Here is a 107,440-nt window from a genome sequence, read left to right on the forward strand (position 1 = left end):
GTAAGCTAAATTTGCACTGTGTCACCTGCGTCTTATGACTATGTGTTGTAAATAAAACTTGATTGCCCCTTTTTGCTTGTGTGTGTAAATAATAAAACCCATTACTCGTCTGTACGTCTTCTCGTTTTATTCCTTTTCCTCTTTGCATTCGTCGTTTTTGTCTTTTCCCCTCATTGAGCAGCTGCGGTGCGATCCGGCCAAAGTCTGGGTGAATCGGGTGAGTTTTTGTTAGGTCGCGGTTTTAAACCACCGCTCGGTCTATAACATCATAACCGCGATCTGTAACAATATGATTGAGTAGGAATTAAAGTATCAAATTTGCAGATGGTAGAAAGCTCCGGGGTAAAATAAATAGTGAGAAAAAGTTTTCAGTTTCAGTGGATGCCTCGTGGGAATGGCGAACCAAGTCGCGGATGAAATTTAATGGAGAAAAATGAAAGGCTATAGGTAATGGGAGGAAAAATAAATGGATTGTTTTCTTAATGGAGAAAGATTTTCAACCAGATCAGGAGAAATATTTGGGGATAGCAAAGTACACTCAAGCAGATATCACAGTACCAAGCAGGAAGCAACTGGGTGAATAGGATTTTGGTGGGTATTAGGAGAGCCATTATTTATGGCTGAGTCCTGACCTGAGGGCGCAGAGGGCGCAGAGGTTGCACACTTACCTTTGAGCAGTACAGTCGGTTTGAGTCTCAAACGGCCTACAAACTGCCACATTGGAGCTTTGCCGACACTCGGCAGGGTTTACATCACAAAATGTGTTGTCTCTCAGATGCATGTTAAACTGAGGAGCCAATTCTATATTTGTAATTTCACAATTGGTGTTGCCATTATGTATATTATCGATGTGATGGTGTGACTACATCAGCGGAATTGCCTTTTGTCTGAGAATTATCTCCTTATTCTGTATGTCCATCCTGTATGCAATAATTCTACACTCATATATTCAAATAAAATACAATTTGTCTGCTTTGTTTTTGTTTTGTTTTGTTTTTTGTATACATAATCGAGGCTCGTGAAAGAGCTAACATTTATCACACAAACAAATCAAATAGACAAACAAACAAAGTATATAAAAAGGGGAGCGGTAAACAAGATGGGGAGAGAAGTGGAAGCACATAAACACAACATTTGAGAGCAGGGACATCGGGAGATCTGTGGGAGGGAGAGGGCTTGGGGGGAGGCGGCGTGGGAAGGGTGGGGGGTGGGAGAAGTATAAAACACAAGGACACCAAGGACTTCCAGGACAGAAGTTGGTATTTCAAAAAAGTGGATTTGGGGTGAAATTATCGGGGGTAGAAAAGATCAAGGTTTTGGATGGGGGAAGATAAGAGATGGTGGCGAACAGCTGTTTTAAAGACCTGGAGGGAGGAGTGGGATTGAAGGGAGTTGGGGAGTTTGTTCCAGTTTGTTTGCCTGCTAAAATCATCTGTGTTTGCTTTACAAGTTTGGTGTGCATCTGTTGATGTAGGTGACCTACCTGTTTGCCAATCATCTTCTCCTTTAGTGACTTGCTTTTTCTCATCTTTCGCATGAAAATCAATGTATTTTTCTACACTTATAGTGTTCCTACCTGTCAATCTATTCTAACTGCAAGTTATAGCCCTGTGATAGTTTAAACATCGGATAATACTAGTGCTGAGCCTTGTACAAAGGGCATCCAAACATTGGTGACAGAGGTAGGTGGAGACAGAGAGAACTTCAGGGGAATTCGAAAAAAATCACAACAAAATGCAGGATGTGATCCTTATAATGTCACAAAAAACAAGATTCATTGCTCATTCTGGAGGTCTATAAGTAGATATTGAAGCTCCTATTTATAAAATCTCAGCTCTTAATTGGAGAGGCATATAAAATTAGGTGATTAAGCAATTACATATGCTTCTGCAGTTAACAGCTGATCATGGAAAGGCTCATTCAAAGGCTTGAGGAGCCAAATGCAGCATTTTAGGAGGGAGCATTAAAAAAAAAAAAAAGCAAATGCAATGGGAAAGCACATAAGACTAGTGGAGACTCAAAACCAAGCTCGGGTAGAATGTAGAGGATAAAAATGTAGTTGTTAATTCAATACAAAACTCATAGTCTGTGTTGGCAGCACAAGAGGATAAAAACACAAGAATAAAATGGTTCGAGGATATCATAAAGTGCTGAACTTTCAGGCTTTCCTCCTCGGAGGAGCAATTGTTTTTTATCTATTTTTTTTTTTTTTTTTTGCACCGACGAGGGGTAAAGCGTGAAACGTCAGCACCTTGTGATCCTTTGTGGCGGATAACTCAAAACTATTTTATAGTAGAAGATAAAGCATTGGCTTTTCACTTATTGTCAGAGATTGTGAGGAAATGCAAGGCACTAGAGCTCGATTAGTCAGGCCTTCACAAATATCAATGTGAATAAGTTGCAAAAGGAAGACTTTTTTTTTTTAAATAAAAATCGACTTCAAATGGTTTGAATAATTAAATATTGTTGTTAAAATATTGCTAAATGAATAATTCAAGCAGAAATCCCTTCAATTAATATACAATTGTGAGACAGCATTTGGAGTTTAAGATGGGTTAAATGATTTACATTTCAATATAGCTCTTAACTTGCAGTGTTAATGCTGTTCTTCAACATAGATATAATGAATAAAACATTGATAAAGCATTTAAACTGACAGTTTAGATGCACTTCAGCCAAAGGCATGGCCTTCATCTGGTACACATTGTCATAATTTGCATACCATAGGAGTCATCTTCATTCCTGTTTGCTTCATTGCTTCACAAACTTTGACCTTCTGGCTGGCTAATCATTGCCTGCAGTTACTGCTCAATCAGCAGAATTTATTTGGAATCAAAGAAAACACATCATTAGGTTCAAAACTTTGCTGGTGCAGGGAACCCTTTTGATTTGACTACATTGACTTGGTTCCCCAATATAGAGTGATCAAAAAGTCCCTGTGCACCTGCAATTATTGACCTCCACCACCAAAGGTGGGCGGAGGTTATGTTTTCACCCGTGTCTGTTTGTTTGTCTGTTTGTGAACACGATATCTCAAAAAATAGTTGACATATTAGGATGAAATTTGGTAGAGGTAGTGTACGTTAAAAAAACAAAAAACACCTTTAGAGGCAATTTTTCCCCGCAAAGCGGGGGTTGGCCTTTTTCGGGGACCGTGGTTGTTGTTTTTTTTTTTTGGTCCCCTTTTTTTTGAAGCAATGTTTTATGGCCGGATGCCCTTCCTGCCGCCAACCCTGTTATTTTTTTAATTTTTTGTATACAAGATCGAGGCTCGTGAAAGAGCGAACATTAATCACACAGAAAGACAAACCGACACATTAACATCGGGAGCGGTAGACAAGATGGGGAGAGAGAGGGAAGGACACAAACACAACATTTGAGAGCAGGGACCGAGAGACATGGAAACATCGAGAGATCTGAGAGAGGGCGAGGGCTTTGGGGGGGGGGGGGCATGGGAAGGGGGCGGTGGGAGAGGTATAAAACATATGGACACTGCCAGGACTTCCAGGAAAGAAGTTGGAATTTCAAACAAGGTGGATCTGGGGTGAATTAGCGGGGGTAGAAAAGATCAAGGTTTTGGATGGGGGAAGATAAGAGATGGTGGTGAACAGCTGTTTTAAAGACCTGGAGGGAGGAGTGGGATTGAAGGGAGTGAGGGAGTTTGTTCCAGAGGCGGGAGAAAAGAGGAATGAAAGAGTGAAGGTGAGCAGAGAGCCGAGATTTCGGCAGTTTAACCATCAGAGGGTTGCTGGCAGATCTTGTGCGACCTGTAGGAATATTTGGGGGACAGAGCACAGAGAGAGCTGGGGGTGCAAGGCCGGAGAGGAGTCGGTAGAAGACAGAAAGACCACCTACCTGCCTGCGGTGAGTGAGTGAAAGGCCCTCAGAGATAGCTTCATCGCGGGAGATTCCAATAATTCTGAAAGCTTTGGTTTCAACAGCGTGAAGCCGAGCTAGGTGTGAGGCAGGAGCACCGGCCCATAGGGGAGAACAGTATTCCATTGAGCTGCGGATGAAAGCCTTGTATGTGGTGAGGAGCTCAGGTGTGCCGAGGAAGGACTTCGCACGACGGAGGATGCCCAGTCGGCGACTGGCTTTGGAGGCCAGCTTGGAAATGTGGTTTTCCCAAGAAAGATCATGGCAGATAGTGAGACCCAAAATCTTGAGCGACAGAACTTCTTGGAGAGGATTGTTGAGAAAGTAGATGGGAGGGTTGTCCAGTCGATCTTTTCGGAGAGACATAGTAAGAGTGTGAGATTTGTCAGGATTGAAAGACATGTTCCACTTGTTTGACCAGTCTGTGATTTTGTCCAGGTCTTCAGAGAGTGAGGAGGCAGCAGACTGCCGATCTGAGGGAAGAGGAATGGAGCGGCAGAGAGTGGAGTCATCAGCAAAGAGATAGAGAGGATTTTCGAGAGAGTCAGAGAGATCATTGATGAAGACCAGAAAAAGCACGGGGCCCAGAACACTGCCTTGGGGAACTCCAGCCTGAACAGGAAGAGGAGATGAGAGAAACCCATTCAGGGCCACACGTTGACGAAGACTAGAGAGGAAGTCCGCCAGCCATGCGTGGAGATTTCCATGGATACCAAAGGAGGAGAGTTTGGTGAGCAGAGCGGGGTGCCAGACCGTGTCGAAGGCACGTGATATGTCGAGGGAGACAGCTCTAATTTCCTGTTTGGCATTGAGGACCTCCATCCATTGTTGAGACAGCAGAAGCAGCATGTCTAGAGTAGAGTGACCTGGTCTGAAACCAAATTGATGATCAGAGATCAAGCCATTGGAGAAGAGGAAAGATTTCATATCCGAAGCAATGATGGATTCCATGACTTTGCTGATAATTGGGAGAAGGCTGATTGGTCTGTAGTTGCTAGGATCTGTTTTTGCACCTTTTTTGTGCAAAGCGGTGATGTTGGCTGATTTCCAAGCAGATGGCAGTTGACCTTGAGCAAAAGAGAGGGTGAAGAGAACAGAGAGAGGGTGAGATAGAGCAGCAGAGCAGGATTTTAGGACCCGTGGGCTGATGCCGTCGGGTCCAGTTGCAGAATCAGAGTCGAGGGTTGACAGAAACTTTTCCACCTTGTCAGGAGGAAAGGACACAGAGTCCAGGAGCAGCAGGGTACGACTGGGTATGGTGGGTACAGAGAGGGATGGGTTTGGGACACAAGATTTAGAGGCAAACACAGAGTTGAGGCATTCAGCTTTTTCACGTGCGGAGTCAGCTGTGTAGCCGTTTGAGGTAAGGGAGGGGATGGAGGGGGAACAAACACCAGAAACGGATTTGACCAGACGCCACCAGGATTTGGAAGAGGGAGACAGATAAGAGAGTTCGGTCTTGAGAGCGGAGAGATATTGTTTCCTGGCTCTCCTGAGGGTGGACACACACTTGTTTCGGGCTTTGTGAAAGGAAATGAGATTTCCTTCCGTTGGATTTGCTTTCCAGGAGACGAAGGCAAGTTGTTTCTGGGCAACAGCCTCACCACAAGATTCCGTGTACCATGGATGGGAGGAAGGGTATGACAACTGAAGACGAGATGGGATAAATCTGTGCATGAGAGAGAGCAATTTACTTTGGAAGAATTCCCAGGATGAGTTGATGTCAGAGGTGGTAGAGATGGGAGACCAGTCCAGATGATTGATGGCTGCTTGAAGACCGTGCCAGTTGGCCTGAGTGAAATGCCAGACTCGTCGACGCTGAGCAGGCTCCCTGAGGATGGTCAGAGAGATGTCCACTTTAACAAGGACATGATCAGATGATCCGATCGGAGCAGAAGTTTGTCGCCTTTTACGACAAGCAGGGAATTACCAGTGAACTGGTACTCAATTAGCCGACCTCGGAAGGATGACAGGCTGAGTCAACCAAGGTAGTGTATGTTACAAGGACGGAATTAGATTTTGGTGAAGATCCGGAACCGGATACTAGGATTTTAAAAATGAATCGTCACCATTGAGAGATAGGGCCAAAAACGATACATAGCAGGATATCTCAAAAAGTTCAGGACGGATTCGGCCGGAACATGGTGGACAGGTTGGGTGTGTGACAAGGAATAATTCATTCAATTTTGGTGAAGATCCGGATTAGAGAATTTTGAAGTGATTCTTTACCCTTCAGTGATAGGGCTAAAACAATATACAGTGGGAGCCCGACATTCACGGGATATGTTCCTGGAAAATGTCGCGGATGCCCGAACCGCGAATGTGGGGGCATTGTTTCAATGAGAAAAGTGGGATAGGTTCCCAATGGTTCCTGAATCATGGAAAATCCACAAATGTCGAGGAAAATCATGCCAATAACAAGGGAAATCCCGTGAATGTCCCGGAAAATCCCACGAATTTGAGGAAAATCCCACGAATGTATGCCATGGCATTGTTTCAATGGGGGAAAAGAGGGATCAGTTATAGGTTCCTGGCAGCTGCGTACGTCCAGCTGCTTTGTGCATGGCTGGTGGAATATTTGTTTTAGAACTGTTATGCTCACAGATAGTGGATTTTTTTCCATGCAATAACATGGATCAAACAACCCAAGCGTATGAAGTGTGATCAAAAAGTTTGGTGAATGTTGGAATAAGATCATTTTATTAAACATTAAACACATCATTAATCCTCTTCGAAGTACACCCCTCCCGCACATACACACTTGTTCCACCATACCTGCCACTGTCGGAAACATTTATGGAAGTCCTCTTTGTTAATCACCTTAGGAAATGCTGTTCGGTTGGATTTTATGTCTTTGATTGTGTCAAATTGCCTCCCTTTTATCGATTGTTTCAATTTGTGGATAAACCAGAAGTCTTACGGTGCCAAGTCGGGCAAATAAGGCGGATGCGGGATGACAGGAATGTTTTTGCTGCCAAAAATTGTTTGTCATGATGGAAGAGCCACCCGTTCTTCCACTTTTCTGGTATTTTCTGTCTGACTGGCTCTTGCAAACATTACATAGCTTCCACGTAGAAAGACTCATTAACGGTAGCACCTTTGGGAAGAAATTCTGCGTCAACCATTCCTTCCATGTCGAAGAAGGCAATCACCATGACCTTCGCTTGCGATCTCCACTGACGTGCCTTTTTCGGTCTCGGTGACGTTGGTTTTCTTCCACTGGGAGCTCTGTGCTTTCGGGCTCACACAAAGCAATGCCATGGCACACTGGCACATAGTACTAATGGTGTTTGTTTCATTCTGGCAGGTGAGAGGGTTACTGAAATAATCCCCACTCACTGACCTCAACAATATTCACTCATTCATTAGTAGCATTACCATTCACCAAACTTTTTGATCACACCTCTAGATTGTACACATGGACTTTACCTGATCGGCAACGAAGAAATCAGATTGACTCCATTCTATTCCGCGGAAGATGGAGAAGTACTGTGCCATCTGCATTTACTCAGCCGGGCACAGATTGTGGGACAGATCATGAACTCCTTGTGGCAAAACTGAGTTAAATTGGGAAAGGTGAAAGAAACCATGAATAAAAAATACTGACCAAATTACTTTGAAAACATATCCGACCAATCTTATGAATATAATATATTTTCTGTGTGTCTGTCTGTGTGCAACACCAATCAACTGCCTCAACTCTGTGTTTGCCTCAAAATCTTGTGTCGCAAACTCATCGCTCTCTGTACCCACCTTACCCAGTCATTCCCAGCTGCTCCTGGACTCTGTGTCCTTCTCTCCTGATTAATGTTAGCACTTACACGAGCCTCGATGTTGTATACAAAAAAAAAAACAACCTTTAAAGCTTTTTAGAATTCTGCCGTTTTGTGTTCCCCTGTCCAGATTTGTTCATTTATTTGAAAAAGCCTCCCATCTGTAGACAATGGTTCTGAAGCATTATTAATGTGTATTCGTGAAAGACTTGTCCGAGCCAGTTTGTTAAAGATTTGGACAAGAACACACCAACCGGACAAGAACACGGCATTAATAATTGTGGACGTTAAAGAAAAAGAAGAAGAATCTCTTTAACATTCTCTGAAAAGGAGTTTAATCAAACATTTTCTGCAGTCAATGTCCCCACACCCTCCCCCCAACTTAATCATGCTTTAGAAATGGCATGATGCCCTTTTTGGCTTTGCAATGTCCATTAACAAGGCTCAAGGACAATCTTTTTTCACCGGAGCAACATCGGTATCCCTGCTAGTATGCAATAAAGGGAAAAAAATTAACGTTTCCAGAGCTGGATTTGGTTGACAGAATGGCAGACTAATTGTGGCAAGAGCTTGAAGACATTGTAAAAGAAGAGGCCAAAAGCAGAAAGAAGAAGGTTAAATGGCTGTCAGAAGAAGAGATATGAAAACCAAAGGCGCATCAAGAAAGGACAATAAACGGGGAAATGTTGACTTCCAAGGACATGCTGGTTAAGGTAAAGATAAATATATTTCAGAGGCATGCATGGAGATATAAAGTGAAAACTGAGCAGGAAAACTCAGAGATCTTTGTAAAAAGGCTCAGAGAGATCACTGGAAAGTTTAGGTCCAGGATTGGGCTTCTTTAGAATAGAACAGGAAAGTATCTGATAGAGGAAACTGTGAAAGAAATATGGAAGAACTATAATGGAAACTCTGTACAAACGAGATCACAATATGATGGTAACCTTGGAAGGAAGATAATATGCGCAAGAACCAATGATGATAGAATGTGAGGTTTGTAGAACCCCGAAAGAGCTGGCAAATGGAAAAGCAGCAGTTGCCGATGAAATTCCAACAAACTCTTCAAGGTAGTTTGGGAGGAGGCAATCCAAACTTTAACAGGTATCTGCACACCAATCTGGAGCAGGATAGTGTGGTCTAAATGTGGAAGCAGACAGTCTACATACCATTGCCAAATATAGGGAATCCAATAAAATGCTCAAATAACCAAACTACTGCCTTGATTTCACATGCTAGACAGATATTACTAAAGATCTTTCAACACAGAATGGACGACTTCATCTGGCGAAGGAATGCTTGTTGAGCAAGCAGGTTTCAGAAGAGGAAGAGGTCCTCTAAGAGGAGGTCCGAGAGATTAAATAGCAAATCTGAGATGGCTAATGGAAAAAGCAAGGGAATATCAAAGGAAGGTGGATCTCTGTTTTATAGATTACAGCAAAGTCTTTGTGTTGATCATGAATTGATGTGGATTATGCTGAGAGAAATGGGGATGTTGTAGCACCTAATGTATCTGATAAAAATCCTGTACACTAAACAAAAAGTGATAATAAGAACAGATGATGGAAAGACAGAATAGTTTGAGATTGGAAAAGGAGTTAGACAGGGGTACATTCTCTCCCCTTACTTGTTCAATCTGTAGGGCGAGTACATCATGATGAAATCAAACTTGGATGACATGGAGGATGGAGTCAGGATTAGAGGAAGATGTATCAACAACCTAAGGTATGCTGATGATTCCACCCTGTTGGCAGAAAGTAAAGAGGACTTGATGAAACTGCTGCAGATAATGAAAAGGGAAAGCGAAAAAGATGGTCTTTGCTTCAACATAAAAAAAGTATTAAAATCTTGCCAAAGACCGACGTGCTCAGATTTGGAGACGATCATGTGGATACAATGAAAGTTTCATCTTCCTGGGCTTTAATACGGAAGGGAGTGGAAACTGTGGAGGATAAATTAATAGATGGCTAACGTTGCATTGACCAGCAATGTCAGGATTGACAAAGATCTGGAAAGACAAAGCTGTGACGATACAAACCAAGAGGAGGCTGGAGAATGGTCTGGTATTTCCAGTTGCAATATGTGGATGTGAGTTATGGAGACTGAAGAAGAAAGAGAGGAAGAAGATTGACAGTTTTTAAATGTGGTGTTGGAGACTCATGTTAAAAATTTCATGGACTTGAAGAAGAACAAACAATGAAAGTCTGCAGAAATTAATCATGCTGGAGGGAAGAAGATGATTTGTATGTACAGATTTTGTATGTGCAGGATGGATGGGATAAATGATGCAGCTAAGCTGTCTCTGTCAGAGCTTTGGAAAGTAGTGCAGGGTAGGGATGTTTGGAGAAATCTGATCATGAATTTGACCAGAAGTCGGTCACGACTTGATGGAACTCGATGGTGACATGAACGACCTCATCGTTTCGACCTCAACACGACCTCAGCATTTCATGCCATACCTTCATATCAATCAAGTAGTTGCGTTTGCTTTAATAGTTTTGCTGAAACATCTTTGAACAATCTTTTCTGAATATCCGACCTTTCCAAAATATGGGCATGATGAAAATTCTCTTTTGAAATATCAACTTCCATCACATTTCAACTTGTCTATTATTTATGGCTACGGAAAACGAGTTCAATTGTTTTGTTATATTTTTTCTGAGTCCAACATAATCTTTCTTATAATATAGAAAACAGAACAAGCACAATATTGCAGATAATGGTGGCCATAAAACTACGTAATGTCATTGGTGCATATTTTATTCATACATTACCCGATTAAATTGGATTCACAAAATCCCATGTGCCTTGTTAACTGCTGCCTCAAACGGTGCCGATTAATTAAATAATTGCTGCACTATCAAATAATAATTTTTCATCATTGTACGAGCTATGACTGACAGGTGTAATGACAAACTTTATTCTCTATCTATGATTTTAAACTGATATTCTAAGTCCCGCATCCATTCCGATCGGTGTTATAATCAAGCGGATGTGTTTATCCAATCAGATTTTCATTTAAATTTCATTTTTTATCATTTATGTAGAATGTATGATATATGTGTGTGAAGACCAGACAATTTGAATGTAATTTTGACCACATTGCTCTGCAAAGAAATGCTAAGTCAAATATCCCGTTCGTTTGCTGTTCATTTTACCTCCATTAATGATAATAATAATAATTAATGCTAATAATAATAATTAATGATAATAAAATGGCTTACTAAATTCTATATATTGCAACAGCATGTCCAATTTCGTGTCGATTACATCATTAAACAAGAAAGAGTAATCAGAGATTGCAAACCCTCGTCAGGACGTGTTTATGTGGTGTATTTTGTGTGTTTATTAGCTGCTGTGTTTGTGTAGTTTATTGACTATGTAGATTTATGTTCAATCCAATATGGCTGCCGAACCACGTGACCGATGACCTCATCAATTAAATTCTCCCATACAATTTTTGTGTAGATCACGCTCAAGAAATATCAAACTGATTGTATCAAGTGTTCTACTTGTCTAATTATGATGTCAGAATTGAGGCACAGATGACGTCATAATTGAGGCACCGATGACATCATCATGAATATATGTTGTTCCCCATGGGGAGTATTTGACAATGAGCTATGTTTCCATTTTCCCATGGAGCGATTTCGGAGATACAGAGCTGCAAAGTTTTTCGGGTTTTCCAAGATGGCGCCTGCACCACGTGACCTATGACGTCATAATTATCGTTAAAGATTCTGCAAGAGGAGGTGCACCCATGGTGAAAATTTATTGGCAATCGGACCAACGGTTGCAGAGAAAAGTATACTCATGTTCTGTTCGGACAAACAGACAGACAAACAAAGGAAAATTCACTCATGGAGCGCCACTTGGCAAAACAAAACAAAGTAGAATGGCACTCAGGAGAGCACGCTTTTGACCTCAAAAATAATTCGTGGTTGAATTTAGTGACCTGATGTGCAAATCGTCTTCAAAGTATAACTTAATGAAATGAAAATTTGAATATTGATAATTTTAGAAATTTGGCCTATGTTGACCTTTTGGCCTATGATGACCTCAAAAATAGTTGGTGGTTGGTTTCACTAAGCCGATATGAAAATCCCTTTCAAATTTCAAGTCAATCGGATGAAAATTGAGGATGTTAGAAATTTGAAAAAGGTGGTTGACCTTTGGCCTATGTTGACCTTATGACCTATGTTGATCTCAAAATAGTTGGTGGTTGAATTCAGTTAACTGATCTGTAAATCCTATTCAATTTTCAAGTCGATCAAATGAAAATTGAGGATTTTAGAAATTTGAAATTGTTGTTGACCTTTGGTCTATGTTGACCTTTTGGCCTATGCTGATCTCAAAAATAGTTGGTGGTTGAACTCAGTTCGCTGACATGAAAATGCCATTCAAATTCCAAGTCAATCGGATGAAAATTGAGGATTTTAGAAATTTGAAAAAAGTGGTTGACCTTTAGCCTATGTTGACCTTTTGGCCTATTTTGATCTAAAAAATAGTTGGTGGTTGAATTCAGTTCACTGATATGAAAATGCCATTCAAATTTTAAGTCAATCAGATGAAAATTGAGGATTTTAGAAATTTGAAAAAAGTGGTTGACCTTTAGCCTATGTTGACCTTTTGGCCTATTTTGATCTAAAAAATAGTTGGTGGTTGAATTCAGTTCACCGATATGAAAATGCCATTCAAATTTTAAGTCAATCAGATGAAAATTGAGGATTTTAGAAATTTGAAACTTGTTGACCTTTTGTCCGAAGCCTGGTGTTGGGCTAGCGGCTAGGGTGCCAGCTTAGGATCCTAGGATCCTGGGTTCGAATCCCGGTCGATCGTTGAATTAACGCCAGGTGGGTTGACTCAGCCTGTCATCCTTCCGAGGTCGGCAAATTGAGTACCAGTTCACTGGTAATTCCCTGTTTGTCGTAAAAAGGCGACAAAAAGGGTTGGCGGCAGGAAGGGCATCCGGCCGTAAAACATTGCTTCAAAAAGGGGACCAAAAAACAACAACAACCACGGTCCCCGAAAAAGGCCAACCCCTGCTTGCGGGGGGAAATGGCCTCTAAAGGTGGGTTTTTTTTTTGACCTTTTGGCCGATGCTGATCTCAAAAATAGTTAGTGGTTGAACTCAGTTAGCTGCTATGAAAATCCTATTCAAATTTCAAGTCAATCGGATGAAAATTGAGGATTTTAGAAAGTCAATAAAGTGGTTGACCTTTGGCTTATGTTGACCTTTTGGCCTATGCTGATCTCAAAAATAGATGGTGGTTGAATTCAGTTAGCCGATATGTAAATCATATTTAAAAAAACAAGTCAATCGGATGAAAATTGAGGATTTTAGAAATTTGAAAAAAGTGGTTGACCTTTAGCCTATGTTGACCTTTTGGCCTATTTTGATCTAAAAAATAGTTGGTGGTTGAATTCAGTTCACTGATATGAAAATGCCATTCAAATTGTAAGTCAATCAGATGAAAATTGAGGATTTTAGAAATTTGAAAAAAGTGGTTGACCTTTAGCCTATGTTGACCTTCTGGCCTATTTTGATCTAAAAAATAGTTGGTGGTTGAATTCAGTTCACTGATATGAAAATGCCATTCAAATTTTAAGTCAATCAGATGAAAATTGAGGATTTTAGAAATTTGAAACTTGTTGACCTTTTGTCCGAAGCCTGGTGTTGGGCTAGCGGCTAGGGTGCCAGCTTAGGATCCTAGGATCCTGGTTCGAATCCCGGTCGATCGCTGAATTAACGCCAGGGGGGTTGACTCAGCCTGTCATCCTTCCGAGGTCGGCAAATTGAGTACCAGTTCACTGGTAATTCCCTGTTTGTCGTAAAAAGGCGACAAAAAGGGTTGGCGGCAGGAAGGGCATCCGGCCGTAAAACATTGCTTCAAAAAGGGGACCAAAAAACAACAACAACCACGGTCCCCGAAAAAGGCCAACCCCTACTTGCGGGGGAAAATGGCCTCTAAAGGTGGGTTTTTTTTTTGACCTTTTGGCCGATGCTGATCTCAAAAATAGTTAGTGGTTGAATTCAGTTAGCTGCTATGAAAATCCTATTCAAATTTCAAGTCAATCGGATGAAAATTGAGGATTTTAGAAAGTCAAAAAAGTGGTTGACCTTTGGCTTATGTTGACCTTTTGGCCTATGCTGATCTCAAAAATAGTTGGTGGTTGAATTCAGTTAGCCGATATGTAAATCATATTTAAACTAGAACGGGCACTCGGTAGAGCGCATACCTTCGCCGCAGCTACTGTTCTGTACTTGGTAAAAATACGATTTTGACCTTTTCGTGACCTTGACCTTGACCTTTGACCCGATCGCTCCCAAAATCTAATCAAATGTGTCCCGTATAATAACCAATCATCCCACCAAATTTCATGCAATTCGGTTGAATACTTTTTGAGTTATGCGAATAACATACACACACACACACAGACATACAAATAAATACACAGCGATCAAAACATAACCTTCCGCTTTTGCGAAGGTAAAAAACAAGTCAATCGGATGAAAATTGAGGATTTTAGAAATTTGAAAAAAAGTGGTTGACCTGTTGACCTTTTCACCTCAAAAATATATAGGCATTTGTCGGACCACGAACTTTACCATTTGGTGAAGTTTGGTGAAGATCGGTTAAAAACTGTAACCTGTAGGCAAGTATAAATGAGCGGACAGCCAAACAGACAAACACACAAATCGGAGTGATCAACATACTGTACTTGTAAAAAAAAAATTAAAAATGAAATTTGCCAAGTAACAAACGGACCCAAATACAATACCCTCTTCTCTGGCGATTGTAACAAGATAAAACAGGGGGAAATAGATCATTGTAAGAAATGATAAGTTAGAAAAAAATAATAAGGTAATAGAGTTAAACTATGAAATAACAACAAAATAAAATATATACACAAATACTACTTGTTGTTTTGTATACAGCCTGTGGCTGTTGGTTGTATCTTTTTTCTGAAAGCACAGCTGTGCCACTGATGCAGTGCCCAGTAACCAGTAATTACCAGTAAGCTGGTACTCATTTTGCTGACATCAAAAGGATGACAGACTGAGTCATCCCAGCTGGTGTTAATTCAATGGCTGACAGGCGCTCAAACTCAAGACCCTAAAATCTCAGGTGAGCTACCTTAACTGTTAAGCCAGCACCAGGATACCTATATTACATTACTTCAACTCGCACTATTCTGATAACGGTGAATCCACTTTTTATTTAAAATAATAACTAAGTTAGGTAAAGCCCTATTCTTTAAACAGTTTGTTTTACAACGAAATTCAGGGATTTTGGCAGTCCACCAAAGGATTTTTGTGCAGCAATTAATGGGATTTTTTTTTTACAAATTCATTTGAAGTTTTAAAAGTTTTTTTTTTCCATGAATGGGAAATAATTTTTCATGAATCTTCCAGACTCAGGAGTAAATAGTCTTACTGAGACAAAATTTGTTGGTAAGTTGTGTGTCTGGAGCCCAATATCATGCGGAGAGCACATTTTTGAATTTGTAAGTGCGCCGCTCCAGACATATTCGGTAAGAGCCTGAATATTAATTTTGAAAACTGTAAGCAAATCTTGGGACGGTAATCCATGATGTTTCAAAAGACATAACATGTGGAGTTTACTATTTGCACGTTTTTCGATATTCTCCACATGAGTTTCCCACTTTAAAACATTTTGAATATAAACACCTAAGACTTTCGCCATGTATATGTACATAGTGACGTTGGTAGTTTCCGATCTACACTATTGGCTCATTTGGAAAATTTTGCATAAAACGAATATCCATTTTGACACCATTTTCAGGATTTAATCTCATTTTATTGCATTGAGACCATTTCAAAAGCTTATTAGCTGCTAATTGTACACAGTATTTGAAAGGTGGTGTGATTGACAACATTGAACAAGAGTTAAGTCACCAACATTTAAACATATAAAGTTCATCAGACAATAGTGCATCATTGACCATCACGAAAATATTGTCCTGTGGACGACTCTGTTAAGACAGTGCGTCCACGGATGGCAATCGAGCTTCATGAGGTGTTATCCAAATCAATGGTGGATCATACGCGAGCAGGGGGGGTTTGGGGGAGAATGCCGACTTACCTTCAACTTTCAACTGGGTACTGAACCTTTTGACGCAGGCGTCTTCAACCTGAAAATCAATAAATCAAACCAGACGGAATTTATGGTGCAAAAATAAACACGTTTATTTTACAAACCCAAGCACAAAAAAACGCGATGATAAATAAATAATGCTCCTAAATCGGGATCCTACACACCTCACTTCAAATACAAGCACAGGGGAAGATAATTAAAGAAACCGTTGTGTGCGCGTTCGTGTTGGCTTATCTGTCTGGATGTCAGGTCCGTCTGGCTCGAGCGCGTCCAGGAGCAGGACACAGAGTCCAGGAGCAGTTGGGTTCGACTGGGAAAGGTGGGAACAGAGAGAGATGGGTTTGGGACGAAGGATTTCGAGGCGAACACAGAGTTGAGGCATTCGGCTTTGTCACGTGCGATGTCAACTGTGTGGCCATTTGAGGTAAGGGAGGGGATGGAGGGGGAACAAACACTAGAAACGGATTTGACCAGACGCCACCAGGATTTGGAGGAAGGAGACAGGTTTGAGAGTTCATTCTTGAGTGAGGAGAGATAGTGCTTCCTGGCACTCCTGAGGGTAGACACACACTTGTTCCGAGCTTGGTGGAAGGAACTGAGATTTCCTTCAGTTGGATTAGCCTTCCAAGAGGCAAAGGCTTGTTTGTTTGTTTCAGGGCAACTGCCTCACCACAAGATTCAGTGTACCATGGACGGGAGGAAGGGTAAGACAATTGAAGGCGAGATGGGATAAATCTGTGCATGAGAGAGATCAGTTTGCTTTGGAAGAATTCCCAGGAAGAATTGATGTCAGAGGCAGTGGAGATGGGAGACCAATCCAGACGATTGATGGCTGCTTGAAGACCGTCCCAGTCGGCCTGAGTGAAATGCCAGACTCGTCGATGCTGAGGAGGCTCTCTGAGAATGGCCAGAGAGATGTCCACTTTGACAAGCACATGATCAGAAGAACCGATTGGAGCAGAAGAAGAGCAGCAGACATTAGCAGGGAAGTTTGTCATAACCAAGTCTAGAAGAGAAGATACTCCATTGGCTGAGATCCGGGTCGGGAAATTGACAGATTGTGTCAATCCCAGTGAGTCACAGAAGTCCTTTGCTGAGGTGCCATGACTAGTGAGAGAGGAACCCACACCCAACCAGGTGGCATGATGACAGTTGAAGTCACCACATATGAGGAAGAGAGAGTTGGGATGAGTGGATAGAAGTTGGTCCATGTTGTCAGACATTGAAATGTAGATGGAGTCATCACTGTTTGCGGGACGGTACAGAACACATATGAACAAAAGGTGGGAGCGGAGAGGAAGCCGTAACCAGAGGTACTCCTGCGGGTGAGGAGGAAAGAGAGCAGTGCAAGGAGAGTGAGGAAGAGAGTTTTTGACAAAGATAGCCACCCCACCACCAGGCCGAGGCTCAGGTCTATCATACCGGAGGAGGGAGTAACCAGGAAGAGATATTAAGGAATCAGAGACATCTTGAAGGAGGAAAGTCTCTGTTAAGCAGATCAAGTCTGGATTGTCAGAAGCAACCTGTATGGAGAGATCAGTCAGGTTTGAGCGAAGGCCCCGGATGTTTGAGGTCCATACCGTTAATGAAGAGAGAGGGGGAGCATCGGGTACAGGACAGGGGAGGGGAGGAGTAGGGTAAGATGAAGGATGAGAGGGGGAGGTAGGGAGAGCAGTTGATAGTGTTTCAGATGTTGCAGAAGAGTTCCAAGAAAGGGAAGGATGAGGAGGATGAAAGGTTTGCTGGTGAAGGGATGCGGCACAGTGAGGGGTTGTTTGAGGGGGGGCAGAGGAAAGTAGAAGGTTTGGGGGGGTGGAGGTATGAGATAGAAGGGAGACGAAGTGGGGAGGAGGCAGCTTGGAGGAGGAGGGGGGAGGAGAGAGAATTGGAGAGGAATGGTATGGGGGGAGAATTGAATGGGAGGGATTGGGGGGGAGTTTTGAAGGGGAGGAGTGAGGGGGGAGTTTAGGAGGGGAGGGGCAAGGGGGGAGTTTTGGAGGGAAGGGGAAAGGGGGGAGATCAGGAGTGGAGGGGCAAGGGGGGGGATTAGGAGGGGAGGGGCAAAGGGGAAGTTTAGGAGGGGAAGGGCAAGGGGGGAGTTCAGGAGTGGAGGGGCAAGGGGGGAGTTTAAGAGTGGAGGGGCAAGGGGGAAGTTTCGGAGTGTAGGTGCAAGGGGGGGGATTTGGATGGGAGGGGCAAGAGGGGAGTTTAGAAAGTGGATGATTAATGAAAGACGAACATTGATAACAAATTGGGTTTGTTGTGATTTTCAAGTTAGCAATCCGGTTCAGGATGATGGAGGAGGGATGGAATGAATGTGAATTTAGACCATGTAGTGAGGGAGACGTATAAGATATTGAATTTCTTTTTTTTGAAGTGGAATGAGTTGGAGAGGAAATTGAGAAAAGCCTTTTAAATAGGAAGAAAAACAGCGTGTTGTAATATACCACTGAATAAAAAACAGAAGGGGAAAGGTTAAACATATTTAAAATATTTAAACAGAACTATGAACAATCTTATATGCACAAAAATACCAACGGGGGGAGAGCCGAGAGGGACCACCACGAGTCACGTGAACAGGGCAAACGGTGGATGGCAAGGAGATAATGGGGGTGGGGCGAACAGCACACCTGGACAGAAAATACAGGATGAGACAACAGTACACGTGGAGAAAATAAAATAAATGTTTTTGTTTTTTTTTGTTTTTTTTGGGGGGGGGGGGGGTGGGGATTTAGAACGTTAGACAGTATTATGTTCGGGGTAGAAGGGAAAAAACCAAGAGCCAAGCAAAACACACTTAAGTTAACAAAACACCGACGGGGGTACAACTACAAGGCCACACACGAGGAGCAGAAAACGATTAATTAATTACGAGTTACAGGAAATTCAAACCAAAACGAACTATAATCAAACAATATCACATGGACGATAAAATAACGAATTGAAATTTGACAATCTATCTGGGGAAATGGGGGAGAAACACGTGGTCGAAGAACGAACGAACGAATAAGAATGAATAAACGAATGAGCACAGAGAAGGTAGTCTTTTTTTTTTGTTTTTTTGAGTTGAGATTTACATAAGGAAGTAGGCTTTGGGGTGGAAAGACTGCGAAAACAGAGAACGAAAGTTATTGGATCACAAACGACAGGCGCTGAGAGAAAAACAAAGCCTCAAGGTTGTACTTGTACAGTGTACACTGTACAAGACCTCGAGACGACACGAATTAACGCGATTTTCAATACAGGTATGAAAGATTTGCACCGAAAATCTTTGACGGGACAATATACGTACATACACCATAAAAGAAATACAGTTATAACGAAAATACAAATTGGAACAATGACTTAACTTCGATTTCGATGGAGAGCGTGGAGACCTGCGAAAAAACGAACCGTCGCCAGCAAGACCATTATTTTCCTTGATTTTCATTAACATTAGGCATTTCCCTTGTGTCAATAATGTGTTGTTGCAGTTGAATTGTCCCATTTTCCCCACATACTTTTACTAAAAATTCAAGATTTTCATTAACATTAGGCATTTCCTTGATTCTGATGTTGATGTTGATGGGGTAGGAATGTGGAATTTGGCCATGGCACTGGTGATAGCTAACCAACTTTTCGCAAAGGACATTGTGGGATCTTTAACGTCCATCAACTGCTGCCAGCAGCTGGGATGCCCAGTTTACGCATCCATATGTAGGACAGCATAACAGATGACATTTTATATTTGGGTGCGGATCCAAACCCAGGTGAGACTGCTTAGAGGCGAGTGTGCGTACCTCTAGAGTCCAGACAATCCCACCAGCCATTGAGCCATAGACAGATGTTGACTTGCTTGAAGCACAACTGTCTTGCAGCAGGTTCCGCAATAGTTTACCTCGTCCGCTAGACCTTGGCTCCTGAGAAGCCCGAACACGTGTGTGCACTGAGAAAACTGTTAAATGTGGCTGCGAACATGCGTTCATTGGAATTCTGACATTGTAGCTATCGGTGGGGAGTCTGTGGATCATCAACATTAAACCATTAAAATCATCTAAAAAAAAAAAGTCTAAAAAAGGGTCTAAAATGCAGAAGGCCAAGGAAATGAAAATAAAGAAAGGCTTGACAACAAGTAAATAGAAAATTAGAGCTCAATATGACAGGAAAGTTTGAAAAGAGACAGAACAATCAATTCATGAGACACACACCATTAAAAATGCAATTTGTGACCATGCCACAAGGGATTGTGAACAAGATTTAAAATAACAGCAACACAACAACGAGTGATTGCATTGTATATAACAATCATTTATTGTGATGTATTAATTTAGGCGCACGCAGCAAAAGATGAAGAATGGAGTGATGTGTTTTATTGTGTTCCTGAAGACAGCCCGTGTGCGGCACGAGGGGAGGAACGACAGTCGGAGCGACAAAAGTTTTATCCAATAAAAGGCGGGGAGGGAGAGAAGCAGAACGAACAAACCGGCTCTATTTGCGTGTCCAGGCTCAGCTAGCTGTTTCACAAAATCATGTTATTTCACTTCTTCATTGGCGTTATCTTATTCGTGCCTCCTGCTCTCATGAAAGGTAAGTTTTCAACTTTGGATGTGCGGAAGAATGTCTCAAATGGTTTATTTAACTTGAACAAAGTTTTCAAAAAACAATGTGCATGGTTGTGAAGGTTGTAACATTTGTGTTGTACCCTCCCGGGTGTGCGTACTTTTTTACGATTGTGCGCATGAATACGTTTTGAAAGTTGGTACGGTCACACGACTAGTTGGAAGTTTGTTTTTTAGTGGATTTCGTTTGGACGGCTGTTTGTTTAGCTCGGTATCTGGTGCAGCCGACGTTGCTCTGTCTTAAGCGTTTCTCGGCCTTACGCAGTGGGATATCGCAGGACACGATGGGTTAATTTCATCGATGCTCGAATGTGATGCATGACAGATTGTTTGGTTAAACCAGTTGATTCACTTCCTGGCCCTAAAATGATTCGGACTGCAGAGATGGCCGAATGCCTAATAACTACTTGTTTTGGGTTTTTTGTGCCAGCTAGCCACCTGACAGGTACTGTTCTTGAATGGCCTGGTCATATGTCCATGGACGAACAAAAAATATCATCATAGGATTGATAATGCACTTTTTGGAAATATACTCAACTCATTAAAGTAACAGAATTGCTTTCTTGCGCGTGTAAGCGCAATAAATGTGCAATCTCACGGTGACCCTCGTTTTGCATTTAAAGTGTAAATCTTTCTCCCCGAATTGCCATAATTTTATGTACATAATTCTTTAGAATATGAATTTGCTTAGTCAAGTGTGGCTGGTGTTGTGATGAGTTTTTCTTGCGCTTGCTTTTAGTTTATTTAGTGAGTGATAGTAAATGTCCAGAGATGAGAGTAGAAAAATTGTGACGTAGATAAAATCTCTATTAAATGGCTCGTTTGTTTAGGACAGATTATATATATATATATATATATATATATATATATATATACATATATATATATATATATATATATATACATTTGTGTAGTGTGGATGTGATTTAGAGAAGACTTACGTTGCTCGATCCGAAAAGTCTGATTTAGGGGATTCTGGCTCTTTCAGTGTTTCTGCAGCGGGAAGAAGCGGGGGTGTTTTTGGAACGCTCCCGGCGTGCGAACACGTTCTGGGAGGAATTTAAGAAAGGGGACATGGAACGAGAATGTCAGGAGGAACGATGCGATTGGGAAGAAGCATGAGAGATCTTCGAGAACGAGGAAGCGACGGTTAGAAAAAAACAAAAACAATGTTGCTGTGGGGTGCAAGTTTATCAAAAGTTCAAAAGATCAGACATCTTGCATTGCCAACTTATTAAAGGAAATTTTGAATACATGGAAAAATCTCCGAAGTAATAATTATCATCATCTCATTAGATGAGATGTTGTGAAAAAGAATATCCAGTATTTTTTCAATTTATGCATTATGCAGGCCAAAAATGTCTCCTGTTGAGATCATGTGACTTGTGTGTTCACAGAAAGAGTTCTGGGGGCCGTACACAGGTAGGTACCTTGTCTGAAGGGGAGCTGCTTGCCTTGAATTTGCGACTTGCACTGATTCTCCGTCGCACTTGTCACTGGTTTCCTCCTCGCAACACCGGTCTATCTCCACAATCCTCCCCAACTGAAATGCCTTTATTGTAATTGCCTGTCTTGTTTGTCCACAAACTTTGCTCAACGTGCAAAGATCAAAACTGACATAAACATTCTTGAAATTGATTTTTCTGGAGACAAAGCAATTGCCTTCAGATTGCGATTCATGACAAGAATGTTATTTGCTTTCTTTGATTGTATTCATGAATAGCACGAGGCCTTTTTGTGCACAAAGTCAAGGCTCGTGGAAGAGCTGGAAAATAATGGATCAGGACGCAACAGAACAATAGGAACAGTATAAAGAGGGATGGGGGGGGGGGGTGGGCACCAGAAACAGGGTTTGCGGGACAAAATAGAAGGAGGACTTGGACAAATAAGGGATGTGGGGAAGAATAAGCAGAAGAGCACGCATGGAGTCGACAACATGGATACACAAGAAAACTCTCAGAAAGAATTTTTTTGGAAAGCTTTAGATACAATCCATGTATTTGTCCGTCTTTTGTTTCTGTTTGATGTGTTCTCTGTAATCACAATTTTTCTGGGCTGGCAAGATGGCCTAAAGGTATGCACACTCGCCTCTAGGCTGTCTCGCCTGGGTTTGAATCCCGACCCGGCTATAAACTGTCATCCTGGTGTTTCACAGGCAGGGTTATTCATCAATGTGTGTCGTCCCTTGGATGGACTTTAAATTGGCGTCCCGGCTACCAGCCTGCTTTGGTGGATGTTAAAGATCTTACCGGTGTCCTTCCCTTAAAATAAGTGAGCTACTGCCAGCACCATGAACAAATGACATATTCCTGCCCGAGACAGCAAGGGGCACTGCATCAGCGGCATAGCCACGCCCACATCCAATTGCATCAGCAGCATAGCCACGCCCACAGCCAATTGCATCAGCGGCATAGCCACGCCCACAGCCAATTGCATCAGCGGCATAGCCACGCCCACAGCCAATTGCATCAGCAGCATAGACACGCCCACAGCCAATTGCATCTGCGGCATAGCCACGCCCACAGCCAATTGCATCAGTGACATAGACACGCCCACATCCAATTGCATCAGCGGCATAGCCACGCCCACAGCCAATTGCATCAGTGGCATAGCCACGCCCACAGCCAATTGCATCAGCGGCATAGCCACGCCCACAGCCAATTGCATCAGTGGCATAGCCACGCCCACAGCCAATTGCATCAACGGCATAGCCACGCCCAATTGCATCAGCATTGTCCTCAGCATTGATTGTCATTGATCAGCATTGTCCTGGAAGTCCTTGGTGTCCTTGTGTTTTATACTTCTCCCACCCCCCCGCCCCCCCTTTCCACGCCTCCTCCCCCCAAGCCCTCTCCCTCCCACACATCTCCCTGCTCTTAAATGTTGTGTGCTCTCAAGTGTTTGCGTGCTTCCCATTCTCTTGTCTTCCGCTCCCTCTTTTTATATATTTTGTTTGTCTGGTTGATTTGTTTGTGAAGTAAATGTCAGCTCTTTCACGAGCCTCGATTCAGTATACAAAAAAAAAAAAAAAAAAAAAATCAGTGGCATAGCCACGCCCACAGCCAATTGCATCAGCGGCATAGCCACGCCCACAGCCAATTGCATCAGTGACATAGCCACGCCCACAGCCAATGATGCTACCCCGCAGCCATGTGCTGCATATGAACGAAGATTCAGATTATTTTCTCTGTGCCATCCACTGCTTCCTTCTCTTTTGCTTTTGATTCGATGCCATCTTACATTTCCTTCTAAATTAATCGTTTTTGAGAATCCCACTTTTTTATTCGTTATTTCTCTCATTTTACCACTCCTGCCTCTAACCCTAACAACCCTAACTCTAATACTGTGTGTTCCTTGTTTTTAAAGTTTAAAGTTAAAGTGTTTAAAGTTAATCTCTGCGTGCCACCAGGTGAAAGCCATTGCCACAGCCACCCATGCCTGAACGGAGGTATATGTGAAGACGTGAAGCCCACGTACGTGTGCTTCTGCCTTGATGGCTACGTAGGAATCAATTGTGAAACAGGTATGCGTCTTGAACAAGCCAGCAGAGCACCAAGTCGATGTCTCGTTAATCAAAACAAACACATGCACTCTGACCTATTCGTCCTACATGATCGTGCAATTCGTCCGACTTTGACCCAAGTCTGAGGAGCATGGTTAGTGATGTGTATCGGATCGCCATGATCATGCCAGCATTGGAAAGTTGAAATATTCAAGTTAAGATATAACTAGGACACATTATTATACATTGATGGCTTTAAATTTGCTTTACGTCGCAGTGATCACGCCATATCCTAATTTTGGTGCAGCCCATCCATTCTCACTTCGCTGGTCCCATCTTGTCATGTTTTGATGCTTTTAATGATTACATTTTGATTACAAGTGATTCATTAAAATGTAGCACCACCTCCCTTTCCATAATCGCAGTCACTGATGGTGCAGCCTTCCCATTGGCTGCTCGATTTCAAATATTATTAAATTAAAGGTTGAAGCACTCAATATGGTTTCACGTCAAGTTAAAATTTTTATCAATTGGCCTGTTTGGCATTCCATAACGTGATTGCACAGCTTGTGAGGCTGGAATCACACGTTCAAATCATAGATAGTGGACTTGACTCACCAGAAGGGGCTTGATGGATGCTGGAGTTGACTTCTTTGCTCAGATTTCAGTGTCCATTGGTCTGAACATCGGACAAAGAAAGAGCTCTATGGTTGTCTTCCAAGACTGTCTGTTAAACCTAGAAGAAGACGTCTCAGGTTTGCAAGACACTGCTACTGCCGCAAAAACGAACCTGTTTCCAAGCTTGTATTCTCAACTCCGAAACGTAGAAGGCGGAAGCGGTGGAGACCAGCACCAACACGTTGAATAAGGATGTGGGCCTGGAGATAGAGGAGCTGCACGCAGCAATTCATCGAGAGGACCTGAAGCTGAGGAGCAATGTCATCTGAGTTCGGCCGAAGAGCCGACTTAAGAAGAAGAATATAATGTTCGTTTTTCACTTGCGAAATTAAAAATTCACAAATATATTCATTCCCTGAGTATGTATGTTTGTCAGTCACATACAGGGCACAATTCAAACCGATCTTCACAAAACTTAACCAACTGATAGACCTAGTGAACAGTGGGAACGCTGTCAAAATTTTAATCAAGTGATTAATTTGTGAGGTCAAAAGTCAAGGTCACATAAGTCGTCAATTTTCATCCAGCTGACTTGACATATGTATATATACAGTCACGTGAAAAAGTAAGTCCACCCCATGTAAAGTTTTGACTTTTTCAACATATTTCAACATACAAATATTTGATCTTCATTTCAACAATATTGATATATAAAGGTGATATTGTAGCGGTTACCGCTGGATGCACACAATCGCCTTGCACCGGCCAAAACACGGCCAGACGCGCCTCTCCCGGGCATGCCCGAACCTCCCGGGCACGCCCGGTCTCGTCTTTCCCGGGCTCGCCCAGAGCGTCCGGGCATGCCCGCTATCGCCTTTCCAGGGCTCGCCCAGAGTGTCCGGGCATGCCCGCTCTCGCCTTTCCAGTGCTCGTCCAGAGCACCCGGGCACGCCCAGCCTCGACTTGCCAGGCCGCAGCCAAACACGCCCGGGCAGGTCCAGACTCGCCTTTCCAGGGCTCGCCCAGAGCGTCCGGGCATGCCCGCTATCACCTTTCCAGGGCTCGCCCAGAGCGTCCGGGCATGCCCGCTCTCGCCTTTCCAGTGCTCGTCCAGAGCGCCCGGGCACGCCCAGCCTCGACTTGCCAGGCCGCAGCCAAACACGCCCGGGCAGGTCCAGACTCGCCTTTCCAAGGCTCGCCCTTGACACCCGGGCATGCCCGGTATAGCTTTTGCCGGGCAAACTTCCCGACATAAATGTGTATATATATTGCTGCCCGATAAACGGGCTTTTGTCAGAATACCTGAGCTGTTTTGTTTCAATAAAGCAACTCGGACGAATTCCGTCTTTGGTCTCGTCAATTCTTTCGACTCGCATTGGAGTGCAGCTCCTTCACTGGTGACCTACCGACATGGACACGGCAGTGACTCTTAAACTGCCTACCTTCTGGGAGGCTCACGCGGCTGTTTGGTTCGCCCAGGCGGACTCCCAGTTCGCCCTGTGAGGCATCACCGCGGACGACATCCGCTTCCACCACGTCGTGGCAGCGCTCGGTTCCGCCACCGCGGCCCGCGCCCTGAGCCTCCTCGAGCACCCGCCAGCTGCCGACAAGTATGACGCGCTGAAGACGCTCCTCCTCGACGCTTTCACCCTCTCACCGGCGGCACGCGCACGGTGCCTGCTCGACCTGCCCGAGCTCGGCGACACGCGCCCGTCCGAGCGCATGGACTATATGCTCTCGTTGCTCGGTGAGCACTCTCCAGATTTTCTGTTCCGCGAGTTGTTCCTTCGCCAGCTGCCTCACCCGGTACGCCTCGCCCTGGCTGGCACGTCGATCACCGATCCCCGCGCCCTCGCCAGGGAAGCCGATAAGATCTCCTCGGCGGGCCAACACATCGGCGCGGCTACCTGGAGCCTGCCGCCGTCCGAGGCGACGCCCACGACGCCCGAGCGCCCTGCGCGGTTGGAGGCCGAACTGCCGGTGAAACTGGCGGCCGCCACGCCGCACCGACTGCTTCCGACACGACGGCCGGGGCCTCCACCTGACCAGGCGTGGTGTTATTACCACGCCAGGTTCGGACACAAGGCTCGGACGTGCCGACCCCATGCACTTTCGGCAAGTCGGGAAACGGCCGGGCCGGCGTTCATTCCCAGCCATGAGCGCCGGCCACTCGGGCAACTTGCTTTTTATACGGGACAAAGCGTCCGGGCGGCGTTTCCTTTGTGACACCGGCGCCCAACTGAGCGTCATACCCGCCTCCGAGCAGGACAGGCGGGACGCCGTTTGCGGCCCCTCTTTGGTCGCTGCTAATGGCTCGGCCATACGCACTTTCGGCCCGCGCAACGTCACCCTCTGCTTCGGCAGCCAGCGCTTTCAGTGGACCTTTGTGACCGCCTGCGTCCCCATGGCTTTGCTGGGCGCCGACTTCCTCTGCGCGCACGGGCTGCTGGTCGACGTCAAACGTCGTCGCCTTGTCAACGCCGAGACGTTCAGCTCCCTGGCGTGCACGATGAGCAGCTCCGCGCCGACCGAACTGGCGTGCGCCCTCCCGACGGCGAATGAGTTCGCTCGCGTGCTCGCGGAATTCCCGGCCCTCACACGGCCGACGTTTTCGGCCGTCACAGTGCGGCATGGGATCGAGCACCACATACCCACTACGGGCCCGCCGGTCTACGCCAGGGCCCGCCGCCTCGACCCGGCCAAGCTCGCCTTGGCAAAGGCTGAGTTCGACGCGTTGGAGCACCTCGGCATCGTGCGGCGCTCCAATAGCGCGTGGGCCTCACCACTGCACATCGTGCCAAAGCCGGGGGGCGGATGGCGCCCGTGTGGCGACTACCGCCGCCTCATCGACGCTACCACCCCCGACAGGTACCCGATCCCGCACATCCAGGACTTTTCCGCCCGTTTGGCGGGACGGGTCATATTTTCCAAAATTGACCTGATACGGGGATACCACCAGGTACCTGTCCGGGCGGCCGACGTCCCGAAGACGGCCGTCATCACGCCGTTCGGCCTGTTCGAATTTTTGAGGATGCCGTTTGGCCTCAAGAACACGGCCCAGGCGTTCCAGCGCTTAATGGACGGCGTGCTGCGCGACCTGCCATTTCTTTTTGTCTATCTGGACGACATCCTCGTCGCCAGCACGGCCCGCGCCGAGCACCTCCTCCACCTCCGAACACTGTTCGGTCACCTCAGCGAGCACGGCTTAATTGTCAACCCGGCCAAATGCCACTTCGGCACAACGACCGTTGACTTTTTGGGCCACCGCATCACCAAGGCCGGGGCCGTGCCGCTGCCGACCAAGGTCGAGGCCATCACCACGTTCCCGCGTCCCCGTTCCATCAAGGCCCTACAAGAGTTCCTCGGCATCATGAATTTTTATCACCGATTCGTGCCCCGCGCTGCTCAGCTCATGCGGCCCCTTTACGAGGCCCTCCGGGGCAAGCCGGCCAAGCATGACATCGTTTGGTCCGCGGCCATCGCGAGCGCAAAACGGGCCCTCGCCGACGCAACGCTGCTGGCTCACCCGGTGCTCAACGCGCCCATCACCCTCACTACGGACGCCTCCAACTACGCAGTGGGCGCCGTCCATGAACAATGGGTGGATGGGGTTTGGCAGCCACTCGCTTTTTTCAGCCGGCAGCTCCGGCCGAACGAGTTAAAATACAGCATGTTCGACCGCGAGCTGCTCGGTCTATTCCTGGCCGTTTGCCATTTCCGACACCTCCTGGAGGGCCGCCCGTTCACGGCTTTCGTCGACCACAAGCCGTTGGTCTACGCAATGGCCAAAGTCACGGAGCCGTGGTCGGCCCGCCAGCAGCGCCACCTCTCCGCCGTGTCGGAATTCACCACGGACATCCAGCACGTCGCCGGCAAAGACAACGCTGTGGCCGACTGTCTTTCTCGGGCCAGCGCGAACGCGGTCCACCTCGGCGTGGACTTCGCGCTCATGGCGGCCGACCAGACCACCGACACCTCGGTGCAGGCCCTCCGGGCGGCGGACACGGGCCTCCGCCTGGCCGACATCCCCTTCGCGGGCACCGTCCTGCTCTGCGACGTCTCCCAGGGCCAGCCTCGCCCCATCGTGCCCGTTTCCTGGCAGCGTCGCATTTTCACCTCCATCCACGGCCTTTCTCACCCGGGCCGGAAAGCTTCTCAGAAGCTGGTGTCGGCGCGTTTCGTCTGGCACGGCCTTTGACGGAACATCCGCGACTGGGCCAATGCCTGCACGGCCTGCCAGCGTGCCAAGGTCCACCGCCACACCCAGGCCCCGCTGGCACCTTTCACCGTGCCTGCACGGCGTTTCGACCACGTCCACGTGGACCTGGTGGGTCCCCTGCCCCCATCGCGGGGGTTCACCCACCTGCTCACCATGGTTGACAAGACCACCAGGTGGCCGGAGGCCGTGCCCCTCACCTCCACCACCACCACCGACATGGCACAGGCATTCATCGCCACCTGGGTCGCGCGCTTCGGCGCACCGGCGGACATCTCGTCCGACCGCGGCCCCAGTTCACGTCCGAACTTTGGGGCGCGGTCGCCCGCTCGTTGGGGGTCATGCTGCACCGCACCACGGCCTACCACCCCCAAGCCAACGGGTTGTGCGAGCAGTCACCGCTCCATGAAGGCCGCACTCATGGCCGGCCTTCAGGACGACGGTTGGACCGACCGGCTGCCGTGGGTCCTTTTGGGCCTCCGCACGGCCCCCAAGGAGGACCTCCGGGCGTCCGCCGCTGAGCTCGTCTACGGCCAGCCGCTCCGCGTCCCGGGCGAGTTCGTGCCCGACGCTACCAGTCCCTGGTCCGCCGCACACCAGCGCTCGGACCTCCAGGAGGCCGCCCGCCGATTTGCCCCCGTGCCAACGTCCCGCCACGGTGGCCCCCAGTCCTACGTCCCCCCGGCGCTTCGCACAGCGGAGTATGTCTTTGTGCGTCATGACGCGCACCGGGGGCCACTCCAGCCGCCGTACGACGGGCCCTTCCGGGTCCTGCGACGGGGCGACAAGTCCTTTGTCGTCGACGTTGGCGGCCGGTCAGACCGGATCTCTGTGGACCGCCTCAAACTGGTGCACATGGACGTCGACCGACCACCACGGTTGGCCCTTCCTCCACGGTGAGGCCACCCCCCATCCACAGTTCCCCCCGCTCGACCACCCACCACCACGTCGGACCCCTCCCCACGACCCTCCAGGGGTCGCTTCGGCCAGGGTCATCCGGACCCCCTTTAATTGACCCTGCCGGTGCAGGTCGATTCTGGAGGGGCGTGTGTAGCGGTTACCGCTGGATGCACACAATCGCCTTGCACCGGCCAGAACACGGCCAGACGCGCCTCACCCGGGCATGCCCGGACTCACTGTTCCCGGGCACGCCCGAACCTCCCGGGCACGCCCGGTCTCGTCTTTCCCGGGCATGCCCGCTCTCGCCTTTCCAGGGCTCGCCCAGAGCATCCGGGCATGCCCGCTATCGCCTTTCCAGGGCTCGCCCAGAGCGTCCGGGCATGCCCGCTATCGCCTTTCCAGGGCTCGCCCAGAGCATTCGGGCACGCCCAGCCTCGACTTGCCAGGCCGCAGCCAAACACGCCCGGGCAGGTCCAGACTCGCCTTTCCAAGGCTCGCCCTTGACACCCGGGCATGCCCGGCATAGCTTTTGCCGGGCAAACTTCCCGACATAAATGTGTATATATATTGCTGCCCAATAAACGGGCTTTTGTCAGAATACCTGAGCTGTTTTGTTTCAATAAAGCAACTCGGACGAATTACGGGTGACACCGTCACAATTTCGGTCTTTGAGGCCGGCCGATAGGCACGAGGTTCTCCTGACCACGTGGCCCTTGACTTGGTTTGTCCGCACAATGTGGGCGCTTTCAGGATGAACTTTAGCCGGGGAGCGTTTGGGTGCGTGGCGCCTTTGGGCGCCCCGGTCTGATACTGCCGCCCACGCGCAGAACACCATGTGAGTGCACGTGGGTCCCGGCGGTCCCACTGGCCTAGCGCTACCATGTTTAGACAGCGAGATCCGTCCCCGGGCACCGGCAAGCCAGGCACGGTAGGACACCCGCGGAGCCCCGGCGGACCAGGGGCGCGCGAGCCTACGCGTTAGCGTGCTACGGCGGAATCAACGGCTTCGGCCACGGCCGGGCCGATACTCGGCCCGGTCGCACCGGAAATGAACTGGTTCGACGCCCGCGCTAGAGAGGTCGCGGGCGACTGAGATGTTTTAACAAATAATTAATTAATTTGAGACGTCCGATTTCTAGTGTTTGGAAATTTGGAAGAGCTTGACCCTAGCCTTTCCCTTGCGAGGGCAAGGAGGAACTTAACACTTGACACTTAAGCTTAGTTTGAAGTACACCCTGCCAGCGCTCCCGGTGGGACGGCAGGGCAACCAGAAGGGGCGAGGTTCTCCTGACCACGTGGCCCTCGATCTGGGAAGCGAGAGGCGTTCCATTAGTGGACGCGCCCCTCACGCCCGACTTTTGGGCGGCCCCGGCAGGCCGTTTGTTTTGACGTTCCGTGACAGGCCCCGCACCCCCACCTCAGGGCCGACCGGGCGACCGGAATGAATCCCGGTGTCCCGATCCGAACCTTCAGAGCGGGCCGGCTGCACTTTCCGTCCCTGCGGTCCCAAATACCGGAACCACCCGCATACCACTTTATTCGACAAAATGAGGTGCGGCCTACAGCCTTAGAGAACCAACCCTATATAAAAGTCAATACCTCCAACGAGAGGGTGGTGGGAGTGGGTGATGGCAGAGGGTGATGGGGGAGGGTGATGGCAGGGTGATGGCAGGGTGATGGGAGGGTGATGGCAGGGTGATGGGGGAGGGTGATACCTCCCAAATACCGGAACCACCCGAATACCACTTTATTTGACAAAATGAGGTGCGGCCCACAGCCTTAGAAAACCAACCCTAAATAAGTCAATACCTCCAACGAGAGGGTGGTGGGAGGGTGATGGCAGGGTGATGGGAGGGTGATGGCAGGGTGATGGGGGAGGGTGATGGGGGAGGGTGATGGGGGAGGGTGATGGGGCAGGGTGATGGGAGGGTGATGGGAGGGTGATGGCAGAGGGTGATGGCAGAGGGTGATGGCAGAGGGTGATGGCAGAGAGTGACGGGGGAGGGTGACGGGGGAGGGTGATGGGAGGGTGATGGCAGGGTGATGGGGGAGGGTGATGGCAGGGTGATGGGAGGGTGATGGCAGGGTGATGGGGGAGGGTGATGGGGGAGGGTGATGGGGGAGGGTGATGGGGGAGGGTGATGGGGGAGGGTGATGGGGGAGGGTGATGGGGCCTCCCTATAGAAGTCAGTATCTCCCACGACACAGGCGCGCATTCGTGCCGCGTGACGTGGTGACGTCATCACACTTTCCCCTCAAAAGACCCATTTGATATAAGTTAATATTCTGATATTAGCTTTAGAAAACCAACCCTATACAAGTCAATACCTCCAACGATACAGGTGCGCAAAATACAAAATCACAAAAGATTTATTTGATATAAGTTAATATTTTGAATAACTCGGTCAATATCAGCCCGAATTTCGCCAAATAAAGGTTCCCGTTATCCACAGATACCCCTGTATCCTCCTAGAGGCGAAGTCAGGATGAATTTCGCAAAAAATAAAGTCCTTCGGCAACGAAAATTTAGCATGGGGTTTTCCTATGTAAATTTACCCTGAAGTAATTTTACCAAAGATCATCGACATTTCGCGGGGCCAGTTCTATCGAGTGTTAAGCTAATCTAGCGACTGCGAAATCTGGAAACAGAATTAAAATCCGACCTATCGTTGGCCCTGGAAGGATTCAAAAAGAACTAGGATTATTTTTCTTCTGCAAGAATGTACGGAGCTCTTAAATCTCCATCCCTTAACATCCATTGACAATCCATCATGTTCCCCATAGCTATCTATGCCATGCATCTAACGGTGAGCATAAGAACCATCAAAAAATATTCTGTGACCACTTTATTCAACAAAATGAGGCGCGGCCTAGCATCCAGCCGAGACCAAGTCATCCCGGCCTACCACCCACTCCGACCCCAAATTCCCCATCGACGACAACCAAACAATATATTATATGAATCGCACCGTACATACCTCCTTCTAGATCTTGATCTTGTCTTGATATACTCACTCAGGCTCACTCTATCGCGACTGAGTCCTCTCAGCTCTTCCAAATGGCGTCCGTTCCGCCTCGTGTCCAGTCCAACTCCGAGTTCCTCTTCTTCGAAAGACCTTTGACCCTCATGGCGGGGGCGTGATGACGTCACTGCGCTTCAGTCTTAGAAAACTAATTTTTTATATAAGTTAATATTTTCAATAACTCCTAGAGGCGAAGTCTTAGAGAATTTCGCAATAAGAAATAGAGTCCTTCGGCGACGGAAATTTAACACGGTGTTTTCCTATGTAACTTTACCCTGAGGTAATTTTACCAAAAATCCCCGAAATTTCACGGGTCCAGCCCTATTGAGTGCCTGCGGCCTCTCAAGTCCCTTCACAGAGTCGGGCTAGAGTCAAGCTCAAAAGGGTTTTCTTTCCCCGCTGATTCCGCCAAGCCCGTTCCCTTGGCTGTGGGATCGCTGGATAGTAGATAGGGACAGTGAGGATCTCGTTCATCCCTTCATGCGCGTCACTGTTTAGATGACGAAATGAATGAGTTCATTCATTTTCGCTGCATGATTACGGGTGACACCGTCACAATTTCGGTCTTTGAGGCCGGCCGATAGGCACGAGGTTCTCCTGACCACGTGGCCCTTGACTTGGTTTGTCCGCACAATGTGGGCGCTTTCAGGATGAACTTTAGCCGGGGAGCGTTTGGGTGCGTGGCGCCTTTGGGCGCCCCGGTCTGATACTGCCGCCCACGCGCAGAACACCATGTGAGTGCACGTGGGTCCCGGCGGTCCCACTGGCCTAGCGCTACCATGTTTAGACAGCGAGATCCGTCCCCGGGCACCGGCAAGCCAGGCACGGTAGGACACCCGCGGAGCCCCGGCGGACCAGGGGCGCGCGAGCCTACGCGTTAGCGTGCTACGGCGGAATCAACGGCTTCGGCCACGGCCGGGCCGATACTCGGCCCGGTCGCACCGGAAATGAACTGGTTCGACGCCCGCGCTAGAGAGGTCGCGGGCGACTGAGATGTTTTAACAAATAATTAATTAATTTGAGACGTCCGATTTCTAGTGTTTGGAAATTTGGAAGAGCTTGACCCTAGCCTTTCCCTTGCGAGGGCAAGGAGGAACTTAACACTTGACACTTAAGCTTAGTTTGAAGTACACCCTGCCAGCGCTCCCGGTGGGACGGCAGGGCAACCAGAAGGGGCGAGGTTCTCCTGACCACGTGGCCCTCGATCTGGGAAGCGAGAGGCGTTCCATTAGTGGACGCGCCCCTCACGCCCGACTTTTGGGCGGCCCCGGCAGGCCGTTTGTTTTGACGTTCCGTGACAGGCCCCGCACCCCCACCTCAGGGCCGACCGGGCGACCGGAATGAATCCCGGTGTCCCGATCCGAACCTTCAGAGCGGGCCGGCTGCACTTTCCGTCCCTGCGGTCCCTGCGGTACTTTTTCCACATGCGAAATTTGCATTTATGTTTATTTAAATTATACAATGGACTACAAAATGTAAATTTTTCATGATATTTGTTGTATTATATCACCTTTATCTATCAATATTGTTGAAATGAAGATCAAATATTTGTATGTTGAAATATGTTGAAAAATTCAAAACTTTACATGGGGTGTACTTACTTTTTCACGTGACTGTATATATATTGTCAAGTCCGTGGCCAATGAACACCGGCCTCAGACGAATAGCCGAACGTTGTTACTCCGAGGCGTATACCTCAACTTGGCAGGATTATCTTTTCGTGTGCTGGAAGGACCCGAGGCCTTACCTGAACGGACGGCCGCCACCGGGTCCATTCCTCGAACACACAAACAAGTAAACGAACACGACACAAAAGTAAAATGCAACAAATATGGGTTTCATGAAATTAATGCAAGAATAACAAAAATGAAAGGGTAAGGTAAAACTAATTGCTATATTGAGGCGCCTTCACTCAGACACAATTACACAACATTGGAATGATCAAAGAAATGAAAAATGGTTTGGTGAATCGGCCGATACTCAGCTTTGCTGCGACGAGGACAAGCACGAATAGTCCCCGAGTATTCGCGCGGGAGCACACAAAATAGCACGAATCCCCACATGGCACACTGAGCCATGAAGTGGCAGCAAAACGTCCTCCTCCTCCGGTCGTTCCACACTCCACCAAGCTCTCAGGTGCACATGGCATGAAGAGCAGCTGTCCGCCACCCAGGCCAGAACAAGAGAGAGAGCCTTCTTCCACAAGTGCACATGAGCCAAAGAATTCGACCACCCGTGCCCAGCACCAGAATGAGAGAGAGCGAGAGGGAGGGACGCACCCTCCTTGTTCCCTCGCTGACGTCACACTCGACCAATCCGGACGTCTCATTTGGCGGGTCTGAAGGCCTGCTTGACGCACAACGACGAAGCTCGGGGTGTGGCCTGTCAGTTACAATCCTTCGAGGTGGAGTCTAGCCATCCTTCAAGAATGTTTGGCTGGGTGGGGTCCACCTGCCGATTACAATGTCCTGGTACTGTCAGCGATTATGGTTGTTGTAATGGCGGCCCTTTTAGATTAAATAAAACATAAGGGAAAATCACAGGGGCAATTACATACTGGGAATTATTAATCTTACACCCTAGAACTAATTGATGCAAAAGCCACGCCCCTTATGGTGACATGCAAGCACTCTTACCCTGCCAGGTACCCTACTTATTACATAAAGGTTCTTCTTCTACGCATCACACGGTCCATGCTAAACTATACATTCCAATGCCCACTACGGTATTTCATCCCTACCCCAACAAATGTAACAATACATATATATATATATATATATATATATATATATATATATATATATATATATATATATATATATATATATATTGCTGCGGTTTTGAGATTGGCACATTGAAGTCAATAAATGTTAAAGGTTTGCCCCCCATAGTTAATCACACGAGCAACATACAGGCCCATTTGTAGTATAGTTATGTCTTAGTATGTGTAAGAATAGGCCATTTCCTCTCTTCGTACCTGCGTTGTGTAAAGGCAGGAGAATAGGCCCTACAATCATTTTGCTCCGACCTCCATTCTACCTCTATTGGCGCAATCCATCCCGCGTCCCATTTGGCTGTCCTCTAGTCAAGTTAACACGAGGCAGGGCCTCGAAAGGTGAAGGAGGGTTGAGCTCGGCGCGGCAGCAGTGGGGACGGTAAGAATGAACCAGCCAATCAGAGCTCGAGCGGAATGGTGTGAGAGGGCGTGGTGAAGAGCGTCTGGTGAGTTCCAGAGGGTTTGAAGGGCATGGCATATATAACCCGGTGCGAAAAGCCCTCGGAAGGACTCGCGGAGGGAAGGACTTGAGAGTTATCAAGGGAGGTGTGCTGAGCTTGTGCGGAGTTTATGAGAGGATTCTAAGGAGACGCACTTGAAAAGGATCACCCGCGCTGTATGAACTTTGTTACGGGGGATACATGGGCGCAGCCAGGGCGTTGATAACTTGCTCACCAAACGGTTCAGCCAAAGCGAGTGAACGCGGCCGAATAGCTGCCAGCCGCGCTAAGTCCGCCCCATACCGTTCGCCCCGAGATAACCCGTTCCATTCGAGCGACACGATACGCGGTCCTGCCTTCTCCTACCTCCATCTTCACGGGACGTGCCGGGGACCGTGGAGAGCCAGACGGGGTCGATCCTGGACGAACAAGCCGGAGCGTTCGGCCTGAACAGCATCCTGCCCATCTGCAATCCCCTTGCGAGTGTGTGTGTCAGATGGGCCTGTTGTCCTGGGGTATTAAGTATAAGACTGTATAAGGATTGCGCTGTGTCTCTTCCTCCTGTGCTGTAAATACGTGCGTAATAATTAAACCAATTTGTACTTCCTTTTCTTTCCAATTCGATCGCCTTTGTGATTTCTCCATTGACTAAGCATGGTACGAATAAGATCGCTCCAATTGGGACTAGTAATTATAAATAGCATTCCTATATATATATATATATATTGTTGCGGGTCTCAAATGTCGGCCTTCCCCTTACCAAGGGGGGATTAATCCCCTTGTCTTTCATCTAGCCGACGCGATCCGGGGCTATGACGTTCCTTCCGGTCAGCGCTGAATAGGGTGGTAGGTCGAATTATTCCCATTACTGAATTACCAGCGCCTCCCAGGAAGCAAGGAAATAACCCTGCCCAAACCACGGTTTTAGTGGAAACGCCGAGCGATAGCGAGCCGCGATTAGGGCCATTAACAGGTACTAAACCCGATCTGAGCGGTTGTAATCGTGCCACGCTTACCCAATGGAAGAAAAGACTGATACGGTCGAATTAAGAAGAAAGGAAGAACAGATTGGTTTATTAATTATTTACACAGGAAGAAGGAGAAGTACACACAGTGAAGCCTTAAAAACAGTCTTAACTTATCCCCTGGACAAACGGGCCCGCACACACACACTCACACGGGGATGTAGAAGGTTGGGGTTGAAGGTCCAGGGATGATGTCCACAGCTCGTTCTCCGGGTCCCCGACTTGTACCGCGAAGAAGATGGTAGGACGGACGGCAGGCGCTCCCGCGTGTCTTTGGCGCGGATCGGACAATTATCGGGGAAAGGTGAGCTCGGCTGGGCGGTTATTTCATGGCTTAGCCGCGTACGTAATAAACGAACCGGCTGGGCGGTTATACTGGCGGTCTCGGCCGCGTGCGTAATAGAAATACCGGCGCTATGCTCTCCCAGCAAGCCCAAAGCCAAATCCTCAATGAGTCCTTGCAATCAGTCAGTATAACAGTGCCTCTCCCAACCAGTCCTCAACAATGGCGCTTTCCCACACGAAGTCCTCGAGCCCTTGCACATTCAAAGTCCCCCCAGCGAGTCCTTTCACCAATGCCAAACGTGACAGTCCTCATATATTCCTTCTGGCCAGTCCTCCCCGCACAGTCCTCTGTAAGGGCTTTGTGCTCACGGTTAAATAACGCCGCCCAGTGAACCCTCTGGAATTTTCCAGCCGCGCTTTGACCAAGCCCCTCACGCCATTCCACCTGAGCCCTGATTGGTCGTTGGCTCTTACCGGCTCCGCCATTGACGTCTGCTTGACGTGGCCACACCCTGACCTCACGCTCCTCCCCCTTTTCAGGCCTATCTAGTGGCATTTGGCTGGTTTGAGCATCCCAATGCGAGGGGCAATAGGGCGAAGACTGGATGGTGCGCAATGAGGTCGATTGGAGGGTGAGCTGCAAAATGAACGGGACCTACTCTTATTTATTTCTTTTACACAACGCAGGTATCACGATTGAAAATGTCCTTATCTCACATATACTATGACATAACTAATGTTCTAAGGTGGCCTACGTGTTGCATGTGGACTAACTATGGGGGCAAAACCTTTAAATTTATTAATCAATATGTACATTTCTCAGAACCGCAACACTGCACCCCTCCTTCGCCAGGCTCGTCCCCGAGCCGAACCCACACACCAGTGAGCCCGACCGGTTCGGATGCAAGGGTCAGGACTACCTTTTAACAATTCGTGTGACACTTAGGTGTAGTTTCCCTCTACTTTTACTCTAACACCCTGTGTGCTACAGTTTTAAACACTAGATATGTCCCACCTACTGCGTTGTGTACTAACTAACAGACTCATGCCCACAATTAACCGAATTACGGAAAGAATCCTCAAACTATGCATAAAGCCGGTGGGGAGCATGTTATTTACAAGACTAATATACTTATTTACAATACTTCAACCCAGGACCTGTTCTTTTTGTGGGAGAGAAAAGGAATTTTGAGAAGAGGAAACACAGAATGCAATGCACTGCACCAACACACCATACATCTATATACACAAAAATGAAAAAAAATGCACAAAAAGCACAAAAATGCACAATCATCAAAAGGCACAAAAACATTTCAAATTAATCAATGATGTCTTGTGCTTGCTTGGCTGCTGGGCCGTTGTATCTTGGCTGCATCTTCTTCTTCGGTGTGCCGTAATAACTTGGAGATGTTCTTTTCCGGGCACACCGGAATAATAATAAGTGCACAAACTGTGTCCGCTTTTTATTTTGGCCAGCAGGGCCAACTTAGGTGGTCCGACTGCATGGCATCGAGGCCACTTAAAAACACAGTGGTCCGCAAGGCAAGATAACGTTTGCAGCGATTGTCTGCCCAAGCAAAGGTGCCAGGCCACAAAACGTGTGGTCCATATGGTGTACCGGTGCAGGCAACAGGCAGCAGGGTGCAGCACAAAGGTGCAGCCACACAGCTCAGGGCACCTGCACACTCCCCTCAACAAAAGATATTGGGTCCATGGGTGGGGAGGAAAGACAAAGCAGAGGTTAGCGCGGGCAAGGGCGCAAGGGTACACGTCAATGCAAGGTAATGCAACATGAGGGACACGGGAGAGCGAGTGGAGAAAGCTCGTCCCTAGCTGTTCGTCACCCACCATGTCAACCTACACTACCCTTGCCCCTCCCCATATTTACACTTTACAAATTCCGTCTCTACCGTCATGTCTCCCATATCTCCCCCTAAACCAAATTCGTCATCCAATCCCTCCCAAGAAGGAAGGGATGGAATCACACACAATGTCTCACCCACGTCATGATGCGTCTTTCCTTCCAAATCATCTGCAAAACCTGGTGTGGAGTCCTGTCACCTTGGTGAGTGGATGTGGATGGTGCGAAGAGATTTCATCCTAGCTATCCTTCTAATAACATGAACTCTTTACTCTACCCGGGGTCTTGCCCTGCCAATCCAATTGGCCTCTTTACAGTATGTGGTTCTAAAAACCAATTCCCATTGACCATCCTGTGGTGCTCTTCCAATTTGGGGTCTCACTCCCCCAATTTTTTCCATTTGTGCCTTCGCACAATTTCGGGGCTTTGGTCGTGTGGCTCTACCAGCAGCTCTACCTACCTGCGCACCTCCGCCACTGAAGTCGCCACCCGAGCGTGCCTAGCTCCTGCGACTACCCTACACTGGGGAAGGCCCTCCTGGCTCTCTCACCCCGCTAATGCCCTCTCTGGCATTGGGCTACCCGGGTCCTTCCTTTGGATCCTTGGGCCCCATTGAACACTACACAACTGGCTCCCAGAGCCTACCTGCGGCCTCACCTGGCTGACAGACTACCAGTGGCGGAGTGCCCATTTAACCATACTCACCAACATGCTCACACGCCCAGCCATTCCACTTACTCATGCACCCCTCAAAGCAACAACTTGCGACTCCCTGCACCACAGATGTCAATATCCAAACAATTTACCTACTCCCTCTACCTAACTTTAAACTACCCTCCCCGGATATTCGTGAAGGGGTCCATCTTCCCCCATCCACTCCTTCACACCATGCACTCCACACCACTCATTCCACACTCCATTTACTCCACACCATTGATTCACTTGCACCCCATGCAAGTCATTCACTCAACACCATTGCACATGTCTTCAATACACCACTCATACACTTTCTCCGGTCATCCCAGACCATTGCTTCATTTCACCAAGTTCATTGCCTCATTTCACCGAGTTCCTTCCCATACTCACACACACAGTATCAGTATCATCTGACTAACTATTTCCCTCTAATACTGGTGCTTCCCCGTCTTCCCTTTACACTAAGCACTTCCCTCATCATTAACATCCTTCTAATCTCCCTACGTCCCCTCAACATGTACAAAGTCACTACTTACATCTCAGTCTCCTATTGTCATCTCTAAATCCCTAACATTATCCTAGCCCGCCCTCGGCGAGCTTTCACTGCCAAACCCCATACATCTACTGCTCCTTTGCCCCAATGAAACGATGTGAGGGATGGTAGATCTACCATTCCTCTACACCGGATGCCATTTGCCATCACCATTACTATCAGTCCACTACTCTTGAGCCTCTCGGGGTGGAAATACATTTTCACAGCTCAGCTTCGCAAAGCCGAGCAATGCATACTGATGGCCTGTCTCCTGTTGGTTGGGTCCGTCCGGCATTTTCGATTCTGGGGAGGAGGCATACTTGGACCGAGGTTCCAGGCACCATCATGACGCGGAGCCTTCCGGTCTCCGGCACCATGACCCAACCTCCCCCGGTCGGAGCACCGTGCCCGCCAGGGGGAGAAGGTCTGACCTGGCCTTCCTCCCCCGGAGTCGTGCCGTTTTCCCCTTGCGCCACGGCACGGCACCGACCATACAGGGCGGGGCCTGGCCCGAATCGTGCACGGCGCTCCTTGCGAGACCGCCGCGGCAATGATCTCCGCCGGCTCCCGCAGCACACAAAGCGCACCACGCCCCGAGAGCTCGCGTCAGCTGTACGTCGGCCTAAACGCTGCCCCGGTCTGCGTCAATGCTTGAGTCGCATTCTCATCACACGCGACCCTTCCCATACGCACACAACCCGACGCTCCAGCGCCTCTCATACATTCCCTGCACTCCGTTATTGCATTCTCCCGTGCACACTCTTCCGTTCCACACTCAGGTGCACACCACTCAGGTGCACTCACACCACACACACACTCCCTTACTACACATCCTTGCGCACACCCTGGTGCACTCATACCACTTACGCACTCCATTACACACTCAGTAACACCCAAGGGTGTGCACTCCTGCACACACCCAATCATCACCGCACACCCTCGTGCACATTCTTGCGCACACTCCTCCGTTACGTACTCCGTAACTCCCACGGGTGTGCACTCTATTGCACACCCAATCACCCGCTCTGGTGTGTACCCCCTGCACACTCTCTCCAACACGCTCTGGTGTGCATCCTCACACACTCTCTTCATCAATCTCACACTCTGTGTCACACCCACTCTCACTCTCAGTTTCATACTCTGTTTCACACTCGCGCTTCGGCACACACCTTTTCCTCACATGCGCACCATTTACTTTCACACAGCACACCATGGACCTTCCACGAGCGCCCGCGTGACGTCGGGATCCCAAGCGCGCGAAAAATCTTTTCGCGCCAAACACTTTCGTGCCAAACCTTTTCGCGCCATACGCAATCCTGCTTACCTTCGGGACCCTTTTCCGCAGCAGCGCCTGCAAATTTTCATTGGGGTTAGACAGCACGACATCACAATGCGAATGCAGACTTTGAGTACATTCCATTTCTTTCTTCAATTCATGTACTACCTCTGCCATCTCCTCAACCCCAATTTCAAATATAATTTCTTTTTCCTTATTAAGCTCGACGACCACTGGCGCACATAAAATAAAATTTTCCAATTCGGCGGTCGTCGGCTTTTCTATACCACGTGTCGCGATTTCTACCCCGGTCCACCTGGCTGTGCTTGGCTCAACCTCGCTTTCCCCGCGTTCCTCAAGTCGCGCTACCCCGTCGCATACCAATGCGACCTTCCCGCCTGACCTGCGATCTATGTCTTTCCCCATCTATTTTTATTTGGCCACCTATTCTGTTACCACACCCTTTTAACCCGTCTATCATCCCTTTCATTCGATTCTCTTGGGTGCCCATCCTGTTTTCCAACCCCGTTAACCCGTCCTTCATTCCTTCCATTTGGTGCTCTTGGGTGGCCATCCTGTTTTCCAACCCCGTTAACCCCTCTTTCATTTCTTTCATTTGGCCCCCCATGTCCTTCAATTGGCCCCCCAATTTGTTTTCTAATCCCCCAATTTGATTTCCCAATTGCTCCCCCATTTTGTTTTCCAAATTATTTCACCCATCTTTCATCTGGCCACCCATTTCCTTTAATTGGCCCCCCATTTCTTTTTGCTCCCGGGTGGATTTATCACTTTGGGCGTCCAACTTATCATTTACTTTATTTATTTCATTCTGTTGGGCACCCATCATTTTTTTCGTTTCCCGCGTTATTAATCCCCTTGTCTTTTATCTAGCCGACATGATCCGGGGCTATGACGCTCCTTCCGGTCAGCGCTGAACAGGGTGGTAGGTCGAATTATTCCTATTACCTAATAACCAGTGCCTCCCAGGAAGCAAGGAAATAACCCCGCCTGAACCACGGTTTTAGTGGAAACGCTGAGCGATAGCGAGCCACGATTCGGGCCGTTAACAGGTACTAAGCCCGATCTGAGCGGTTGTAATCGTGCCACGCTTACCCAATGGAAGAAAAGACTGATATGGTCGAATTAAGAAGAAAGGAAGAACAGATTGGTTTATTAATTATTTACACAGGAAGAAGGAGAAGTACACACAGTGAAGCCTTAAAAGCAGTCTTAACTTATCCCCTGGACAAACGGGCCCGCACACACAGACACTCACACGGGGATGTAGAAGGTTGGGGTTGAAGGTCCAGGGATGATGTCCACAGCTCGTTCTCCGGGTCCCCGACTCATGCCGCGAAGAAGATGGTAGGACGGACAGCAGGCGCTCCCCACGTGTCGTTGGCGCAGATCGGACAATTATCAGGGAAAGGTGAGCTAGGCTGGGCGGTTATTTCACGGCTTAGCTGCGTATGCAATAAACGAACCGGCTGGGCGGTTATACTGGCGGTCTCGGCCGCGTGCTTAATAGAAATACCGGCGCTTTATATGCGCTCCCAGCAAGCCCAAAGCCAAATCCTCAATGAGTCCTTGCAATTAGTCAGTATAACAGCGCTTCTCCCAACCAGTCCTCAACAATGGCGCGTTCCCACACGAAGTCCTCGAGCCCTTGCACAATCAAAGTCCCCCCAGCGAGTCCTTTCACCAATGCCAAACGTGACAGTCCTCATATATTCCTTCTGGCCAGTCCTCACCGCACAGTCCTCTGTAAGGGCTTTTTGCTCGCGGTTATATAGTGCCGCCCAGCAAACCCTCTGGAATTTGCCAGCCTCGCTTTGACCACGCCCCTCACGCCATTCCACTCGAGCCCTGATTGGTCGTTGGCTCTTACCGGCTCCGCCCTTGACGTCTGCTTGATGTGGCCACACCCCGACCTCGCGCTCCTCCCCCTTTTCAGGCCTACCTCGTGGCATTTGGCTGGTTTGAGCATACCAATCCGAGGGGCAATAGGGCGAAGACTGGATGGTGTGCAATGAGGTCGATTGGAGGGTGGGCTGCAAAATGAACGGGACCTACTCTTATTTATTTCTTTTACACAACGCAGGTATCACTATTGGAAATGTCCTTATCTCACATATACTATGACATAACTAATGTTCTAAGGTGGCCTACGTGTTGCATGTGGACTAACTATGGGGGCAAAACCTTTAACCTTTAATAATCAATATGTACATTTCTCAGAACCGCAACAATATATATATATTCATATATATATATATATATATATATATATATATATATATATATATATATATATATATATATAATTTTATAAACAGGAATCAAATTCCTGCGAGGGACTCAGTGTGAAAAAATTCTGACTCAATGCGGGGCTCGAGCCATGGACCTCCGTTGATAATGCGTCAACAACCCACTGCGCTATTGAGCCAGCCGCAATCTCCTCAGAACTTTTCCACACTTAACACTGCGAGCTTTATCACGGCCGATGTCTTACGTGCCTGAAGCTGAAAGGCAGACCCCGAATGTTAGCGTAAGTATATGCATGCGTATGTATGTGTGAATAGGTAGAAATGCATTGAAGATTAATTCAAATACAATTTTATAAACAGGAATCAAATTCCTGCGAGGGGCTAGGTGTGAATTTTTTTTGACTCAATGCGGGGCTCAAGCCACGGACCTCCTTTGAAAACGTGTCAACAGCCCACTGCGTTAACGCTAAATATGTATGTATATATATATATATATATATATATATATATATATATATATATATATATATATATATATATATAAATAAATAAATAAATAAATAAATAAATATATATATATATATATATATATATATATATATATATATATCTATATACATATATATATATATACATATATATATATATCTATATATATATATATATATATATATATATATATATATATATATATATAGATATATATATATATATATATATATATATATATTGCTGCGGTTTTGAGATTGGCACATTGAAGTCATTAAAGGTTAAAGGTTTGCCCCCCATAGTTATTCACACGAGCAACATATAGGCCCATTTGTAGAACAGTTATGTCTTAGTATGTGTAAGAATAGGCCATTTCCCCTCTTAGTACCTGCATTGTGTAAAGACAGGAGAATAGGCCCCCCAATCATTTTGCTCCAACCTCCATTCTACCTCTATGGGGGCAATCCATCCCACGCCCCATTTGGCTGTCCACTAGTCGAGTAACACGAGGTAGGCCTCGGAAGGTGAAGGAGGGGAGCGGGGTCGGGGTGAGCGGCGTGGGGGGACGGTAAGAGCCACCAGCAAATCAGAGCTTGAGCGGGTTGGCGTGAGAGGGCGTGGTGAAGAGGGTCTGGTGAGTTCCAGAAGGTTCACGGGGCGGGTCTATATAAGCCCATACGAAAAGCCCTCGAAAGGACTTGCAGAGGATAAGCGCGCTGTAAAGGAGGACTTGCACCAGTGGCGCGATAGGCCGTGCGGAGAAAGGACTGGGCCAGAGAATTTGCATCACTTGCCATTGTTGAACTTTGACCCTGGCAATAGAACGTGCGCGCCAGGGGATAGAGGAAGAGGCGTTGGCCGTACATGTACGCGGGCGCAGCCAGACGCGCCGGTAATGAACATAGCGCATTTCAGCCACGTGAGTGAACGCGGCCATAACCGCGAGTGAATAACCGCCAGTCACGCCAAAGTCCGCCCTCTACCGTGTGCCCCGAGATAACCCGATTGTTCAGGCGACACACTACGAGCTCCTGCTTTCACCTACCTCCATCTCCACGGGACGTGCCGGAGAGAGCTGCACGACAGCCATCCCTGGACGCGCTGGAGAACATCATCCTGCGCTCATCTGCAATCCCCGCGAGGGCACGTGGCGGGGAGAGCCGAGCCCGCGGCGCCAATGGATATGGGCACCTTCATGGTGCAAATCAAAGCATGCTTCGTCGTGCAAGGTAATGAAATTAATTGCAAAAATGGATGCAATGGGTGGCCAATTGAAAGAATTGGGGGACAAATCCACCCGGGACATAGAAAAAATGGGTGGCCAATTGAAAGAATTGGGGGACAAATCCACCTGGGACATAGAAAAAATGGGTAGCCAATTGAAAGAAATGGGGGACAAATCCACCCGGGAATTGGAAGAGGTGAAAAAGGGGCTGGAAAGCAAAATGGACACCCAAAAGAATGAATTGGAAAAAATGAGGGTGGCGTCTCAAGAGGGAAATAGAAGAGATAGGGGAGGATATAAGGCGCGGGATGAGCGAAGAGGTCGCATTGGTACGTGATGAGGTAAAGCAGTGCGAGGAGCGCGTGGAGAAGGAGTTGAGCAAGAGCACGGCTAGGTTACATGGGGGTATAGAGGAATTGATGCGGGAAGTAGAGAAGCTGACAGTGGGACAGCAGGAGTTAAGGGAGCAAGTGGGTAAGAACACGGACGTGATAGGGGGGCTGAAAGCAGCACAAAAGGAAATAAGAAGGGAGGTAATAGCGATGAAGAAGGAGTGTCAAGTGGTACACGAAGGGCTGACAAAGATGTTAGATGACGTGGTAGAGACGTTGGGGACGAGGGAATGAGAGGTTAGGACCCATATAGAGACGACCAGGGTGGCCTTAGAAGAAGAAATCGTGGGGGCGCACCGGGAAATAGAAGAGGTGAAACAAAAGTTGGAGGAAGTAGAGGGAAGGGGTGAGTGAAATTAAAAAGAGACGGAAGGAGACTAAAAAAGAAATAAAGGAGGAGGTGATGGAGTATGTGCAAGGTCTGTGTTCACATCGTGATGACGTGCTTGCTAACCCCAATGAAAGTTTGTAGGTGTTGGCGGAGAAGAGAATCCTTAAGGTGAGTAGGAGTGTGCATGGCACGAAAGTGTTTGGCGCGAAAACATTTTTGGCGCGCTTGGGATCGCGACGCAACCCGGGCGCTCGTGGAAGGTCCGTGGTGCGATGTGTGAAGATGATTGGCGCGCGTGTGCGAAAGAAGTGTGCGCCGAAGCGCGAGTGTATGACGGAATGCGAGGGGGAAGAGTGCATCGAGGAAGAATGCACAACGGAGTGTATGTGCGAAGAGTGTGAAACCGAGTGTGAAACAGAGTGTGCGATGGCCGTGAGTGAGAGAGAATGCACACCGGAGCGTGTTGTGGGGAGTGTGCAGGAGTGCACACCAGAGCATGTGATTGGGTGTGCAACAGGAGATTGCACACCCATGGGTAAGTGTGCGCTGATTGGGTGTGTACCGGGAGAGTGCACACCCGTGGTTGTTACTGAGTGTGTAACGGAGTGCGCGAGTAGTATGAGTGCGCCAGGGTGTGCGCGAGGATGTGTAATAACGGAGTGTGTGAACGGTATGAGTGCGCCTGTGTGGTGTGCACCTGAGTGTGTAAGGGAAGAGAATGCACGGGAGAGTGCAGTAATAGAATGCAGGAAGTGTATAGGAGGCGCTGGAGCACCTCGGTGTGTGAGAGTGGAGTGGGTCACGAGTGTTGAGAATGCGGCTCGAGCATCGACGCAGACCGGGGGAGCGTTTAGGGCGACGTATAGCCGACGCGAGCCCTCAGTGCGTGGTGTGCTTTGTGTGCAGCGGGGATCGGCGGAGATCGTTGCCGCGGCGGCGTGCACGATTCGTGCCAGGCCCCGCCCTGTATGGTCGGTGCCACGCCTTGGCGGGAAAGGCGATCGGCACGGTTCGAGGGGGGGTAGGAGAGGCGCCCCCTGGTAGGCGCGGTGCTCCGACCATGGGAGGTTGGGCCATCGTGCATGGGACCGAAAGGCTCCGCGCAGAGATGGCGCCTGGAGCCTTGGCCCAAGCATGCCTCCTCCCCTGAATCGAAAATGCCGGACGGATCCAACCAACAGTAGACCAACCACCCGCATGCATTGCTCGGCTTTTCGAAGCCGAGCTGTGACGACGATGTATTTCCGCACCTGGAGGCTCGAGTGGAGTGGACAGATTGCGATAGTGATGGCGAATGGTACCCTGCGTGTAGGAATGGAAGTTTCACCATTCCTCACACTTCTTTTTGGGGCACATGAGCAGTAGATTATGGGGTGCCAGTGAAAACTCGCCGAGGACGGGCTAGGATATTGTTAGGGATTTAGAAATGACAGTAGATGACAAGATTTAAGTAGAGACATTGGTACAGGTAGAGGGGACGTAGAGAGATTAGAAGGATGATAACGACGAGGGTGTGCTTAGTTTAATGGGAAGACGGGGAAGCATGAGTATTCGGGGAAGTAGTTAGTTAGATGATGCTGTGTGTGTGTAGTAGTGTGGAGAAATTGTGTGTGTGGGTGAGCTTGAGCAAATGAGGAATTGAATGAGAATCACTGTGTGGATGAGCTTGAGCAAATGAGGCATTTGTCGGGGATAACCAGAGGTGGTGTATGAGTGGTGTATTGAGGGCGAATGGAGTGTGTTGAAGTGAATTGACTTGCATGGTGTGCAAGTGGGGAACAGGTATGAGAGCACAAGAGGTGTGCAAGATAACTTGGTGTGTGTGAGAATATTTGGTGTGGAATGTTTGTGCCGGATAAAAGGTGTGGAATGCATGGTGCAAAGGAGTGAATGGGGGAAGATGGACCCCTTCACGGATACCCGGGGTGGGTAGTTTAAAGTTAGGTAGAGGGTTTAGGTAAATTGTTTGGATATTGACATCCGTGGTGCAGGTAGTGGCAAAGAAGTGCATGGATGGGTGCATGAGTCTGTACAATGGCTGGGCGTGTGGGCTTTGTTGGTGCTTATGGTTATTGGAACACTCCGCCACTGGTAGTCTGTCAGCCAGGTGAGGCCGCAGGTAGGCTCTGGGAGCCAGTCAGTTAGGGTCGTGAGTAGTGTTCAGTGGGACCCGAGGATCCAGGAGAAGGACCCTGGTAGCCTAATGCCAGAGAGGGCATCAGAGGGGTGAGAGAGCCAGGAGGGGCCTTCCCCGATTTAGGGTAGTCGCAAGGAGCAAGGTAAGCTTGGGTGGCGACTTCAGTGGCGGAGGTGCGCAGGTAGTTGGACCTGCTAGTGGAGCCACACGACCCAGCCCCGAAATTGTGCAAAGGCAAAGTAAGAAAAATTGGGGAGTGAGACCCAAATTAATGGGCACCGCAGAGTGGTCAGTGGGTAATTTGGTTTTTAGAACCGCATAGTTTAAAGATGCCAATTGGCAGGGCATGACCCCGGGTTAGTTTAAAAGTTAATGTCAGTAGAGTAGTTAGGATTTGAGGAATTCCCTTCGCACCATCCACATCCACTCACCAAGGGAGACGGAACTCCACACCAGGTTTTGTGAACTATTGGAGTAAGTGAGACGCATCACGACGTGATGAGACAATGTGTCGATTCCATCTCTTCCTTCTTGTGAGGGATTGGAAGACGAATTTGGTTTAGGGGGGATATGGGAGACAAACGTAGTGACGAATTTGTAAAGGGAGTGTAAATACTAGGAGGGGCAAAGGTACTGTAGTATAGCCGACGTTGGGGGGGTACGGACAGTAGGGACGAGTCTGCTTTGCTCGCTCCTCCGCGCCCCTCGCGTTGCATTGCCTTGTATTGTGTGTACCTTTGCGTCCTTTCCTTCGCTAACTGTGTTTTGTCTCTCCTCCCTACCCATGGACCCATTTTGGAGGAGGAGGTGCAGTAACATTGAACTGTGCAGCTGCAACTTGCTACACCTGTGCAGCTGCACCTGGCTACACCTCTGCGGCACCCCTGCTGCACATTGCTGCACCCAGGCAGATGAACTGCGCGGCTCTCTGCAGCCGTACTCTTTGTTGCAACTCTGATGCACATGTACAGCATTTGCACATCACAATACATTATGGACTACACGTTCTGTAGCCTTGCATTTCTGCTATGCGGCATTTGCTGCAAACTTACCTTGCATCTTCGGACCACTGGTTTTAAGTGGCGTCAATGTCACACAGGTGGACCATAAGATTGGCCCTGCTGGCAATAAGAACGAACACGGTTTCTGTACATTTTATTCTGGTGTGCCAGGAAAGAAGACTTGTAAGTTTTTATGGCACACCAAAGACGAAGCAGGAAGCAGAAGATGCAGCCAAGCAGCAAATATGACATTTAAATATGACATTTGAAATGTGTAATGTGTATTGGTGCATTGCTGTGCTTTTTCTCCCCTCCAATCTTCTTTCCACAAAAAAAAAGGAACAGGTCCTGGGTTATAGAAATGAAAATAATTAGGTTTTTGTGCTTGTAAATAAGATGCTACCCACCGGCCTTATGTTTAGTTTGAGAATTATATCCGCAATTCGGTTAGTTGTGGGTGCAAGTCTGTTAGTTAGTTACACAATGCAGTAGGTGGGACATATCTAGTGTTGTAAAACTGTCGCATACACGGGGTTAGATTAAATGTTAGAGGGGAACCACATCTAAGTGTCACATGTAATTAAAAACTAGTCCCAAGTCTTTCTCAAAACCGGTCGTTCACACCTGTGTGGGTTCAACTCCTGGACGAGTCTGACGAGGGAGGGGGGCAGTGCTGCGGTTTTGAGATTGGCACATTGAAGTCATTAAAGGTTAAAGGTTTCCCCCCATAGTTAGTCACACGAGCAACATATAGGCCCATTTGTAGTATAGTTATGTCTTAGTATGTGTAAGAATAGGCCATTTCCCCTCTTAGTACCTGCGTTGTGTAAAGACAGGAGAATAGGCCCCCCAATCATTTTGCTCCAACCTCCATTCTACCTCGATGGGCGCAATCCATCCCGTGCCCCATGTGGCTGTCCACTAGTCGAGTAACACGAGGTAGGCCTCAGAAGGTGAAGGAGGGGAGCGGGGTCGGGGTGAGCGGCGTGGGGGCACGGTAAGAGCCACCAGCCAATCAGAACTCGAGCGGCATGGTGTGAGACGGCGCAGTGAAGAGAGTCTGATGAGTCCAGAAGGTTCGCGGGGCGGGTCTATATAAGCCCATACGAAAAGCGCTCAACAGGACTTGCAGAGGATAAGTGCACTATAAAGGAGGACTTGCAACAGTGGCGCGATAGGACGTGAGGAGAAAGGACTGGGCCAGAGAATTTGCATCACTCGCAGTTGTTGAACTTTGACCCTGGCAATAGAACGTGCGCGCCAGGGGATAGAGGAAGAGGCGTTGGCCGTACATGTACGTGGGCGCAGCCAGATGCGCCGGTAACAAACATAGCGCATTTCGGCCACGCGAGTGAACACGGCCATAACCGTGAGTGAATAACCGCCAGTCACGCCAAAGTCCACCCTCTAACGTGCGCCCCGAGATAACCTAAATGTTCAGGTGACACGCTACGAGCTCCTGCTTTCACCTACCTCCATCTCCACGGGACGTGCCGGGGACCAGAGAGAGCTTCACAACAGCCATCCCTGGACGCGCTGGAGAACATCATCCTGCTCATCTGCAATCCCCATGTGAGTGTGTGTGTGAGACGGGCCCGTTTGTTCTGGGGTATTAAGTATAAGACTGTTTAAGGATTTCCCTGTGTCTCTTCGTCCTTGCTGTAAATACGTGCAATATTAATTAAACATGTGTTCTTTCTCTCCTTTCCAATTCGATCGCCTTTTTGATTTCTCCATTGACTAAGCGTGGTACGAATAGAACCGCTTGAATCGGGTTCCACCATCTATAACGGCGCGGATGACGTGTACGCAACCGCCCGGCGTATCACCAACACACGTGGTTCGTGCGAGGCTTATTTCCTCGCTTCAGGGCAGCGCTAGTACTTAGGTAACAGCGAATTTGGTCCTGAAACCCTGTTTAGCGCTGTCCGGAAGGGACGTAATAGGTCTCGGGTCATGCCAGGTCAGTCAAGACAAGGGGACTAATCCCCCCTTGGTAAGGGAGGAAGGCCGGCGGCAGATCCGCAACAATATATATATATATATATATATATATATATATATATATATATATATATATATATATATATACGTATATATATATATATATATATATATATATATATAATATATATATTTATACGTACATACCGAAAAACAGAGTGGACAGTGAAGCCTCGTCAATGTGAAGCCTCCTCGAGGTGAAGCCTCAGTCAACCCACATGAGTATCTACCAAATAAAACACAATGTCAATTTGTGTTTGTACTGATGTCTGTCCCCCTTCATGAGGACGATTTGAGTCAGATTTTAAAGGCCAATCTTTTAACACAAATATGTGTTCACTGCAGTATATTTCTTGAGGATAAAACAAACTTGAAAACAAACATTTTCCATAAAAGAGTAATTGTGGCTTCTATTGGAATTGTAGATGGTGTGACTTGTAAACCAAGCCTCAAGGGCGATGTACAGAAGCGTAACAGTCCCAATAAGGGCAAAACTAGTCAGTTGCTTCGCTTTTCCTCTGCTTGATAACAGCATTTGACTTGAGCATTTTTGCACTGTGAGAATCTCTTTTGTGACTGCAGTCATGACGTCGTCAAAAGCGTCTCATCACGGTGTTCCATCGTCCTGGTCGAATAATTAAATTAATCGTCTTCATAAATATCTATCAAAATACTGGCAAGGACATTCAGGAGGTTGAATTGTACTTTTTACAAGAATTACGAGGACATCTGGAGACTGAACAAATTGACAAAGTTTATGGGATTTAGACCTAGGATACCAGGCTATCTTGTCCCTACCATCTCCACTGGTCATAACAACATAATTGTATTCTGAATGCTAGAAAAACCCTAACTGGCATGGAATGGGTGAACCCCGGCATTCAGGTCAGAGTGAGTGGATGATGCAGGTGGGCCATTGGTGGGTGTTGAATGGGGTGAAGTGAGAGATACATATAAATGGAAGAGAAAATGGGGCAAATAATATGGTGGGGATCAGGGGAGATGAAAGAAACAAAGGATGGTTTAATTCCTTCCTTTTTAACACATACTGAACGCATGATTAACATTATATCCAGACGATGCTGAAAATATATTTCAATCTCCGCATTCATATAGCACACCATTATTTCGAAAACGAGGTACCACGATGTTTGAATGGGGAAAAACGTTCTCAATGATATTAAATAGCCTTGGTCATGAGCTGGAGGGAAGTATTCTCTTTTATGATGCATTTCGTTACCCACAATGCAATTGCTCAGAAATTAAACTCTTGGTGAAGAAATGCAAATGAACGCTGGACCCATAACCACCCGGTCAATAAGGGCCAGAATCCCGAAATGACAGAAATGGGAAACCTTGTTTGTTCTGGTTTTTTGGTAAGGTGTCCTGCATGACCAGCACATGTGATTGGAGGAAGAATCTTCTTCTTCTTCGTTCACAGCCTTGCTATATCCTCTTAAGTGAAGAGGGATGAAGGTTCTGTTGGTGGGATTATATTTTCGAAAGTTCATCATTTACCTGTATTTTAATAGGACAAAGTAATTATGGGCTAATTTGCCCATGGCAGCTAAAATATCCTTTGAAGCTCAAATTTTGCCTCGTTAGTTGATGATTAAAATAGAACTAGTAGAGTGACAATTATTACATTGTGCACAAGACAAATGGCATGCACACCAGAGCTGTCTGTAAACTCTGTGCCTCCCCCCAGCCAACCTGGGCTGCAAATTTCAAAATGGTGGCTGTGACCACTTCTGTCAACAAGAAGAAACCACCATGAGCTGCTCCTGTGCCACTGGCTATGAGCTGGAGGAAGACAGAAAGAAGTGCAAACCAAATGGTACGTCATTCATAAACATATTCACATATAATGATATAGAATGCGAAAAACACAATGTTTACTGATCCACCAAGGATTATTACCTCCGCCATCTCAAATGTTTTCACTTATGTCGGTTTGCTTTTTGTGCAGGATATCTCAAAGACTTGTGGACAGATTTGGATGAAATTTGATAGACAGGTTGGGTATGCGACAAGGACGAATTGATGAGATTTTGGTTAAGATACGAATCCGGATACTATAATTTTTTTATTAAGTGATTCTTCAATCACCATTGAGAGATAGGGCTAAAACTGACATATAGCATGATATCTCTAAAAGTTGTGGACGGATTCGGATGAAACTTGTTGGATGAGTTGAGTTGGCGACAAGAACAAGTCGATTAGATTTTGGTTCAGGTCCGAATCCAGATCCAGCATATCAGTGGCATACAAAACATAGACTGTTCAGCCTGGCGGAGGTATGCGCTCTACCAAGTGACTTCCTAGTTGATGTATCGAATCAAAAAATGGCCCCTTAGATGTAGTTTGAATTATGATCATCAACAGCAGATATAAACAGCAGGATTAAAGACTAACAAGCTAAAGACCAGTGGCTTCCAAGCATTTTTCTGCTTTTCACCTCCCTGTTTTGCAGTTGTTGTTAGCGAATGCATATTGGACTGGGATTCAATTCCTAATGCAGAGCGTTGGTTGCATCATTCCTTAGGCATGGGTGTACCACTGATGCAGTGCTCCTACATTTCAGCAGGAATTTGTTATTTATCTTTCCTTCTCGTCACGAAAGATACCGTTCAAGGAACTTTCACATCCACCAACGACCAATGCTGCATGGACGAGTCCTCCCACTTAACATCCTTCCGAAGGATGGCACACACGTTGATGCATTGCCTGGCATGCGAAACACCGGGGTGATTAATAGCTGGGTCAATATTCCAACACAGACTGGAATGCTCTGAGGTGTGTGCATATCGCTTGACTATCCCGCCAGCCGGTTTGCAATCAGTGATGACATGGATATGGTTTGTCGTGCTATTTTTTTCAAGAATGTTGTATCAAAACTCATCTTCATCGATTATAATATAATCTTCATCGATGATGTCATCTTCATCGATTATAATCAGTACATACAGTTCGCAGCTCATCTCACTCATCAAAATTCGATTTTGAAAGGAGGCTACGGTGTGGGATGGAGGCGGGCATTGGATACAAGTTTCCTATGAGAACTGTCAGAAAATTACTGGACACTAACATATAATAAGACCCATCCATCACTTCGCTGACGAGAATACCAATGTTTGCACTATTATTATTTTTTTAAACGGTTGTTCTTAATGGGAGATATGAATTTTTTGGTATAGAGATACCGGTCTGATTCCTTGCATCTTGAGCACGCCTTACAATTTGGGCTTTCCATTTCCTCGACATAGATGTGGAAAGAACAAAAAAGGATTCCTCGGAGATCCTGCCCTCCGTGCGGCGATAGCCAGCATTGAAAGTTGGCGTTTGCAGTTTCACCACGTGTGCCCAGACACAAAACACATCAAAAACCTTTCTAGGAGTCCTCTGAATCCACCGTCGTTGGTTTCATTGAAATCCGTTAATCCGTTCTCAAGTTACAGCACCACAGACAAACAAACAAACAAACAAGAACACGTCATGCAGAGCACGATACTTGCAAAATCCATCACCATCACCCCCTCACCCCCAAAAAGTTGGCATTGATCCATCAAATTGTTCATTTCAAGATTCAAATCGACGATCTTGATCAAAGCTCGGGTCAACAGGATGCAAATTGACGATTTTTCAGATGAAAATTTATGATTTTGGAAGTTTGGCCTTGAGTTGACCTTTGACCTTTTGACATCAAAAATAGTTTGTTTCCCTATTTAGTGACTGAATGTACAAATGCTGTTCAATTTTCAATCAATCGGATAAAAAATGGCGATTTTAGAAATTTGACCTCCAGATGAACTTTGACCTCAAAATCAATAGGCTTATCAATTGTGACGACCTTTACAACTTGGTGTAGTTTCATGACGATCGGTTTAGGATATTGTGACCTAAACCACCAACTATTTTTCATAGGTGGACCTAAACCACCAACTATAGTTTATTCAATGTGACCTGTAGGCGAGTGACAAACACAGTCAAACAGACAGAATAATGAAAAATCACTCATAGAGCGACACTTGGCAAAAGAGAACAAAATAGAATGGCACTCAGTAGAGCATCCTTATGACCTCAAAAATAATTAGTGGTCGAATTCAGTTAGCTGATATGAAAATCACCTTCAAATTTTAAGTTAATCGGATGAAAATTGACAATTTTAGAAATTTGGCCTATGTTGACCTTTGGCCTATGTTGACCTTTTGGCCTATCCTGATCTCAAAAATAGTTGGTGGATGAATTCAGTTAACGGATGTGAAAATCCTTGTCAAATTTCAAGTCAATCGGATGAAAATTAAGGATTTTAGAAATTTGAAAATAGTGGTTGACCTTAGGCCTATGTTGAACTTGTGGCCTATGTTGATCTCAAAAGTAGATGGTGGTTGAATTTACTGATATGAAAATCCTATTCAAATGTCGTCAATTAGATGAAAATTGGGGATTTTAGAAATTTGAAAAGGTTGTTGACCTTTTGATCTATGTTGACCTTTTGACCGACGTTGATATGAAAAATAGTTGGTGGTTGAATTCAGTTCCATGATATGTAAATCCGATTCAAATTTCAAGTCAATCGGATGAAAATTGAGGATTTTAGAAGTTTGGAAAAAGTGGTTGACCTTTGGCCTATGTTAACCGTATGACCTATGTTGACCTCAAAAATAGTTCGCTGATATGTTCATCCTATTTAAATTTCAAGTCAATCGGATGAAAATTGAGGATTTGAGATTTGAAAATGGTTGTTGACCTTTTGGCCTATGTTGACCTTTTGGCCTATGTTGACCTTTAGGCCTATGTTTATCTCCAAAATAGTTGGTGGTTGAATTCAGTTCGCTGATATGTTCATCCTATTTAAATTTCAAGTCAATCGGATGAAAATTGAGGATTTGAGATTTGAAAATGGTTGTTGACCTTTTGGCCTATGTTGACCTTTTGGCCTATGTTGACCTTTAGGCCTAGGTTTATCTCCAAAATAGTTGGTGGTTGAATTCAGTTAGCTGATATGAAAATCCTATTCAAATTTCAAGTCAATCAGATGAAAATTGGGGATTTAAAAAATTTGAAAAAAACTGGTTGACCTTTGGCCTACATGGACCTTTTGACCTCAAACATATATACGATTTAGTCGGACCACGAATTCTACTATTTGGTGAAATTTCGTGAAGATCGGTTTCAAATTGTGGCCTGTAGGCAAGTATAAGTGAGGGGACACACAAACACACACACAACATATTTGTCCAAGTGATCAACATACTCGTCCAAAAAATGTTTTGCCAAATAACAAACACAACCGACCAATATACTTGAAAAATCTTCGATTTTTGCAAGTAGCAAACAGACAGACACGTCTGTTTTTATAATAATGTAGATTGCTAGAGGTACACAGTCCAACAACGTCTTTGGTGATAATCTCAGCAGAAAAGTACAACGGCACTCAGTAGAGAGCATCCCTCCACCAGGCTGAAAAGTTTATGTTTTGTATCCACTGATAGGCCAGATCTGCATCTGGACCGAAACCAAAAATCTAAATCGAATTGCCTCGTTCTCGTCACCTACCCGAGCCCGTCTCATCCACCAAGTTTTCATAACACGTCAATAACTTTTTGAGATATTGGACTTCAGTGCCTTTTAAGTATTTTTCTCATTTTCACCTTCCAGTTTTGGTCCATCTTTTGGGGGGTTTTTTTTTTTTTGGCCCAATCTCTCAATGGTAAAATTAAACAAAAAAAATTCTCGTATCTGGATCTTCACCAAAATCTAATCGATTTGTCCGTGTCAAACCTGCAACATGTCCGCCAAATTGAATCCAAATCCATTCATAGCTTTTTGAGATATCCTGCTCACAGACAAACAGGGGTGAAGACACAAACTTTCTCCTGCTTCTTAAAGTTTTGGAGCTTTGTGATTATAAATTTCACAATTTATTTAATTTACATTGTTTTGTTGTATGTTTAAAGGTTCTTTGGTAAGTATGTGGCCTAACATAGGAATAGAGGGCTTAAAAGGATGATTGTTTCGTTAAAAGGTTTAAATTTCTTGTAAAATGTCGGCGTATAAACCAACACATCTTCATCAATGTTAGTCCTTGACCTTTTATGGCAAGCCCCAGACCTGATGATCACCTCTCGTATCATTACTCTCTCCTTCCAGTTGAGTTTCCTTGTGGACGAATTCAGGTGGTCACCAGGCGATCTTTCTGGGATGATGACATTCCTGCTGAAGAGGATTCTGATATCCATGCCATTGATCCACCCACAACTCAGCAAACGTCGCCATCATCTTTTTCAAGATCCAATTCTTCAGACCAGACAACAACAAATGTTTCGTCTACACAGTCTCATACGATGTCCCAAGAGGAAAATGTGAACTTCACTGAACAGAATTCAGACGTTGTGCAGCCATCATCATCATCATCATATTCTCAAACTGCTGTTCCTCCTCCATCTTATCAACCTGCTGTCCCTCCTCCATTTTCTCAACCTGTTGTCCCTCCTCCATTTTCTCAACCTGCTGTCCCTCCTCCATTTTCTCAACCTGTTGTCCCTCCTCCATTTTCTCAACCTGCTGTCCCTCCTCCATTTTCTCAACCTGCTGTCCCTCCTCCATCTTCTCAACCTGCTGTCCCTCCTCCATCTTCTCAACCTGCTATTCCTCATCCTTCACACCCTCCAAAAGTCATCCCTTCATCTTCACTACCCTCCATTCGCAGGGAAATTGACTTAGACCAACGCATCATTGGAGGAAATATTTGTCCAAAGGGAGAATGTCCATGGCAGGTGAGACAGTATTCAGTTTCCATCCATAGCTGCAGCACACACACCTTAATCCCTGAGGCAGCAATTCCCTCCGAATACAGTAAATGGCTTATTACCAACAGTGTGTGTCAAGGTAAATTCGTTTTCCTGTGAATGTACCTAGAAAACATGAAAAGCATTTATGGCTCAACTTTTCATCACATCAGTGACCTCATTTGACTCAAAACATTTTTTTGAGATATGAATCATATTTTTTCCTCTTTTGAGAACAAAACGTTATCAGACATTCTGTAATTCATTTTAAAATCAGAAAAGATTTTGCTGAAATTCACGAGTCAGAGTTAAAGAAAAAAAAAGAAAAAAAAAAGTAAATGAATCTTCAAAAAGCTATTGAGAAGGAACCATCTATTTATTATGTACGCATTGAGCGGACGCCAGTGGGCATCGAAGTTTAGAAGATAGAAATTGAGAAAAGGAAGAAAATGCAGAATGATAGAAAGACAAAGTAGGCCAAAAGACTAGGATAGAAAGACAAAGAAAGACTGGAAATTTTTTTTGCCGAGGTAGCACAGAGGCACATTGGCATGATAAACTGATAACATGATTACCGGTACATTGCTGTTACAACCTGAAACGAAAATCGTTTTAAACTTCGAATTACTTTCTTAAATGTATAGGGGAATAAAGTACAGATAACCTTGAATTAGCCAACTTGATCACACAAAGACAGCTGGACCAAGCAAGTTTACGGACGACGAGACACAAGCACCTGAGCCCGGATGTGTGGAGTCCACGTGCCATATGTTGCACAGGTGATGTTGTTGAACTCTGAGTCCAAGCTGGTGTGTGGTGGAACTCTCATCAACCCACTGTGGGTGGTCACAGCCGCCCACTGTAAGCCCTTCAATCCCATCTTCGCGGTTCTCGGTAAGTCCGCATGCCAACTGCGCTCTCGCTGCTTTGAGGAATCTGGTGGTAAATTTGCAAATGATTCTGGTGGCAAACCCAGTGACTCGTATCTCATAATCTCCTTTTGATGCACCTCATTTAGTATTCGACCATTCTCACACATTTGGCATTATTGTTCCGTCAACAAATAGTAATATTGAGGAAAAGGCCATCTAGCACATCCGATGCAACTTACACCTTCATTACAGAATTTGTAAATGAGAGTACATCTCTTCCCCCTCTCACCTTCCTTGCAGCTTCCCCCTTCCCTCTCCCCACCTCGTTCCACCTGTTGACTTGATCCACCAATCTGGCTTACCTTGTTGCTTGAAATAGAATCGACATATTCATCTCAGCTTCTGCCTCGTGCTACTTTGATATCATTTGACTCACACAAAGCATAATTTATCAGAAAAGCTCAACAATATGCTCTGGTCATCATCATTCGTTTAGTTTTGTTGCTCAGGGCAGCAATCAAGCATTTGGGATCAACCTTGCAGATAAATTCGAAACAAGGGACAAGATATAAATGGAATAACCTTGGTTATCAACATCATGAGGATCTTAACCCTTGGATGCAATGATTGGGCCTCAGAGGCCCACAAGGTTTTTTTTTGTTGCAAAAACTATGCTGTACAATTTTTTTTTTTGGAATGAGCCTTATTTTCACAGACTTTCATGTTGTTACACAAAATGCATTGACATAAATAAATAAAAAATTTCATTCAGGCTCGTGGGAAAATCTTCATTCTTCACTGATAACCCGAAAATCCGACACAAATGCAGGCCTGGGGCCTTCGAGGCCCCACATAAATGTTGTACAAATGAAGTTATATCATTATTTTCTTGATATAAGCCTCATTATATGCTCCGACAACTTGGTTACAAATAATTCAGTGACAAAAATATGAAAATTAAAAAACTTTACACGAATACATTAGTGGGGCCTCTGAGGCCCAATGGGTGCATTGGTGTAGGATTTTTGACAGTTGTGGACATATACATTCTAAATAAAAGGATTAGTGAATCATAATTTTTTACCAAATACTCCTCCGTGAGCCTCAACTTTTTAGAGAGAAAAAAAGTTGAAACAAGTACAGATACATTCAAAGTACACTGCACCCATGCCAAATAATTAAATATCCTACAGCGTGGCATTGCCGGGGCGCCTCTGGCGCCCGGCAATACCGCAGTGTAGCTCACAGAAACTGCATTGGGAGGGAGAGGTGTACAATAATTGATTGATTAATTGTGTAATTAAAATCAATAAAAGATTATCACAAAATATTTTCTTAATCAATTGGCTAATAGCATGACTAAACCACTCGTGCTTCATCCGAAGATGCATCTTTTAGAAATTTAATTAAATAAGTCATTAATAAAAAATTAAATAATGAATTGATTAATCAATAAATAATTAATCGATTAAATGATTAATCAATAAATCAAAAATATCCTTGATAGCCATATCACTTGGCCACTGTCATGTCCAAATATTAGCTTCCCAGCTCAAAAGGTGCCTGAGATATTGGCCAAATGAGAAAGAAAATAAATAAATGATTAATAATGAAAATAAACAAATAATAATCATTAAAAAATTAAATTATTAATCAATTTGGTCGCAGAACACAAAAACCACCACCATTTCATCAGAATCTGTAACTTAAAAAAAAAAAAATTAGTCATTAATCGAATAATTAAATAATTAATCGATTAATTCATTAAGTAATAAATCAAAAATAGCCTTTGCAGCCAAATCACCTGGTCATTGGCATGTCCAAATATCAGCTTCCTAACTCAAAAGGTGCCTGAGTTAATGGTCAGAAGAGAAAGGAAATTTGATTAATTAAATAAGTACTTAATTAATCGCTAATAATTAAATAACTCCTCAATTAATTGATTAATTCAAAAAACAAAAAACATCATTTTTGAGAAAGGACTTGCTCACTACTGTGCCGAAATTTCAGCTTCCTAGCTCAAAGGATGGCTGAGATATCGTCTGGACAAACAAACAAGAAAGAAAACAAACAAGTACAGATACATTCAAAGTACAACGCCCCCTTGCCAAATAATTAAATATCCCACAGCGCGGCATTGCCGGGGCACCTCCGGCGCCCGGCAATACCGCAGTGCAGCTCAGAGAGGCTGCATTGGGAGGGAGAGGTGCACACTAATTGATTGATTAATTGTATAATTAAAATCAATAAAAGATTATCACAAAATATTTTCTTAATCAATTGGCTAATAGCATAACTAAACCACTAGTGCTCCATCCGAAGATGTATCTTTTAGAAATTTAATTAAATAAGTCATTAATCAAAAATTAAATAATTAATTGATTAATCAACAAATAATTAATCGATTAATCAATAAATAATTAATCGATTAAATGATTAATCAATAAATCAAAAATATCCTTGATAGCCACATCACTTGGTCACTGTCATGTCCAAATATTAGCTTCCCAGCTCAAAAGGTGCCTGAGATATTGGCCAAATGAGAAAGAAAATAAATAAATGATTGATAATGAAAATAAATAAATAAATAATAATCATTAAAAAATCAAATTATTAATCAATTCGGTCACAGAACACATAGACCACCACCATTTCATCAGAATCTGCAACTGATTATTATTTATTTTTTAGTAATTAATCGAATAATTAAATAATTAATCGATTAATTGATTAATTGATTAATTAATAAATCAAAAATAGCCTTTGCAGCCAAATCACCTGGACATTGGCATGTCCAAATATTGGCTTCCCAGCTCAAAAGGTGCCTGAGATATTGGCCAAATGAGAAAGAAAATAAATAAATGATAAATAATGAAAATAAATAAATAATAATCATGAAAAAATTAAATTATTAATCAATTCGGTCACAGAACACATAAACCTCTTCACGAGCCTCGATTCAGTATACAAAAAAAAAAAAAAAAAAAAACCACCACCATTTCATCAGAATCTGTAACTGGTTTTTTTGTTTTTTTATGTAATTCATCGAATAATTAAATAATTAATCGATTAATTGATTAATTGATTAATCAAAAAATCAAAAATATCCTTGATAGCCACATCACTTGGTCACTCATGTCCAAATATTAGCTTCCGAGCTCAAAAGGTGCCTGAGATATTGGCCAAATGAGAAAGAAAATAAATAAATGATTAATAATGAAAATAAATAAATAATAATCATAAAATTTTTTAATTATTAATCAATTCGGTCAGAGAACACATAAACCACCACCATCTCATCAGAATCTGTAACTTAAAAAAAAAAAAATTTTTAGTCATTAATCGAATAATTAAATAATTAATCGATTAATTGATTCATTGATTAATTAATAAATCAAAAAAAGCCTTTGCAGTCAAATCACCTGGTCATTGGCATGTCCAAATATCAGCTTCCTAACTCAAAATGTGCCTGAGTTAATGGTCAGAAGAGAAATGAAATTTAATTATTTAAATAAGTACTTAATTAATCGCTAATAATTAAATAACTCCTTAATTAATTGATTATTCAAAAAACAAAAAATACTGTTTTTGACAAAGGACTTACTCACTACTGTGCCGAAATTTCAGCTTCCTAGCTCAACGGATGGCTGAGATATCGCCCGGAAAAACAAACAAGAAAGCAAGAAAGCAAGAAAACAACGAGGGTGAAAACTGAGTACTCCCTTTCAGCGTGCGTCACTGCCGAGCCCCCTTGGGTGCCCGGCAATGACGTTTCGCAATGCCTGGAGATGGCATAGGAAAGGTGCGGTGTACAAAAACAAGAAAACAACCAGAGTGAAAACTGAGTACTCCCTTTCAGCGTGCATCACTCCCGAGCCCCCTTCGGTGCCCGGCAATGACGTTTTGCAATGCCTGGAGATGGCGTACTGGCATGGGAAAGGAGCGGTGTACAACAAACAAACAAACAAGAAAACAACCAGAGTGAAAACTGAGTACTCCCTTTCAGCATGCGTCACTGCCGAGCCCCCTTCGGTGCCCAGCAATGACGATTTGCAATGCCTGGAGATGGCATAGGAAAGGTGCGGTGTACAACAAACAAACAAACAAGAAAACAACCAGAGTGAAAACTGAGTACTCCCTTCCAGCGTGCGTCACTGCCGAGCCCCCTTCGGTGCCCAGCAATGACGATTTTCAATGCCTGGAGATGGCATAGGAAAGGTGCGGTGTACAACAAGTACAGATACATTCAAAGTACACCGCCCCCATGCCAAATAAATAAATATCCTACAGCATGGCATTGCCGGGGCGCCTCTGGCGCCCGGCAATAGTCCAAAGGTGGGCGGTCCGCTTCGAAAGTCCGCTTATCCGCTTATCCGCTGCAGCGGACTAACGTTTTCGAAGCGGATAAGCGAATCGGAACAACCCCCGGAAACCGAAGCGGATAAGCGTAAGCGGACTACCGAAAAATTAAAGCGCATCGCGATTCGCCAAATCAGCTGTTAGCCTGAGCCGTTACTCTAGAATTGTGAATATTTATTTAAGTGAATAATAAGTGAAACCCTAACAACTCGGCTCTTGCGACATAACGCATTATATCATAACGTTATGTTCACGTCATGGTTTACGACATGGTTGTAACATAACGCATTACATCATGACGTTATGTTCACGTCATGGTTTACGGCATGTTCACGACACCATGACGAATAAACGGCAGTCCGTTGGCCCGCCATCTTGTTGACTTGTTTGTGTCTGAATAACCAAACGTTACAGCTCTCGCCCAATCTCTTCCCGCTCGAGTTCCGTGATGCTTGGGTAACTCTATTTCTCAGGCATAACACGCCGCTCCCGAGCTCTGCCTCGGTCGAGCGCGTGTTCAGCTACGGGTCGGACATCCTCAGGCCTAAGAGGTCGGCCCTGGCTGCACCGAACTTCGAGGCCCTCGTCTTCATGAAGGGCAACCTCCAAATCCTCAAGAAGGCCCACGAGGTGGAGGTGGAGGAGGAAGACGAGGACTAGTCAACAGACTGCTGGTCTGTTGACTAGTAGACTCTCTTGTCAAAGAAAGGATGGGCAAATTGATTTTTCTTTAATGTTACTTGCATATATTAAAATTATATTTAAATTAACTGTAGAGTAGAGTAGAGTCGAGTGGAAAACTTTATTTCAATAAATTTTGAATAAATTTTATTTAAATAAAAATGTATATTTTTGATCTTAAAAGCTTTGTTTGTCTTTGTAGTAGTTAGAAATGGCTATTTAGGCTTAAAAAGCATTAAATTCCCTTTAGAAACGTCAAAAATCGCTTTAAAAACGTCGAAGCGCTTTAAAAAAATCGAATCGAAGCGGATAAGCGGATAAGCGGTAAGCGGACTAAGATTTTCGGCCGCTGAAGCGGATAAGCGAATCGGACTACACGGGCTGGCGGAGCGGATAAGCGGTAAGCGGACTTAAAATTTTCCGAATCGCGCCCACCTATGGGCAATACCACAGTGCAGCTCATAGAGGCTGCATTGGGAGGGAGAGGTGTACACTAATTGATTGATTAATTGTATAATTAAAATCAATAAAAGATTATCACAAAATATTTTCTTAATCAATTGGCTGATGGCATAACTAAACCACTAGTGCTTCATCCGAAGATGTATCTTTTAGAAATTTAATTAAACTAGGGCATGCCCGTACGTGGGTGCCCGTTCCTTGCCAAAAAAAAAAAAAAAACGCTACCCGTACGCTCTACCCCGCCCGTACGCCCGTACGCCCGTAAACAAAAAAAACAACGCTCTTCGCTTCCGCCCTTCACTCTGACTGAATTGGGAGAAATAATGCGCATAAGAAATCGAGAAATTATTATTTTCTCCGGAAGAAATCGAATTACGAACCGTAATGGCGCACGCGCTCGGCTCGGCTCGCTCTCACATCGGCCACGCCTACGCAACAACGCGTTCTGTGATTGGCTGCCGGAAGTGCAGTCTTCACTGTCCGGAAGGTCGCATATCGCAGTTACGATGAATCGCAAATTAGTTTTAATTAGTTTTAAAACATAGTTGAACGCCAACATAGTTTGCCAACGTGAAATAAATGAATACGCTCTCAAATGTGCCGTCCGAGGCAGAGTCTGTTCGCCACGTTCGGCACACGTGATAGCTCGCTACTCTCTGATTGGTTGAATCGTTTTTTGGACATAGCTCGGTAACTACTTCTCCGATTAATATGAAACCTTGAAAAGGCACATCCCCGGGTCCCCAGCAATATACCTGGCAAGTTTCAAGTATATCAGACCGGTAGTTGTCGAGAAACAGCGGTCACAGACAAACATACATACATACATACATACAAACATACACACAGAGATTACTGGAATTATAGATAGATGAGTCATTAATAAAAAATTAAATAATTAATTGATTAATCAATAAATAATTAATCGATTAAATGATTAATCAATAAATCAAAAATTTCCTTGATAGCCACATCACTCGGACACTGTCATGTCCAAATATTAGCTTCCTAGCTCAAAAGGTGCCTGAGATATTGGCCAAATGAGAAAGAAAATAAATAAATGATTAATAATGAAAATAAATAAATAATAATCATGAAATAATTGAATTATTAATCAATTCGGTCAGAGAACACATAAACCATCACCATTTCATCAGAATCTGTAAGTAAAAAAAAAATTTTTTTTAGTCATTAATCAAATAATTAAATAATTAATCGATTAATTGATTAATTGATTCATTAATAAATCAAAAATAGCCTTTGCAGCCAAATCACCTGGTCATTGGCATGTACAAATATCAGCTTCCTAACTCAAAAGGTGCCTGAGTTAATGGTCGGAAGAGAAGGGAAATTTGATTAATTAAATAAGTACTTAATTAATCGCTAATAATTAAATAACTCCTCAATTAATTGATTAATCAAAAAACAAAAAATAGCGTTTTTGACAAAGGTCTTCCTCACTATTTTGCCGAAATTTCAGCTTCCCAGCTCAAAGGATGGCTGAGATATCGCCCGGACAAACAAACAAACAAGAAAACAAGAAAAGAAAACAACCAGAGTGAAAACTGAGTCCTCCCTTTCAGCGTGTGTCACTGCCGAGCCCCCTTCGGTGCCCGGCAATGACGTTTTACATTCCCTGGAGATGGCATTGGAATGGAGCGGTGCACAAAAAACATGACACGAATACATCCGTTGGGCCTCCGAGGCCCAATGGCTGCGTTTATGTCGGATTTTTGACGCCTGCATCAAAGGGTTAAAGACATAATTTCACTGCACTGTATTTATCATCCCAGGTGAACACCACCGCCACATCGAGGAGGGCACGGAGCAGAAGATCCGCATCGGACAGACCGTGTGGCACAAACGTTACAACTCCCAGAATTATGACCGCGACATCGCACTGCTACGCCTCGCGTCTGCTGCCATTCTGAACCAGTATGTGATCCCAGCCTGCTTACCCACCTTGTCCCTCGCTCGGGATGTCCTCACTGGCGAGATGGCCACTGTTAGTGGCTGGGGCCGCACGGCGTATCGGGGACTCGAGGTACGTTGTCACTGATGTCTTTGGTAAATTTAACAAAAGTCAAATGGTAGTGGGGTCCACCTACTATACCCCCCCACCCCCCCACTTTTCTCAAGCCAACAAACACAACTAACCCCTACCTCCACTCTACCCCCTAATTTACTCTGCTGTCATGTAAGCACAGCTTTTACCATAAGCACGGTTTTGCATGTAAGCAATTTTACACGTAAGCATTGTTTCTGCCATAAACACGGCATTGTGTCATCATAACATATCTTAATTTGTCATCATGTCATGTCATCATGTCATGATGACAAGGTGGATCATCATGTCATCATGATGTCATCATGTCATCCGACAAACCAACATATCCACCAAACCAACACATCCGCCAAACCAACACATGCACCAAACCAAATTATCCACCAAACCAACACATCCGACAAACCAACACATGCACCAAACTAAATTATCCACCAAACCAACACATGCACCAAACCAACACATGCACCAAACCAAAGTATCCACCAAACCAACACATCCACCCAACCAAATTATCCACCAAAGCAACACATGCACCAAACCAAATTATCCACCAAACCAACACATGCACCAAACCAAATTATCCACCAAACCAACACATCCACCAAACCAACACATGACCAAACCAAATTATCCACCAAACCAACACATGCACCAAACCAACACATGACCAAACCAAATTATCCACCAAACCAACACATCCACCAAACCAACTCATGCACCAAACCAAATTATCCACCAAACCAACACATGCACCAAACCAAATTATGCACCAAACCAACACATCCACCAAGCCAACTCATGCACCAAACCAAATTATCCACCAAACCAACACATCCACCAAACCAACACATGACCAAACCAAATTATCCACCAAACCAACACATCCACCAAACCAACACATGACCAAACCAAATTATCCACCAAACCAACACATCCACCAAACCAACTCCTGCACCAAACCAAATTATCCACCAAACCAACACATGCACCAAACCAAATTATGCACCAAACCAACACATCCACCAAACCAACTCATGCACCAAACCAAATTATCCACCAAACCAACACATGCACCAAACCAAATTATCCACCAAACCAACACATCCGCCAAACCCACACATCCGCCAAAGCAACGCATGCACCAAACCAAATTATCCACCAAACCAACACATCCGACAAACCAACATATGACCAAACCAAATTATCCACCAAACCAACACATGACCAAACCAAATTATCCACCAAACCAACACATGACCAAACCAAATTATCCACCAAACCAACTCATGCACCAAACCAAATTATCCACCAAACCAACACATCCGACAAAACAACACATCTGCCAAACTAATACAGCCGTCAAACCAACACATCCACCAAAACAAATTTCATTGTTTCTGCCATAAATTTACTCCACTTGGGGCCTACACTATCCTTGAAAAGTTTGGTCACAATCAATTAAAGCGTTAAAATACATTACCCCCCTCCTGATTCTAACCCCCCTTAAATCACAAACTCTATAAAAGCAACATCTCCCCTCTCCCCCAATAACACTCTCAATGGGCCATCCATGATGTCTGCCAATTTTGGTGACCCGACAATATTCCGTTCTCAAGATACATAAGATACAAAGGAACAAACAGCCAGACAAGCAGAAAAATGGAATGTGCCAATGAGGGCAGGTTCACATTGGTGAGCTTTGCCTGATGGGAAAGCAGGTAACCTTGAAATTTGCAGCCCAGGTTGGCTGGGGGGAGGCACAGAGTTTACAGACAGCTCTGGTGTACATGCCATTTGTCTTGTGCACAATATATTTGTCACTCTACTTGTTCTATTTTAAACATCAACTAACGAGGCAAAATTTGAGCTTCAAAGGATATTTTAGCTGCCATGGGCAAATTAGCCCATAATTACCTTGTCCTATTAAAATACAGGTAAATGATGAACTTTAGAGAATATGATGCCACCAACAGAACCTTCATCCCTCTTCAGTTAAGAGGATATACCAATCTTAGCTCCCCTCCAAACCTGGGTGCAGCGATTTTCTTCAATAGGTTAAACCATTGACCAACAAACACCTCCAAACTGGACTGGTCCTAACAAACATGATGAAACTGAGACCTACTCTAAATAATTAGAACATATATATTTACATTATTTGAAACTTCCCTGCTTTTTTTCCACCCTGTAGAAACGGTATTCCCAGCGTGGAGGTTCGCTTGCCCGGATCCATGTGATCATGGCTCGGCTATCCTCGAATGTCACTCAATTCCGATAGACTCGGACAAAAAGCAGTCTTGGCCTACACCGTTTAAGATTTACTTTGAAAGGAATGTCCAGTGACCTTGTGTTGAAATGTTGTTGTTGTTTTTTTGCCAATTGAGCCTGAACAGTCTTGTAATTTCAGGGTAGAAGGGGTCATTTGGCCCAAATACCTATGCTTTGCATGCTTTGTCCCTAATTCATTTGCCATGCATAGACAATGGTTATTTAGCTCTGACACAAAACAAAGATTACCCACAAGTCCTGCCAATATCCCTCTACCTTCTCCCTCCAATGCTTCCAGGTACCTATCCAATTCCAATTTAAACTTATCTTCTGTTTCTGCTGCCACGACCTTTCCAGGTAGACCATTCCATGTATTCACTACTCTCTAGGTGAAAGACCCCTACCTTACTACCATCTTAACTCTCTTCTTCTTTACTCTCAAGGTCCTATCACTGTATCACTGTCAATGTGGCCCTGGTCCTATCACGGTCCACTGTGCTGAAGAACTCTGCTACATTTACTTTGTCTAAACCCTTCATTACGTTGACCATCTCCATCATATCCTCTCATAACCGCCTCCTTTCTAATGTCTAAAGCTCCATCTCCTTCCACCTGGAAACACTCCCTTTGGCCCCGAAATGATTCCTGGTGCTTCTTAAATGTAAAACATTCCTCCCTACATCATTCTTCCAGCCATTGGTTCACATCTGTCGCCCTTCTCAGAATTTCGTTTCCATTTCCTAATCTTGGGGGAATCCCAGTAAACACGACCTCGCAACCCTTTGCTTTCAGCCACGAACCCAATATCCTGTATCTACATTTCAAAACCTCCCAGGAAACTTTCCCGACATCATTTGCTCCTGGATGTACCGTACCACAACCAACTGTCTTCCTGCCGTTATCTGATACGATTCATTGAATCTTACTTCAATGTCCCTAACTCCTAATCCTTCAAAACGACACACAACTCCATGTCGACAATCCTTCCTGCAGAATAAAGAATCTACATAATTAATAGTTTAATCGCCCACAAAAAACGTCTATGAAACCTCATTCCTGCTTATGTCTATCGCTACCCCCTAACCACTGCCTCGCTCGCTACCCCCTAACCACTGCCTGCCCGCGCTACCCCCTAACCACTGCCTGCCCTCGCTACCCCCTAACCACTGCCTGCCCTCACTACCCCCTAACCACTGCCAACACTCGCTACTCCCTAACCACTGCCAACACTCGCTACACCCGAACCACTGCCTGCCCTCGCTACTCCCTAACCACTGCCAACACTTGCTACCCCCTAACCACTGCCAACACTCGCTACCCCCTAACCACTGACTGCCCTCGCTACTCCCTAACCACTGCCAACACTCGCTACCCCCTAACCACTGCCAACACTCGCTACTCCCTAACCACTGCCAACACTCGCTACACCCGAACCACTGCCTGCCCTCGCTACTCCCTAACCACTGCCAACACTTGCTACCCCCTAACCACTGCCAACACTCGCTACCCCCTAACCACTGACTGCCCTCGCTACTCCCTAACCACTGCCAACACTCGCTACCCCCTAACCACTGCCAACACTCGCTACCCCATAACCACTGCCAACACTCGCTACTCCCTAACCACTGCCAACACTCGCTACCCCTGAACCACTGCCTGCCCTCGCTACTCCCTAACCACTGCCAATACTCGCTACCCCATACCCACTGCCAACACTCACTACCCCCTAACCACTACCAACACTCAATACACCCTCACCACTGCCAACACTCAATACACCCTCACCACTGCCAACACTCAATACACCCTCACCACTGCCAACACTCAATACATCCTCACCACTGCCAACACTCAATACACCCTCACCACTGCCAACACTCACTACATCTTCACCACTGCCTGCCATCGCTACCCCTCACCACTGCCTGCCCTCGCTACCCCTCACCACTGCCAACACTCAATACACCCTCACCACTGCCTGTCCTCGCTACCACTCACCACTGCCAACACTCGCTACACCCTCACCACTGCCTGCCATCGCTATACCCTCACCACTGCCTGCCATCGCTATACCCTCACCACTGCCAACACTGATGATTGGATGGAAAATGTGGCCGATGTTCCAAAAAGTCAGTTTTCTTTAGGCTTGGTTAGCACAGTGTTTCACAATTCAGGAATAAACACCATTATCAGAAATAAACGCCATTATCAGGAATAAATTAATTACGAATAACATGAGTAAAAAGCCCGTGACAAATGACGGGTTGGAACAGTTTATTCGACGGTGCAGCCTTGTGAGCGTGCCAAAGTGTGAAGCCTTGGCCGAGTGTCAGGTGTGCTTTTATCTTCTTTATTTATTAGACATCTTACGGATGTAAATGAACACTCGTTTTACTCTCCGTGCATTGCACATCACGTGCAGCAAATTTCACCTCTCTGCACTTTGTATTTATTGTAGGTTTAAAAAACGCTTCTGCGCCCCGCCCTTGAGGCTCGGTTTGCAAGCCACCGTCTACATTTCCAATAGAAGAGACGTAATTACTCTTTTATGGAAAATGTTTTTCGAGTTTGTTTTATCCTCAAAAATTGAAGATTTTCAAAAAATGAAGAAGATAAATTGAAGGGGTATCGAGTGAACAGACATTCGTGTTAAAAGATTGGTCTTAGACATCTGTACAAACACACAAACTGACATCGTGTTTTATTTTGGAGATTATTATTTTGCCATTATCATCGGATGGGATTGACCGATAAATTTGCGGTTATAATAATTTTGAATAAAAAACAAACTCGGATGATATAGAGGTTGGAGTCAGGATTGGAGGAAGACGTGTCAACAATTTAAGGAATGCTGACGATACCATTCTTTTGACAGAAAGTAGACGGAACTGCTGCAGACAGTGAAGAAAGAAAGCGAAAAATCTGGTCTTTATTTCAACCTAAAAAAACCCAAAAATTATTGTCAACCGACAAGATTGACGTGTTCAGATTGGGAGAGTTAGGGTTAGGGTTAGGGTTAGGAGGTTAGGTTAGAGTGGTAAGTTCCATCTTCCTGGTTTTAAGATTAAGTGGAGAATGTGCAGGATAAATTCATGGAGATTAACATTTGGGAGAACAGCAATGTCAGTATTCACAAAATCTGGTAAGCCAAGAGGAGGTTAGTGTTTGCACTTGCAATGTATTGATGTGAGTCATGGACAGTGAAAAAGGAAGAAAGGAAGAATATTGGTACAGTTTTGAAATGTTGTGTTGGAGACGAATGCTAAATATTTTATGGACTGCAACATTAAGTAGAACGGCACGAGGTAGAGAGCAAACCTCTGCTAGGCTGAACAGTTTACATTTTGTATCCCACTGATAGAATAACATAATCATTGTGGCCGAGCTAACGGCCTACCTAGAGGCCTGGCAAGTCAATATACAGCATGGATCCGTTAGTCTGTGATGGACGGGATAAGCATAGAATGCCCCAAGGCAATAATTTTTATTTCCTGTAATTATCTATCACTATCGTAATTATCACCTATACCTGTACCAAGCATTATCAAGAATTATTATCACCTGCATTAATTTAATTATCTAATATAATTATCAAATAATAATATCTAATATAAATATCTAATAAATAATAATCTAATATAATATCTAATAATATTATCTAATATAATTATAATATAATTATCTAATAATATAATTATCTAATATAATTATCTAATATAAATATCTAATAAATAATAATCTAATATAATATCTAATAATATTATCTAATATAATTATAATATAATTATCTAATAATATAATTATCTAATATAATTATCTAATATAAATATCTAATATAAATATCTAATAAATAATAATCTAATATAATTATCTAATAATAATATCTAATATAAATATCTAATAAATATCTAATAAATAATAATCTAATATAATATCTAATAAATAATAATCTAATATAATTATCTTATAATAATATCTCATATAAATTTATAAAAAATATCTAATAAATAATAATCGAATATAATATCTAATAATATTATCTAATATAATTATAATATGATTAATATAATTATCAAACAATATAATTATCTAATATAATTAATTTAATATATTATAATTAATGTACGAATTATCACCTGCACCTGTATCATTGTACAGTATTGTACCTGTAATTATCTATATATTAATTATCTATTATCTATACCAGTGAGATACCCGTGCTACGCATATCGACCTACCGGCTACGCATGGGTGGGAGGCCGGAAGCAAACAGGCAATGCAGATGCGGCGAATGCTAAAGCATGAAACCAATAAATTCCACATTCCTATAGCACCCTCAGTCGCACATCAGACATGGACAGCAAGTTCGTGAAGGACTTCCATGAAAAACGTACCCGTTCCAAACAAACGGGTACGTTCACGTAGAGAAACATCGTTTGTGGGACCGTGGCGAATCTGCATATGGCAATCCGCGAAGTTCACGTTTAGAAAGTAGAAACCATCACGGCATGTCTCATTCGCTTGAACTCGATATCTCTTTTTTCATTGCAAACAACATAACTCTAATCACAAATTAATCACAAAATAAACTTTTAACAACATTGTTAATGTTTTCTTAATTGTAAAAACTACCAAGTCAACAGTTAAAAGGATTTTGAGCCAATAGGTGTTACGGCCTTGGCAAGATCGATGGAGACAGCGATCTGTTAGCGTATACACCGCCCAAATAGCTATGTGGAATTCTCTCATGTAGAGATTAAACTCACATCGTTTGAACTTTGGCCGAGGTCATTATTTACTTTTAATGATTTTTATATATGAATCAAAAGGAAGATAATTGGTTTTGGGTCGTCCTTTCCATATATCTCGTGGGATTGTTAGTTGGAGAGACGACCGTGATGGCGGGGAGGCGGTTGGCATTCTCTCAAGCTGGGATTAAACCTATGTCCTTATAAAAAGTCTTTGTCCGAGGTCACCGAGTCCGATCGGTGCAGCTGTGCAGCGATTGGTGCAGCCGTTTGTGGGGTACCCGGGAAAACAACATCATGCGCGAGTCCAAACCTGAAAATGCTGGAGGCCAAAGCTGAAATTGGAAAAACAATATAGCCTATTTTACTCCAGGAGATCCCAGGATTACCCACCCAAAATATCGTTGCGATCGGTTCAGCCGTTTTTGCGGTACCTTCGAACGGACGGACAGATGGACGGACAGACAGACAGACGGACGGACGGACATTTGGTGAATTATAGTAAGATACATTATCGTGTGTCCCACGATAAGCTCTTCTTCACCTTAACACGGAGTTCATCCAAGGCGGAAAACCCCCTTGGGGAGGGGGACAAATTAAGTAGCTACAACCTCCATCATGCGACCTCCTTGTCCCACTGGAAAGATTGATCGATATTGGATAAGTAATAATGGAATGTATCATGGTCAGACAGACAGACACAGACACCCAATTGTGTATTTTAGGACAATAATTATAGTATTGAAGATCATTGGAATTACTTTCTAATAAACAACTCACTACACGAGCCTCGATTTAGTACCGTATACAAAAAACCTTCTTCATAATTAATGTCTCCTTCAAATATGAGGCTGGCAATTTGTACAACCCGTCTAAAGTTTCACCATAAGGAAAGGACGCGTATGTAGGTTTGGGTTCTCATGATGTAGGGCCTGACTTGTCTGATTGTGAGTCATTTCTGAGTCATTTATTTAATCACGCGTGGAGAATGATAATCATGTACGACTCAAAGATGTTATCTTCTGCAAAGACCAAATATAATTCCGAGTAGGAGACCAACTTGTCTTCTTGATGCAAAGCTGGTGATATTTTCTCATCGCTCCTCCTGAATAACCATGATTTGGTTCAACCAACGTCAAACTTTTAACAGATATTTCAGGAGAGGCCTGTTTATTAGACTTGGAATCTTGCCGCTCATGTAACCAGTGAATAAGACCTTGAAGTCAGAAGTGTTCACACTCATATCGATTACAAAAATGAGACACAATATTGCAACAAATGTCTCCATTGCGGTTTTGTTGCATCCTTTATCTTCGCTCATTTAGGTTTGAGGCTTTTGAATACAATGTCAAAAACGATGACGATTCAAAACACTACTTCGCTGAAGTATAAGGGATGGAAGGATATTCTAGAGCAGTGGTTCCCAAACTTTTTGGCATTATGCTCCCCCCACCCCCCACCCCTTTGGTTTTCACCAAACCCTCGTGATTCTGCCCCCACCCAGCGTTTTTTAATTGAAATAAATGTTACTCCTTGTAATCGTATTTCTATTATTGTTCAATATCAACGAAGTCGTAATTATTTTATCCATGTGTCTGGTGCATATGGGGAAGATTGAAATATATGGAAAAAACTTAAATATTATTTTATTGAAAAATTTCTAATGTTCAAAAATTATGTCTATATATATATATATATATATATATATATATATACACAAAGAATTAAGTTAAGCACCCCCCCCCCGTTTTTTTACAACCTCGCACATTACAAGTTTGTTGTCGTCAAAACAGTGTAATATACCCATGATATTGCTATATTTTCTGGAGAAGTGATATTATGGTCACATAAAAACATAACAATCATGCCGTTTTCAATATTTTATTCTGAATAATTTAAGGTGAAATTTTTTGGGAATTTTAGGCATATTTTCACCTCAATTTAAGTATGGAGCTATAGGTCCATCACGGACAGTGTGGATGACGTTTATGTTTTCTAACGTACAGTCATTGTTCTGAGAAGACCTCTAGCGATCTTTGCGTCAATAACGTGTGTAGGACCCACGTGATCGGATCACTGACTCAACCCTACGTCTCATAGACCCTGTAAGCCGTCGTATGCGTTGCTGTGGCAGGTTGTTCCATTCCCGATGTAATGCACGTTCCTCACATACCTTAGAATATATGCCAATGTATACATATACACAAAGAATATATATTAGGGGGTGCTTACCTTAATTCGTTGTGTAGGGGTGCTTAACTTAATTCTTTGTGTATATATATATATATATATATATATATATATATATATATATATATATATATATATATATATATATACATACATACACATTACATGGCCAAAAGTAGGTGGACACCCAAACATCACTCCTGTATGTGCTCATCGAACATCTCATTCCAAAATCATGGGCATTAATATGGAGTTGGTCCCCCCCCCTTTGCTGCTATAACAGCCTCCACTCTTCTGGGAAGGCTTTCCACTAGATGTAGGAACATTGCTGTGGGGATTTGCTTCCATTCAGCCACAAGAGCATTAATGAGGTCGGGCACTGATGTTGGGCGATTAGGTCTGGCTCACAATTGGCGTTCCAATTCATCCCAAAGGTGTTCCATGGGGTTGAGGTCAGGGATCTGTGCAGGCCAGTCAAGTTCTTCCACACCGATCTCGACAAACCATTTCTGTATGGACTTCGCTTTGTGCACGGGGGCAATGTCATGCTGAAACAGGAAAGGGCCTTCCCCAAACTGTTGCCACAAAGTTGGAAGCACACAATCGTCTAGAATGTCATTGTATGCGGTAGCGTTAAGATTTCCCTTCACTGGAACTAAGGGGCCTATTCCGAACCATGAAAAATAGACCCAGACCATTATTCCTCCTCCACCAAACTTTACAGTTGGCACTATGCATTTGGGCAGGTAGCATTCTCCTGGCATCCGCTAAACTCAGATTTGTCCGTCGGACTGCCAGATGGTGAAGCATGATTCATCACTCCAGAGAACGCATTTCCACTGCTCCAGATTCCAATGGCGACGAGCTTTACACCACTCCAGCCGACGCTTGGCATTGCTCCTGTTGAGCTTAGGCGTGTGTACGGCTGCTCTGCCATGGAAACCCATTTCATGAAGCTCCCGACGAACAGTTATTGTGCTGACGTTGCTTCCAAGGCATTTTGGAACTCGGTAGTGAGTGTTGCAACCGAGGACAGACGATTTTTACGTGCTACATGCTTCAGCACTCAGCGGTCCCATTCTGTGAGCTTGTGTGGCCTACAACTTCACGGCTGAGCTGTTGTTACTCCTAGACGTTTCCACTTCACAATAAAAGCACTTACAGTTGACCGGGGCAGCTCGAGCAGGGCAGAAATTTGATGAACTGACTTGTTGGAAAGGTGGCATCCTATGACGGTGCCACGTTGAAATTCATTGAGCTCTTCAGTGCGGCCCATTCTACTGCCAATGATTGTCTATGGAGATTGCATGGCTGTATGCTTGATTGTATGTACTTGTCAGCAATGGGTGTGGCTGAAATAGCTGAATCCACTAATTAGAAGGGGTGTCCGCATACTTTTGGCCATGTAGTGAATATATATATATATATATAAATCGATATATATAAAACACAGTTTGTGTGTGTGTGTGTGTGTGTAATGTTACCGATAGACTCCTAAACGGAGAGGCTCACGTGCTTGATATTTGGCATAGACATGGCCATTGAGCCTGGGAAGAACATGGCCGACCTAAAAAAAATTATTTCATAATATTTTTTGACCATATTTTTACCTCAGCGCATTTCAGCGAGGAATATTATGCACGGAATCTGAGGCGGTGGCAGAGCAGCGCGCTGATTCGCTCAGAGCGATCACGTGATGTTCCTTGCCGCCATAAACTCAGTTACACGTTCGCACGTATTTCAGAGCAAAAAGCGATTGCGTTTTTTCACATTTCAGCGAGGAACATTGCCATTCACACCACATAGGTTTTTTTTTTTCTTTCATCTTTACGAGATCCATATTTTTTATTCATATTTACCTCAGCGCATTTCAGCGAGGAATATTATACACGGAATCTGAGCAGGTGGCAGAGCAGCGCGCTGATTCGCTCAGAGCGATCACGTGATGTTCCTTGCCGCCATAAACTCACAGTTACGCGTTCGCACGTAATTCACACGTTCAAAACAAACGAGATCCGCGAAGCGAGTTGGTCGAGTCGTGCTAACCAAGATGGCGACACGGCGGCTTCACTTTTCACGGAGTATGAGCGTTCTATATATTTTTAATTCAGTGCGCCCGACTCGCTCACGTACTTGATTTGCGGCATAGACATGGCCATTGGGCCTTCACGGTGTAATTTGTGCGAGGCTTTTGTCCGAGTGAGCTTGAGTCGAGAGGGCGAATGTACGGGTTGGGAATGTACGGGTCTCCCTTCCCCCGCCCGGCAACGCCGGTACTGGAGGGCGTCACAGGATCGGTGAGTCTCCAAAATCCACTTCGTGCTGTTGCGAAGATGCAGGACGATGTCGCGATTGTTGTGCTGCTCTCCGACCATGAGAACTGCAACGTCATTGTTGACTGGCCCTCCCCTTCCCTCCCCTCCCCCTCCCTCAAGTAGGCATTTCTTATAACTGTCTACCAGTCTCTGACATCGACTGGGAGAAATTTTTGCCCACTCCTCTATGCAGAATTCTTTCAGCTGTGCGATGTTTGAGGGGTTTCTTGCATGCACAGCTCGTTTCAAATCCTCCCACAACATCTCGATGGGATTTAGATCCAGGCTTTGACTTGGCCATTCCAGAACGCTCCATTTCTTTCTCTTCAACCATTCCTTGGTGGATTTACTGGTATGTTTAGAGTCATTGTCATGTTGCAAAGGTCCACCTTCGGTTGAGCTTCAACTTTCCGACAGATGGCCTCACATTATCCTCAAGCACCCTCTGGTACAATGAAGAATTCATAGTGGATTCTATGATGGTGAGCTGCCCAGGCCCTGATGCAGCAAAGCTGCCCCAAACCATAATATTTCCACCACCATGCTTTACAGTTGAGTTCATCACATACTGAACCCTCCGGCATCCGTCGTCTGTCGTCCGTTAACTTTTCGAAGTTAACACTCCAGCGTCCACAAATATCAACCGATTCTGATCAAACTTGACATGCAGCATCCTTACCCCAAGGACCAGGTTGTTATTACATTTCAGCCAGATCCGTTGAAAAATGGCGGACTTAGGCGACCATTTTGTTTTTGGTCATGAAAACGACGTTAACACTCTAGCGTCCACAAATATTAACAGATTTTGATCAAACTTAGAATGTTTAACCCTTACCACACAGGGTCGGTTGCTATTGCATTCCAACCCGATCCGTCACAAAATGGCCGCCATAGGCCGCCATATTGTTTTCAGCTCCGAAACGACGTTGACTAACGTCCACAAATATTTATTGATTTTGATCAAACTTGGTGTGTAAGGTTCTTACCACACAAGGTAGGTTGCTATCGCATGTCAACCCGATCTGTCACAAAATGGCCACCTACACAACTCTATTTCTGTAACATTGTATCAATTGTAAAACAGGGACAAGTATAAGGATACAAGGACCTTAAAATTATTACACAAGGTTGTTGGCTTTTCATTTAAGTCAAATCTAGTACAGACAACTGCCCTACTTTAAAGTTGCCAGTCAGTTCAGTTGAGTTCTGCTTCCCTGGAAGCTCTAATTTTGATAGCGTTCATCTTTGATAGACTCTTGAACAAAAAAAAGAAGCTTTGTCTACATTGTTGAGGATTCACTCTGAATGGAATGTGTCCCGGCTTTGTGTGATAAGATACGTTTTTGCCAAACAATTCAGCCCGTGTAGCGTCTTGTGATGTCCTTTGGGGGAACAGGTAAGGATAATAAGGTGAGGTGTAACATCACAGCCATATAATATATTTATCACACTTGGCTATTTTTCCCAAACATCTATATATCCACCGATTTATTCTGCAGATATATATATAACAGCTTATCCAATGTCCTCATAAACTGATCTGAAACATCCACATTTCTCGAACAGACATAGTTCAACATGCTAACTAACCTGTCTACACAAGTCTTGTCTTATTACTTCCTTTATCTTCATTCTATTCTCCCTTAATTTGACTCTAAACTTCTATTTCAACAAAAACAAGTTCATCTTTGCATCACAATACATACTTGTACCAACTTTGGTCAGAATCTCATCACTGGTTCACAAGTTAGTGATGTACAAATATGTACAACAAGTATCTGGAAGTAACAATTTTTTTCACCTCTGACCTCTTGACCCCATAATCGAATTGGTTAATCTTTGCATCATCATACATATATTTAAATTGTACCAAGTTTGACTTGGTTCCCTTCAGCCATTCTTAAGTTAATACAGCAACGAAAACCTATCACAAACGGACGCATCGACCAAAAAAATCCCTCTGGAGACTTCGTCAGCGGAGGCATAAAGATTCTAATATTCGCATCCAGATTTTTACCAACATCCAATCAATTTGACCTGTCACACACCCAACCTGTCCACAATGTTTCATCCGAATCTGTACATAACCTTTTGAGATACCCTGATCACAGGCAAAATTGTGTGAATACATAACCTCCGTCCACCTTAGGTGGCGAAGTTTCAAATGGCACATGACCTTTGACCTGATGAACCCCAAATCAAGCCAGTTCTTCTTTGTATTACAGTTCATATTTGTGCCAAGTTTGGTCAAAATCCTTTCAGTGGTTCACATTTTATTGTGGCAACAAAAACCTGATAAGGACGGACGGACCGAAAACAGAATGTTCTGGCCTTTGGTTGAGCTGGCATAAACAACAAACAAACTAGATTGGCACTCGGTAAAGCGGGTACCTCTGCCAAACTGAAGAGTTTATGTTTTGTATCCCACTGACAGGCCGGATCTGGATTCAGACCTGAACCAAAATCGAATTGGCTTGTTCTTTTCGTCTAACCAACTCATCCACCGAGTTTTGTCATAACTCGTCCACAACTTTTTGAGGTATCGTTCTGTATATCGTTTTTGGCCCGAATCTCTCAATGGAGAAGACTCACTTTAAAAAATTCTTAGGATCCGGATCCGGATCAGGATCTTCACCAAAATCCAATCAATTCGTCCATTCACACACCTAAACATGTCCACCAAATTTCGTCCGAATCCGTCCACAACTGAGATATCCTACTCACAGACAAACAAACAGACAGACAGACAAACCAGGTGGAAAACATAACCTCCGTCCACCTTCAGTGGCAGAGATAATTATACTTGCATCTACTTTGCCTTTGCAGCCTGGTGTCGGCTTAGCGGTTAGGGTGCCGGCCTGGGATCCTCGGATCCTGGGTTTGAATCCCGGTCGATCGCTGAATTAACACCAGGGGGGTTGACTCAGCCTGTCATCCTTCCGAGGTCGGCAAATTGAGTATCAGTTCACTGGTAATTCCCTGTGTGTCACAAGAGGCGACTAACAGGGTTGGCGGTAGGAAGGGCATCCGGCCATAAAACATTGCTTCAAAAAGGTGACCACGGTGCCCAAAAAAGGCCAACCCCTGCTCTGTGGGGAAAAATGGCCTCTAAAGGTGGTTCTACTTTGTCTCGGCATACATGGACTGCATTCTATTTACTAGCGACGGTACCTGCCCTACGGGTGGGGCTTCAATTGGGAGGCCCAAATGAAAAGGCAAAATATCAGAAATTGAAGGCTTTTATTTTATTTTAAACGATTTATACAAAAATCCGTTAAATCATATCACACGCAAATCATCAAAATCTAAACAGTATTTGTAGAATTTCAATAAAAGCCACATCACTTTTCATATCGGTAAATATTATTCCATCGTGTTTGGAAAAACTGGAAAATTGGGGGAAAAAATTTGGAAAAAGAATATAGCCTATTTTACTCCAGGGCGTCCCGGGATTACTCACCCAAAATTTTGTTGCGATCGGTTCAGCCGTTTTTGCGGTACCTGGGAACAGACGGACGGACAGATAGACATTTGGTGAATTATAGTAAGATTATTTTATTTATTAAGAATGCATGAGTTTGGTGGGGGGGGGGGGGGGGAGTTGTTGGGGGGAGAAGCTTGTGGGTTGGAAGGGGATGGGAGGAGCTTGTGGGCTGGTTGGAGAACCTAAATTGAAGATTCAAATAGAGAAAAAGAATGGTGATAGAAGAGAGAGAGAAGAAGGTAGTACCACAGTGGAATGTGGAATAAGTGGGGAAAGAATGAAAACAAGCGTTACGCCTCAGTTCCCCTCGTTGAAGTGATGTGAGATGACAAAGTGGAAGACGCAAGGCGGCCATCTTGGATTTTGACGTGGCGACCGAATTTTCAATAGCGTTCTTCCTTATGCCGAGATACACCCACACACCAGATTAGAAGTTGGTACTTCGCTTATTTTTGAAGATATTCCGCTCACAAGGTTCAGACATACATGGCGGCGGCCATCTTGGATTTTGACGTGGCGACCCAATTTTCAATAGCGTTCTTCCTTATGCCTAGATACATCCACACACCAGATTAGAAGTTGGTACTTTGCTTATTTTTCAAGATATTCCGCTCACAAGGCTCAGGCATACATGGCGTCAGACATACATGGCGGCGGCCATATTGGATTTTGACGTGGGTTGCACCCACACACCAAATTAGAATTCGGTCCTTCGCTTACGCACGCACGCACGGATGCACGCACACCCGCACGCACGGACGCACGCACACAACCGCACGCACGCACACCCGCACACACGCACGGATGGGAAAACCATAGTCCCCCTTTCGCTCCGCTGTGCGACGAGGGACAATAAGTTTGAGAGAGACAGGAGTAAGCGGAGGGAATTTCATGGGATTATATGAACCATTATTTTGGGGACAGAATGTCAGAGGGGAATAAAAGATTTCACCATGCTTCAATAAATAAATGGTCCCTAAAAGCTAAATCCCTTTAAACATCTACAACAAAAACCCAGCACGTATTTATTTTCTCATTTTTACTCACAGATAAGACCTGACAACAAGAGAAACATTATTGGTGCTCCAAAGCAGCTAACAGAAATCTACGGCCTTTCAGTCTCACGACGCCATTTTGCCGGGCTAAGTTTTATTACGGATGGAAAAATAACAGATCAGCAATGTTTACCTACAGGCTACATCATGCCAACATAGTCAACTTTGGTGAATGTCCGAGTTGCAGAAGCGACATCGACAAATTCGACGGCAGACACTGCCCTATCGCTAAAACAAGAGGCCGCGGCCTAATTCAAAAAGGTTACATGCGTGTGTGTCGCCAAAGTGTCTAAACTCCTAAAGTTTAGGACTTCAATCGGCATCGATTCGTTTCTAGGATGTACCGTGTTGCCTTTGTGTCCCAGGCATGAACAAAATCAGCCCGAGGCAGGGTGCTAATAGAAAACGACCCGATTGCGTTTAATCGGCTCCTAAATGTTGAACATCGTTAGCAAGATGGCCGATGGTAGGCCTACTTACGACTGTGCTGGCAATATTATTCATGTCAGGCATTCAAGAAGTCTTCCACGAAGAACGACCAACTTTACTCGGACACAGCTTAGGAAAATGTACGATCGATGGGTTTGTGTGCAACAAAAGTTTGCACACCTCAATTCCGACGACCCCGGTCTTCACACTTTTGCATCTAATGGATCTCTCGCTGGATCCCAAATGGCAAAGATACCACGGTTGTTGCCCGCAGTGTTAAATCCTATCACTGCTAGGATAGTCACTGCATGTTTTAAAATCTCCACAAGGCCACATCTCTGCCAAACCGCCCTTTGATCACAGTTTCCTATTTCCTTCTGAGGCCTAATTTGCCTAATTAGCCTGAAGCCTCTCGTGTGCTATCAGCTTAATGAGGCCCATCCTCATGTCCAGCTCTTGCTTTTTCTTTTGCTTGCAACTGTCAAAGTGGCTCAGGGTTTTTATGATCGTTGGATACGAAGTCACAAAGGTGTACAACTGAAAACTAAACGAACTTAACTGCATTTGCTTAATGAAGGTGAGAGAACGGCTCACAGATCACGTGGAGATGTCGGGCAAGATGAAGCATGATGGGCGAGACATGATGTGCCATCTTTTCCTGTCCCCAGTCCATCGAGCTGAAGAGAACGCGGGTCCCCATGGTGGACATTGTACGCTGTAAGGAGTCCAGCAGGCAGCACATCACAAAGAACATGTTCTGCGCCGGCTATGCCGATGCCTCCACAGACTCCTGCCAGGTGAGTCCCGGATGTTTTTGCTCAAATCAAAGCAGTAATGACATCTGGTTTGGTAATGTATGTTGCAACGTTTCAGCCGACATACAATTGCAGCTCTCCTGCTGTTTCTTATCTCCCAAGGCAAAGCAATTCCAACACAGGAACATCGTACCTGCTTTTAGGATTCAAAATGGTATTCCAAGGAGAAATGTACCGAGGATTATGGGTAATATTGGTACCCGCTACCCTCTTTCGATCTGTCTTCACCTGGGTGACAGTTTACATTTTATTAATCGACAATTCCTGAATTTTAATACACAATATGTATTGGGATAGGTAGAAACTCGAACGCCACTCAGTAGAGCGCATACTCCCGCCGTGGGTCAAGTTGGAATAGGACGATTTCACAAAAGTTTGAGAGAGTAGTTCAGTGACAACACAAGACCGACATTGCACAGATATATATTTAGAATATGTAGAAGATAATGTGAAAAAAAATAAGGCAATTTCACTTACATTTTCTGATTCAGCGTTCAATTCCATACAGGTGAGTGTATTTTGAGGCATGTGTGACTTCAAATAAAATTGTAAGCCAGAAAAACGTCGTTTCATTCCTTAGGGATACAACATGTAAAACTGGCCCAAACGTCAAAACAAAACTCGCTCATTTTAAGTCGTACAAGCTAAAGCGACCACTCATTCTTCTGGGAAGAATCCCGTGCACATGCTGGTCACAATTATAACTCACCTAAGTCTTTATAAGTTCATCAAATACTGACAGCGCCATTGACATTCGCTGAGGTAAATGTTGATATCTCTTCTGAGGTTTAAAAAAAACAACGTTTTAAAGCATTATACGTATCAAACGAAACATTTTATGAAAAGTGGAAACCTAATACACACTTTGTTGGTTTTAAAATGACAGAATATGTCTTTATTAGAAAAAAAACCAACAACCTTGAAGACGACGCTGCTAACAAAATACACCGCTCTAACGCAAAACCACGAGTTTAAACTACATTTACAACAAATATGAAAACTATTTTCATATCACAATGTTAAATATAGAATATATAGAAGATAATGTTTAAAAAAAAAAGAGCCCTATCTTCCAATGGTAAACAATCCTTCAAAAAATTCCTGGATCCGAAATAATATCCTGAGCTTCACCAAAAACTAATCAATTCTTCCGTATCCCAAGGGCAATCATCCCACCAACTTTCATCCAAATCCATTCAGAACTTTTCCAGATATCTTGTTCACAAACACACACACACACACACACACACACACACACACACACACACACACACACACACACACACACACACACACACACACACACACACACACACACACACGGACGGACACGATCGAATGCATTACTCCCTGGCGGGAGTAAAAACAGTGTCAATGCCCTCATGCCATTAGAGAACACAAACATGTGATGCATGCAAGGGGACGTGGGGGAAAATTGAGAAAAGTAGAATTGAGAAAAGGGGAGATGAGAAGGGAGGACAGTAGGATATATAAAATGTGGAGGAGAGAAGAGTAATGGTAGGAGATGTGGTTATAAGAGGGAAAAGAAGGGGATGAAATCCCACCATTTTCCATATTAAATACATACATGATCTCATACTTGCTACGAGGCATTCCTCTGTAATAGCAAGCAACGTTTCACCCAAAACTAAACCCGTGACTTCTGGGATGGCAGACCAGTGGCTAGGAAGGTGAAGCAAAACGTTTCTGTGTAAACGATTACCTAAAACAATTGCCTTTCCACGATTTCACTTCACCTGCCAAGCCACAACACCATCACGAGTGAAAATCCATTGCGCAAATCGCTGGATCAGTCATCTGAGACTTTCACACACAATGTTGGATGCTTGGACCTTTAAAACGTCCCGTATTAGGTCCACTTGGATTTTAAACTGCATGAGGGTAAAGGTGAGTGGGTGTGGGTCAGCACTCGTGCCATATTTGCATAAGAGGTCACAGCACACAGTTAAAGGCAGAACTGCATCGTAGTTGTGCACAGGGAGTGGTAGAGAGAAAGAGAGAAGAGGAAGGTTGTGGTCACAATGCTCTCAGAAATGAATACCGAGCTAAAACAATGATATGTATAGATGTTGAGCAAGCTGCTCATGCAAGTACGTACTATGGAGAAACATACAGTGCATTCAGAAAGTATTCAGACCCCTTCACTTTTTTCACATTTTGTTATGTTGCAGCCTGATGCTGAAATCGTTTAAATTCATTTTTTCCCTCATCAATCTACACTCAATACCCCATAATGACAAAGAGAAAACAGGATTTTAGAAAGTTTTGCAAATTTATTAAAAAGAAAAAACTGAAATATCACATTGACATAAGTATTCATACCCTTTGCTATGGCACCTCAAATTTAGCTCAGGTGCCCCCATTTCTCTTGATCATCTTTGAGATGTTTCTACACCTTGATTGGAGTACACCTGTGGTAAATTCAATTGATTGGACATGATTTGGAAAGGCACACACCTGTCCATATAAGGTCTCACAGCTGACAATGCATATCAGAGCAAAAACCAAGCCATGACGTCGAAGGAACTGCCTGCAGAGCTCAGAGACGGGATTGTGTCGAGGCACGGATCTGGGGAAGCCTACAAAAAAATCTCTGCTGCATTGAAGGTTCCCAAGAGCACAGTGGCCTCCATAATTCTTAAATGGAAGAAGTTTGGAACAACCAGGACTCTTCCTAGAGCTAGCCTGCCTGGCCAAACTGAGCAATCGGGGGAGAAGGGCCTTGGTAAGAGAGGTGATCAAGAACCCGATGGTCACTCTGGTTGAGCTCCAGAGATCCTGTGTGGAGATGGGAGAAACTTCCAGAAGGACAACCATCACTGCAACACTCCACCGATCTGGACTTTATGGCAGAGTGGCTAGACAATACTTTCTGAATGCACTGTGTATGCAGATAGATCCAGCTGCATGGCATTTTAGCTCAATAAATTGGGAATGAAGAGTAGTGGGTGTGGAGTGAGAGTGGAAGGGAGAGTGGAGGGGAGAGTGGCATTGCGACAGATAAAATTCATGACTACAAAAACAAACAAACTCGAACGGCACTCAGTAGATAACATACCTCCGCCAGGTGAACAGTTTACGTTTTGTATCTCAGAGTAGACCAGAAAATCACAATACAGAATCACATTTAATCAAAATCATCCGTCCACAACTTTTTTTGAGATATCCTGCTGTATATCGTTTTTGCCCCTTTCTCCCAATGGTGAAGAATCGCTTTAGAAATTCTACAAGCCGGATCCGGATCTTCACCAAAATTGACATGATTCTTCCTTGTCACACACACAACCTGTCCACCAAGTTTCGTCCAAATCCGTCCATAATTTTTTGAGATATCCTGCTATATGTTGGTTTTAGCCCTATCACTCAATGGTGAAGCATCACTTCATAAATTAAATAATTCTCATATCCGAATCCACATTCAGATCTTCACCAAAATCTATTCCAATCGTCCTTGTCAGACACCCAACCTCTCCACCAAGTTTCGGCCAAATCCGTCCACAACTTTTTGAGATATCCCGCTATGTATCGTTTTTGGCCCTATCTCCCAATGGTGAAGAATTAAAAAATTCGAGTAGCCGGATCCGAATCCGGATCTTCACCAAAATCTAATCATTTCCTCCATTTCGGCATCACATATGCTACCTCTCTGCCAAATTCCGTCCGAATTTATGCACAACTTTTTGAGATATCTTGTTCACAAAAAACAAACAAACAAACAAGAAATATGTCGTGCATAGCACGATACTTGCGAAATCCCTAAAATAAGTTGTTGGCCTATGATGACCTCAAAAATAATTGGTGGTTGAATTCAGTGACCTGTTATGCAAATCCTCCTAAAATTTCAAGTCAATCAGATGAAAATGGAGGATTTTTAGAAATTTGGCCGATGTTGACCTTTTGGCCGATGTTGACCTCAAAAATACTGGGTCGTTGAATTTAGTGACCAGACATGCAAATCCTCTTAAAATTTCAAGTTAATCAGATAAATATTCAGAATTTTAGAAATTTGGCCTATGTTGACATCAAAATACTTGGTGGTTGAATTTAGTGACCAGATATGCAAATCCTCTTAAGATTTCAAGTTAATCGGATGAAAATTGAGCATTTTGGAAATTTGACATAGTTGGTGGCGTTTGGCCTACGTTGACCTATTGACCTTTTGACCCAGAAAACAATAGGCTTCTTGCTTATGACCAACTCTACCATTTGTTGAAGTTTCTTGTAGATCGGTTGAAAATTGTGACCTGTCGGCAACTGACATACAGACAGACAGATAGTGCAGCAGATAAACACAAAAATTGTGCATTTTATGAGAAAAGCATGAAATTTTTAACATAGTTAGTGCATACCATAAGGTTTATTTTCAGATGTGGAGGGAAGTCAGATTTGACCTCTGAGAACCGTGAGAGGTCAAATCCAAAATGGCCGCCAGTCCACCGAGTCTAATGTTCAAACGCGCTTAATTTTGGAACCAAGTAGTATAGAAAAACATTATAGGTGTCATTTCCAACTAAATTGGGGATGCCCAGAGGTGAATGATGCTTTCAATGAACTCCTAGGCATGCCAAATGAGGTCAGTGAAGGCTCAATGTTACTGCTAGAGCGATTTGTGGTGCTGATGTACGATAGAACCAGTGATGTGAATGATGCCAGGAAACAGCTCTTCACACAGAAGTGTAGAACTCTAGAGAACATTCCTCCAACCCAGGCAACACTCAAGCAGCACATCAAGTGCACTTGCTACCAGGCCAACTGTTGTAACCAGGCATTGGTCATGGATCCAGAGATGCCAGACCCACCTGACTGGGGCTGGACAAAGGAGACAACTGGGTGGCAGCCTCTTTGGACCACTCTTCCTGAAGCATCAAAATCGTGCCATGAATTGATCGACTGTGGCTGCAAGAAAGGGTGCACTGGACGCTGCAAGTGTGCTAAAGCTGCATTCAAGTGCACTGCACTGTGCTTCTGTTCTGGAGACTGTTAGATTTAGATCATTACCAATTTTCATCATTGCACTTGATTTAATGTAAGCTTTGGTGGACATACTTGGTTAACTACAGTTATTTTTTCAGAGGTTATTGCATCATTCCCTGCAGTGTAAACACTTTTTTTCATCATTTCTGGTCTTTGGGTGTTCTGTACCTATCCCTGTACCTGAAAAAATAAAATTTTAAAAGTTCAAATGAACTTTTTCCAATAGCAGTTCCAACTGCAGTATCATAAAAATAGATATTTAACGTAATTTGACCTTGACCGTGACCTAAATGCATGTCCTTGAGTTCTGGCGATCTCAAAAGTATCACCAAATGAATGGGCATCCCCAATTTAGTTGGAAATGACACCTATAAGCGCGTTTGAACATTAGACCCGGTGGACTGGCGGCCATTTTGGATTTGACCTCTCACGGTCCTCAGAGGTCAAATCTGACTTCCCTCCACATCTGAAAATAAACCTTATGGTATATACTAACTATGCTAGAAATTTCATGCTTTTCTAAAAAAATGCACAATTTGTTAAAATATGAGAGCTTATCCGCTGTACAACGCTGTACAATCCGGACAGAACAATGCACAAGACCAACCAATATACTTGAAAAATCTTCGATTTTCGCAAGTAACACACAGACAGATAAACAGGGATAAAAATATGACCTTCATCCACCTTTGGTGCCGGAGGTAAAAAAAACAACAACAAAAAAACATATCTATCTATAATTCCACTAATCTCTGTGTGTATGTTTGTTTGTATGTTTGTATGTTTGTATGTTTGTCTGTGACCGCTGTTTCTCGACAACTACCGGTCCGATATACTTGAAACTTGCCAGGTATATTGCTGGGGACCCGAGGATGTGCCTTTTCAAGGTTTTAAATTAATCGCAGAAGTAGTTACCGAGCTATGTCCAAAAAACGATTCAACCAATCAGAGAGCAGCGAGCTATCACGTGTGCCGAACGTGGCGAACAGACTCTGCCTCGGATGGCACATTTGAGAGCATATTCATTTATTTCCCGTCGGCAAACTATGTTGGCGCTATGTTGGCGTTAAACGATGTTTTAAAACTAATTAAAACTAATTTGCGATTCTTTCGCTTTCCTGCGATATGCGACCTTCCAGAGCTCCTGTGAGAGCGTGCGCCATTACGGATAGTACGGGTACGGGCATGCCATATGTTGGCGTTAAACTATGTTTTAAAACTAATTAAAACCATTTCATGTAAATAGAGGGGGGGGGGGGGGGGGGGATTGTCACTGTACTCGCAAGCCGTTCGCCGTTCGCTTTGGCGTTGCGAATGAACCAAACCATTTCATGGACCAAACCATTTCATGTAAAGCGTTCGCCGTTCGCTTTGGCGTTGCGAATGGACCAAAACATTTCATGGACCAAACCATTTCATGTAAATAGAGGGGGGGGATATAATTTTAGATATATATATAGTACGGGCATGCCCTAGTATATATAATTACTATAAAAATTACAAAATGGCATTGGGGCCTATATAATGTTGTTTTACTTTTGTCCTAAAATAACTGAAACAGCGGAAAGAATTCAAAGCGGATCAACACAAGGCTCGGCAAGAAGGGGATTTCTATAAAGTGTTCAAGAAATGCTGAAGGATTTAAAATTTTTTGTGCTTGTGCATGGTATGGAAGAGGGAGGGTGCGTGGGAGATGATGGGAAGTATACAAGTGCCCTTTTAAAATCAAGAGCCATTGATTCCATTTTTGTCATCATAGCCCACAAACCTCCTATTTTCCCAAACCTATTTAATTCCCTTTCCCCCACCAAGATAAAGTGTTACCCGAATGTCACCCAAGGCCATCTGGGATGAAACCAGCCATTTGCTGTTTCGATTTTTGTTGTCTCACCCACACAACACTCCTCTTAGTCAATCGTTCTTTTCAATGACACAACCCACTGTTTCCACCGTAAAATGTCCTTCAAGTACAATACAACTCACTTTCTTTCACACACGCTCTGATGCTGATGAAGAGAGGTCGACAGAAACTGGAGGGTGGAATTATCCCTCCCCAAATTCCTTTCCCAACCAATTAAAAAAAAAAAGTGTAGTGGATGGGGAAAAAGTTTGTTTTTAATCCACTTTTAGTGCCGCACTACAAGCAAATCCAAAACAATGATGCCACTGGGAAATGAACAGGCAGCTGAACAAAAGGTGAGTGGTAAAAATGTTTCGAACGTTTTCGGTGCGGTAGAAAGCTGAAATTTTACAGACTGATACAACTCAAAGCCAATATCCCAAGGAAAAAAATAATCACAAAAATGTCCAAGAATAAAAAATATCTGTGAATAAAAGTAAGCTGGTGCAGCCTTAGTCTGCTCACTGCAGATCACGTGACCCAAAACAATGGAGCTTACACGAGAACTGGTTGCTAGGCAATGTCCGCACACGCCTCTTGTTTTATAAATCTTTCCGTATTTACATTAAAATTACTATAGCTGTAAACTTTTAAAAGAGCTCATTGTAATCACTAATTCTTGATTTATTTGAGTTATTTAGCGGTTTGCAGAATGCAAGCACAATCTGCTTCATCAAATATATAAAGGTATCTCACAATTCACATCAAATGTATAAAGCTTATATTTATTATGAGCGAGATACCTGTACTACACAAGGGTGGAAGCACAAAATCAAAAAAAAGTTTTAAGAAATTTTTATGAAAACTCCCAGCCAATTTAAGGCATGTGCCGAGAGCCCAAAAGCTGCACAGAAAATTTGGTGGGGCTTGCCCCAAAACCATTGGTGTGCCATTTTGATTCATACAGCTGCATGAACAAGTAAATGTATTTTATTTGCCAGATGTTGGGCGCCCCATTATATGAACTTTTGTAGAGCATTACTTGGTTCCTCCTAAGAACACAAGGGTAGTCCAGCATTGCACACGATATTTTTTTGAGTGTCCCTTCTTTTCTATTGTTTGGCATTTTCTACAAGCTGTGGAATGTCCCTTCTTTTCTTGACTTTGCCACATGTTACATACCTTAATATAAAGGGGCCTTTTCTATGTCCCTGGAATTTTTCCCAAGAACATAAATGCCATTCTAACATGATGACCACTACAGACAAATATGCTGGCAAGCAAGGGTGGAAACGTTAAACGTTATATGTATGGAAACCCCATAATCATAATTGTATTGAGAAATTTATGAAACCTCCCACCCACCCGAGGACACCCACTGGGATCCCAAAAGTATCCACAGAAAGTTGGTGGGGCTAGCCCAAAATCTGAGGGAGTAGTTCAGGGATGGACAGACAGACAGACAGACATACACTCACTCCTGCTTTATAATATAGACTAGTGGGGTCACCCGTGGGAATCCCACGGGCATGGACGTGTGTGACATTTTGACATATTGAGTGAGACGCTGCACATTCAATTTTACAAAATGGTTACTGGCAATTCATCAGATCCAGAAATGGTGTAATGAACACAATTTATTTATTTCACATAATATGTGACCCCTCACTCCTCTCCACCTGACACTCTCCTCTCTCCACCCTCACGCCTCTCCAATCCCACTCCTCACACTCCGCTCCAATACCTCCTCACACACCTCTCCAATACCTCCTCACACTCCACTCCAATACCTCCTCACAATCCTCTCCAATCCCTCACATTACTCTCCAATCCCTCACACTCCTCTCCAATCCCTCACACTCCTCTCCAATCCCTCACACTCCTCTCCAATCCCTCATACCCCCCTCCAATCGCACCTCACTCACCTCTCCAATCGCTCCTCACTCGCCTCTCCAATCGCTCCTCACTCTCCTCTCCAATCGGCCCTCACTCTCCAACCCCTCGCTCCTCTCCAACCGCTAGCCCCTCTCCAACCCCTCACACTCCTTTCCAATACCTCCTCACACTCCTCTCCAATCCCTCATACTCCTCTCCAACCCCTCACACTCCTCTCCAATACCTCCTCACACTCCTCTCCAATACCTCCTCACACTCCTCTCCAATACCTCCTCACACTCCTCTCCAATCGCGCCTCACTCGCCTCTCCAATCGCTCCTCACTCTCCTCTCCAATCGCTCCTCACTCTCCTCGCCAATCGGCCCTCACTCTCCAACACCTCACTCCTCTCCAACCTCTCTCCTCCCCAATCGCTCCTCACTCTCCTCTCCAATCGCTCCTCACTCTCCTCGCCAATCGGTCCTCACTCTCCAACCCCTCGCTCCTCTCCAATCCCTCGCTCCTCTCCAACCCTTCGCATCCTCTCCAACCCCTAGCTACTCACTCTCCAACCCCTCACTCCTCTCCAACCCCTCGCTCCTCTCTAACCCCTCACTCCTCTCCAACCCCTCGCTCCTCTCCAACCCCTTGCTCCTCTCTCTAACCCCTAGCTCTTCTCCAACCCCTCACTCCTCTCCAACTCCTCACTCCTCTCCAACCCCTCGCTCCTCTCCAATCCCTCACTCTTCTCCAACCCCTCACCCTGTCCAACTCCTAGCTCTTCTCCAACCCCTCACCCTCTCCAACCCCTAGCTCCTCACTCTCAAACCACTAGCCCCTCTCCAACCCCTCACACTCCTCTCCAATACCTCCTCACACTCCTCTCCAATACCTCCTCACACTCCCCTCCAATCGCACCTCACTCCCCTCTCCAATCGCTCCTCACTGCCCTCTAAAATCGCTCCTCACTCGCCTCTTCAATCGCCCCTCCAATCGCTCCTCACTCGCCTCTCCAATTGCTCCTCACTCACCTCTCCAATCGCTCCTCACTCACCTCTCCAATAGCTCCTCACTCTCCTCTCCAATCGGCTCTCACTCTCCAACTCCTCACTCCTCTCCAACCCCTAGCTCCTCTCCAACCCCTCGCTCCTCTCCAACCCCTAGCTCCTCTCCAACCCCTCGCTCCTCTCCAATACCGCCTCACACTCCTCTCCAATACCTCCTCTCCAATCGCACCTCACTCCCCTCTCCAATCGCCCCTCACTCCCCTCTCCAATCGCTCCTCACTCGCCTCTTCAATCGCCCCTCACTCACCTCTCCAATCGCTCCTCACTCGCCTCTCCAATCGCTCCTCACTCACCTCTCCAATCGCTCCTCACTCACCTCTCCAATCATTCCTCACTCGCCTCTCCAACCCCCCACTCCTCTCCAACCCCTGCTCCTCTCCAACCCCTCACTCCTCTCCAACCCCTCACTCCTCTCCAACCCCCCACTCCTCTCCAACCCCTGCTCCTCCCCAACACCTCGCTCCTCTCCAACCCCTAGCGCCTCTCCAACCCCTCGCTCCTCACCAACCCTTCGCTCCTCTCCAACCCCTCGCTCCTCTCCAACCCCTAGCTCCTCTCCAACCCCTCGCTCCTCTCCAACCCCTCGCTCCTCTCCAACCCCCGCTACTCTCCAACCCCAGCTCCTCTCCAACCCCTCCCTCCTCTCCAACCCGTCGCTCCTCTCCAACCCCCGCTCCTCTCCAACCCCTCGCTCATCTCCAACCCCTAGCTCCTCTCCAACCCCTCGCTCCTCTCCAACCCCTCGCTCCTCTCCAACCCCCGCTACTCTCCAACCCCAGCTCCTCTCCAACCCCTCCCTCCTCTCCAACCCGTCGCTCCTCTCTAACCCCCCACTCCTCTCCAACCCCTCGCTCCTCTCCAACCCCTTGCTCCTCTCTCTAACCCCTAGCTCTTCTCCAACCCCTCACTCCTCTCCAACTCCTCGCTCCTCTCCAACCCCTCGCTCCTCTCCAATCCCTCACTCTTCTCCAACCCCTCACCCTGTCCAACTCCTAGCTCTTCTCCAACCCCTCACCCTCTCCAACCCCTAGCTCCTCACTCTCAAACCACTAGCCCCTCTCCAACCCCTCACACTCCTCTCCAATACCTCCTCACACTCCTCTCCAATACCTCCTCACACTCCCCTCCAATCGCACCTCACTCCCCTCTCCAATCGCTCCTCACTGCCCTCTAAAATCGCTCCTCACTCGCCTCTTCAATCGCCCCTCACTCGCCTCTCCAATCGCTCCTCACTCGCCTCTCCAATTGCTCCTCACTCACCTCTCCAATCGCTCCTCACTCACCTCTCCAATAGCTCCTCACTCTCCTCTCCAATCGGCTCTCACTCTCCAACTCCTCACTCCTCTCCAACCCCTAGCTCCTCTCCAACCCCTCGCTCCTCTCCAACCCCTAGCTCCTCTCCAACCCCTCGCTCCTCTCCAATACCGCTTCACACTCCTCTCCAATACCTCCTCTCCAATCGCACCTCACTCCCCTCTCCAATCGCCCCTCACTCCCCTCTCCAATCGCTCCTCACTCGCCTCTTCAATCGCCCCTCACTCACCTCTCCAATCGCTCCTCACTCGCCTCTCCAATCGCTCCTCACTCACCTCTCCAATCGCTCCTCACTCACCTCTCCAATCATTCCTCACTCGCCTCTCCAACCCCCCGCTCCTCTCCAACCCCTGCTCCTCTCCAACCCCTCACTCCTCTCCAACCCCTCACTCCTCTCCAACCCCCCGCTCCTCTCCAACCCCTGCTCCTCCCCAACACCTCGCTCCTCTCCAACCCCTAGCGCCTCTCCAACCCCTCGCTCCTCACCAACCCTTCGCTCCTCTCCAACCCCTCGCTCCTCTCCAACCCCTAGCTCCTCTCCAACCCCTCGCTCCTCTCCAACCCCTCGCTCCTCTCCAACCCCCGCTACTCTCCAACCCCAGCTCCTCTCCAACCCCTCCCTCCTCTCCAACCCGTCGCTCCTCTCCAACCCCCGCTCCTCTCCAACCCCTCACTCCTCTCCAACTCCTCACTCCTCTCCAACCCCTCGCTGGAATGAATGCCAGTTTAAACAGGATTACCTTTACTTCCGTATAATAATGATGAATGAAATAATAACGAAGAAATATCTGTCGGCAATTTCCCGTCTGTGGCGATACGTGAACGAAGCTATGCCCCTCTCTCCACATTATTGTGACGACGTATAAATTAAATATTTAATCGTGACGATTGTCATCAAATGGAAAAGTCCGCCACGAATTTTTAATATATCTCGCCATTTTCCCGTCTGTTATTTTAGGCGGTGTATGACCGACCGTGCCACGATTTAAAAAAAATATATCTCAGCAATTTCCCGTGTGTGCGTCAATGTTCTCAATTATTTCTGACACCGAGTCTAAAACCATCGATAAAAATTAAATCAGATGGTGAATTTGAGATAAAATCGTGAGGGTGACTCAATGAATGGGCTTTATTTTACAGGCCTTTGAGAAATCATTTCGTTCTATAAACAGAAGCTTTCATGGGATTCTCTTTCCGGTTTTTTTCAACCGAGTCTAAAACTATGTTAGCGACTGTTAAAAATGAAATGATATATCGAATTAGAGTTGAAATAAACCTGTGTGAGAGAGAAAGACAGCATGGGCCTAACTAAACAGGCCTCAAAGCTATTCGAGTTAATAAAATGGTGGATATTTGTTTACATGAAGCCTCTCCAAGAATGGGGGGAGCTACTCTGCAAACGGAGTAAGCCACACCCCCAGACAGACAGACATACAGACAGAATCACCTTCGCCTATTATAATATAGACTAGTGGGGCACTCGTGGGAAACCCACGGGCATAGATGTGTATGACATTTGGACATTTTGAGTTAGAAGCGGCATGTAGAGTTTTTCAAAACGGTTACTGGAAACTCGTCAGACCCAGAAATTATGTAATCTACACAATTTATTTACTTCACATAATATGTCAATGCATGTCTATTCCCATGGGAAATACAGTTTTTAATGTGCATTGAGATATTATCAACCACAAACCGTTGTCATCTGTTCGCTTCCGGATTTGGGAGCAAGGTCCGTGTCGATCGCATTTCAAAATCATAATTGTATTGAGGAATTTCTGAAACCTCCTACCTACCTTACGACACCCGCTGGGACCTCAAAAGATTCCACAGAAGGTTATTATATTTCCTTGTAGTAAAATATCCAACTGTAATGGTTACTAAATGCTGTACCCCCCCCCCCCCCCCCGTCATGTGACCAGATCCTCAGCTCTAATCGGTGGACTTTTGCGAGGGACACACATACATACATACATACAAACGCACACACACACACACAGCGGACGGACGGACAGACAAACGCTGTTCCAGACGGCATTGCCCTAAGGGCTACGCCTTAAAAATATAATCAGACGATGTTTCGATCCCCAACTTCAGTTTTCAGTCACTGTATTTTTACCAAGTATAATAAATAATTAATTTCCTATTGGGGAAATCCTCCCCTTCCTCATCTCCATCTCCCCACTCCTCTCCACTTCCTCAATCCTCTTCACCTCCTCACTCCTCTTCTCTCACTGCTCTCCACTCTCTACCTCATTACTCCTCTCCACCTCCTCACTCCTCTCCACCTCCTCACTCCTCTCCACCTCCTCACTCATCATGGTGACATTACACAAATTCGGTGTTGCCACCAGCTTCGTCTGAACCAATGAAGTGACATCTTGCAGCCCACCAATGGCAGAGCACACAAGGGGGACCTGTGATGGCACCATGCCACTCTCTTTGGACGAAGAGTGCGGACGGCAAAGAGGGATTTGCAGCCGGAACATGAACTGCTGGCACATTCAATTTGACATTCATTTTGCACCCATGACCTGAACCTGAGCAAAATACCTGAGTACCTGAACCTAAGCACAAATACCTGAGTACCTGAACCTGAGTACCCCAAGCACAAATACAAAATTTGGTGGAGTTCAGCTCGGCCGTTTTGGATCCTTCAATAATGCTTCAACAGGCAATAAGGAGCAATATCATTAGTAGTCGATGAAGTACTCAATCCAAGCACCATGTGCCACCCCTCTGGATGACGGACTCGGCTGAGAACGGGAGCTGGTATGTGTCTGATTTCCCATCTGATGGTATTTTTCAACAACTGCAGTGTGTGTGTGTGTGTGTGTGTGTGTGTGTGTGTGTGTGTGTGTGTGTGTGTGTGTGTGTGTGTGGTTGTATGTGTATGTGTGTGTTGTTCTGGTTCTGGAAGAGGCTTCAAAAATGGAAGAGGAAGAGGCTTCAAAAACAAATATCCACCATTTTGGTTACACGCATAGCTTTGAGGCCCTTTTGTTGGGCCTGCGGTGTCTTGCTCTCTTTCACAGTTTTATTTCAACTCAAATTCGATATCTCATTTCATTTTTCACAGTCGCTAACATAGTTTTAGACTCGGTTGAAAAAAAACGGGAATAAAATCCGATGCAAGTTTCCGTTTATAGAACGAAATGCATTTTCGAAGACCTGTAAAATAAAACCCATTCATTGAGTCACCCTCACGATTTTATCTCGAATTAACCATCTGATTTCATTTTTATCAATGGTTTTAGACTCGGTTTCAGCAATATTTGAAAAAATAAATGCACACACGGGAAAATGCCGAGATATATATGAAAATCGCCCAACATCATACAGAAGGCAAAATATCGACATATATTAAAAATTCGCTTTTTCTTTTCCGTTAAGATATATTACTTTTCCGTTTGATGACAGTCGTCACAAAAACGTCAACAATGATGCCCATGTAGCGGTTACCTTATTCACATGTCGCAGTTACCTTATTCACATGTAGCGGTTACCTTATTCGCATGTAGCAGTTACCTTATTCGCATGTCGCGGTTACCTTATTCACATGTCGCGGTTACCTTATTTGGTCATAATCCACGTGCACAGGCCTGTGGGGCTTTTGGTTGTGTGGACGTGACGCACGCGCGGTTGTTGGAGCCCCGCCCTCCGAAGAGGGCTTTGGCTTTATAAAAGCTGTACGAGTTCCGTTCGCGATATCAGTGCGGAGTATTTCTGTTCGAATAAACGAGCTTCGAACCCTACAAAATAGCCTCGTCTTCTCATCTTCCGCAACTCCTAAACTGGTGACCCCGGCTGCCGCCGAACGGATTCGGGGGCTGCAAAGGAACACGGCAATCGCAGTTTCCATCGACCTGCCGGAGTTTTGCGAACGTTTTCGGGGCTCGGCTCCTCCTCTGCGACCAGAGGGGCGAGCCTGCTCCAGGATCCTCCGAGGAACGCAGCTACGAGACATGGGTGGCACTGCTGCTGATCTCCTGCGCGAGCACTGATGTTGGCAGCACGGCTGCTTCGTCACCTTCGCGCGCACAGCTGCTCGTAACTTCGCGCGCACTGCGCGTGGCACCTCCTCTGCGAACAGAGGGGTGCGCCTTCTCCAGGATCATCCGACGAGACGTGGGTGGCACTGCTGCTCATCTCCTGCATGCGCACTGACCCGGGCGGCACGGCTGCTCTTCAACTTCGCACGCACTGACCCAGGCAGCACGGCTGCTCGTCAACTTCGCACGCACTGCGCGCGACAACTCCTCTGTGAACAGAGGGGTGCGCTTCCTCCAGGATCCTCCGATGGGATGCGGGTGACACTGCTGCTCGTAACTTCGCGCACACTGCGTGCAACACCTCCTCTGCGAACAGAGTGGCAGTTGGATGGCAGTTGACCTTGAGCAAAAGAGAGGGTGAAGAGAACAGAGAGAGGGTGAGATAGAGCAGCAGAGCAGGATTTTAGGACCCGTGGGCTGATGCCGTCGGGTCCAGTTGCAGAATCAGAGTCGAGGGTTGACAGAAACTTTTCCACCTTGTCAGGAGGAAAGGACACGGAGTCCAGGAGCAGCAGGGTACGACTGGGTATGGTGGGTACAGAGAGGGATGGGTTTGGGACACAAGATTTAGAGGCAAACACAGAGTTGAGGCATTCAGCTTTTTCACGTGCGGAGTCAGCTGTGTAGCCGTTTGAGGTAAGGGAGGGGATGGAGGGGGAACAAACACCAGAAACGGATTTGACCAGACGCCACCAGGATTTGGAAGAGGGAGACAGATAAGAGAGTTCGGTCTTGAGAATGGAGAGATATTGTTTCCTGGCTCTCCTGAGGGTGGACACACACTTGTTTCGGGCTTTGTGAAAGGAAATGAGATTTCCTTCCGTTGGATTTGCTTTCCAGGAGACGAAGGCAAGTTGTTTCTGGGCAACAGCCTCACCACAAGATTCCGTGTACCATGGACGGGAGGAAGGGTATGACAACTGAAGACGAGATGGGATAAATCTGTGCATGAGAGAGAGCAATTTACTTTGGAAGAATTCCCAGGATGAGTTGATGTCAGCGGTGGTAGAGATGGGAGACCAGTCCAGATGATTGATGGCTGCTTGAAGACCGTGCCAGTTGGCCTGAGTGAAATGCCAGACTCGTCGACGCTGAGCAGGCTCCCTGAGGATGGTCAGAGAGATGTCCACTTTAACAAGGACATAGGTCACTCTACTCTGGACATGCTGCTTCTGCTGTCTCAACAATGGATGGAGGTCCTCAATGCCAAACAGGAAATTAGAGCTGTCTCCCTAGACATATCACGTGCCTTCGACACGGTCTGGCACCCCGCTCTGCTCACCAAACTCTCCTCCTTTGGTATCCATGGAAATCTCCATGCATGGCTGGCGGACTTCCTCTCTAGTCGTCATCAACGTGTGGCCCTGAATGGGTTTCTCTCATCTCCTCTTCCTGTTCAGGCTGGAGTTCCCCAAGGCAGTGTTCTGGGCCCCGTGCTTTTTCTGGTCTTCATCAATGATCTCTCTGACTCTCTCGAAAATCCTCTCTATCTCTTTGCTGATGACTCCACTCTCTGCCGCTCCATTCCTCTTCCCTCAGATCGGCAGTCTGCTGCCTCCTCACTCTCTGAAGACCTGGACAAAATCACAGACTGGTCAAACAAGTGGAACATGTCTTTCAATCCTGACAAATCTCACACTCTTACTATGTCTCTCCGAAAAGATCGACTGGACAACCCTCCCATCTACTTTCTCAACAATCCTCTCCAAGAAGTTCTGTCGCTCAAGATTTTGGGTCTCACTATCTGCCATGATCTTTCTTGGGAAAACCACATTTCCAAGCTGGCCTCCAAAGCCAGTCGCCGACTGGGCATCCTCCGTCGTGCGAAGTCCTTCCTCGGCACACCTGAGCTCCTCACCACATACAAGGCTTTCATCCGCAGCTCAATGGAATACTGTTCTCCCCTATGGGCCGGTGCTCCTGCCTCACACCTAGCTCGGCTTCACGCTGTTGAAACCAAAGCTTTCAGAATTATTGGAATCTCCCACGATGAAGCTATCTCTGAGGGCCTTTCACTCACTCACCGCAGGCAGGTAGGTGGTCTTTCTGTCTTCTACCGACTCCTCTCCGGCCTTGCACCCCCAGCTCTCTCTGTGCTCTGTCCCCCAAATATTCCTACAGGTCGCACAAGATCTGCCAGCAACCCTCTGATGGTTAAACTGCCGAAATCTCGGCTCTCTGCTCACCTTCACTCTTTCATTCCTCTTTTCTCCCGCCTCTGGAACAAACTCCCTCACTCCCTTCAATCCCACTCCTCCCTCCAGGTCTTTAAAACAGCTGTTCACCACCATCTCTTATCTTCCCCCATCCAAAACCTTGATCTTTTCTACCCCCGCTAATTCACCCCAGATCCACCTTGTTTGAAATTCCAACTTCTTTCCTGGAAGTCCTGGCAGTGTCCATATGTTTTATACCTCTCCCACCGCCCCCTTCCCATGCCCCCCCCCCCAAAGCCCTCGCCCTCTCTCAGATCTCTCGATGTCTCCATGTCTCTCGGTCCCTGCTCTCAAATGTTGTGTTTGTGTCCTTCCCCCTCTCTCCCCATCTTGGCTACCGCTCCCGATGTTATATGTTTTATGTGTCGGTTTGTCTTTCTGTGTGATTAATGTTCGCTCTTTCACGAGCCTCGATCTTGTATACAAAAAAAAAAAAAAAGAAAAAAAAAAAAGAGGGGTGCGCCTTCTCCAGGATCCTCCGATGGGATGCGGGTGGCACTGCTGCTCTTAACTTCGCGCACACAGGCCGAGTACTGCTGCTCGTAGCCTTCGCGCGCACTACGGCCAAGCACCTCCTCTGCGACCAGAGCGGTGAGCCTTCTCCAACGAGCACTGCTCGTCACCTTCGCGCAACTACACACTACAACTACAACTCGGGAAAACTCTACAACTACAGCTACAGCTCGCGTGTAGAAAGCTGCAACTCGCGCAACTACTACTCCTACTCTGCATCCTCGGGAGGCCCGCGAGGAACCTCGGCAGCCTCCCTCGAGGCCTTGACCGTCTCTCGGTTGGCTCAACCCCTTTTTACGCGCACCGAGGCCGAGCAATGCTCGAGCCTTCTCGGCACTGCCGAGCGCACCCACGAACTGCAACCTCGGGAGGCCCATGAGGAACCTCGGCGGAGGCCCGCGAGGAACCTCGGCAGCCTCCCCCGAGGCCTTGACCAGCCCCTCGGTCGGCTCAACCCCACAGCGGCGTTTTTTCGCGCGGACCGAGGCCGAGCACTGCTCGAGCCTTCTCGGCACTGCCGAGCGTGCCCGCGAACTACATGCACGCCCGTGCGAGTGCATTCTGGGGGGTGGGGGGGGGGGGGGCGCATGTAGCGGTTACATTATTCAAGTTGAGGTTACCTTATTCGCATGTAGCGGTTACCTTATTCGGATGTCGTGGTTACCTTATTCGCATGTCGTGGTTACCTTATTCGCATGTCGTGGTTACCTCATTTGCATGTAGCGGTTACCTTATTTGCATGTAGCGGTTACCTTATTTGGTCATAATCCACGTGCACGGGCCTGTGGGGCTTTTGGATGTGTGGACGTGACGTACGCACGGTTGTTGGAGCAACGCCCTCCGAAGAGGATTTTGGCTTTATAAAAGCTGTTCGAGTTCCGTTCGCGATATCAGTGCGGAGTATTTCTGTTTGAATAAACGAGCGCCGAACCCTTCGAAATGGCCTCGTCTTCTGCAACTCCTAAACCGACATATATTTATTCGTTCTTATTTCATTCAACATTATTATCCGGAAGTAAAGGTTCACATGTTCATTTCACGTGTGCAAAAACAAACTCCATTTCACGTGTGCATAGACGTGTAATTCACATATGTAAAATAAATAAATTAACAGACGCGAAATTGCTGAGAGATATTTCGTTCAGAGCGATTATACACCACCCAAAGGAAAAATTTCACCGAGAAACCGAGTGAATTCACCGAGAGAATTCCATCGAATTTCACCGTTTCAGGAAATTACCGATAATATTTCTTTGTTTTTATTATATTAGTTATGTGCACGTACACTTTAAACATGTATATACATGTGGGATGTGTGTAGGTGTACATGTCTGTGTGTGTGTATGTATGTATGTGTGTGTGTGTGTGTGTGTGTGTGTGTGTGTGTGTGTGTGTGTGTGTTGTTTTCGTAGGCTTTAGCTTTGAGCGACTCCCGTACGTAGTCAGGAAAAAACAGGTCCGGAGAGTAGGGAGGCCATGGGGTCTCCTTGTGTCGAGAAAAATTTGAACCTCCTCCTCATTTATTTTGGCCTTGTGCTGTGCGGGTACCACATCTTGTGCGGGTACAGTTTCAGATCGTCATGTATGATTCTGTCAATGGTCATGTGAGAAGTTCCTACCAGCTGTGAAAGTCGGCATGTCGACCTTTTCAAAGAAGCTTCTCTTCGACTCTGCCTTGTCGGGTGTTCTCACTGATGGTTTTCAACCCTTGTCTTTTAATTTGGTATTTGATACTTCCTGTGTATCTAAACTTTTGAACCTAAATTTGATGTTTTTGTATTGTGGAATTCTTGCATTTGGCTGGACCCTATAAAACTGCCATGGTGTAGAAACATATGACTTCGGCATAACAAACGTATCCATAATGAGCATCTGCTGGAGCACAGATACAATGTTCAACATGGTTGAAGCTTCTATGGAAATAGAAAACCTTTAAACCTTGCAAGGAGGAGACCTGAAAATAAAGGAGAGGGTCACGTTAATGAAATTATGACAGCTGTTTGAAAAGTTGCACATCATTTGGGACCACCCTTGTACAAGGGATGAGACATACAGATCCACAGAATTGTCCTAACTTGGTATGGATAGCCCTATTATTCTCTTGTTGTTCTTAGCTTTTAAACAGGATTGCTATGTGCTCAATAATAGAGTTAAAAATTGAGACAGCACAGGCTGAGATGACCTGATCGATCGTTGCACTGACAGCAACATTAGACCATATTGCTACGGCTTCTCACTCTGCAGACGATTACTTTAGCTCTTTTCTTGTGCCGAGAGAATGAGGTGCCCACACTTTTACACAAACAAGGGAAGAGTTCAACGATTTTTTGAAAAAACAAACAAAAAAAAAACATTGTATGTGACACAAAATGTTTAATTTGTTGTAGAGATAACGCTAATCAGTGCTCACGCGCACAGGATTTGGTGGAAATTTGCCCTGTTTGTGTGCGATTTGCAGGGAGACAGCGGTGGGCCACACGTTACAAAGTTTCGTGATACATGGTTCTTAACTGGGATTGTGAGCTGGGGAGAGGGCTGTGCCAGGGCTGGAAAATACGGCATCTACACAAACCTCTCCAACTTCCTCAAATGGGTCACAGCCGTAATGCGAAAGGTGGACACCTCGCAATGACACCTCACAATGTTCATAAGGAACGGCAACGGTGTGGAGAGGCCTAGCCTGCCTGCATCATATCTGGACTTCAATTCCTGGCCAGGTGAGAAGGGAAGAATGAGAAGTATGGAAAGAATGAAACAAGAGGAGTTCCCTTGGCAATCATCACTGCTTGGAAACTGCTTGGAAAAAAGTATATTTTCTGCAGCCAAAGCAGCAGCAGCGAGAGCAAATGTTAATTAATTTTGTAGTGCAGTTCAAACAATTGAAATCCTGTAACCCCCAATTTTCACAACATATGCATACTGTGCTGATGGCTTTGTTATTCATGGACTATATATATATATATATATATATATATATATATATATATATATATATATATATATATATATATATATATATATGATGTATAGGTTTTGATCTCAGCCAGAAAGGTGAAATAAACACCACAAAGCTGATGCAGGTTGTTGTCCGCAGTACTTTGCTTGGACAATGTGAGTATGAATCCAAGGAAGCCTGTATGGAATGACGAACACGACACAACGACGTATTGTAACAAATGGTTTTGCTACACTCGTAATTGCCACAAAGTAGCTCTTACACGAGCCTCGATCTTGTATACAAAAAAAGAAGAAAAAAAAGTAATATATTTGTAACTTCCAAAACTCAGGCCAAAAGCCAAGTTCTGACCTTTCACAAACGTATTACTGTGTCCCGTAATGTCAACGAACATCAAAAATCCTGCTGATCTCAGGTTTATTTTCTTGTCAAAAATTGCAGGAAAAGTATGGGTTCGTTATTCCAAAACAATCTGAAATTATAAAGTCCGACATATAGGGCCAATATAGTGCTAGGTTTATAGCTGCCTCGTCCAATGTTGTCATTACTAGAACCTACATGTGAAGCACCCACAAACAGATGTCCCACTCCAAACATAACATTGAGTTTGAATCAGCGCTTGCCTTGTACGAGTGCTTGGCCTTCCAAGGGGAATTAGAGGCCATTATTTTGCTCTCCGAGGACACACAGGTGATCCCGGGGGAGGAGGCCGTTTCACAGCACCACTTGGTTATCTGCGACATAATGGTGAAAGGTGCGAGGACAGCTCGGCGGGTGAAGTACCAACTGAGAATGAAGGTGTGGAGGTTGAAAGAGGTGACAGTGAGGAAGGCATTAAAAGAGAGGATGAGTATGGTAGAGGATGAAGTGGTTGAGCTTGAAAGTGGTTGGATGTCAATGAAAGATAGTCTGTTGGGAGCTGTTGGTGAGGTATGTAGATGGACAAAATGACCACCGAGGCACTCGGAAACATGGTGGTGGGATGATGAAGTTGGAAAGAAGATTGACGAGAAGAGGAAGAAGTTCAAGGAGTGGCAGAAGGCGAAGGGTGCGGGAGCAGAAAAAGCAGAGCATGGAAGTTATAAGGCAGCCAAGAAGGCTGCAAAGAAAGAGGTAGCAAAGGCACAGGAGGCATGTAGGAAAATGTTCGGAGAACGCTTGTAGTCTAGTAGGAAGACTAGGTCCCCCTGCACCCGCCGGAGATATACTTCTAATCAGTGTTTCTAGATTGGAAAAAATGTGTAGAAAATGACTAGCTATGGCCCCAAGCTGAAAAAATGTCCCACATACCATTTTTATGCAAATTACTGCTGCAAATTTTATGCAAAATTATGCAAATTTTATGCAAATTTTTGATGAGGAGTAGAGTTGAGGGGTCTTTGAGGGCTTCATCGAGGTGCTCTCGGTTGCAAGACTGGGTCATTCTGAGAAGCACAGCAGGGTCAGAGATCATGATGTTCTCCTCCTCAGTGAATCTCTCCATCAACAGCCTCTCCATTGCCTCACACACTGTTTTGAGGCAAAAGAGGGACTTTGCGTAGGCCTTTCCACTGAGAACACCTTTGAGAGATCCACTTGTTACTAGTTGTGCCTCAAAGAGAATCTCTGCATATCCAGAACCACGCATCTTGTGTCCAGTGAGCATCCCGATGTAGTTCATGGATGTGTGGAAGGGTCCAATCGTTACTACATGACTAGCAAATTCATTTGGCCAGCGCCAGATGATGGGAAGGGCTTTCATGCAGACACCCAGATCAAATGTATTCAGGACCCATCTCTGACCCACCTCAGCAGTTGCTGCCTCGGAACGCTTCAGTAGCTCACGAACAACTGCGTTGTCTGTGATCGGTCTGTGCCTGGTGCCTGCATGGCATGGCAATGGCCTGCAGCCTGTGCCTGGGCTAGGGGGTTTCACCTCTGCAACTGGTTCTCCCCCACCCAGCAAATCAACAGTCGACTACTGCACGCCTATCCACCAACCGATCACAGACAACGCAGTTGTTCGTGAGCTACTGAAGCGTTCCGAGGCAGCAACTGCTGAGGTGGGTCAGAGATGGGTCCTGAATACATTTGATCTGGGTGTCTGCATGAAAGCCCTTCCCATCATCTGGCGCTGGCCAAATGAATTTGCTAGTCATGTAGTAACGATTGGACCCTTCCACACATCCATGAACTACATCGGGATGCTCACTGGACACAAGATGCGTGGTTCTGGATATGCAGAGATTCTCTTTGAGGCACAACTAGTAACAAGTGGATCTCTCAAAGGTGTTCTCAGTGGAAAGGCCTACGCAAAGTCCCTCTTTTGCCTCAAAACAGTGTGTGAGGCAATGGAGAGGCTGTTGATGGAGAGATTCACTGAGGAGGAGAACATCATGATCTCTGACCCTGCTGTGCTTCTCAGAATGACCCAGTCTTGCAACCGAGAGCACCTCGATGAAGCCCTCAAAGACCCCTCAACTCTACTCCTCATCAAAAATTTGCATAAAATTTGCATAATTTTGCATAAAATTTGCAGCAGTAATTTGCATAAAAATGGTATGTGGGACATTTTTTCAGCTTGGGGCCATAGCTAGTCATTTTCTACACATTTTTTCCAATCTAGAAACACTGATTAGAAGTATATCTCCGGGGGGTGCAGGGGGACCTAGTCTTCCTACTAGACTATTGGATTTGGAAGAGGGTCAGAGAGCGGTATTCAGGATTGCAAAGCAG

General features: G+C 45.4%; 1 protein-coding gene and 1 long non-coding RNA gene across 2 annotated transcripts; one reads left to right on the forward strand and one right to left on the reverse strand.

Moving 5' to 3' along the window:
- Positions 1–7,417: 7,417 nt before the first annotated feature.
- LOC137435325 (uncharacterized) lies at positions 7,418–21,320 on the reverse strand. Its single transcript, XR_010986039.1, has 3 exons — positions 21,306–21,320; positions 19,546–19,665; positions 7,418–7,433 (listed from the first exon to the last, which is right to left on the reverse strand). It is a non-coding gene; the product is annotated as an uncharacterized LOC137435325 (long non-coding RNA).
- On the forward strand, positions 20,210–104,844 carry LOC137435321 (coagulation factor X-like). Its single transcript, XM_078784435.1, has 10 exons — positions 20,210–20,332; positions 21,353–21,513; positions 21,762–21,786; positions 23,774–23,887; positions 53,069–53,197; positions 57,514–58,139; positions 58,931–59,045; positions 66,319–66,569; positions 83,751–83,879; positions 104,228–104,844. Exons 5-10 carry the CDS (start codon positions 53,134–53,136, stop codon positions 104,399–104,401), a joined length of 1,359 nt encoding a protein of 452 aa, XP_078640561.1. The 5' UTR covers positions 20,210–20,332; positions 21,353–21,513; positions 21,762–21,786; positions 23,774–23,887; positions 53,069–53,133; the 3' UTR covers positions 104,402–104,844.
- Positions 104,845–107,440: the final 2,596 nt, after the last annotated feature.

This window comes from Myxine glutinosa, chromosome 9, assembly GCF_964187855.1.
Source record: "Myxine glutinosa chromosome 9, kmMyxGlut1.1, whole genome shotgun sequence".
NCBI classification, from domain to species: Eukaryota; Metazoa; Chordata; class Myxini; order Myxiniformes; family Myxinidae; genus Myxine; species Myxine glutinosa.

Coding starts and splice junctions, on each gene's coding strand:
- LOC137435321 (XM_078784435.1), top strand. CDS start 53,134: ATGAGCTGCTCCTGTGCCACTGGCTATGAGCTGGAGGAAGACAGAAAG. Junction 58,140..58,930: donor AGGGAGAATGTCCATGGCAG/GTGAGACAGTAT, acceptor TATGTTGCACAG/GTGATGTTGTTGAACTCTGA. Junction 66,570..83,750: donor CGGCGTATCGGGGACTCGAG/GTACGTTGTCAC, acceptor TCCTGTCCCCAG/TCCATCGAGCTGAAGAGAAC.